General features: G+C 42.4%; 1 protein-coding gene across 1 annotated transcript; it reads left to right on the top strand.

Annotated features, from left to right (window-relative positions):
• Positions 1 to 27,069: 27,069 nt before the first annotated feature.
• On the top strand, positions 27,070 to 69,104 carry LOC112263880 (leucine-rich repeat-containing protein 4C-like). The gene is made up of 2 exons (XM_042317953.1): positions 27,070 to 28,314; positions 66,375 to 69,104. The coding sequence occupies exon 2, from the start codon at positions 66,402 to 66,404 to the stop codon at positions 68,265 to 68,267; it is 1,866 nt and encodes a 621-aa protein (XP_042173887.1). The 5' UTR covers positions 27,070 to 28,314; positions 66,375 to 66,401; the 3' UTR covers positions 68,268 to 69,104.
• Positions 69,105 to 144,179: the final 75,075 nt, after the last annotated feature.

Below are 144,179 nucleotides of genomic sequence, written 5' to 3'. Positions count from 1 at the left end.
TAGGAGCACAAGGACAGATGCAGAGCCTTGATCTGACGCTATTAAAGGTCATTTACCACCTTGACGAGTGCAGTCTCAGTGCTATGATGGGGGTCTAAAACCAGACTGAAGCATTTCATATACATTATTTGTCTTCAGGAAGAAAGTGAGTTGCTATGCAGCAGATTTTTCAAAAAAGGGTTAGAGGAACTGGAGATCGTTTTTGACATTTTCCTGGTCAAGGTTTGGGGTTTTCAAGAGAGGCTTTATTGCTGCCACTTTAAGTGAGTTTGGTTGAGTCTACAGTACACAAGACAGATGGATGGATGAGTCTACAGTACACAAGACAGATCTCTTACAGACCTCCGCTGAGTCTTCAGTAGTGAAAACTTGATAAGCTAAGGGAGCAGGTCTCCCCAGACCAGATGGTAGGTGAGGGGGAAGGGACTGTAACAAAGGCAAAGACATTGAGCGCATTGAACCGATTGGGAATTTAAACCGGTTTGTCAGCACAGTTCAATACCTTGTTAGCCCTCTGAGCTAAAGCCTATAGGCATTCAACATGATTCTTACACTACTCATGAGAATACGTTATCTCAGCCTCTCTCTGAGATGGCTAAGTGATTTTACACTGCATTCATCATTTGCTGTTGTATTTCAAGCCGGCCCAACCTGCTGAAAGGCACCATACATACATGCACATATCTAACAATAATGATATCCACCACCTGCAGGATTCAGTGTAAGCTAAGCCTACAGGTACAATGTTAGTTGGCCTGGTCGGGGAGGGACTTGGTCAGGCCAGCTCATCATTTAGACACACTGCCTGTAGACAGATCACACTGTGCTCTGAGGAAGCTGAACACTTCCTCATTCATCATGCTATCATCGCCACATCCTCCCCCCTATCCTCTCTCCATCCTCCCCCGCCCGGTCTGACTCTCTCCCCTCCCAACGTTGCTTAAATGATGGATGAGGTGTTCATCCACAAGCCTTACACTCTCGTCAAAGGCCAAAAGACACAGACAGAGAGTTCATGCCCAGGCAATGGGTCACTTTTTATGGCTGGCAAGGGAAGGTCTACGTAACGTAGCTACAGAGCCTTTGTAAGGGGCATTTCTGAAGGAAATTATATGCTGCTAGGTCCCACTTGACAGTGAGTGCCCTTAATACCTATCTTTTCATGGTAGTTACCATGGCACACTCATTCTTACATACTGTAGTACTTTAAGGGTGAGATGTTCAGCCATCATTTTCAGTTAATCTATAAATCTAATGCACGTGAAAAATGTCATGTGAAATGTCAAAAGGAAATTGCACAGACTTAAAATAGATACAGGGTCGTTCCATTTGATTTCAATCTCTTTTTGACCTTACCCTTTTTGATGAGAACCAAACTTTCCATACGTACTATATACATAGTATATACATATTATATACATAGTACATACGTATTATATAATTATATACATAGTATATACATATTATATAATTATATACATATGATATACATATTATATACGTATTATATACATATTATATACGTATTATATACATATTATATACATAGTACATACGTATTATATAATTATATACATAGTATATACATATTATATACGTATTATATACATATTATATACATATTATATACACATATTATATATTATATACATATTATATAATTATATATATATATATATACATATTATATATATATATATACATATTATATAATATATATATATTATATATATATTATATATTATATATATACATATTATATATATATTATATACATATTATATAATTATATTATATATAATTATATACATATTATATAATTATATATATATATAATTATATACATATTATATACATATTATATACATATATATACATATTATATACATATTATATATTATATACATATTATATACATATTATATACATATATATACATATTATATACATATTATATACATATTGTATACATATTATATACATATACATACGTATATATACATATTATATACATATTCATATATTATATACATATTATATACATATTATATACATATTATATACATATATATACATATTATATACATATTATATACATATTATATACATATTATATAATTATATACATATTATATACATATTATATACATATTATATATGTATTATATACATATTATATACATATTATATAATTATATACATATTATATACGTATTATATACATATTATATACATATTATATACATATTATATAGTATATATATTATATAATTATATACATATTATATACATATTATATACGTAGTATATACGTATTATATACGTATTATATACATATTATATACGTAGTATATACGTATTATATACATATTATATACGTATTATATACATATTATGTACGTTGTATATACATATTATATACGTTGTATATACATATTTTTACCGATTGTAGAAGTGGTCAAAAGTTACTTTAGGAGATAGAGGTGCTAAAAGTTGACCCATTTTGCATACTCCACCCCAACATGAGACATCCATGTATCATCCCTGGAAAATATAAACGGTTGAGGTTGATATCATTTAAAACCTTTCAAACAGGGTCGTCTAATTATTGTATAATTTCTAGATTATTAGTAATCTTTTTTTTATGATGTAATTCTTTAACTTTTACCATAGTTTATCTAAAAACGCATAAACTCTTTTATTTTTAAGTTTATTTGTTGCATATGTTGTAGCTTTGACTCTATTTTACATCATCTGATGTGTTTGTGTTGTGTCCTCCATCAATTGAGATAATCTGAGGTGTTGGTGTTGTGTCCTCCATCAGATGAGATAATCTGAGGTGTTTGTGTTGTGTCCTTCATCAATTGAGATAATCTGAGGTGTTTGTGTTGTGTCCTCCATCAGTTGAGATAATCTGAGGTGTTTGTGTTGTGTCCTCCATCAGATGAGATAATCTGAGGTGTTTGTGTTGTGTCCTCCATCAGATGAGATAATCTGAGGTGTATGTGTTGTGTCCTCCATCAGATGAGATAATCTGATGTGTTTGTGTTGTGTCCTCCATCAGTTGAGATAATCTGATGTGTTTGTGTTGTGTCCGCCATCAGTTGAGATAATCTGAGGTGTTTGTGTTGTGTCCGCCATCAGTTGAGATAATCTGAGGTGTTGGTGTTGTGTCCTCCATCAAATGAGATAATCTGAGGTGTTTGTGTTGTGTCCTTCATCAATTGAGATAATCTCAAATCAAATCAAATCAAATCAAATTTTATTTGTCACATACACATGGTTAGCAGATGTTAATGCGAGTGTAGCGAAATGCTTGTGCTTCTAGTTCCGACAATGCAGTAATAACGAACAAGTAATCTAACTAACAATTCCAAAAAAAACTACTGTCTTATACACAGTGTAAGGGGATAAAGAATATGTACATAAGGATATATGAATGAGTGATGGTACAGAGCAGCATAGGCAAGATACAGTAGATGATATCGAGTACAGTATATACATATGAGATGAGTATGTAAACCAAGTGGCATAGTTAAAGTGGCTAGTGACATGTATTACATAAGGATGCAGTCGATGATATAGAGTACAGTATCTACGTATGCATATGAGATGAATAATGTAGGGTAAGTAACATTATATAAGGTAGCATTGTTTAAAGTGGCTAGTGATATATTTACATCATTTCCCATCAATTCCCATGATTAAAGTGGCTGGAGTAGAGTCAGTGTCATTGACAGTGTGTTGGCAGTAGCCACTCAATGTTAGTGGTGGCTGTTTAACAGTCTGATGGCCTTGAGATAGAAGCTGTTTTTCAGTCTCTCGGTCCCAGCTTTGATGCACCTGTACTGACCTCGCCTTCTGGATGACAGCGGGGTGAACAGGCAGTGGCTCGGGTGGTTGATGTCCTTGATGATCTTTATGGCCTTCCTGTAGCATCGGGTGGTGTAGGTGTCCTGGAGGGCAGGTAGTTTGCCCCCGGTGATGCGTTGTGCAGACCTCACTACCCTCTGGAGAGCCTTACGGTTGAGGGCGGTGCAGTTGCCATACCAGGCGGTGATACAGCCCGCCAGGATGCTCTCGATTGTGCATCTGTAGAAGTTTGTGAGTGCTTTTGGTGACAAGCCGAATTTCTTCAGCCTCCTGAGGTTGAAGAGGCGCTGCTGCGCCTTCCTCACGATGCTGTCTGTGTGAGTGGACCAATTCAGTTTGTCTGTGATGTGTATGCCGAGGAACTTAAAACTTGCTACCCTCTCCACTACTGTTCCATCGATGTGGATGGGGGTGTTCCCTCTGCTGTTTCCTGAAGTCCACAATCATCTCCTTAGTTTTGTTGACGTTGAGTGTGAGGTTATTTTCCTGACACCACACTCCGAGGGCCCTCACCTCCTCCCTGTAGGCCGTCTCGTCGTTGTTGGTAATCAAGCCTACCACTGTTGTGTCGTCCGCAAACTTGATGATTGAGTTGGAGGCGTGCATGGCCACGCAGTCGTGGGTGAACAGGGAGTACAGGAGAGGGCTCAGAACGCACCCTTGTGGGGCCCCAGTGTTGAGGATCAGCGGGGAGGAGATGTTGTTGCCTACCCTCACCACCTGGGGGCGGCCCGTCAGGAAGTCCAGTACCCAGTTGCACAGGGCGGGGTCGAGACCCAGGGTCTCGAGCTTGATGACGAGCTTGGAGGGTACTATGGTGTTGAATGCCGAGCTGTAGTCGATGAACAGCATTCTCACATAGGTATTCCTCTTGTCCAGATGGGTTAGGGCAGTGTGCAGTGTGGTTGAGATTGCATCGTCTGTGGACCTATTTGGGCGGTAAGCAAATTGGAGTGGGTCAAGGGTGTCAGGTAGGGTGGAGGTGATATGGTCCTTGACTAGTCTCTCAAAGCACTTCATGATGACGGATGTGAGTGCTACGGGCGGTAGTCGTTTAGCTCAGTTACCTTAGCTTTCTTGGGAACAGGAACAATGGTGGCCCTCTTGAAGCATGTGGGAACAGCAGACTGGTATAGGGATTGGTTGAATATGTCCGTAAACACACCGGCCAGCTGGTCTGCGCATGCTCTGAGGGCGCGGCTGGGGATGCCGTCTGGGCCTGCAGCCTTGCGAGGGTTAACACGTTTAAATGTCTTACTCACTTCGGCTGCAGTGAAAGGAGACACCGCATGTTTTCGTTGCAGGCCGTGTCAGTGGCACTGTATTGTCCTCAAAGCGGGCAAAAAAGTTATTTAGTCTGCCTGGGAGCAAGACATCCTGGTCCGTGACTGGGCTGGGTTTCTTCCTGTAGTCCGTGATTGACTGTAGACCCTGCCACATGCCTCTTGTGTCTGAGCCGTTGAATTGAGATTCTACTTTGTCTCTGTACTGGCGCTTAGCTTGTTTGATAGCCTTGCGGAGGGAATAGCTGCACTGTTTGTATTCAGTCATGTTACCAGACACCTTGCCCTGATTAAAAGCAGTGGTTCGCGCCTTCAGTTCCACACGAATGCTGCCATCAATCCACGGTTTCTGGTTAGGGAATGTTTTAATCGTTGCTGTGGGAATGACATCTTCAACGCACGTTCTAATGAACTCGCACACCGAATCAGCGTATTCGTCAATGTTGTTGTCTGACGCAATACGAAATATCTCCCAGTCCACGTGATGGAAGCAGTCTTGGAGTGTGGAGTCAGCTTGGTCGGACCAGCATTGGACAGACCTCAGCGTGGGAGCTTCTTGTTTTAGTTTCTGTCTGTAGGCAGGGATCAACAAAATGGAGTCGTGGTCAGCTTTTCCGAAAGGGGGGCGGGGCAGGGCCTTATATGCGTCGCGGAAGTTAGAGTAACAATGATCCAGGGTCTTTCCACCCCTGGTTGCGCAATCGATATGCTGATCAAATTTAGGGAGTCTTGTTTTCAGATTAGCCTTGTTAAAATCCCCAGCTACAATGAATGCAGCCTCCGGATAAATCGTTTCCAGTTTGCAGAGAGTTAAATAAAGTTCGTTCAGAGCCATCGATGTGTCTGCTTGGGGGGGATATATACGGCTGTGATTATAATCGAAGAGAATTCTCTTGGTAGATAATGCGGTCTACATTTGATTGTGAGGAATTCTAAATCAGGTGAACAGAAGGATTTGAGTTCCTGTATGTTTCTTTCATCACACCATGTCACGTTGGCCATAAGGCATACGCCCCCGCCCCTCTTCTTACCAGAAAGATGTTCGTTTCTGTCGGCGCGATGCGTGGAGAAACCCGCTGGCTGCACCGCTTCGGATTGCGTCTCTCCAGTTAGCCATGTTTCCGTGAAGCAGAGAACGTTACAGTCTCTGATGTCCCTCTGGAATGCTACCCTTGCTCGGATTTCATCAACCTTGTTGTCAAGAGACTGGACATTGGCAAGAAGAATGCTAGGGAGTGGTGCACGATGTGCCCGTCTCCGGAGTCTGACCAGAAGACCGCTTCGTTTCCCTCTTTTTCTGAGTCGTTTTTTTGGGTCGCTGCATGGGAACCATTCCGTGGCACTGGTTGTAAGGCAGAACACAGGATCCGCATCGCGAAAAACATATTCGTGGTCGTACTGATGGTGAGTTGACGCTGATCTTATATTCAGTAGTTCTTCTCGGCTGTATGTAATGAAACCTAAAATGACCTGGGGTACTAGTGTAAGAAATAACACGTAAAAAAACAAAAAACTGCGTAGTTTCCTAGGAACGCGAAGCGAGGCGGCCATCTCTGTCGGCGCCGGAAGTGATACCCCATGAGGTGAGGTGTTTGTGTTGTGTCCTCCATCAGATGAGATAATCTGCGATAATCTGCGATAATCTGAGGTGTTTGTGGTGTGTCCTCCATCAGATGAGATAATCTGAGGTGTATGTGTTGTGTCCTCCATCAGATGAGATAATCTGAGGTGTATGTGTTGTGTCCTCCATCAGATGAGATAATCTGATGTGTTTGTGTTGTGTCCTCCATCAGATGAGATAATGTGAGGTGTTGGTGTTGTGTCCTCCATCAAATGAGATAATCTGAGGTGTTTGTGTTGTGTCCTCCATCAGATGAGATAATCTGAGGTGTATGTGTTGTGTCCTCCATCAGATGAGATAATCTGAGGTGTATGTGTTGTGTCCTCCATCAGATGAGATAATCTGAGGTGTTGGTGTTGTGTCCTCCATCAAATGAGATAATCTGAGGTGTTTGTGTTGTGTCCTCCATCAGATGAGATAATCTGAGGTGTTGGTGTTGTGTCCTCCATCAATTGAGATAATCTGAGGTGTTGGTGTTGTGTCCTCCATCAAATGAGATAATCTGAGGTGTTTGTGTTGTGTCCTCCATCAGATGAGATAATCGGAGGTGTTGGTGTTGTGTCCTCCATCAATTGAGATAATCTGAGGTGTTGGTGTTGTGTCCTCCATCAGATGAGATAATCTGAGGTGTATGTGTTGTGTCCTCCATCAGATGAGATAATCTGATGTGTTTGTGTTGTGTCCTCCATCAGATGAGATAATCTGAGGTGTTGGTGTTGTGTCCTCCATCAGATGAGATAATCTGATGTGTTTGTGTTGTGTCCGCCATCAGATGAGACCCAGAATGCTCTAGAATACAGGCCAGGTCATGTCAGTCATAGAAATATAATTCATAATTCATTTTTTATTCTTCCTTAAGAGCCCTTCCCAACGATGCAGAGTTAAAGAAATTACAACAAAAATAGTAACAAAAGAGGAAAAGAATACTCAAGAATGGAGCTACAGTATATACAGGGAGTACCAGTACCAGATCAATGTGGAGCTATATACAGGGAGTACCAGTACCAGATCAATGTGGAGCTATATACAGGGAGTACCAGTACCAGATCAATGTGGAGCTATATACAGGGAGTACCAGTACCAGATCAATGTGGAGCTATATACAGGGAGTACTAGTACCAGATCAGTGTGAGCTATATACAGGTAGTACCAGACTAGTACCAGATCAGTATACAGGAAGTACTAGTACCAGATCAATGTGGAGCTATATACAGGAGTACCAGTACCAGATCAGTGTGAGCTATATACAGGGAGTACCAGTACCAGATCAATGTGGAGCTGTATACAGGGGGTACCAGTACCAGATCAATGTGAAGCTATATACAGGAAGTACCAGTACCAGATCAATGTGGAGCTATATACAGGAGTACCAGTACCAGATCAATGTGAGGCTATATACAGGAAGTACCAGTACCAGATCAATGTGTGAGCTGTATACAGAAAGTCAGGTACCAGATCAATGTGAGCTATATACAGGAAGTACCAGTACCAGATCAATGTGAGCTATATACAGGAAGTACCAGTACCAGATCAATGTGGAGCTATATACAGGAGTACCAGTACCAGATCAATGTGGAGCTATATACAGGAAGTACCAGTACCAGATCAATGTGGAGCTATATACAGGGAGTACCAGTACCAGATCAATGTGGAGCTATATACAGGGAGTACCAGTACCAGATCAATGTGAAGCTATATACAGGGAGTACCAGTACCAGATCAATGTGGAGCTGTATACAGAAAGTACCAATACCAGATCAATGTGGAGCTATATACAGGGGGTACCAGTACCAGATCAATGTGAAGCTATATACAGGAAGTACCAGTACCAGATCAATGTGGAGCTATATACAGGGAGTACCATAACCAGATCAATGTGAGGCTATATACAGGAAGTACCAGTACCAGATCAATGTGGAGCTGTATACAGGGGGTACCAGTACCAGGTCAATGTGAGGCTATATACAGGAAGTACCAGTACCAGATCCATGTGGAGCTATATACAGGAGTACCAGTACCAGATCAATGTGGAGCTGTATACAGGAAGTACCAGTACCAGATCAATGTGGAGCTATATACAGGAAGTACCAGTACCAGATCAATGTGGAGCTATATACAGGAAGTACCAGTACCAGATCAATGTGGAGCTATATACAGGAAGTACCAGTACCAGATCAATTTGGAGCTATATACAGGATGTAGTACCAGATACAGGATCAGTGTGAGGCTATATACAGGAAGTACCAGTACCAGATCAATGTGGAGCTATATACAGGGGTACCAGTAACAGATCAGTGTGAAGCTATATACAGGAGTACCAGTACCAGATCAATGTGGAGCTATATACAGGGGTACCAGTACCAGATCAGTGTGAAGCTATATACAGGGAGTACCAGTTCCAGATCAATTTGGAGCTATATACAGGGAGTACCATAACCAGATCAATGTGAGGCTATATACAGGAAGTACCAGTACCAGATCAATGTGGAGCTGTATACAGAAAGTACCAATACCAGATCAATGTGGAGCTATATACAGGGGGTACCAGTACCAGGTCAATGTGAGGCTATATACAGGAAGTACCAGTACCAGATCCATGTGGAGCTATATACAGGGAGTACCAGTACCAGATCAATGTGGAGCTGTATACAGGAAGTACCAGTACCAGATCAATGTGGAGCTATATACAGGGAGTACCAGTACCAGATCAATGTGAGGCTATATACAGGAAGTACCAGTACCAGATCAATGTGAAGCTATATACAGGAAGTACCAGTACCAGATCAATGTGGAGCTATATACAGGGAGTACCATAACCAGATCAATGTGAGGCTATATACAGGAAGTACCAGTACCAGATCAATGTGGAGCTGTATACAGGAAGTACCAGTACCAGATCAATGTGAAGCTATATACAGGAAGTACCAGTACCAGATCAATTTGGAGCTATATACAGGGAGTACCAATACCAGATCAATTTGGAGCTATATACAGCGGGTACCAGTACCAGATCAGTGTGAAGCTATATACAGGGAGTACCAGTACCAGATCAATGTGGAGCTATATACAGGGAGTACTAGTACCAGATCAATGTGGAGCTATATACAGGAAGTACCAGTACCAGATCAATGAGGAGCTATATACAGGGAGTACCATAACCAGATCAATGTGGAGCTATATACAGGGTGTACCAGTATCAGATCACTGTGAAGCTATATACAGGATGTACCAGTACCAGATCAATGTGGAGCTATATACAGGAAGTACCAGTACCAGATCAATGTGGAGCTATATACAGGGAGTACCAGTACCAGATCAATGTGGAGCTGTATACAGGAAGTACCACTACCAGATCAATGTGGAGCTGTATACAGGAAGTATCAGTACCAGATCAATGTGAGGCTATATACAGGAAGTACCAGTACCAGATCAATGTGGAGCTGTATACAGGAATTACCAATACCAGATCAATGTGAAGCTATATACAGGAAGTACCAGTACCAGATCAATTTGGAGCTATATACAGGGAGTACCATAACCAGATCAATGTGAGGCTATATACAGGAAGTACCAGTACCAGATCAATGTGGAGCTGTATACAGAAAGTACCAATACCAGATCAATGTGGAGCTATATACAGGGGGTACCAGTACCAGGTCAATGTGAGGCTATATACAGGAAGTACCAGTACCAGATCCATGTGGAGCTATATACAGGGAGTACCAGTACCAGATCAATGTGGAGCTGTATACAGGAAGTACCAGTACCAGATCAATGTGGAGCTATATACAGGGAGTACCAGTACCAGATCAATGTGAAGCTATATACAGGAAGTACCAGTACCAGATCAATGTGAAGCTATATACAGGAAGTACCAGTACCAGATCAATGTGGAGCTATATACAGGGAGTACCAGTACCAGATCAATGTGAGGCTATATACAGGAAGTACCAGTACCAGATCAATGTGGAGCTGTATACAGGAAGTACCAGTACCAGATCAATGTGAGGCTATATACAGGAAGTACCAGTACCAGATCAATGTGGAGCTATATACAGGAAGTACCAGTACCAGATCAATGTGAAGCTATATACAGGAAGTACCAGTACCAGATCAATGTGGAGCTATATACAGGAAGTACCAGTACCAGATCAATGTGGAGCTATATACAGGGAGTACCAGTGCCAGATCAATGTGGAGCTATATACAGGAAGTACCAGTAACAGATCAATGTGGAGCTATATACAGGAAGTACCAGTACGAGATCAATGTGGAGCTATATACAGGAGTACCAATACCAGATCAATGTGGAGCTATATACAGGGTTTACCAGTACCAGTATCAGATCACTGTGAAGCTATATACAGGATGTACCAGTACCAGATCAATGTGGAGCTATATACAGGAAGTACCAGTACCAGATCAATGTGGAGCTATATACAGGAGTACCAGTACCAGATCAATGTGGAGCTGTATACAGGAAGTACCAGTACCAGAACAATGTGGAGCTGTATACAGGAAGTACCAGTACCAGAACAATGTGAAGCCATATACAGGGAGTACCAGTACCAGATCAATGTGGAGCTATATACAGGAGTACCAGTACCAGATCAATGTGGAGCTGTATACAGGAAGTACCAGTACCAGAACAATGTGGAGCTATATACAGGAGTACCAGTACCAGATCAATGTGGAGCTATATACAGGGAGTACCAGTACCAGATCAATGTGGAGCTATATACAGGAGTACCAGTACCAGAACAATGTGAAGCCATATACAGGAGTACCAGTACCAGATCAATGTGGAGCTATATACAGGGAGTACCAGTACCAGATCAATGTGGAGCTGTATACAGGAAGTACCAGTACCAGATCAATGTGGAGCTGTATACAGGAAGTACCAGTACCAGATCAATGTGGAGCTATATACAGGAAGTACCAGTACCAGATCAATGTGGAGCTGTATACAGGAAGTACCAGTACCAGAACAATGTGAAGCCATATACAGGGAGTACCAGTACCAGATCAATGTGAAGCCATATACAGGGAGTACCAGTACCAGATCAATGTGGAGCTGTATACAGGAAGTACCAGTACCAGATCAATGTGGAGCTGTATACAGGAAGTACCAGTACCAGATCAATGTGGAGCTATATACAGGAAGTACCAGTACCAGATCAATGTGGAGCTGTATACAGGAAGTACCAGTACCAGAACAATGTGAAGCCATATACAGAAAGTACAGTGCATTTGGAAAGTATTCAGACCTCTTGACTTTTTCCACATTTTGTTACATTACAGCCTTATTCTAAAATGTATTAAATGACAAAGCAAAAGCAGGTTTTTAGAAATGGAAATATCCCATTTACATAAGTATTCAGACCCTTCACTCAGTACTTTGTTGAAGCACCTTTGGCAGCGATTACAGCCTTGTGTCTTCTTCAGTATGATGCTACAAGCTTAGCACACCTGTAAATGGGGAGTTTCTCCCATTCTTCTCTGCAGATCCTCTCAAGCTCTGTCAGGTTGGATGGGGGAGCATTCCTGCACAGCTATTTTCAGGTCTCTCCAGAGATGTTAGATCGGGTTCAAGTCCGGGCTCTGGCTGGGTCACTCAAGGACGTTCAGAGACTTGTCCCAAAGCCACTCCTGCGTTGCAGTGGTTGTGTGCTTAAGGCCATTGTCCTGTTGGAAGGTAAGCTCTTCTTGCCATAAAATGGACTTGGTCTTTTACCAAATTGGGCTTTCTTCTGTATACCACCCCTACCATGTCACAACACAATTGATTGGCTCAAGGAAAGAAGGAAAAGAAGGAAGGAAACTTTTAAGAAGACACACCTGTTAATTGAAATGCATTCCAGTTGACTACCTCATGAAGCTGGTTGAGAGAATGCCAAGAGTGTGTAAAGCTGTCATCAAGGCAAAGGGTGGCTACTTTGAAGAATCTCAAATATAAAATGTAATCACTTTTTTGGTTACTACATGATTCCATATGTGTTATTTCATAGTTTTGATGTCTTCAATATTATTCTACAATGTAGAAAGAATACAAATAAAGAAAAACCCTAGAATGAGTAGATATGTCCAAACTTTTGACTGTTGGAAGGTGAGCTGTTCTTGCCATAATATGGACTTGGTCTTTTACCAAATTGGGCTATCTTCTGTATACCGCCCCTACCTTGTCACAACATAACTGATTGGCTCAAACACATTAAGAAGCAAAGAAATTCCACAAATGAACTTTTAGATGTGAAGATGTGTCCAATCTTTTGACTGGTACTGTACATGAAGGCAGGGTAAAGTGACTAAGCATCAGGATAGATAATAATAAGGTATTTGAGGTAGATATGTACATGAAGGCAGGTTAAAGTGACTAAGCATCAGGATAGATAATAATAAGGTATTTGAGGTAGATATGTACATGAAGGCAGGGTAAAGTGACTAAGCATCAGGATAGATAATAATAAGGTATTTGAGGTAGATATTGTTGGTTCTGTTTTTCTGGGCTCCGTTTTATTTACTTAACAAATAAGGAACACTCAAAATGTGCACTTATAATTCATAACAATTTGAATCAAAATACAGCTGTAGACAGAAGTCAAAGATCAAACATCACACATACAACTGATGTCTCACCTGAGTTCTGCCAAATAGGAAAAGTCCCAAGTTATTTTACTAAGCCCGAAGCCCTAGTGATGTCACTGCATACGTCATTACCTTCTACTTATCAGACTAAGCCCCTGCATACACAGCTATACAAACTTGCAAGAGAGATACAATAGTTCCAGCATTTTCTAAGGGCTCAGCAGTAAATGTCCCCAAGTTGATTTATAGAGGTACGTCTGACTAGTCTCTTATCTCCCCTGCAGGGTTCTGTATTTATATTTGAGATGCTTTTCTCACAGACCGTTTCTTTATAGGAGACAGACTAGAAAATAACTGTGAAACACTTTTAAACCTTATAATGTATATATATTGTTAATCAGTAGTCTAGGACCCTATAAATGTAATGTGGGAGGGTATTATAGCCCTTCCCCTTCTATTAATACAACATAAGCATAATCAATTATTATAATACATCAATCATTTGGTGCAGCCCCTATCATGACCCCAATTTGACCCCATCAATATGTACATGAAGGCAGGGTAAAGTGACTAGGCATCAGGATAGATAATAATAAGGTATTTGAGGTAGATATGTACATGAATGCAGGATAAAGTGACCAGGCATCAGGATAGATAATAATAAGGTATTTGAGGTAGATATGTACATGAAGGCAGGGTAAAGTGACTAGACATCAGGATAGATAATAATAAGGTATTTGAGGTAGATATGTACATGAAGGCAGGGTAAAGTGACTAGACATCAGGATAGATAATAATAAGGTATTTGAGGTAGATATGTACATGAAGGCAGGGTAAAGTGACTAGACATCAGGATAGATAATAATAAGGTATTTGAGGTAGATATGTACATGAAGGCAGGGTAAAGTGACTAGACATCAGGATAGATAATAATAAGGTATTTGAGGTAGATATGTACATGAAGGCAGGGTAAAGTGACCAGGCATCAGGATAGATAATAATAAGAGAAAACTGAGTGTAAAGGTGTGTGTGTGTTTGTTGCAGACCCTGTGAGAACAAAATAGTTAGGAAGCTAACCGGCAACTGTTGCTGTGTCGTGTGAGTGTGTGTGTGTAAGTGTAGTCTGTGTGAGTGAGTGGGTGATTGTGTATGTATAGTGTGTACACTAATTTTACAAAACATGCTCTTTCCATGACATAGACTGACCAGGTGAATCCAGGTGAAAGATATGATCCTTTATTGATGTAACTTAAATGTAACTTAAATCCACTTCAATCAGTGTAGATGAAGGGGAGGAGACAGGTTAAAGAATGATTTTTAGGCCTTGAGACAATTGGGACATGGATTGTGTATGTGTGCCATTCAGAGGGTGACTGGGCAAGACAAAATATTTAAGTGCCTTTGAACGGTGTAGGGCAGTTGGTGCCAGGCGCACCGTTTTGTTCTGTTCCACTACCCAAAGGACATCCAGCCAACTTGACACAACTGTGGGAAGCATTGGAGTCAACATGGGCCAGCATCCCTGTGGAATCCCTTTTGACCCCTAATAGAGACCAAGTCTCGACAAATTGAGGCTGTTCTGAGGGAAAAGGGGGGTACAACTCAATATTAGGAAGGTGTTCCTAATGTTTTGTACACTCAGTGTATAGTCTTATGTGTGTTCATAGAGTCAGTGCAAGATGGGGTAGCTGCAGATAGTCCGTAATCGTTTAAGGAACAATTTAGTAGTCTTATGGCTATTTCGCAGTCTTATGGCTTGGGTCTTGAAGCTGTCTGGGAGCCTGTTGGTCTGGGAGCCGATGCTCCAGGATCTGTTAGTCGGATGGTAGCAGAGTGAACAGTCTACGGCTTGGGGCTTGAAGCTGTCTGGGAGCCTGTTGGTCTGGGAGCCGATGCTCCAGGATCTGTTAGTCGGATGGTAGCAGAATGAACAGTCTATGGCTTGGGTGGCTGGAGTCGTTAGCAATTTTTCAGGCCTTCCTCCCGATATAGAGGTCCTGGATGGCAGGGAGCTCGGCCCCAGTGATGTACTCGGCTGTCCGCACCACCATCTGTAGAGCTTTGCGGTCGAGGGCAGTGCATTTGCCATACCAAGCGGTGATGCAGCCAGACAAAATGCTCTCGAAGGTGCAGCTGTAGAACTTTTTGAAAATCTGATGACCCATGACAAATCTTTTCAGCCTCCTGAAGGGGAAAGAGGCGCTTTCGTGTCTTTCTTCACAACTGTGTGTGTGTGTGTGTGTGTGGGTGTGTGTGGACGTGGGTGTGGACCATGTCCTTAGTGATGTGGACGCCAAGGAGCTTAATGCTCCTTGAAGACCACTTCAATTTAACTTGTACATCATTGACATTTAAATTGAATTGACATTTTTACTTTCAATTACTACTACAAAGATGGCCGCCGGTCCACCCACCATCAAATGTCAACTTAAATAGGAATGTCTATTCTATTCTCTACAGTTCTGATTTCAATAGGTTTCCAATGGAAGATTGACAGTCTAATGTAAAACCAATATTAGGAAGGTATTGATATTCTTAGTCAAGTCAACATTCTCTGATGTGTGGACCACCAACCATCTTCGTCCCACCTTTTGAAAGTTGACATTTCAATTATACAGCTGTTTTAGTACATTTATCAGCCACAACATGACACCCAGCCTGTATTCAAGAGTATGCTGTGTTTCAACCGATGGTGGGCACAACACAAACACCTCAAATTATGTCAAATATGGTCAAAGCTACAACATATGTGGAGGAAAAAATGTAGTTTGCGTTTAAAAAAAAAAGAATTTCTGTTAAAGGTAAAAAAAATAAAAAAAATACAATTTCCATTGAACTTTTAAATAAATATTGTTTGACAAACCTGTTTGTAAGGTTTTAAATGATATCAACCTCAACCGTTTATATTTTCTAGTGATGAAGACATGGATGTTTCATGGTGGGGTGCAGTATGCAAAATGGTCAACATTGAGCACCTCTATCTCCTAAATGTTTTGTCATTTATGTCCAAAAATATACTTCTGATCACTTCTAGCCCGGGCAAATACATATTGAACATTTGGTGTGATTACCGTGCAACACTGTCTGTCTCTACACTGTAATTACACTGCCGTTGTACCTGCCAGGTAAATAGTAAAGTATTACGGACATTGTTAGTTAAAGTGGGACTCCTCTATGTTTTAATAGTGAACAGCTAAGAGTTTCATCAGATCATGTTTCCCATCACTCCAAGCTGAGTAATGACTGTGAAGAGTACTGTCCATCAACCAGTACTCTGAACTCTATCTTTATTCATTGACTTCTGACTTCTAATGAAGGTAGCTTGAAATGTTGTCATTTAGTGGTGTTAAAAGGCCACTTCAATGAGAAATTAGTCATCATTGTTTACAGTTATTCACCCACAAGCTTTCAATAAAAAAAAGCCTGGAAGCGTGCAACAGCCAAACTGTGAAGTGTTCAACAGCCAAACTGTGAAGTGTTCAACAGCCAAACTGTGAAGTGTTCAACAGCCAAACTGTGAAGTGTGCAACAGCCAAACTGTGAAGCGTGCAACAGCCAAACTGTGAAGTGTGCAACAGCCAAACTGTGAAGTGTGCAACAGCCAAACTGTGAAGTGTGCAACAGCCAAACTGTGAAGTGTGCAACAGCCAAACTGTGAAGTGTGCAACAGCCAAACTGTGAAGTGTGCAACAGCCAAACTGTGAAGTGTGCAACAGCCAAACTGTGAAGTGTGCAACAGCCAAACTGTGAAGTGTGCAACAGCCAAACTGTGAAGTGTGCAACAGCCAAACTGTGAAGTGTGCCAAACTGTGAAGTGTGCAACAGCCAAACTGTGAATGTGCAACAGCCAAACTGTGAAGCAACAGCCAAACTGTGCAACAGCCAAACTGTGAAGCGTGCAACAGCCAAACTGTGAAGCGTGCAACAGCCAAACTGTGAAGTGTTCAACAGCCAAACTGTGAAGTGTTCAACAGCCAAACTGTGAAGTGTGCAACAGCCAAACTGTGAAGTGTGCAACAGCCAAACTGTGAAGTGTTCAACAGCCAAACTGTGAAGTGTTCAACAGCCAAACTGTGAAGTGTGCAACAGCCAAACTGTGAAGTGTGTGTCTGGACTGCTGCATTTTTTTGGAGTGAGACAGTTTTTTTTGTCAGGTTCATAATTTGAACTTAAAGATGGAACTCGAGGAAACAGCAGCATGTTCGACCCGACGCCTTTGTTCGGGTTTTGGTTTTGATGATGTAACGGAGGAGAAACGGAGGAGAGGAACGTGATAAGCATGGTTACATATTCTGCTGTTCTATCGAGGGTGCAGTGATGTCCGAGGGGGAAACCGTTTGTTGTCTCGGTAACTTATTTGTTGTTGTAATATCCCAAACGGACGTGTGGTTCCACCAAATAAGGATTGTAGCTGTAAGCAGCCAAAATAGCTATTATATGTAGTCAAATATGAACATATTTTTGAAGTGGCCAGATCTATCTGCAGTAAGCTATTCATTTTACAGTAAGCAAACCCAGCAACAGCAGTTATCATTTCATCTTCATGTGTCAAACAGAGGATGTCTAACAAAGTCTTTGACACAGTCGACACAGCCCCTGACACTAGCCCTGACATTAGCCCACTAGCCCTGACACTAGCCCTGACACTAGCCCTGACACTAGCCCTGACACTAGCCCTGACATTAGCCCTGACATTATCCCACTAGCCCTGACACTAGCCCTGACATTATCCCACTAGCCCTGACACTAGCCCTGACATTAGCCCACTAGCCCACTAGCCATACTAACCACATTAGCCCACTAGCCCTGACATTAGCCCACTAGCCCTGACATTAGCCCACTAGCCCTGACTTAGCCCACTAGCCCTGACATTAGCCCACTAGCCCTGACATTAGTCCACTAGCCCTGACATTAGCCACTAGCCCTGACATTAGTCCACTAGCCCTGACATTAGTCCACTACTGAGCCCTGACATTAGCCCACTAGCCCTGACATTAGCCCACTTAGCCCTGACATTAGCCCACTAGCCCTGACATTAGTCCACTAGCCCTGACATTAGCCCACTAGCCCTGACATTAGTCCACTAGCCCTGACATTAGCCCACTAGCCCTGACATTAGTCCACTAGCCCTGACATTAGTCCACTAGCCTTGACTCTCCAAACTGTTTGCATGAATTTAGTTTAATTCATTTTCTACTTCTATTTAGCCAGGGAGTCTTACCCATCAGCTAACTGAATAATATGAGCTCCACCTTTCCAGCTTGCAAATTTACTTCATTAACATAAGAGCCAAGCGAGTGGCATCCGTCCATTTTGGGCATTAGTGGCATCAGTCCATATAACAAGATAATGGTATGGGTGGAGATGTGAGGTATGAAGCCAAATATATGATCTCTCTGCAAATAGGCAGCAATGAATGGATGATAGTCTAGGTATTGAAACTACAGCTTTATAACACAAGTTGCATTGTTCCCTGGAGTATATGTGAACAGTTGTGTTCCTCTGCAAGAATCTATTGGAATCAATAAGACCAGATTCAAGGTCAAATGCTAAAACTGTATCTAAAAATACAGTCACAAAGAGAAAGCCAACTGTATGAACGGTGTTGGTTATTAACACCAACTGTTTCAGTCTGCTTTTTGTGCTACACCAACTATAAGACTTCACATCCCTCTAGTGCTTCAGTGCCGGCCTTCTTGTTGATTTCATGATTTTGTGCTGATCCGCGTATTGATTGGCTGGTCCCGGGAGCAGCAGAGGCAGGCAGGTTGGTGGGCGCGTGGGCGTTTTATGATCTGTCCTCATCCTCTTTCCATCCTGTAAAGTGCTTAACAACAATCAATCTTTACTCCGCTCTTCAGAGATAGTGTTGGCTGTGAGGGCTGGTATTGATCAGCAAAGTCTCCAGGTAATCTTTACTCAAAATACAAACTTCACCTTTTCCCTGACTGAGGAGAAAGCAATGTAAAAAGAGCTGTATAACAGTGCGGTGCAATGATATATACAAGACCTCCATATTCTACCACCATCTCTGGTTAGGTCCTCTTAGTGGAGTATCAGACCTCAACCACCTGTAAGAGTCAAGGCCTGAATCATCACTCTACCAGCAATAAGAAACGCTATCAACTGAGGTAGGCCTTCTAGGTGAAACGCTGATTTCAGTTCAGTAGTGAGATGACCTTTCTTTGTTCCCTACTTTTGTTTTCCTCTCCTCTGTGTTGAATAAAGGTCAAAGTTCAGTTCAGTAGTGAGATGACCTTTCTATGTTCCCTCCCTTTGTTTTCCACTCCTCTGTGTTGAATAAAGGTTAAAGTTCAGTTCAGTAGTGAGATGACCTTTCTTTGTTCCCTACCTTTGTTTTCCACTCCTCTGTGTTGAAGGGAGGTCAAAGTTCAGTTCAGTAGTGAGATGACCTTTCTTTGTTTACTGCCTTTGTTTTCCTCTCCTCTGTGTTGAATAAAGGTCAAAGTTCAGTTCAGTATTGAGATGACCTTTCTTTGTTCCGTACCTTTGTTTTCCACTCCTCTGTGTTGAAGGGAGGTCAAAGAACAGAGATCGTTGCTAGATGAAACCTGAGAGACAGAACGAGTCCATTCCGTGTTCAGGAAGGCCTTGGGGTGACCGTCACTGACAGACGTCGGGATAAGTGTCAGGTCTAACGGAGACCTGCTTTTCTTCTGTTTGACATCCTCCACCAAACTGACAGGAACGCTGAGGTCATCCGATAACCTGGTATCCTCCACCAAACTGACAGGAACGCTGAGGTCATCCGATAACCTGGTATCCTCCACCAAACTGACAGGAACGCTGAGGTCATCCTATAACCTGGTATCCTCCACCAAACTGACAGGAACGCTGAGGTCATCCTATAACCTGGTATCCTCCACCAAACTGACAGGAACGCTGAGGTCATCCGATAACCTGGTATCCTCCACCAAACTGACAGGAACGCTGAGGTCATCCGATAACCTGGTATCCTCCACCAAACTGACAGGAACGCTGAGGTCATCCGATAACCTGGTATCCTCCACCAAACTGACAGGAACGCTGAGGTCATCCTATAACCTGGTATCCTCCACCAAACTGACAGGAACGCTGAGGTCATCCGATAACCTGGTATCCTCCACCAAACTGACAGGAACGCTGAGGTCATCCGATAACCTGGTATCCTCCACCAAACTGACAGGAACGCTGAGGTCATCCTATAACTTGTCATCCTCCACCAAACTGACGGGAACGCTGAGGTCATCCTATAACCTGTCATCCTCCACCAAACTGACAGGAACGCTGAGGTCATCCTATAACCTGTCATCCTCCACCAAACTGACAGGAACGATGAGGTCATCCTATAACTTCCCTCCTCTGTCATCACGGCCCTGAAGCATGATCACTCATCTTCACCGCTCTCTCGTTTGATTTTGCGTGCAGCAAGTTCAAGTAGGATGGCAATGGAATGAAACTGGAGAAACTTAGCCAGAGGTGGGCGAAACATGCCAACCCAAATCACAGAAGTAGTACAACTCATAGTGTACAACAGGGAGAGCCTCTCTTCTTCTTCTCTCTCTTCATGTTTATGCTAATGAGCCTCATTACCATGCTTTGTAGAAATCTGGGGCTGTACTGGAAGTCATGTGATCAGCACTCAGTACAGTTTTTGGAGGTCATTCAAATCCAATGGGGATCCAGTGCAATTAATCAAAATAATGTATTCGGGAAAAACAACGCAGTAGGACAGCAAAGTTCACCGTCGATGGGAGGTGGAGTGTATTTGACGGCGCGCCAGGTATCCATATTGGCATGGAGACCGAGGGAGTTTTGGATAATTCTTCATGTACATTGTTTGACTTCTCCTTGCCTATCCCAGAGAGGCCAAGAGAAGAGTAAAATAATTCAGATGCTGGAATACTTCATCTTAAAGAGTATTTTCATGTTGTCTGGATATTGCCTGTGTGTTGAAGAGTGAAGTGATTGAGTGGAAAATATGTAGAAAGCACAGGATGTTGGGTCATTGAATGAGGGCCTGGTGTGTCTTTGTGAGTTACAGCGGCTGTCATGTAGTCTGGCTGACACAAGCTCTCAAAGTCTTCTTGCTGTGTGGTCGCGTGGGGAGGGCGTCAGTCAGGCTAGATGTCATGAAGCTTAGTGCAAATAATGATAAGGATTCTGTTTAAGAATGACAAGTAAATGATGATAAGGATTCTGTGTAGGAATAACAAGAAAATGAGGATAAGGATTCTGTGTAGGAATAACAAGCAAATTATAAGGATTCTGTTTAAGAATGACAAGTAAATGATGATAAGGATTCTGTTGAGGAATAACAAGCAAATGAGGATAAGTATTCTGTTGAGGAATAACAAGTAAATTATGATAAGTATTCTGTTGAGGAATAACAAGTAAATGATGATAAGGATTCTGTTGAGGAATAACAAGTAAATGATGATAAGGATTCTGTTGAATAACAAGTAAATGATGATAAGGATTCTGTTGAGGAATAACAAGTAAATGATGATAAGGATTCTGTTGAGGAATAACAAGTAAATGATGATAAGGATTCTGTTTAGGAATAACAAGTAAATGATGATAAGGATTCTGTTGAATAACAAGCAAATGATGATAAGGATTCTGTTGAGGAATAACAAGTAAATGATGATAAGGATTCTGTTGAGGAATAACAAGTAAATGATGATAAGGATTCTGTTGAGGAATAACAAGTAAATGATGATAAGGATTCTGTTGAATAACAAGTAAATGATGATAAGGATTCTGTTGAGGAATAACAAGCAAATGATGATAAGTATTCTGTTTAGGAATAACAAGCAAATGATGATAAGGATTCTGTTTAGGAATAACAAGCAAATGATGATAAGGATTCTGTTGAATAACAAGCAAATGATGATAAGGATTCTGTTTAGGAATAACAAGCAAATGAGAAAATTGATTTACTCACATGCTCAAGAAAGACGCAAGCTCAAGGATGACACGTGCTCAATGATGACACGGTGCTTTACATACAATATGTGAGTTTTGTATAGGACAAGGGCCCCACACCCTGAAGTATCGGTGTGTTCAGTGGAATAGGGAAAAAGAGAGTGAATAAGGGTCTACCCATCAAGTCAGTTCAATTCCTACTTAATTACCAATAAGTAATGTTTGATTTAAAAATATATATATATCCTATATTAAGGCCACAGCTGAAATGGTAAAGTAAATGAAAGGGTAAATATGCTGTTATGTTTCTACCTTTATACTAAGGCTGTAAAACGACTAAAACATATTGAATTAATTGCATGATTTGCTCTGATTATCGGGACTAATCTCAAATTCAGAATTTGCTCGAATTGAGCTGTAATTTTAAGATTTCTTTTATACAGAAAAAGCATTATAAGAATATTGACGACTTGATTTTGTCCAAAACTCAAGAAACGGTTCGCAAAATCTGGTAAATTAATAAAGCAGCCCTTTCTTTTTACCTGTACTGAGTATGTACTGTATTTTGGATGTTTTGATAATGTTGTTTTTACCTGTACTGAGTATGTACTGTATTTTGGATGTTTTGATAATGTTGTTTTTACCTGTACTGAGTATGTACTGTATTTTGGATGTTTTCAGTGTATTCTGAATGCTTTCAGACAATGTGACGAATCACGATAAAGAAAAAAATGGTGCTCTAAAATAACAAAAAGTGCATTTGAATTGACCGATGATGTCACGGCTGTTGAAGGAGGAGGACCAAGGTGCAGCGTGGTGAGGGTACATATTCTTTATTTAAGATGACGCTGACAAAAACAATAAACACTACAAACAAACCGTGAAGCTAAAGGCTATGTGCCCTAAACAAAGCCAACTTCCCACAAAGAAAGGAGGGAAAAAGGGCTACCTAAGTATGGTTCCCAATCAGAGACAATGATAGACAGCTGTCCCTGATTGAGAACCATACCAGGCCAAAACATAGAAATAAAATCTTAGATAACAAAACATAGAATGCCCACCCCAAATCACACCTTGACCAAACCAAATAGAGACATTAAAAGGCTCTCTAAGGTCAGAGCGTGACAGATGAACTCTTGACAGCCCTACGTTATACACTACTGGTCAGTGGATTCAACTGCTTTGTCCTGTAGACTCATAGACTACACTTAAGAGTTTTTTCTGTTATCTTTCTGGGTTTTGCATCCTTTCAAACCACTAAATAGTTTAAAACCACCACAAACTCAGACAGAAATAGGCATCGCCCTACTTCGGGGACATGGAGGCGCAGACACTCTCCACATTACCTGGGACATGGTAATAGCGCCGCATCGCTCCTCCCTCCTAAGAGAATTTAGCCCAGATGTGACAGGCATACTCTGCAGTTGCGTTGAAAGGCTCGGGTTCGTCTTCTGCTGGGACTCAGGGAGAGGAGTTGATGCCGACTCAGCCTTTAGTCTCTGCATGGGCCTCATCTTATGGATCTCTTATGTTGGGGGTGGCCACTTAATATTCAATCAAGGCTGGGAGAACAAGTGCATTGGGGGTATCCATCTTAATAATTGAAGGACATCCTTGGTACAGTAGCTATGGAAAATCCTTGGAAGTTTTTTTTTCTGGCTCTTGAAGTTTGTCCCAGAAAGCTGTGAGACTTGTTTTTTTCAAGACAGCTGATCCCAAACTCCCTATAGGCAGATATAGAAAGAGATGAATGAGGAAGAAACAGACAATGCATTGGCCAACAGCAAATGCAGTGTGACAGTGCAGGGGCTGTGGGCCAAACTGAAGGAGATTAACCAACGGAAGGCATTTTTCCTCAGGGATTTGTTAACACTATAACTTGTCGCTTTCCTCCGTGTCCTTCAATTTATTTGGCAGTTTACTGCTTCAGGTATTTAAAGGTTCTGAAAATTACATTTGGCTACCTTCCAGGAAGCTTGAAAAGACAGGCTGAGTGGGTGGGGAGTTTATATTCATGAGGTCGCCTTGACTGACAGCTCTTTGAAACGCCTATTTCAAGCAACTTGGATGCAGTGAGCAGTGTTACAGTTAAATCATCTCAAGCTAATTTGGTGAAACACAAAGCAACTCAAACAACATTGAAATTGCATCAATGATATCCATTTTTTATTATTAATCTCCCATTTGGCATGTCTCTTGTGATGCGGTTCACAGCACCACTGACTGATGTGTTGACTTGACAACTGCGTCTGTGTTTTGAATGACCCATCGCCTCCTTTTGTTTCATGCTGGCTGAAGACCTAGCTAGCCAGCAACATGCTAACACCAGACGCAGAGGAAAGGGGTGACATATAAATATATTTGCCATAGATGAATAGGGTAAACTTTGAATTATATTTGCTGACACTCTACAGTAAAAATTGGGAACCAGTAGAGTTGCTATCTATCCATATATACCACGCGCCTCTGCAGGCATGCCTTCTCCGATATTGGTTACAAGGCCGTACTTATTTAAATTAGGTAAGAGAATCACGTTACCATTGGTGTATTAAAATGAGCGTTAAGGTGATGTCACCTTGTCCCCTTAATAATGAATCCAAGTGTTTGACATGGGGGAGGGGACCAGTAACTTTATGATCAAACTTTATCATTGTAGAAGCAACAGTCATTTTTCATACTTTGGTCATCATACTTCGATCTGTTTTCATCAAAATATCATCAATTTCCTGAAAAACATGATTTTGACTGTTCATTACCTTTTAACATGGTCATGATGCAACAGGCTTGTCATTAGCGTCGCATGAACCACAGTTAAGGATGAACTGACGAAGCAATTCCCCAAAATAAAAAGGTTAGGTGCTTGATGCCACGATGTGACCTAGAACACATTCCCATTCGGGTCCCAAACTAACGAAAACGTATTACATCTTTATTAGAGCGTTCATAAAGTCTTCATAAGCACTACACAGATTATTTATAAATACTTTAGAAGCAGTCACTGCCACTTGATAAAGTACATATAAGATCCATTAAAGTGGGTTCTTTGGCACCCTAGCATGGATTTTGCCAAGACCCGTAAAGCCTCATTTAAAACCTTATTTAAAAAAAAATAGTTTAAAGTAGGAGCCAAATAGTTAATGTTGGCTGTCATGTCAGGTGGAATTTCTATGATGTTTAATTTGACCAAGTAACTAAATCAATGGAAGTATTCGGAGCAAAACAGTTGACATGGAAGTAGCTTGTAGTTTTTATTACAGTGTTCTACTACAGTACTTAGATGTATTCAGAAGAATACTTGCTGCAACTAATCACTTTTACAACGTCACATTTCATCCATCCCTCCCTTCAACCATCCCACTGATATAGTTTTAGATTTATTTTCGCCTCTCAAAGACATCTCTCCGAATTTAAATTCATGTTTCATCAAAGCCAGCATAAAATGCTGATTACAGAAAATATATCAAAATGAATCCGCCGTGTCTGAAGATGAAAGTGTTCTAATCTTTCATGGTTATGGGACCATTACGTCATTAATGTGACTTCCTTTATATATAAAAAAATAAAGTTTTACATTAAAGGAAAGTATATACAATTATTACCACCTTAACATTGTTCTTAAAACACTTCTCTCCCGGCACGTGTTGATGAATCCAACTTACAGTATATTTATGACGTGTAGTGTAATCTAATGTAATACAATATTTGGTGAAATGAAATAGTGTTGGTTTGTGTGCTAGTTTTCAGCTTTTCCTTGTACGCCACAACTGAATCTAACCATTTAAACCGGTTGTGTGGACTCTTTGAAAAATGACATTGATCAGTAAGACTAAGAAGAAAACATAACAATACACTGGGTGCTATAAGACATTCCCTCTGTGTTGCTGTTACTCCCATAACTAGGCCTTCTATAAGATTGCCAGCCCTTTCATGTATTTTTTAATCTAACCATGCTGAGATCACGATCTCTTTCGCAGATGAGCCCTGCATCAACACATCAATAAACAATTAGTACACTATACATACCTATATAGACATAAATTACACAAAACACTAAAAGCAAAGCACAAGCATATATAACATCAGGCTTCTAGGCTCAGTCCCTGTCCACAGTCTTGCGGTGCTGAATTTCAAAATTCAGATTCCGTCGCTGTCCTTTTCAGTCGGTGCTGAATCGCCTGAACGCGTGTGCGTGTGCCCGCGCCTGCGCCTGTTTCTCTATGTGTTTGTGTCAGCTTACGATGATACATTTTCACTGCAACGATGAGCACCAAATGGTTTCTAGTAACAATGTAGAGCTGTTTTATATGTTGAATTGCATGTGGCCTAGACCAGAGCAATACATGTGTTGTAAGTATGGCTCTGGCCTCTGCTCGATCCATTCAACTCTACACAATGCATCCAGCCAAACAGCCTACAGTCATTGCCGTCTCATTTCTATGAAGCTTCTCACAAAGTGCCACATGTCTGAGGTCACACCGGAATCGGACGTCCTGTTACATGCTCAGACATCCTTGTAAGTCACTGAAAATGCAACTACCTATAATGTAAAAGGTGCAGATGCAGGTAATTTAAAGACTACTGAAGTGTATCATTTTGATTAGGCAGGACACCCTGTGAAATGACTGATTATTGTCAATATTTGAATTGAGAGGGGCAAACGCCTGTAGGTGGCAACCCTGCCTCATCAAGTAAACACACACACACACACACACACACACACACACACACACACACACATTCCCTCTGGCCTTTATGTGTTAATGCTATTGATCAGTCAATAATGAATGAGTTCAGAGAGATGTAACCCAAATGGAAGGTCGGTAGAATGAGACGATGGATTGTAGGCGAATACTAGAGAGGTTGCAGTCTATAGCATACCACAACACACGGCAGTGGTATTTTTTACATCGCTGAGCTCGGACCATGCAGTCTAATGAATTCCATGTGCTCCCTCCCTATTCGAGCCATGGACTGCAGCAAGCGCAAGAGCGATTAGAACACAGTGGCTCCCCGGTGGATATGGAACACACGGAATATTGATGGTGCTGATATTACACGGATCCCACAAATCCCCCTGACAACGCAAAAATTGTTATCAATAGTTACGCTTATGTTAAATAGGTGGCCTACTGGACTGCATCGAAAACCAGCTTCTGGTGGATATTTAGTAAATACAGAGCGCATATAGGCTACAATCCGCGCGCTCATATGCCATTGGTTTGCGTATTAGGCTCTGCGTTATTTCCCAGGGAATCAAGTTGATGGATTGGCTATGGATGCATTGGGTGGTTGTTGGACGAATCTGGATCAGAACATTCGAATAAGAATGGCTGCGTCCTTTTGAGACATGTATGTACACACCTCGACTGCATCCGTGCATATACTTCTATATATTTTTTATTCTACGCTTGCTACATCGATCATGTTCGGGAATATTGCCTGGACATGTGACCCTTTATGGTAACTGACATTATACCTCTGCAAATCCTCCAGTAGGCTATCAGAGAACTGCACCAATAAGGGATGAACATCAATCGAAATGTGGCTAGTCCATTTCAATCTCGGTTTATGTCATTAACTGTGTGCGCTCAAGAATAATTTCACTGAGAAATCCTATATAGGGCACCACGTTCAGTTCCACAGGAAAGGGCTATATGAAGAAATAGCCACAGACTTATCGCTCTCTCACAAACTCGGCAGCATTTCCCCCCATCGGAATACAAAGTCAAAAGCTACCGGCACCCCGCGGGTTTTCTCCACTGTGGCCACAGGAATGGTGGATTCATCCCAATTTCATGCACCTCTTTTTGATCATTTGTATTTTTTTTTATTGCGTTCGAGCTTCGTTTTCTTACGTTTTTGATTCTGCTGCTGTCGATGTAGACTACGTGTGGTTGCCTCGAATCCTTTCACATGGGTGAGAATTGTGCATCGGTCTTACAGCCAATCCAATCGGATACTTGGCCCTGGTGTGTTTGGTTTTTTCTTCATTTTGAGCACAATCCCATATCTTCGAGAACATGCGTAAGTATCTTTTATTTGATTTATTCACCTCTTATATCTACATTAAGTTAGGCACTTTAATCTTTCTTATCCATCTCGGCTACTCTTCACGACAGAGTGGTCATTCGGGTGTTCAACACGACACCGTTTTCCGCTATAGACTAATGTCGCTATAATGTCGCTTTAATGTGCAATAGTTGATGTTAATTCACATTTTTTAAAGACATAATTAAACCATGTGAAGCTCTCTCTCTCGCGCGCGCTTGCGTGTGTGTATATGTGCATGTGTGTTTAAGAGAGAGAGAGAGAGAGAGAGAGTCCGAAAGAGACATAGTAAGTGGTTAGATAAATATATACGTAATAACAGGCTTTTATTTATTTAATGATGGGGTATGGCCTAAACCGTTTGGTGAGACAGTGTGTTTAGGTAGATTCGGGATTCTGTAAATCCCTGTATAGCCATTATACCAATGTTGCTAGAATACGTCATATGGTCATTCATATTCAGCTCAGGTGTGGTTCGTCATGCCGCTTAGTAATGACACATTTGCAGCACGGGGGCCACCAGATTGACCCACCAAATTCTTCAGGTGAGTTCTACAATAGGGTTTCTTAGATTTAGGATGTAATATCTCTCAGCTGACTCGGCCCCCCAATTAGCTTAAAACCACTAACTCTGTATTCGTGCATGTTAAATCCACCGTGATATTTATGACGTTCAAAGCAATTGACTCGAGCGGAGTGTCAGGCCACATGAGACTGCTTGTGTCTCAACCCCAGTGGTCTTCCGGTGGCACAGCTGCTAATGGAATGTGATGGAGGTGCATTAGTGTTGATTTCCCCCAATCGGATTCCCGAGCACTGTTGACCAGAAGGAGCATGATGTCTAACCAGGAGTTATGTAATTTGGTGCTGATTCAGATTCTAAATAGTGGGTGTTATATTATAGCTGCGGTGCCTCAACGGGGCGTCACGCTTGGGTGAGTTACGTGTTGATGTGAGCTGTCCATTGGAAGGTGGTGCTGAAAATACTACCCGCGTTAGGATACTGGAGGGCAATACCTTGTTAGGCCTCCTATATAGATTTACCCGAGCATGAAAGCATATTCCCCAGAACATGAAAGCACATTTCTTTAGATAGTAATACTGTGTTCATGTAAGTTTCTCCATTATAAATAACAATTAACCTGTATGTCATGTTCATTAGCAGGTTTTAAGGCAACTGTGCATTGAGAAAACATGAATGTTTCAATTGGCATGGACTTTAATTTCAATGGTTTCTCACTGTAAACATTGTTTCTTCAGAACATTTATTCAAATATGCATGAAGTATATTATCTCTTCACATGTTGTTGCATATTCACCATTTGCCAAAAGACCAGCAGCTCAAGAAGAATGATATTTACTTTTTGTCTCATGCTGGTAATAGGAAACCCCTGTCATATTTTGCCAAAGGCACACATTACCTTAAATCCCATTTATATTTATTTCAATAATGGCATGTCTGCTATATGCGTAATATACCACTTTAAATTAGTCATGTTTAACTAATCACTATGATGGAAGCTGTTTGGTCTTCTTCTTGAATCACTTCAACCTGAAACTGACTGTTACTATTCCATAGCACTGAATATGTTTAGCAGTGCAAATCATGGAAGCAGATTGCACTCATGGTGTGAAGTGACACGTCTGTTGGGTCCTGTGAGCATGGAATCAATACAATGTTACATTTCACAGTCTAATGCCTTGATTTATCGACTTAAATCACAGTCTGAGTTTCTCACTGACTTCTGGCCTAAAGCATCTTCGAATATATGAAGTATCCAGGTCTGGCTTGAATGAGTTGCCAAGAGTTTGGTTTGGATGACATAGAAGTTCATTTAAATGTTTTGTGATGTTCTCATTTCTCAAAAGCGTTCTCGGGTCGAGCTGAGTTGGTATTCCACACCCTCTGTGGTCTAGATCACATGATATTCATTTAGAGAAATGTCCACGCCTCAATCCTAAATGAGTCAGAAAGATTGATACCATCTAATAATGTGGTGCCAATCTTCCCCAGTCATTTGTTATTGAGAGGATGAACTTTCTTTTAAAGGTCATTCATTAACATTGGGCTATCAGTGTCCTCCAGTGGAGGCTTGTGAAGATCTTGGTCAGCATTGTTCAGTGATAATACTGTAGATTACATGGGGGGCTACATTCACACTGGGGGGCTAAATACACCCCAGGCAGCCTAAATTCACACTGGGGGGCTGTGTCAGAATGTAACTATTACCTACAGTTTACTGAAGGTATTTTTACAGTATTGTACTAACAATACTGCATGCTGTTTAGAAGAATATATGCACTAATTACAATATGACCATGCTATGTCTCATTCATACTGAGGAGTTGAACTAAGAGGAAGTAGACACATGGGCCTCCACTGCCTCATACTTCTACTGTAGTCCATACACTGCTTCATACTTCGAATGTAGTCGATATACTGCCTCATACTTCTACTGTAGTCAATATACTGTCTCATACTTATACTGTGGTCCATGCCTTTAAGATGATTTATTTACTTTTGTTTTCACCACATTTTAACATTCTGCTGGAATAAAACATTATGGCCTTTTTCTCTTGAATTTCAAAGATGATGGTACAACAACAAAAATACAAAAGAACGGTTGTTTATTTCTTTGTATTTTCTTTTACCAGATCTAATGTGTTATATTCTCCTACATCTCTTTCACATTTCCACACACTTCAAAGTGTTTCCTTTCAAATGGTACCAAGAATATGCATATCCTTGCTTCAGGGCCTGAGCTACAGGCAGTTAGAGTTGGGTATGTCATTTTAGGTGAAAATTGAAAAAAGGGGGCGTATCCATTTTTTATGTTAAAAACTAGTTTCCCTATCTCAAGAGGTTAAATAAAAATTACTATATTAAGTGCCTATTAAGTGCCAAATAAAGTAACAGGGTTGACCGTAACAGAGTTGATGATTTCATCTTTAATCAGCCATAAATCCCCTTGTGACAGGATGAATGGAAGCCTGTAACAAAAAAAGAAAGAAATTGTTGATTTTTTTTGCCTGTCTGTCTACGAGTAATAGGGTTGCTGTGTTATGCTCGACCCATTCTGTTTTACACCAGAAAATGGTGCTCACCAGGTTTTACACTATTAGATGTTCAATATTTATCTTGACAAAAAAATATTTAAAAAGGAATAGTTTCACCATATTAAAACGAGAGTTCAGTTTACAGAACAGGGTTGACCTTAAAACGAGGGCCGGATTGTTGTTTTTTTACCCTAAAATGAATCACTAATCACATGAAATACAGTGAGCTCCAAAACTATTGGGACAGTGACACATTTGTTGTTGTTTTGGCTTTGTACTCCACCACTTTGGATAATACAATATGATACAATATATGCTAACTTCCCCGGTTATTGTAATGCTGAGAGATTAGCATGTCTTGGGGGTATGATTTAAAATGCTAACCTCCCCTGTAATTGTAATGGTGAGAGGATAGCATGTCTTGGGGGTATGATTTAAAATGCTAACCTCCCCTGTAATTGTAATGGTGAGAGGATAGCATGTCTTGGGGGTATGATTTAAAATGCTAACCTCCCCTGTAATTGTAATGCTGAGAGATTAGCATGTCTTGGGGGTATGATTTAAAATGCTAACCTCCCCTGTAATTGTAATGCTGAGAGATTAGCATGTCTTGGGGGTATGATTTAAAATGCTAACCTCCCCTGTAATTGTAATGCTGAGAGGTTAGCATGTCTTGGGGGTAAGATTTAAAATGCTAACTTCCCCGGTTATTGTAATGCTGAGAGGTTAGCATGGCTTGGGGGTATGATTTAAAATGCTAACCTCCCCTGTAATTGTAATGCTGAGAGATTAGCATGTCTTGGGGGTATGATTTAAAATGCTAACCTCCCCTGTAATTGTAATGCTGAGAGGTTAGCATGTCTTGGGGGTATGATTTAAAATGCTAACCTCCCCTGTAATTGTAATGGTGAGAGGTTAGCATGTCTTGGGGGTATGATTTAAAATGCTAACCTCCCCTGTAATTGTAATGCTGAGAGGTTAGCATGTCTTGGGGGTATGATTTAAAATGCTAACCTCCCCTGTAATTGTAATGCTGAGAGGTTAGCATGTCTTGGGGGTATGATTTAAAATGCTAACCTCCCCTGTAATTGTAATGCTGAGAGGTTAGCATGTCTTGGGGGTATGATTTAAAATGCTAACCTCCCCTGTAATTGTAATGCTGAGAGGTTAGCATGTCTTGGGGGTATGATTTAAAATGCTAACCTCCCCTGTAATTGTAATGCTGAGAGGTTAGCATGTCTTGGGGGTATGATTTAAAATGCTAACCTCCCCTGTAATTGTAATGGTGAGAGGTTAGCATGTCTTGGAGGCATGATATTTGTGCCTCTAACTTTCTCACTCATCATTATTCAGGATTCATTCAGGACTATCCGTAACCATAGTAACATCCACATTCATGTAGAAGTGTTTAGAAACATGTTATATACTTATTTACAATAAATGTGACTCCAAAATGACACAATACATTATTAAACATTCATTTATATTGGGCAAAACATTTTCTGAAACACAACCAAAACTAACAGTAAATGCATCCAACAAGTTTGTGGAGTCACAAGCTTGATGTAGTCAATGCATGCTAGGAATATGGGAACATATCCAACAAGTTTGTGGAGTCACAAGCTTGATGTAGTCAATGCATGCTAGGAATATGGGAACACATTCAACATTTTTGACTACTTAAATACACATATGTGAATTTGTCCCCATACTTTTAGTCCCCTAAAATGGGGGAACTATGTACATAAAGTGCTGTAATTTCACAACGGTTCCCCTGATATTGATGAAAATACCCTCAAATTAAAGCTGACAGTCTGCACAGTCATTGTATCATTTCAAATCCAAAGTGCTGGAGTACAGAGCCAAAACAAAACAAAAAAATGTCACGGTCCCAATACTTTTGGAGGTCACTGTAAATAATCATCTTCAGGAAATGACTTTATCAAAGCAACAAAATAACTAGACCTTACAACGATGGTGAAAACCTGGAGAGATGTTATGGTTCAGTAGGTTACAGTCTTACTGGAGGTTACAGAGGGTGCATGGAGGGACATTTCAAAATGCTGAATTTTGCCACATTACCAAGTCTTTATTCATATAAAAAAAAGTCACATTTATTAAATTCTCCATGTGGTGTTTATTAAAGGGCATTTAATTGAATATAACAGGCTTTTCAAATCCAATATTGGTGCACAATTTCTACTTAAAATATCAAAGGGATGCAAAGGGCACTCATTTATTGGAACGACCCAGTAGAGAAAGTGCCTTTGGTTCCATCTTGCTCGATTAAAAGATTCTACATTTTTTGAGCGTGTCAATCCTGCAACAATCAGCCCACTTACCGTGTCCATCCAGTGCATGTCCGGAATACAAGGTATCTTATCTGCCCCTTACAATTTGACGAGGCATAATATTGACAATCTTTCTAAATTAATAATGTATATTCATCTTAGAAAAATGGTGCCTATGTTGATATAGCCATGGATGGTTACAGTATATGAGCCTTGCTGTCAGACTGCCACTGTTAGGGGCCTTTAATGTGAAAACAATCACTGCTGATTTTCATTGTTCCCCTCTAATCAGGAACAGATTTAGACCTGGGATACCAGGACACTAGGTGAGTGCAATTAATTATCAGGTAGATAAGACAACCAGCAGTACATCGGACTTCCAGGCTCGGATTTAAACACCTTTGACTTAGATAAACCTTTGGTGACTCTATAGACTAGCCTGTTTAAACCACACTGGAATGCGGCAGTGTTCAGTGGTGTAACCAGGCTAGCAATTGACATGCATCACTTAAATGTCTCCCAGCTCTGCTTCCAGTAGGCAGCTGCTGCCTGCTTCCAATGAGTGTTATACGACTGCAAGCCAAGGAAATAAAATGTTCACGAATGTTCATTTCTGACTGTCTTGGACTGTTGTCAATGGCAAAAATGCTGATCCATTTGTTCAGATCATTATCTTTCCTGTTGTACTCGTACTGTACAGGATTGATGTTCAATAGTGTTTCAGTTGAGGGATCTACTGAAGAGAAAGTCCACAGGGAGACATATTCCACAGTATGTGTGTGCGTGAGTGTCTGTCTGTGCATGTTTATGAGTGTCTGTGTATCTGTGTGTGTCTGTTTGTCTGTGTCCCTCCTTTCTTGTAGACAACGATCTCCCTCACCTTGTGTCTCCTAGTAAAAACCCTAATCAGCTGTTCTGTCCTTCTGAAGTGGGGCTTCCCCAACATCACAGAGCACTGACCCTGATTTAGCCCCTATCTTCCTGCCCATCCCGTCTTGGTGGATGGTTACTGAACACACCCTCCCCCTGATGAAACATATGTTTGTGTCCGGTCTGGAGACAGCTAGCCATATCTCGATGAAGTTGACTGCTTGTGAATGAGTTCGACCAACGTATCAGCCTGGCCAGACCGATGGAACTCTTCTCAGTATTCCAGCCACTGTGGCAGTCAGGATCGTCATGGTTCCGTGCTCCTGAAAGGATTATTCAGCCTGTTCCGCAGCCTGTCACTCTGCAATCCTGACATTTAAATCAAAGTTAGCATGCGAAATGTGAAGAAGCCAGGCCTGTCCCGTTGTCTGTGATGTTGGCTTTCTGTCTGATGTGTTTTAAACTTTACAGATGGCTTCTTATCCCAGAGAGGGACACAGTTCAGAGGGTTGTTGACAAGGACCGGAAAATACTATGGTAACGCTTTACGTAGAACCAGCAGGTAGATTGTTTGTCATAATGCGTTAAGACTTTTCACAGGAATGTAGTATATGAACCAGGATATAGAAGGAGACTTTTCATTGGAACGTAGTATGTGAACCAGGATATAGAATGAGACTTTTCACAGGAATGTAGTATATGAACCAGGATATAGAATGAGACTTTTCACAGGAATGTAGTATATGAACCAGGATATAGAATGAGACTTTTCATTGGAATGTAGTATATGAACCAGGATATAGAATGAGACTTTTCATTGGAATGTAGTATATGAACCAGGATATAGAATGAGACTTTTCATTGGAACGTAGTATATGAACCAGGATATAGAATGAGACTTTTCACAGGAATGTAGTATATGAACCAGGATATAGAATGAGACTTTTCATTGGAACGTAGTATATGAACCAGGATATAGAATGAGACTTTTCATTGGAATGTAGTATATGAACCAGGATATAGAATGAGACTTTTCACAGGAATGTAGTATATGAACCAGGATATAGAATGAGACTTTTCACAGGAATGTAGTATATGAACCAGGATATAGAATGAGACTTTTCACAGGAATGTAGTATATGAACCAGGATATAGAAGGAGACTTTTCATTGGAATGTAGTATATGAACCAGGATATAGAAGGAGACTTTTCACAGGAATGTAGTATATGAACCAGGATATAGAATGAGACTTTTCACAGGAATGAATGAGACTTTTCATGTAGTATATGAACCAGGATATAGAATGAGACTTTTCACAGGAATGTAGTATATGAACCAGGATATAGAATGAGACTTTTCACAGGAATGTAGTATATGAACCAGGATATAGAATGAGACTTTTCATTGGAGACTTTTTTCACAGGAATGTAGTATATGAACCAGGATATAGAAGGAGACTTTTCATTGGAATGTAGTATATGAACCAGGATATAAAATGAGACTTTTCACAGGAATGTAGTATATGAACCAGGATATAGAATGAGACTTTTCATTGGAATGTAGTATATGAACCAGGATATAGAATGAGACTTTTCATTGGAATGTAGTATATGAACCAGGATATAGAAGGAGACTTTTCATTGGAATGTAGTATATGAACCAGGATATAGAAGGAGACTTTTCATTGGAATGTAGTATATGAACCAGGATATAGAAGGAGACTTTTCAGAACCAGGATATAGAATGAGACTTTTCACAGGAATGTAGTATATGAACCAGGATATAGAATGAGACTTTTCACAGTAGTATATGAACCAGTATATAGAACTTTTCAGGATATAGGGATATAGAATGAGACTTTTCATTGGAATGTAGTATATGAACCAGGATATAGAATGAGACTTTTCATTGGAATGTAGTATATGAACCAGGATATAGGATGAGACTTTTCATTGGAATGTAGTATATGAACCAGGATATAGAATGAGACTTTTCATTGGAATGTAGTATATGAACCAGGATATAGAATGAGACTTTTCATAGAATATAGAATGAGACTTTTCATTGGAATGTAGTATATGAACCAGGATATAGAAGGAGACTTTTCATTGGAATGTAGTATATGAACCAGGATATAGAATGAGACTTTTCACAGGAATGTAGTATATGAACCAGGATATAGAATGAGACTTTTCATTGGAATGTAGTATATGAACCAGGATATAGAATGAGACTTTTCACAGGAATGTAGTATATGAACCAGGATATAGAATGAGACTTTTCACAGGAATGTAGTATATGAACCAGGATATAGAATGAGACTTTTCACAGGAATGTAGTATATGAACCAGGATATAGAATGAGACTTTTCATTGGAACGTAGTATATGAACCAGGATATAGAATGAGACTTTTCATTGGAATGTAGTATATGAACCAGGATATAGAATGAGACTTTTCATTGGAACGTAGTATATGAACCAGGATATAGAATGAGACTTTTCATTGGAATGTAGTATATGAACCAGGATATAGATTGAGACTTTTCACAGGAATGTAGTATATGAACCAGGATATAGAATGCAAGCGCGTTTTGCGTCAGAACTGCCCCACGCCTCCAACCATTGATGTTTATTTTTGAGACTCTGGGAAAGTCTAGGTCAGAGAAACACTAAACTTCCTCCTCTCTCTCACTGATTCCGTGGATGGAACCTCAAGGGCTCATCTAATGAGTGCGTTCCAAAAACACAGAGTCTACAGTATGCAGGCCTGAGGAGTTTAGAAGATCATCATATCATATTGATGTGCTTCCTGATACTTCAAACATTTCTCTAATTACTGCAAACATCTGATGACCTGCGCAGACCTGCGCAGAATGTGTGCATCTGAAACGCACCCATTCACTGAGTCACTGCAGGTATAGAATCTTCCTCTGTATGGCAGAGCTTTGACCAATAGAGCGTAGCTACAGTGTAAACCAACCACCCACCAACAAGCCCTGGTTGGCACCTTTCTGCCTACCTAATCACACTCCTACACATGACAGAATCCAACAGTGCTCCAGATAAAATACAGCTATTTCAGTAGAAGGTGCCTCTGATAAAATACAGGTATTTTAGTAGAAGATGCCTCTGATAAAATACAGGTATTTCAGTAGAAGATGCCTCTAATAAAATACAGGTATTTCAGTAGAAGATGCCTCTAATAAAATACAGGTATTTCAGTAGAAGATGCCTCTGATAAAATACAGATATTTCAGTAGAAGATGCCTCTGATAAAATACAGCTATTTCAGTAGAAGTTGCCTCTGATAAAATACAGCTATTTTAGTAGAAGATGCCTCTGATAAAATACAGGTGTTTCAGTAGAAGATGCCTCTGATAAAATACAGCTATTTCAGTAGAAGTTGCCTCTAATAAAATACAGGTATTTCAGTAGTAGATGCCTCTGATAAAATACAGCTATTTCAGTAGAAGTTGCCTCTAATAAAATACAGGTATTTCAGTAGTAGATGCCTCTAATAAAATACAGGTATTTCAGTAGTAGATGCCTCTGATAAAATACAGATATTTTAGTAGTAGATGCCTCTGATAAAATACAGCTATTTCAGTAGAAGTTGCCTCTGATAAAATACAGCTATTTCAGTAGTAGATGCCTCTGATAAAATACAGCTATTTCAGTAGAAGTTGCCTCTGATAAAATACAGATATTTTAGTAGTAGATGCCTCTGATAAAATACAGGCCTCTGCTTAAAAACTGATAATGCTAAAGAGCTCCAAAGGGCTTTGCCACGAAGCGTCTGCATATCTCATCTGGTAATATCCGTAGGAAGCCTTTGAACACACTCCTTCTTACCAGGAAAATCCTTTAGAAATTCTTAGTAATAACTAAAGCGATGATAGATTGTCATGTTGATGGAGGAAGCTGATCTTCGTTCACTCACTCCTTTTATTTCACAAATCCCACCCTGCATTCTTTACCTCTACTCTACTCTCTCCATCTCCTTTTCCCTCTCTCGTTTCATTGTCTGTTTACCTAACTCTTAGAGAGATGGTCGTGATAACTCCACTCCAGTGAACATGCAGATATTCCCTCACAGTCATTCATCATGAGGAAATGGAGTCAGTCATTTGTGGTCTATAGTGACCAATCAAATGTGGAGTGAATTACTAACTTTATTCATGTTTGTCCTCTGAACAGACCAATCCGACAGGTCTCACTGACATGCTTTGCATCTTCTGACTAAAGAAATGGGGCTACTGTATGCTGCTTGAGCTAGTCTTGTCCTTGGAAGGTTACCTCATCAGTCATATGGTTCTGTTCAGCGTAGGTTGGTTAGAAACTGCAGCAGTCTTGTCCTTGGAAGGTTACCTCATCAGTCATATGGTTCTGTTCAGCGTAGGTTGGTTAGAAACTGCAGCAGTCTTGTCCTTGGAAGGTTACCTCATCAGTCATATGGTACTGTTCAGCGTAGGTTGGTTAGAAACTGCAGCAGTCTTGTCCTTGGAAGGTTACCTCATCAGTCATATGGTTCTGTTCAGCATAGGTTGGTTAGAAACTGCAGCAGTCTTGTCCTTGGAAGGTTACCTCATCAGTCATATGGTTCTGTTCAGCGTAGGTTGGTTAGAAACTGCAGCAGTCTTGTCCTTGGAAGGTTACCTCATCAGTCATATGGTTCTGTTCAGCGTAGGTTGGTTAGAAACTGCAGCAGTCTTGTCCTTGGAAGGTTACCTCATCAGTCGTATGGTTCTGTTCAGTGTAGGTTGGTTAGAAACTGCAGCAGTCTTGTCCTTGGAAGGTTACCTCATCAGTCATATGGTTCTGTTCAGCGTAGGTTGGTTAGAAACTGCAGCAGTCTTGTCCTTGGAAGGTTACCTCATCAGTCATATGGTTCTGTTCAGCGTAGGTTGGTTAGAAACTGCAGCAGTCTTGGCTTATATTTCCTATTGCTGTTATATCTTGTGTGCTAATCTTACATTGTAGAATAATTCACGGTTGGATAAATGTAATCTTTCAATACAATATTTACCATGTTATTTGAAACCAAGCTTTAGTGCAGTGGGCAAAATGTTAGTCTTACCAGAAAACTTCCCAATGTCACTTTTGATTGAATAGTCCTGCAATCATATACATGCTGGTGTGTTTGCGTAGTATTTTGTTTGGCCAGGTATTCCTTTAGGACACACTTAGCCCTCCACTCTGTTGCTCTAGAGTAGCCATGCTACGGTACATATGGCAGGTTGGAGTTCTGCCATCGTTCGGCTTCAGGGCAGGGGTTGGGTGGAGAGCATCCTCCAATCAAACAGAGTTTTATTTGACACATGCTCCGAATACAGCAGAGACCTTACTGTGAAATGCTGATGGACAAGCCCTTAACCAACAATTTCCTCCCAAAAAAGTCAGACAAATCTGCTAAATAAACGAAAGGAAAAATAGTAACACAATAAAATGACAGTAATGAGACTATATACAGGGGGTAACGGGACTGAGTCAATGTACAGGGTAGTCGAGGTAATTGAGGTAATATGTACTATACTGTACATGTAGGTAGGGGTAAAGTGACTACGGATAGATAATAAACAGAGAGTAACAGCTGTGTGTGTGTGTCAGTGTAGTATGTGTGTGTGTGTGTCAATGTGTGTCAGTGTGGTGTGTGTGAGTGTGTGGTTAGAGTCCAGTGAGTGCACATCAAGCCTGTGTACGAGGCCTGGATGAGGAGTGCATAGTATTTTGGTACACATTTCTGAATTAGATCTTCAGCTAGTTAGGATTTTAAATTCCGACCTTGCGAAGGGTTTAGAAATCCGTTTTTATGGTGGGGGTTGTCACTAAACCATAGAATCCTATTCCCATGATTGTGACAGATGGAATTCATGTAGTGTTTGAAAGTCCATTTACCAGGTAGGCTACATTGAGCTGTCACATGTGTGTTCTATCAGCGCTAACACACCTGATTCAACTGGTCAACTCATTCTTCAAGCCCTTGATTAGCTTGATCATGTGTGTTCTATCAGTGCTAACACACCTGATTCAACTGGTCAACTCATTCTTCAAGCCCTTGATTAGCTTGATCATGTGTGTTCTATCAGCGCTAACACACCTGATTCAACTGGTTAACTCATTCTTCAAGCCCTTGATTAGCTTGATCATGTGTGTTCTATCAGCACTAACACACCTGATTCAACTGGTCAACTCATTCTTCAAGCCCTTGATTAGCTTGATCATGTGTGTTCTATCAGCGCTAACACACCTGATTCAACTGGTCAACTCATTCTTCAAGCCCTTGATTAGCTTGATCATGTGTGTTCTATCAGCGCTAACACACCTGATTCAACTGGTCAACTCATTCTTCAAGCCCTTGATTAGCTTGATCATGTGTGTTCTATCAGCGCTAACACACCTGATTCAACTGGTCAACTCATTCTTCAAGCCCTTGATTAGCTTGATCATGTGTGTTCTATCAGCGCTAACACACCTGATTCAACTGGTCAACTCATTCTTCAAGCCCTTGATTAGCTAGATCATGTGTGTTCTATCAGCGCTAACACACCTGATTCAACTGGTCAACTCATTCTTCAAGCCCTTGATTAGCTAGATCATGTGTGTTCTATCAGCGCTAACACACCTGATTCAACTGGTCAACTCATTCTTCAAGCCCTTGATTAGCTAGATCATGTGTTCTATCAGTCTAACACACCTGGCAACTGGTCAACTCATTCTTCAAGCCCTTGATTAGCATGGATTGGTCAACAGTCTTCAAGCTGGGGGTCCCTGACTGGTCAATACTAATCTAGCACGGTAGGTTTGGGAGACATGGATTGGTCAACACTGATCTAGCACGGTAGGTATGGGAGACATGGATTGGTCAACATTGATCTAGTACAGTAGGTATGGGACACAACTGATCATGACATGGATTGGTCAACACTGATCTAGCACGGTAGGTATGGGAGACATGGATTGGTGGTTAACTCATTCTTCAAGCCCTTGATTAGCTAGATCAGGTGTGCTAGTGCTGGGAGACACTGATCTAGCACAGTAGATATGGGAGACATGGATTGGTCAAGACTGATCTGGCACAGTAGGTATGGGAGACATGGATTGGTCAGTACTGATCTAGCACAGTAGATATGGGAGACATGGATTGGTCAAGACTGATCTGGCACAGTAGATATGGGAGACATGGATTGGTCAAGACTGATCTAGCACAGTAGGTATGGGAGACATGGATTGGTCAGTACTGATCTAGCACAGTAGATATGGGAGACATGGATTGGTCAAGACTGATCTAGCACAGTAGGTTTGAGAGACATGGATTGGTCAACACTGATCTAGTACAGTAGGTTTGGGAGACATGGATTGGTCAATACTGATCTAGCACAGTAGATATGGGAGACATGGATTGGTCAAGACTGATCTAGCACAGTAGGTATGGGAGACATGGATTGGTCAAGACTGATCTAGCACAGTAGGTATGGGAGACATGGATTGGTCAAGACTGATCTAGCACGGTAGGTATGGGAGACATGGACTGGTCAATACTGATCTAGCACAGTAGATATGGGAGACATGGATTGGTCAAGACTGATCTAGCACAGTAGGTATGGGAGACATGGTTTGGTCAATACTGATCTAGCACAGTAGATATGGGAGACATGGATTGGTCAAGACTGATCTAGCACAGTAGGTATGGGAGACATGGATTGGTCAAGACTGATCTAGCACAGTAGGTATGGGAGACATGGATTGGTCAACACTGATCTAGCACAGTAGATATGGGAGACTCATTCCCTTGTCTGGTCATGAAAGGTCATTATTATCATTAGATGACAGAGGAACATGAATGCAATGAAAAGTAGACATGAAAAGGCACGGATTACAATGCATGTATACATACATATTGGCTCTACCATAGCAATAGCAAGTCCACAACAATGGTTGTGTTCAGACTAATACACAGGAGAGAGAGAACCGGGCCTCATATCTAGAAATCCACTAGCAGACGTTGACTTAATTGTTGATTACGGGGACTCCCAGTCCCGGCGATATCATATTCATGAGCCAAATGGTGCATGTTGTAATATGCATGAGCAAATTAGATGTGTGAAGAACAAGAGGAGGCTGCTCCAAATGCACCGGGATTCAAAAACACTACTTTGCATTCTTTTTTTCTGCCATAATAAATTGATGAAAATGTTGTTTTCTTGTATCATTGATCCAGTTACTATGTTTCCTGCAGCAATGCAGTCACTTTCTCATTTATGGGGATTTATCAGAGAAAAGGAAATGGAGGGTGTCTTTGTGGGGCCATATTATCTGAGTCTTATTCATTAGGGAACACGTAGCAAAACTTTTTACAACAGAGAACAAAAACTAGCATCTCTCATTGGACTGCCTCTGGTATTCGCTTCCTGTTTCATTCCGTTTTCTTCCATTCGGTGCCAAATGAATACAACCCTGTTAGCCTGGGCTGGAGAACATAAGGGTGTCTAATTAAACAGAGCTGTGTTTAAAGGTCCCTCTTCAGATGAGGCTGTGTTCATGACCCAGGATCAAGGAGACAGGCCTTTTCTGCAACATGGAGGCAGTCAGTGCCGGACAAGGGGACGAGCAGCTCCGAGGGCCACGAGGGACGTGCGCAGGAGAAAAGATGACTGTATCTTATAAAGATAACACTTGTGGACGATGTCAGAGGAGAGAATACTTTTACACACATTTTATTGTAGGGTTTGTTGCTGTGATACGTAGGAATCAGTTTATGAAATTCTAATAAGTTGCAAATCAGGCATTGTTGAGCGCTTGTCAAATATTACTGTAGCTAATACTTAATTCTTGCAATGCAACAAGCTTAAGCTGCAATGCCGAATAAGGCACCTATAACCTCTGCAAATAGCATATAAGACGCATAGAAGTACATAAGTCATGTGGACGCTGAAAACTAAGGTGTTACATAAACAAAGGCTCATTTCACACTTCATAGGCTGGGGGGCTTGTCTGCTGGGGCGCTCCAGCTTACAGTGCCTTCAGAAACCATTACACACCCATTGACGTATTCCACATTTCGTTGTTACAGCCTGAAATTCAAAATGTATGAAATAAAAAAACATCTCACCTATCTTCAAACAATACCCCATAATGACAAAGTGAAAACACGTTTTTAGAAATCTTAGTAAATGCATTGAAAAATATATACAGAAATCTAATTGACATAAGTATTCACACCCCTGAGTCAATACTTAGTAAAATCACCTTTGGTGGCTATTACAGCTTTGAGTCGTCTTGGTTTTGTCTGTATCAGCTTTGAGTTGTCTTGGGTTTGTCTGGACCAGCTTTGTGTTGTCTAGGGTATGTCTGGATCAGCTTTGAGTCATCTAGGGGATGTCTGTATCAGCTTTGAGTCGTCTTGGGGATGTCTGGATCAGCTTTGAGTCGCCTAGGGGATGTCTGGATCAGCTTTGAGTCGTCTAGGGGATGTCTGGATCAGCTTTGAGTCATCTAGGGGATGTCTGGATCAGCTTTGAGTCATCTAGGGGATGTCTGGATCAGCTTTGAGTCGTCTAGGGGATGTCTGGATCAGCTTTGAGTCGTCTAGGGGATGTCTGGATCAGCTTTGAGTCGTCTAGGGGATGTCTGGATCAGCTTTGAGTCGTCTTGGGGATGTCTGGATCAGCTTTGAGTCGTCTAGGGGATGTCTGGATCAGCTTTGAGTCGCCTAGGGGATGTCTGTATCAGCTTTGAGTTATCTAGGGGATGTCTGGATCAGCTTTGAGTCGTCTAGGGGATGTCTGGATCAGCTTTGAGTCATCTAGGGGATGTCTGAATCAGCTTTGAGTCGTCTTGGGGATGTCTGGATCAGCTTTGAGTCGTCTAGGGGATGTCTGGATCAGCTTTGAGTCATCTTGGGGATGTCTGGATCAGCTTTGAGTCGTCTAGGGGATGTCTGGATCAGCTTTGAGTCATCTTGGGGATGTCTGGATCAGCTTTGAGTCGTCTAGGGGATGTCTGGATCAGCTTTGAGTCATCTTGGGGATGTCTGTATCAGCTTTGAGTCGTCTAGGGGATGTCTGGATCAGCTTTGAGTCGTCTAGGGGATGTCTGGATCAGCTTTGAGTCGTCTAGGGGATGTCTGGATCAGCTTTGAGTCGTCTAGGGGATGTCTGGATCAGCTTTGAGTCATCTTGGGGATGTCTGGATCAGCTTTGCACATCTGGATTTGGGTATTTTCTCAAGCTCTGTTCAGTTAGATGGGGAGCGGCAGTGAACAGCAATCTTCAAGTCTTTCCACAGATTTTCAATGGGATTGAAGTCTGGGATTTGGCTGGGCCACTCAAGGACTTTCACATTCTTGATCTGAAGCCACTCCAGCATTGCTTTGGCTGTATGCATTGTCCTGTTGGAATGTAAATCTTCTCCCCAGTCTAAGGCTATTTGCACTCTGAAGCAGGTTCTCATCAAGGGTTTGCCTATGTGTGGCACCATTCATTGTTCCCTCTATCCTTACCAGTCCCCCAGTCCCTGCCACTGAAAAGCATCAACATGACATGATGCTGCCACCACCATGCTTCACAGTAGGGATGGTGTTAGATGGGTGATGTGCTGTGCCTGTCTTTTCCAGACATAGCGCTTTGCATTCTGGCCAAATAGTTCAATTTTTGTCTCATCACACAACAATATTTTGTCTTATGCTCTGAGTCCTTCACGGGCCTTTTTGCAAACTCCAGGAATCCTGTAATGTGCCTTTTTCTCAGAAGTGGCTTCCGTCTGGCCACTCTCCCATAAAACCCCGATTGGTGAAGGGCTATAGAGACTGTTGTCCTTCTGGCAGGATCTCCCATCTCAGCCAAGGAGCTCCGTAGTTCTGTCAGAGTGGTCATTGGGTTCTTGGTCACTTTCCTGACCAACGTCTTTCTTGCCAGGTTGCTCAGTTTGGTAGGACTGCCAGCTCCCCTCCTCAATCCCCAATGATTGAGACCACTGTGCTCTTGGAAACGTTCAACACTCGAGAAATTACACCCTTCCCCAGATATCTGCCTATCATCACAATTGTATTTCGGAGATGGTATAGCTTCTGCTCTGACATGCACTGTCAGCTGTGAGATCTTATAGTGGGACCATATATAGACAGGTGTGTTTCTTTCTAAATCATGTCCAAACAATTGGATTTATCACAGGTGGACTTCAATCAAGTTGTGGTGACATCTCAAGGATAATCAAAAGAAATTGGATGCACCTGAGCTCAATTTGGAGTGGCATAGCAAAGGGGTGTGAATAATTATGTAAATTAAATTTCTGTATTTCATTTTCAATAAATGTGCAAACCTTTGTAAAAACATGTTTTTATGGGGTATTGTGTGTAGATGGGTGAGAGAGAAAAATCAATGTAACCCACGTTGAATTCAGGCTGTAACAACAACAACATGTAGAATAAGTCAAGTGGTATGAATACTTTCTGAAGGCACTGTAGGGGCTTGGCATGGCAAGGCATTGGAGCTGGACTCTGGCTCTCTGGCCGTTCCAGCCACCAGCACGTCAGTGCATCTCAGCTCTTTACAAGATTGCTTGTGTAATGCCATCTGTATTCAGGGGATGAGTGCCTACATTTTGCACCCAGGCAAAGAGAGAGAGAGAGAGGGAGAGAGAGGGAGAGTGGGAGGGAGAGAGACAGACGCAGAGAGAGAGAGAGAGAGAGAGCTCCTGTCCAGCAGCCATAACTCCACATTGCTTTTTCTCTGCTCTCACTCTACCTCTTGTCCTTCTCGTAAAGGAAAACAAATGCACCAATGTGATGTTACAGTACAGATATGTGAATTGGGTGAAGATTCAAAAAAGAGAATCAATTCAACACCACGGAGATCTCTTACTATGGTTGATTTTTCTTTTTACATTTTCGCACAAAATTGTCAATCCTTCCATTTACAAGTGTTCACATTTATGAGTATTCATCTGGAAGTACTGCTATATGCTAAATTAATCACAAAGTCTGAGGCTTGATTGCACTGATTGAAACAGCAATCTCTTTGAAATGATGTGGGAAAAATCCATTGTTACCTATAATAGCACTTTCCATTTTGGACCGAGCTGTGTTTTTAATTACTATACATGGTGAATTAGCTAATGAATAATGAATGGTATTCCACACGCTAAGTGCTCCGACTGCTAATGCACTGAACCTTTCTTTTTCTCTCCATCTCTCCTCCTCTCTCTCTGTCTCTCTCGCTCACTCTCCCTCGCTCTCAGTTGATTAGGTTTCCCTCTGTAAGGCATTATCTAGTGTGTTGAAGAGATAGTTCCAGTCCTCCTTCTCTATCTATGTACCTTGTTTGTATTGAACAGTAATCTATGACTGCTGGCTGGGCGGGCAGCAGCATAGACACAGCATGAGGTCCATCAGTATTGTGTAGATAGATGGCATGTCAAAAGACAACATATGTAATCCTCCACCACTACAGAGATGACAACGTTTCTATGAGAAGGGTTTTGTGCACACACACACACACACACACACACACACACACACACACACACACACACACACACACACACACACACACACACACATACACACACACACACACACACACACACACACACACACACACACACACACACACACACACACACACACACACACACACACACATGCTTTGAAGCGCAGACACACACAACACACACATGGTGTCACCCTCAAAGAGGCTTAATCTCTCTCCCGCTCTCTCCGCGTCCCCCTGGACTTCCAGACCTCAATCTTCTTGCTTTAAGACCCCCCCCACTGAGCTTCATGTGTTTCCGGCAGAAATATCAAAGCAGATTACTATGGAGAAAGGAGAATAGAAAACCACAAATTCACACCGCTGAGACGTTTCCTAATTCTTTATTCATTCAGCCCAAATATATTTGATGGTTTAGTTTTTTTTAAACTGATTCTTTAATCCTCTGTTCACCCTTCATAATAGTGAAGATAATTATAGTTGTCTGCTTGAGGTGAATTGAATTTCTTTGCTGAAAGTGACTGTAGGTCGTAGGTTGAGGTGTGCTGGATGACGATGAGGCTCGTGTCTGGGGTGGAGTGGAGATGTGCTGAGCTATAGTTTATAGCTAACAACGTCGTAGCCGCGGTGCTGACTGGTAATTTATGCATTGGAACATGGTGCACTAAGATCAGCAAGGATTTTTTAATCACCTCATAATTACTTTTCGGTTTCTCAGGGAATCATTGTAACAAGTACTATGTGCCATTTGGTAACAAGCTGTTGTGATGAGTTATTCCTCTCTGGTTGACTACAGTACCAAGAGGTGGTTTTGATATCTCTACTCCAATCTGATATTCAGTGTCCACATGGGGCAAACAGGGGCTATACATTTGATGTGATAATGCCATGTAGGTGGATATGTTTTCTCTCAGATATTGTATGAATGGAATCAACCTCTCTGGTATGCTTGGTAAGGATCCGATGTGTAATGGCAGACACACTGTATCAGGCATTAACAAAAAATCCTACAGCAAATAGCATCTGTTTTCATTATCCTGCAGTCTAATGTTGGTTCGTCACAGCACAGAGACAGAATGCTCCTGTCCTTTTCATCTCCCTGCACACCGATGGTCTGAATGCATAGCCAAACAGCTGTGACAGGGCAGAAGACAGGATACACCCTAGTGAACTAATCCCTCTCTCAAAATGTGCATTTTACATGCTGTAGTCAGTGGTATCCTGCCAAGATGGCCGCCGAGGCGCTAGCATTGTGCTGTTTGACTTTCATTTGGAATCTCCCTCAACACCCTCTGACTGACTGACTGACCGACTGATTGACGAACCGATTGGCCGACCCTCTGACTGATTGACTGACCGACCGACCCTCTGACTGATTGACTGACCGACTGACTGACGAACAGACTGGCCGACCCTCTGACCGACTGGCCGACCCTCTGACTGATTGACTGACCGACCGACCCTCTGACTGATTGACTGACCAACTGACTGACGAACAGACTGGCCGACCCTCTGACCGACTGACTGACTGACCGACCCTCTGACTGATTGACTGACCGACTGACTGATGAACTGACTGGCCGATCCTCTGACTGATTGACTGACTGACTGACTGACCAACCGACTGACTGACTGACGAACCGACTGGCCGACTGACTGACTGACTGACCAACCGACTGACTGACTGACCAACCGACTGGCCGACCCTCTGACTGACTGGCCGACCCTCTGACTGACTAGCCGACCTTCTGACTGATTGACTGACCGACTGGCTGACGAACCGACTGGCCGACCCTCTGACTGACTGACTGACTGACCGACCCTCTGACTGATTGACTGACCGACTGACTGATGAACTGACTGGCCGATCCTCTGACTGATTGACTGACTGACTGACTGACCAACCGACTGACTGACTGACGAACCGACTGGCCGACTGACTGACTGACTGACTGACCAACCGACTGACTGACTGACCAACCGACCGACTGGCGACCCTCTGACTGACTGGCCGACCCTCTGACTGACTAGCCGACCTTCTGACTGATTGACTGACCGACTGGCTGACGAACCGACTGGCCGACCCTCTGACTGACTGACTGACTGACCGACCCTCTGACTGATTGACTGACCGACTGACTGATGAACTGACTGGCCGATCCTCTGACTGATTGACTGACTGACCAACCGACTGACTGACTGACGAACCGACTGGCCGACTGACTGACTGACTGACTGACCAACCGACTGACTGACTGACCAACCGACTGGCCGACCCTCTGACTGACTGACTGACTGACTGGCCGACCCTCTGACTGACTGACGAACCGACTGGCCGACCCTCTGACTGACTGACTGACTGACTGGCCGACCCTCTGACTAACTGACTGACTGGCCGACATGGTGCTTGGGAAACGTGGGTTTATTGTGGTGAAGTCAGATTCTCAATTGTTTAATCAATGAATTAAAGGTGCTTTTCATTACCAGTCTTTTAAATGTTAACAAGTCCCTCCTCTCTGACGTCCTCACACTTGCTGTCTTGGCAGATGTGTTGGTCTTCAAACCAATTTCTGTCAAGGCAGATGTGTTGGTCTTCAAACCAATTGCAGGTCAGTTTGCATAAAGCATTTGTAAATCCTTCACAGTGATGATGTGTCAGATATGTAAAAGTCCTTCATATTGTCTTCCTGAAGATAAACTTAGCAAGAGGTCATCATAAACAATATGCCGTCATCATCATTGGCTCATCCCAGAGTGGGTGTGGGAATAGCCAATCATGTCAGTCCTAGAAGATTTGCATATTGCTGATGTGGCTGTCTGGAAGTGGAAGGTTGACCTGTTGTTTATGAGGATGTCACCTTGCTGAATGTATATATATGTTTTATAGCCAGATGAGACTGCATTATGTAAGACACTATTCTAACCATTGTGTTGCACCACAAGGTATTTATCTGGTAATTCGATGTCATTTACACACACTTTACTATTCTATAGTAAAATACCAGGAGCTAATGAATCGTTTAGCCTAGAATGCTAATAGGTTGCATCCATAGATACACAGATGATTCATGCAGTGCTTTATCATGCCCTACTCTTGCTTTCAAGTGTGATCTGTTCAGTAGCAGTCATGTGGTGGGAGTAGATCTGTGTTGCTCTGACCTGTGACTAGAATACTAACGCGTCTCCAACATTCAGACACAGAAACAGCCAACCCAACCCAGCCCCCTCCCCGCCACCCAGGGCGTACTGTCTGATCCCACTACACTCTCACACACACACACACACACACACACACACACACACACACACACACACACACACACACACACACACACACACACACACACACACACACACACACACACACACACACACACACACACTCTCTCTCTCTCTCTCTCTCTCTCTCTGATGCCCCCACAGGGACAGAGACAGCCCCCCAAACACAGAGAGATCTCAGCAGATTATTTATCCCTGCAATTATCCTAATGGAGCAGCGGCATTAGGTCATATGTGGCCAGATTGAATTATCACTGTGAGCTGTGAGTCTCCCTTTATCTCAGTCTTATTCAACACTAGAACACAGAACAATGTACCAAACCAAACACTGCAGTACCTGTATCTCTGTCCTTGTTCTGGTCTATTCATGTTCTGTGTTGTGTCATGTTTCATGTTTTGATTGGACCCCAGGAAGAGTAGCTGCTGCGTGAGAAGAAGCGAATGGGGATCCTAATACATGAAATAATAAAGAAATATCAGCCTGTATCACAATACAACACCAGCATACAGTGGGAGTCTCCTTTATGCAGCAACACGCGCACAACATGAGCTAATGCAGTGCGGCTGTGAACGTGCCACTTCCCAGACATTATCTTGCCATTGATGAGGTCTGGCTGGGATGAACTTAAAGGGAAACTCCTAGTGAAGGCTACAGTGGGAAGTTGAGCTCGCTTCGTTGTGACCTTTACAGGGTTTTACCCGTTGTCTGAGTTTCTGCTGTGACCTATATCAAATGACGGCTGTTGGATTTTGCCCTCGTTGCCGTCCTCTATTTCAACGTGATTACAGATTCTGGTTTGATTGCCCTTCGTTTTAATTTCCAAAGCTAATACGCTTACGCCATCTGGGATTGGTTTAGTCTGCTTTAGGATGGGTACATGCCAGGTCTGGTCAGAGAATCAATCCGTACATTACCATCCAGTAATAAACTGATGATGTTTACCATGTGACCACCGATGGATCTCACTGCTGAGGGTGAGCCTAGTTCATGATAAGGAGCCTTATTAACCCAGTTCACAAAAGAACAAACAGATCAAAATGACTCTCATCTTACTGAGGGAATGACAATGCTTCACTTACTGTCTGGAAAAGAATGAGAGTCTTACAGTACATTTTTCATAGGTTTTTCAGCATTTGCCTTTCCTCAGAATGATCACTTGAATACAGAAAAAATAGCTCATGTTCAAATGTGCAAACGCTTCAGTCTGCTGAGCTTCAGCACGACATATGTGGCAAAGAATTCACATTCATCTTGTTCAGTTATAAATGCTTTGCAGATCCATCCTCCTGAACAGGTCACTGGACTAAAACGGTAGCATGCAAGCAAGTTGTGTGTTTTTTTGTGTTTCTGCCTGAGGTTAATAACTGTCTAACAGTGATGCAAGCCTTTATTTGATGTATTTCTTATTCATATTTATTTTTTTAGACTATATTTTCCATCTTTATAATCTACCACTACTACCCCTCCCCTAATGGGAGTAAACTCATTAAATATATTTTCCATCTTTATAATCTACCACTAACCCTACTACCCCTCCTCTAATTGGAATAAACTCATTAAATATATTTTCCATCTTTATAATCTACCACTAACCCTACTACCCCTCCCTAATGGGAATAAACTCATTAAATATATTTTCCATCTTTATAATCTACCACTAACCCTACCCCTCCCTAATGGGATAAACTCCATCTTTATAATCTACCACTACTACTACCCCTCCCCTAATGGGAGTAAACTCATTAAATATATTTTCCATCTACCCCTCCCCTAATGGGAGTAAACTCATTAAATATATTTTCCATCTTTATAATCTACCACTAACCCTACTACCCCTCCTCTAATTGGAATAAACTCATTAAATATATTTTCCATCTTTATAATCTACCACTAACCCTACTACCCCTCCTCTAATTGGAATAAACTCATTAAATATATTTTCCATCTTTATAATCTACCACTAACCCTACTACCCCTCCCCTAATTGGAATAAACTCATTAAATATATTTTCCATCTTTATAATCTACCACTAACCCTACTACCCCTCCCCTAATGGGAATAAACTCATTAAATATATTTTCCATCTTTATAATCTACCACTAACCCTACTACCCCTCCCCTAATGGGAATAAACTCATTAAATATATTTTCCATCTTTATAATCTACCACTAACCCTACTACCCCTCCCTAACCCTAATGGGAATAAACTCATTAAATATATTTTCCATCTTTATAATCTACCACTAACCCTACTACCCCTCCCTAATGGGAATAAACTCATTAAATATATTTTCCATCTTTATAATCTACCACTAACCCTACTACCCCTCCCCTAATGGGAATAAACTCATTAAATATATTTTCCATCTTTATAATCTACCACTAACCCTACTACCCCTCCCCTAATGGGAATAAACTCATTAAATATATTTTCCATCTTTATAATCTACCACTAACCCTACTACCCCTCCCCTAATGGGAATAAACTCATTAAATATATTTTCCATCTTTATAATCTACCACTAACCCTACTACCCCTCCCCTAATGGGAGTAAACTCATTAAATATATTTTCCATCTTTATAATCTACCACTAACCCTACTACCCCTCCCCTAATGGGAGTAAACTCATGGACAACAATACGTAGGCTTCCACTTCCAGCTTCTACATACTATATACATTTACAGGACACGGTGACCCAAGCCTTAGCATAGTGTTCACATTGATTTAACTAGCACACTGGTCTACACTCCGGTCCTGGAGAGTTGCTGGGTGATTTAACTAGCACACTGGTCTACACTCCGGTCCTGGAGAGTTGTTGGGTGATTTAACTAGCACACTGGTCTACACTCCGGTCCTGGAGAGTTGTTGGGTGATTTAACTAGCACACTGGTCTACACTCCGGTCCTGGAGAGTTGTTGGGTGATTTAACTAGCACACTGGGAGAGTCTACACTCCGGTCCTGGAGAGTTGTTGGGTGATTTAACTAGCACACTGGTCTACACTCCGTCCCTGGAGAGTTGTTGGGTGATTTAACTAGCACACTGGTCTACACTCCGTCCTGGAGAGTTGTTGGGTGATTTAACTTGCACACTGGTCTACACTCCGGTCCTGGAGAGTTGTTGGGTGATTTAACTAGCACACTGGTCTACACTCCATCCTGGAGAGTTGCTGGTTGATTTAACTAGCACACTGGTCTACACTCCGGTCCTGGGGAGTTGCTGGGTGATTTAACTAGCACACTGGTCTACACTCCGTCCTGGAGAGTTGCTGGGTGATTTAACTAGCACACTGGTCTACACTCCGTCCTGGAGAGTTGCTGGGTGATTTAACTAGCGCACTGGTCTACACTCCGTCCTGGAGAGTTGCTTGGTGTGAACCCTGTGTTTTTGTTGGTGAACATCAAGTTAAAGATTGGATATACTGTAGTTTGTTCTATGATTAATCATGAAATGTGTTATAAAGTGAATGATCCCTTATGAAAGATCCTCCAATATCCTAGTTTGCTGTTGTCGTTGTGCCGTAAACATCCAGATTGATTGAGACACTCTCTTGTTCAGCGTTATAGTATGGCTCCTACATGTGTTGAACCATATTTTTGGGGGTCACTTCACAGACGTCCTTGGCATCCATGCCATATCTTCAGCAGAGGAGGCTGGTGGGAGGAGCAATATGGAGGACAGGCTCATTGTAAAGACTGGAATGGAATCAATGGAACGGTATCAGACACATCAAACATATGGAAACCACGTTTGACTCCATTCCATTCCAGCTATTACAATGAGCCCATCCTCCTATAGCTCCTCCCACCAGCCTCCCCCGAACCCCAGAGAACTGTTTTCTATTATCCACTTGTCCCCATACCCATGTCTGTCTCTGACTGAGAGAGTGCTACTCCGACATAGCCCAGATAATGTGTTTCCCACTTCTTATAGAACAGGTTTCACACACTAAACCCTCCACAAAGATTACGTTACTCACTGTGATATTGATTAAAAAAAAATGGTTTGTCGGGTGTTTTAAGGAATATTGTATAAAATGTCAATCTTGAAACAGATTACACGGTAATCCAATCCAGTTTATCCTCTTACGCGTTTAGAGAACCCACACTCTTAGTTAACCCATTCAGTTGCAATCGGCTGCAACGTTCGCTAGAGGGTCCCTTTGACAGAGATCCAGGATGTCAACCCTAGCCTCAGGCCCCAACCTTATCTGTTCTTCTACAATTGGAAAAATAGGTGCTTTTATGATGTGGACACAACACCACTGGAAGCAACAGCAAACAGCACTCTTAACCTAGTTCTATCATTTACAGAATGTGAAAATGATGTCCTTTATGATGTGAATCGACAAGCAACCACAAACAGCACTCTTAACCTAGTTCTATCATTTACAAAATGTGAAAATGATGTCCTTTATGATGTGAATCGACAAGCAACCACAAACAGCACTCTTAACCTAGTTCTATCATTTACAAAATGTGAAAATGATGTCCTTTATGATGTGAATCGACAAAGCATCCACAAACAGCACTCTTAATCTAGTTCTATGAAGCAGTGAGAAGCACATAAAGGTACATTATTTGTCATTTTCATCTGTAATGTTTTAGACTGCAAGGGCAGCGCATACGGTATTTTAATCTAAAAAATGTCCCTAACAGATGCTCACGTACTTCTCTTTAGTGAATATTCAAGACGTTCAAATGCATTTTGACATTGCAAGTTTAAAGCACCGATCCTCTTACTGATGTCTATATTTAGGAGACTGGTGGGTCAGAAAGAATAAAACAGGACCAAAATGGGTATTGTAGTGCGGAGAACACAGTAACCCTGAGGCCCCTATCACAACACTGCGTGACATAAGAGCACTGCATCACTCTGAATACTACTCACTCACCGGTCCAGTTACCATGACACATCCCACACTTCCCTCCATGTCTGAGCGCATTTGAGCTTCTCCTTCATTCCTTGTGAAATGAAATGCAAAACATGATTGATTTGGCACATTAGCTTTTGTATTAGCAGACTGGGTCTTGCAACATGGTAGAAACAGGGATTGTCTGATAAAGCATGTATGTCTATCATTAGCATCGAGACAAGAGGACTGTGTGTGTAGTGTACTTATACCTGAATGAAAATGAGACCATATTATACACTGAGTGGACAAAACATTAGGAACACCTGCTTTTTCCATGACAGACTGGTGAAAGCTCTTATTGACGTCACCTGTTAAATCCACTTCAATCAGTGTAGATGAAGGGGAGGAGACCAGTTAAAGAAGGATTTTCAAGCCTTGAGACAATTGAGCCATGGATTGTTTACGTGTGCCATTCAGAGGGTGAACGGGCAAGACAACATATATAAGTGCCTTTGAACGGGGTACGGTAGTAGGTGCCAGGTGCACCGGTTTGTGTCAAGAACTGCAACGCAGTTGGGGTTTTCACGCTCAACAGTTTCCTGTGTGTATCAAGAATAGTCCACCAACCAAAGGAAATCCAGCCAACTTGACACAACCGTAGAAAGAGTCAACATGGGCCACGATCCCTGTGGAACGCTTGGTAGAGTCCATGCCCTGACGAATTGAGACTGTTCTGAGGGCAAAAGGGGGCCAACTAATGTTCCGTACACTCAGTGTATATACACTATGATACATGAAACGTATCTGCCTTCATGTTGGTATAAATGAGGCTAATTTGGATGTAGATTCTACTGAAGTTAGTTGGTGGTACTGAAAAGTCAGGCGATAACTGAAAGCTTTTCTGAGTGACAGACACAGTGATATTTTCACAGACTCCCACCACACATACATAATCAGATTTCCCTCATCTAGGGTGTTGTGTTCTACCCAATCCATCTAGTGTCCTGTGTTCTACCCAATCCATCTAGAGTCCTGTGTTCTACCCAATCCATCTAGAGTCCTGTGTTCTACCCAATCCATCTAGAGTCCTGTGTTCTACCCAATCCATCTAGAGTCCTGTGTTCTACCCAATCCATCTAGAGTCCTGTGTTCTACCCAATCCATCTAGAGTCCTGTGTTCTACCCAATCCATCTAGAGTCCTGTGTTCTACCCAATCCATCTAGAGTCCCGTGTTCTACCCAATCCATCTAGAGTCCTGTGTTCTACCCAATCCATCTAGTGTCCTGTGTTCTACCCAATCCATCTAGAGTCCTGTGTTCTACCCAATCCATCTAGAGTCCTGTGTTCTACCCAATCCATCTAGAGTCCTGTGTTCTACCCAATCCATCTAGATACCTGTGTGTTACCCAATCCGTCTAGTGTCCTGTGTTCTACCCAATCCATCTAGAGTCCTGTGTTCTACCCAATCCATCTAGATACCTGTGTGTTACCCAATCCGTCTAGTGTCCTGTGTTCTACCCAATCCATATAGAGTCCTGTGTTCTACCCAATCCATCTAGAGACCTGTGTTTATTTTAACAAGATGTTATCCTGTATTTTAAGCCTAATCCAGAATGAGAATTACACCAAAAATGAAATCCATTGTCTGAGGATTGTGTTGCACTATCTGACATAAACCAAAAAGGGGACCGTTTGATGAAAAAGCTTCAAATAAAAGGTTGAAAACACATGATTACGCAAAACACGTCATTATTTCAATCATTGTTGGCATTGTGTACGGTCTCTAATGTGGCACATTGCTTATCTTGTTTCATGCGTCATATTAGTCTCAATCAGACAATCACATTATATTATTCACGCATATGAGAGCTGATTGCTCCTTTTTTATGCTCTTGTGATCACAGCATCTTAAAATAGATCTCTTGTATACATGTCAGTATCATGAGTACATTCTGCTACTTGTCTACAGCAGGGTTCGCTAATTGAATCTAGTTGATCCCTGGTCTACGGTCTGAGATCATGTACTGACGGCCCTCGGGCTGAATCTAGTTGATCCCTGGTCTACAGTCTGAGATCATGTACTGACGGCCCTCGGGCTGAATCTAGTTGATCCCTGGTCTCTGAGATCATGTACGGTCTGAGATCATGTACTGTCTGAGATCATGTACTGGGCTGAATCTAGTTGATACCTGGTCTACAGTCTGAGATCATGTACTGACGGCCCTCGGGCTGAATCTAGTTGATCCCTGGTCTACAGTCTGAGATCATGTACTGACGGCCCTCGGGCTGAATCTAGTTGATCCCTGGTCTACAGTCTGAGATCATGTACTGACGGCCCTCGGGCTGAATCTAGTTGATCCCTGGTCTACGGTCTGAGATCATGTACTGACGGCTCTCGGGCTGAATCTAGTTGATACCTGGTCTACAGTCTGAGATCATGTACTGACGGCCCTCGGGCTGAATCTAGTTGATCCCTGGTCTACGGTCTGAGATCATGTACTGACGGCCCTCGGGCTGAATCTAGTTGATCCCTGGTCTACAGTCTGAGATCATGTACTGACGGCCCTCGGGCTGAATCTAGTTGATCCCTGGTCTACAGTCTGAGATTATGTACTGACGGCCCTCGGGCTGAATCTAGTTGATCCCTGGTCTACAGTCTGAGATCATGTACTGTATGGTCCCTCAGTAATGTTTTGGTTTTCACATTGATTACATTGCTGAACTTTTGACCTTGCTTGCTGTGCCAAACAAATACTGTATGTTGGTCTGTAATTGAAATGAAGCACACAAGTGCTTGTAGACGTACACAGATGTACTGTCTCAATTTATCCAGTTTCTCACAGCAGGAAAATGATCCTGCATTAACAGGAAATAGAAGTTGTTATGTGGATTATAATTCAGGGGTATTTTTGAAAAAGGTTGATACATTTTTAGTTAGGATAGATGAAGTCTAATTACAAACTTTAGAAGCCCTTTTCAAATCTGGAATTTGCATTTCCTGTTGCCCAGGAAAATGATCTGTGATGACACAGTGATCAAATGAAGAGAGCACCTCTCTATTAGACCATGTAACTTTCAGCATCTTAAAATAGATCACCTTACCTCCCGGCCCGACAAGCATTAAAAAAACACCTGTTCCTAGCTAAATGTTCAGTGTTTTTCAATTCATTATTAGAAACATCATAGTGAGTGTGAGAGATTTGTTTTCATGCACGAAAATATACATTGGATTCCAAAATAATTGGATCCCTTGGATAAAGATGATAAAAATAGACTGTATGAAATAAATTATACAAATACTGAGCTACACTACATGGCCAAAAGTATGTGGATTCAACTACACCTGTTGCTGACAGTGTATAAAATCGAGCACACAGCCATGCAATCTCCATAGACAAAAAAAAATGGAAGTTGAATGGCCTGTGCTGAAGAGCTCAGTGACTTTCAAACGTGACACAGTCATAGGATGCCACCTTTCCAATAAGTCAGTTCAAATTTCTGCCCTGCTAGAACTACCCTGGTCAACTGTAAGTGCTGTTATTATGAAGTGGAAATGTCTAGGAGCAACAACGGCTCAGCTGTGAAGTGGTAGGCCACACAAGCTCACAGAACGGGACCGCCGAGTGCTGACGCGCGTAGTGCGTAGGAATCGTCTGTCCTGGGTTGCAACACTCACTACCGATTTCCAAACTATCTCTGGAAGCAACTTCAGCACAATAACTGTTTGTCGGGAGCAATGTTCCCTCTGATTCTTTCCAGCACTGAGCAAATTTCAGGTCTGCTGAGTGCAAACTTCTAGCTAACATTTACTGTGAACACTGAGGCTGTCCCCGCTTTATGTTACAGTAGCCATGTAGCCATGTGGGCTACTGTGGCTATTTGATCATAATGTAGGCCTACCAGAATGGCCTACCATCAAAAACAATGGAGAAAATGAATCCCATAACGTTTTAACATGGAAATAGCTGTTCTATCATTCAGCCTTACAGTAGCACCCAATGTGTTGTGTTCAATGTAGGCCTACGTTCCATGAGACTTTTTTTTTTAAACCGCAGGGCCTGACATGAACCTGTTTATCAACTTGTCCTTCAGTAGCAGCAGCTTTTATGTGAGTGGGTGTGTGTAGAGTCAGTGTAAATGTATGTGCATATTATGTGTGAGTGAGAAAATGATGGAGTGAGTATTTGTGTGTGTGTTGGAGTGACAGTATGTGTGTGAGTGTGTAGGGCCCTGTGAGTGTGCATAGAGTCAGTGCAAATACTGAAATAAAATGTCAATAAAGATATAAGGTAAACTTCTGCTGTTCGATGCAAAAAAAACCTTCACAAAATAAAATACATGATTATTCTCATACCATTATTACAGAGAATCAGACTAATGATGCTACCCTCTGCCTATTGGCCACTTAGCTTATTCGAGCCTGTCTCAAAATGCAACAATGCTCCTTTAAGACAAAAAAAAAAGCTCTTTACCTGACTCACTTTTCAAATATGTCTAGAAATGTATACATTTTGTGCTCTTGTAGGAAGCAATCACTCCCCTATTGCTGACTACAAATGATCTATAACTGGGCTAATAACTCACTCACTAGCAAAGGATATCAACAAAATGTGCAGTTGTGGCTACATTCAGCTCTCGTGTTGATCGGGGGAAAAAAGAGCATCTACTCTCATGACTGCTCATGCTGTAAACACAGTCCAGTTCAAAGTAAATGGCACAGATTCATATATGGCAATGGTCTATTTGCATATAGGCCTACTGCAGGTCTGATTGTTTATGCCGCGCTGGTCTGTGAAGAGTACAGGCTGAGTAGTGCGTGTCAATGTAATAGAATCCTACTCCGATACGCTCTGCCTACAACAAAATATATTGCATAGTTTGTTTTGTTTCGGTATGTTGCATTGAAAGTGGCTATTATTGCGTTGATTCGATCACAATTGCCACAGTAAAGGGAAATGTTGATAGTGTTAACAGGGAAAGCTCTAGAACAGTGGTCACCACCCTTTTCTGAGTCAAGGTCACTTTCTGAGTCAAAATGCAAGCCGAGAACTACCGCTCAGATTTTTTTTAACATGACTTAAAAAACATAAGCCTCCCAAGTGGTGCAGTGGTCTAAGGCACTGCATCGCAGTGCTTGAGGGGTCACTACAGACCCAGGTTCGATCCCAGGCTGTGTCAACCAGGAGATCCATGAGGTGGTGCACAATTGGCCCAGTGTTGTCAGGGTTAGGGGAGGGTTTGGTTGGCTGGGATTTCCTTGTCCCATTGTGCTCTAGCGACTCCTTGTGGTGGTCCGGGCGCTTGCAAGCTGACTTCCGCTCACTGTACAGTGTTTCCTCCGACTCATTGGTGCGGCTGGTTTCCGGGTTAAGCGACCAGTGTGCCAAGAAGCAGTGCGGCTTGGCAGGGTCATGTTTCATGGGATGCATGTCTCTTGACCTTCGCCTATCCCGAGTCCGTAGGGGAGTTGCAGCAATGGGACAAGACTGTAACTACCAATTTGGATATCATGAAAAAGTACACAGAAAATATATATTAAAAAAACAAGTTGTAAGCCTATGCACATTAACCAATTAAAAACAGAATTGTAGCAATGAGGTTTGTGCAGTAAACTATAGGCCCAAAACATTATCACCGCATACTAGCTTTGCTTGAATTGCCCTGCCAATGCATTGTTGTTCAAGCCATTTAAAAATATATATATTTGGATTATATTATATATGATCACACCGGTAATAGATCTGTTTGTTGTATTACTTGGGAGGCACAGCTGAGTGATCAGACATTTAAATAATTCACTTTTTATTATTTATTTCACTGGGCTGATGGTGCCTGCATCTGATGGTCAGTCTCAGTGGAGAGAAAGAGCAGCAGACTGAGGGTCAGTCTCAGTGGAGAGAAAGAGCAGCAGACTGAGGGTCAGTCTCAGTGGAGAGAAAGAGCAGCAGACTGAGGGTCAGTCTCAGTGGAGAGAAAGAACAGCAGACTGAGGGTCGTCTCTCAACATCCCTCTGCTCTCCCTTTCCTCCACTGACACTGACCACAAAGAGACACTGTGTTTCAGCTGATGGCCAAACTGGAGTCGCACCGCATTATTTCTGCCTCATGTACAAATTCATGTTGTTCCTCTTATGAACAGAGAAAGTGAAACATTCCTTGGTGTAAAAAAATACCCAAACTGCTAAAAAATAACAAGAAGGAAAGCCTATAGACTTTCCTACTCATTCATTACTGCTGCAGTGCTTGTTGTAGCGCTGAGTGGAAATAGGAAGAACTCACGTGTTATGGCTTATAAAAGTGTTGAATACAAAATGTTGACATTGCTGAGTAAGAACTGAAACATGAACTCAGTCATAAAAACAGCATCTCTTTGCTGTTCTCATTGAGTCTCTCTCATGGTTTTAAACATTTTGGAATCTCACAGTATCAACTTTGCTGTAGCTTTCTTTTATGCCTGCTATGTTACTGCAAACATGGTAATCTGAGCCGTCCGATTGGCCAGCGGTAAGACTATAGTGCACTTGATTTGCTCTCTGATTCCCCCCGGAAGACAGAGTTTGTACCTTCAGCCCGAGACAAATAAAAAATATTGGAACACAAGGCTTTATCGTTTAGTTTTCTACAGAAATGTTTGTCGATCAACTAGGAATGCCTTGGTGACCACTGCTCTAGAAAGTCTAGGGTGTAGTTCAATCTTGTGCTTCTCTCTGTGGGCTGATATTTCTGTGTCTTTTAGAGGGAACTTTGGTCAGGAGCTTCATGAAATTGGTATCCATGGCTGGAGTGGTATAAAGCTCGCTGGAGCAGTGGAAACGCCTTCTCCGGAGTGATGAATCACGCCTCACCATCTGGCAGTCCCATGGACAAATCTGTGTTTGGCGGATGCCAGAAGAACACTACCTGCCCCAATGCAAAATGCCAACTGTAAAGTTTGGTGGATGATGAATAATGTTCTGGAGCTGTTTTTCATGGTTCGGGCTCCTTAGTTCCAGTGAAGGGAAGTCTTAACGCTACAGCATACAATGACTTTCTAGACAATTCTGTGCTTCCAACTTTGTGGCTACAGTTTGGGGAAGGCCCTTTCCTGTTTCAGCATGACAATACCCTCATGCACAACATGAGGTCCATACAGAAATGTATCAAGTACCAGGACATTTTAGCCAACAACCTGGATTCCTCTGCCAGGAGGCTGAAACTTGGCCGCAAGTGGATCTTCCAGCAAGACAATAACCCCAAGAACACATCAACATTTTATTTTGGCACTTACCTGTATATTATTACCCAACAGAAACTATTCTGAGTCAATGCTTTTGTCACCATTCATGTTTTTCCATAGGCTTTCCTCCCTGCAATCAGCCATTTAAAGAGATGAGGCTGCTATGCAGAGTGGTTGTAGCGTAATGCCCGGCTTGACAAAACGAACCCCTGCCTGATTCTGTCTGTCATGCAGTTAACCAAACACCACAGCATCAACATAACAACCTACATTGTTACCCAACAGAAACGATTCTGCGTCAATGCTTTTGTCACTATTTGTGTTTTTCCATAGGCCTCCTTCCCTGCAATCAGCCATTAAAACGACGAGGCTGCTATGCAGAGTGGTTGTAGCGTAATGCCGGCTTGACAAAACGAACCCCTGCTAGGCCGTGGCCTGATTCCGTCTGACGCCCCCAGTGGAAGTGTCTCTTGGCGGGCTTCTCACACCGCTCTGGAGTGGCATCTCTGCTGGTGCTAACCACTTTCACAGGGGCATATTTAGAGATTCATTTCCCACTGATTAAATCACCCACTCGGCCACGCTGGAAAACGCATTTCCACATCGCTTCACAATTTTCACCGTTTAGAAAACACCTGTCAAAACAGAGTCGTTTTCTATGCCTCCGGGTCCCTCTGAAAGAGACGATTGCTGATATGACTTGAGTTAGAGAAGCTGAGGAGAGATGAGAATGTTAAAGGGCCTTGAAAAACCTTGTTCACTTTTATATTTGACATAACGAGCATTGCTCGTGTATTGTGAGTAGAAACATGTTTGGTATGTGCTAATATATTTTACTCTACATCTCTATCTATTATATTGTACATTTTACTCTCTCATGGTAAATGATGCTGTTATATCAGGAGAATATTAGACATAGTTTCTTATGGTGAAAAACAGTGCATTCGGAAACTATTCAGACCCCTTGACTTTTTCCACATTTTGTTACCTTACAGACTTATTCTAAAATGGATTAAATATTTTTTTCCCTCATCAATCTAAACACAATACCTATAATGACATAGCGAAAACAGTTTAGACATTTTTGCAAATTTAATTTAAAAAGAAAACCGAAATATTAAATTGACATAAGTAATTCAGACCCTGTACGCAGTACGTTGTTGAAGCGGCAGGGTAGCCTAGTGGTTAGAGCGTTGGACTAGTAACTGTCGTTCTGCCCCTGAACAGGCAGTTAACCCACTTTTCCCAGGCCATCATTGTAAATAAGAATGTGTTCTTAACTGACTTGCCTGGTTAAATAAAGGTTAAAAAAAAAGTTTTAAAAAAGCACCTTTGGCAGCGATTAAAGCCTTGAGTCTTCTTGGGTATGACGCTAAAAGCTTGGCACACCTGTACTTGGGGAGTTTCTCCCATTCTCTGCAGATCCTCTCATGCTCTGTCAGGTTGGATGGGGAGTGTTGCTGCACAGCTTTTTTCAGGTCTCTCCAGAGATGTTCGATCGGGTTCAAGTTCGGGCTCTGGCTGGACCACTCAAGGACATTCAGAGACTCGTCCCTAAGCCACTCCTGCGTTGTCTTGACTGTGTGCTTAGGGTCGTTATCCCGTTGGAAGGTGAACCTTCGCCCATGTCTGAGGTCCTGAGTGCTCTGGATCAGGTTTTCATCAAGGGTCTCTATGTACTTTGCTCCGTTCATCTTTCCCTCGATCCTGAATACTCTCCCAGTCCCTGCCTCTGAAAAATATTCCCACAGCATGATGCTGCCACCAACGTGCTTCACCGTAGGGATGGTGCCAGGTTTCTTCCAGATGTGAGGCTTGGGATTCAGGGCAAAGAGTACAATCTTGGTTTCATCAGACCAGATCATCTTGTTTCTCAGTACTAAGCCATTAGGTCGAAGGAATTGTCCATAGAGCTTTGAGACAGGATTGTGTCGAGGCACAGATCTGTAGAAGGGTACCAAAATATTTTTGCAGCATTGAAGTTCCCAAATAATACAGTGGCCTCCATCATTCATAAATTATCAGAGTGAGAGTTGGGTTTTTGGTCACCTCCCTGACTAAGAACCTTCTTCCACGATTGCTCAGTTTGGCCAGGCGGCCAGACTCTTCTAGGAAGAGTCTTGGTGGTTCCAAACTTCTTCCATTTATGAATGATGGAGGCCACGGTGTTATTTGGGACCTTCAATGCTGCAAAAATATTTTGGTACCCTTCTACAGATCTGTGTCTCGACACAGTCCTGTCTCGAAGCTCTATGGACAATTCCTTCGACCTAATGGCTTAGTTCTTGCTCTGACGTGCACTGCCAACTATGGGACCTTATATAGACAGACGTGAGTGCCTTTGCAAATCATGTCCAATCAATTCAATTTCGCACAGATGGACTCCAATCAAGTTGTAAAAACATCTTAGGGATGATCAATGGAAACAGGATGCACCTGAGCTCGATTTTGAGTCTCATAGTTAAGAGTTTGAATACTTATATTATATATGAATACTTATATTATATATGAATACTTATATTATATATGAATACTTATATTATATGAATACTTATATTATATATGAATACTTATATTATGTATGAATACTTATATTATATATGAATACTTATATTATGTATGAATACTTATATTATATATGAATACTTATATTATATATGAATACTTATATGAATACTTATATTATATATGAATACTTATATTATATATGAATACTTATATGAATACTTATATTATATATGAATACTTATATGAATACTTATATTATATATGAATACTTATATTATATATGAATACTTATATGAATACTTATATTATATATGAATACTTATATGAATACTTATATTATATATGAATACTTATATGAATACTTATATTGTATATGAATACTTATATGAATACTTATATGAATACTTATATTATATATGAATACTTATATGAATACTTATATTATATATGAATACTTATATGAATACTTACAAGGAATTTCTGTTATTTTATTTTTATACATTTGCAAAAATGTCTTAAGGAAAAAATGTAATTTATTACATTTTAGAATAAGGCTGTAACGTAACAAAATGTGCAAAAAGGGAAGGGGTCTGAATACTCTCTGAATGCACCGTTTGTTGTTCTATCAGAATAGCATTAGACATTGTTTCAACACCAGTACCATCTCTGTTGTTGACTTATTTATTTCTAAGACACGTCCTCCTCTAAAAACACTTATTGTGAGAAGTGAAATTTATCTACGTTTTGAGACTGAAAAAACAGTCCGTTTTGTGACAAATCAATTTATGAAATGAAGTATACAACAAGAGAAATCGACTGTCTGGTTTTATTGACATTTTTTTTTTTTTTACCTTTATTTAACCAGGCAAGTCAGTTAAGAACAAATTCTTATTTTCAATGAGGGCCTAGGACCAGTGGGTTAACTGCCTGTTCAGGGGGGGAATGACAGATTTGTACCTTGTCAACTCGGGGTTTGAACTTACAACCTTGCGGTTACTAGTCCAACGCTCTAACCACTAGGCTACCCTGCCGCCCCAAAAGTACAGATGAATAATTAACTTCCCGGGTTAGGACATAAATGACAACGATTTGTATTTATTTATTGATGAGAGAGTAAAGTTCATATGGGGAGTCCTGTCCTGGGGAGTCCTGACATCCCTGACTGCTCTAATGCTCCACAGATGGACAGTGTTTATGATGACTATCTAGGATGAGTGAACATCCATCCATCCCCAATGATAAGGCAACTACATTTCACCATCTCTCTTCCTCATGTAGGTCATTATCCCAGGCATGTGCATTGAGCACAGACAGTATGGTGTCCCTTCAATAGATTTTATACACATAAAAAGAAGTGGCATTACCCATAATTACCTTCTGTTCTGCATCTAGTTTTCTTTGCTTGTCTTATATTGTTCCACTGCCTAATCTGTTGTACTTTTCTCTCTTCTCTTTACAATATTTCAGAGAGGACCACCAGCCACTGAACTATGAATGCTGATCACAATGATCTCCTCCCTCCAGCGCCAGACAATGAGAGATCCTAGGCTGAGGGGGGCTCGGTCCTATCCCCTCTTCGTGCTACTGTTGGCCCTCCAGATCCTGGCGGTGGCCGGCCTGGTGCGTGCCCAGACCTGCCCCTCTGTCTGCTCCTGCAGCAACCAGTTCAGCAAGGTGATCTGCACCCGCCGGAGCCTGCGCGATGTCCCCGACGGCATCTCAACCAACACACGTTACCTGAATCTGCAGGACAACCTCATCCAGGTGATCAAGGTGGACAGCTTCAAGCATCTACGGCACCTGGAAATCCTGCAACTTAGTAAGAACCACATCCGCAACATCGAGATTGGCGCCTTCAACGGCCTGGCCAGTCTCAACACCCTGGAGCTGTTCGACAACCGTCTCACCACCATCCCCAATGGGGCCTTCGAGTACCTCTCCAAGCTCAAGGAGCTGTGGCTGAGGAACAACCCCATTGAGAGCATCCCGTCGTACGCCTTCAACCGGGTCCCCTCGCTGCGAAGACTGGACCTTGGAGAGCTCAAGCGGCTCTCCTACATCTCAGATGGAGCCTTCCAGGACCTCAGCAACCTGCGCTACCTGAACCTGGGCATGTGCAACCTCAAGGAGATCCCCAACATCCTACCCTTGGTCAGGCTGGAGGAGCTAGAGATGTCAGGGAACCAGATCTCTGTCATAGGGCCTGGCTCTTTCGCAGGGCTGGCGAACTTGCAGAAGTTGTGGATGATGCACGCTCAGATCCAGACCATCGAGAGGAACTCCTTTGACGACCTCCAGTCCCTGGTGGAGCTCAACCTGGCCCACAACAACCTCACCCTGCTGCCCCATGACCTCTTCACCCCCCTGCACCGCCTGGAGAGAGTCCATCTGCACCATAACCCCTGGAACTGTAACTGTGACATCCTGTGGCTTAGCTGGTGGCTGAAGGAGACAGTGCCTGCCAACACCAGCTGCTGTGCCCGCTGCCACACCCCAGCCAGCTACAGGGGTCGCTACATCGGCGAGCTAGAGCACAGCTACTTCCAGTGCGACGTGCCTGTCATCGTGGAGCCGCCGGCGGACCGCAACGTCACAGAGGGCATGGCGGCTGAGCTCAAGTGCAGAACGAGCTCGTTGACCTCGGTCAGCTGGCTCACCCCCAACGGGTCTCTGGTGACCCACGGGGCGTACAAGGTGCGCCTGGCCGTCCTCAACGACGGGACGTTGAACTTCACCACCGTCACCATGCAGGACACGGGGACTTACACCTGCATGGTGAGCAACACGGCGGGCAACATCTCTGCCTCTGCCGTGCTGAACGTCACCTCGGTGGAGAACAGCGGCGTCACCTACTTCACCACAGTCACCGTGGAGACCACAGAGACAGTCGACGACAGCCAGACTCCTGCTCTTCCACCGATTGGCTGGGTATCATCTTCGACCACCAGGGGGCCTCCAGTCCAGACCAGGACCACAGAGCGGACCTACACCGTCTCTGTTCTGGACCTGGACGGGGAGGGGGACCGCGGCTTGGAGGAGGTGATGAAGACCACCAAGATCATCATAGGCTGCTTCGTGGCCATCACGCTCATGGCGGCCGTCTTGCTGGTCATTTTCTACAAGATGAGGAAGCAGAACCACCAGCAGGACCCCGATGGCCCCGCCTCCTCCATGGAGGTCATCACAGTGGAGGAGGAGCTTGCCGGTGTCGCTGCCATGGAGACCCACTTACACCTGCCCCCATTGGAGCATTACAACCATTACAACACTTACAGGAGCACCTACCACCACTCCCACACACAGGAACCTTTACTGATTCAAGCCAGCTCAAAAGACAATGTGCAAGAGACCCAAATTTGATTGAGATTCGTTAGAGGAATCCGATATCAGCTGTCTCATACAGGAAGTATCATGAACAGAATGGCAAGGGTTAGTGAGGGAATGACTTGACACTGACTTGACTGATGATGTTAACGATCAAATGGATCAACGTCTTTAAAAATGGATGTTCTATTTGAAAAAGTGTCTTTACAAAACAGAAATTATTTATTTAAAAAATATATGTCTAGTGGCTAAATCAAGAAAAACAAATCTGAATGAGCTTTTTAGCTCCAATTTTTATTTCACCTCTGTGTGATGTTGGGGGAAGAATGGTTCACTGCAAACTCATCTACTCAAATGAATTCTCTACATTCAAACCATGTTTGTTTCCAAATATGAGTGCAGCAACAGAATAGATTAACAAAGCTTCCATTTGACGATAGGGCCATTTCAGATGAAAATATAATACTGCCTTGTTTGAGAATTTTTATCAAAATGTTTGAAGGTCATTATAATATCCCAGATGCCCTGGTGTTTCCTTATTCCTTTGGATATATTCACAGCCCTCGAATATTATCACAGCTACATTACATAAAACTGATGAAGAGGGAGGATCGTCGTATTACACTGTACCCTTCCTGTCACTCAAATTAGATGAGATACAGATGTCCCCATGACTTGGCTGTTAATGAAATGAGCAGTGAGGCCAACATGCCTCGGGAACCAGACGGCCAAATGACTGAACATGCATTTTCCCGGCTCCTAATCAACAACTATACATCCTTCACTTAAATTAAGATGAAGGCCTCCCTCCCTCCCTCGTCCTATCACACTCTCTCTCTCTTCTCTCTCTCTCTCTTCTCTCTCTCCCTCCTCTCACGCTATATCTCTTTCACTCTATCACTCTCCCCCTCCTACCCCACCTCTCTCTTTTCTCACCTCTCGCTCTCTTCTCTCTCTCCCTCCTCTCATGCTATATCTCTTTCACTCTATCACTCTCCCCCTCCTCCCCCTCTCTCTCTCTCCTCTCCTCTCTCTCTCTCTCTCTCTCTCTCTCTCTCTCTCTCTCTCCCCCTCCTCTCACGCTATATCTCTTTCACTCTATCACTCTCCCCCTCCTCCCCCCTCTCTCTCTCTCTCTCTCTCTCTCTCTCTCTCTCTCTCTCTCTCTCTTCTCTCTCTCCCTCCTCTCACGCTATATCTCTTTCACTCTATCACTCTCCCCTCCTCCCCCCCTCTCTATTTTCTCACCTCTCTCTCTCTCTCTCTCGCTCTCATTCTTCCAACCCCTCTCCTTCACCTCTCATCCTACTCTCCATCCCCCTTTCTCCTTTGCTCATCCTCCTCTCTTACACTCTCCTCTCTCTTCTCCTCTCTCTCTCTTTCTCTGGCACATTCGTCTCTCCTCTCGACATATCTCATTTGTCTCTCTTTAGACATGGGGGGAATGGCAGTGCAGCAGAAGATGTGGGAGAATGAAGGGGAGGCTCCACGGCCCTACAGTAATGTGTTAATGATCTAGATCAGCAGCACTGTCGCGTTACCTTGGTATCACCCTAGGGTCACAGACGCTCGGGGGCTGATAGCCCATCAGTTAGCGCAGATAAAGCTTGCATGTAATTCAGCGTGACCCTGGTCAACACAGGAGGCTAACCGTCTGTACTGTCAGTCTGTAGTAAACAGGGAGGTGTAATTGCCCATTAAACTGCATCAGCAGTCCATTGGTAGGCTTCTAGATGAGCTAGAGGAAAAGTTGATACAGCAAGCAGCTTGAAAACTCCAACCCGTATCCTTTTACACAGCAGCTAATGGAGGAGCTAGTCTTCTGATTTCTGAGAGGCTCCTACTCTGATCTTCTCGGCCATGTTTGTCAGGGAAAATACACAACCCAAGGCCTTTTGGTGGCACCTCTCTCATCATCCATCTATCACAACACCGCCTTGTCCTTTCTCTACTCTGTTTACACGGCGCATTTCATTTGCTAGTTGAGTGAAGGAGGGAGGAAGGGAGGGAATGAGGAAAGGAGGGAGGGGTTTTGGCCCATGATGGCCATGGGGGCAGATATTGAAGATGTGACGCAATAGCAGTGAAAAACAGATAAGGAATGAGGAGCGCAGAAATAGCCGACGGACAGTCGCCATGGAAACACGGACCTTGTGCGGAGCGTGAGGAGGAGCAGATATGCCAGGGCTGTTGTCCCGGAGCTAACAACTGCCGCTTAACTTTACAATACAATTCCCCCCAAATCCACTGTTAGATTGCAGGCTAAAGTGTCTCTGTGAATTACAGGGGCAGGGAGTTATGCTTCAGTTGTATCCACTAAGTTAACATAACTGTGTTGACGGAGAGAATGTTTGGTACGACAGGCAGCACTTTACCAAAGTGGCTACTTAGGGACACACTTGGTTTGCATCAAAGCAGGGCACAGCCAGCTGTCATTAGCTAACATACAGTAAGCGGCCACGACTGCTCGTGTCATGCTTATGACAATACGAAGATAAAGAAAGTCTCACACTCCATATTATGCTCCCGACAACTGAATGGGTAAACGTGACCTTTTCATTATCAGGTGGTGCTGTGGCTCAGGCACTAGAGCATGGCGCTCGCAACACACCACGGTTCTAAGTTTGATTCTCGCTGGTGCCACCCAAATGTAAAATGTATGCAAGTCCCTTTGGGTAAAAGTGTCTGCTAAACGGCATAGATCACTATTGTGTTAGTATCTCCAACTGGCATCCAAATAGACTGAATTGACTCAATGCGGACATTGGTGCTCAGTGTGAAAGTCATAGGCATTTGAGTTATGGGTATGTGAGCCTGTTGTTTAGTATGGACTGAGCATTACGCCAGTTGTTCATAATAAAGAAATTGCATATACAGAAGCATTCATTCAGCACTTAAGCATCCATATCCATAAAACATGTATCTGTGACAAGTCCATTCTGATCTATTCACTAGTTATGTCTGTATATAACTTGTTGCCTGGGCTCGTCAAACAGCACATGGACACAGCAGCAGTAGCTTCTGTTCTGGTACGGTCCGGTCCAGTCTCACATGCAGGGGATGTTCATATCATTTATAGCCGAGGTTGACCATTCTTTCCCCTTCTAGTGATTCCTTTTCAATGCTTTCAATTCCTTTTCAATGCTTTCAATTCCTTTTCAATGCTTTCAATTCCTTTTCAATGCTTTAGGTGGCTGAATGCTTGACCTTTGACAGTATAGTCTACAGCCAATAAGGCTGTGAGAGATTCATTTCTATGTGGAGCTGGTGATTGGTTTATTGTGTGTTGTTCTGCCAACTGTCCATCTATGGGAGGTTACTGTATTGGGGGTTTTGTCCCTTCTCTCACTTTCTGAGACAATGCTCCTCAAGTGGGACATTTATACGAGATGTATTTTCAAAATAACATGCAAAAAAAAAAAAGATTTTCACATCAAAATTTGACATGTGCTTATGGATTCAAATGTAAAAGAGAGAGAATGTGAGAGACTGAGGAGTCAAACGGATATCTCCGTCAGCCTCCTTCCCATACCTCTCAAGGAATACAGCGTACATTTATTGATACCAGAGATTGTAGTTCATACCCAAACACCAATAAAACATGGCTGTTTTTCCAGTATCTTGTGCGGTGCTTTTCATCACATGCTGCACTGTAAAGGAAAGTGTATACTGTTGCTACCTCACATTCTAACCAAGGTGCATGAATTTAGGATCAGACTGGAAACTGTACTGTGGGAGGTATTCAGCCGCTTCGATGGGAAATGATTCTGTATTGTCAGAAATCAACACAGCTTTCATCAGGGTACGTGTTGTGTATTGTTAAACCACCCAGCTAAAGGCTGTGATGCAGAAAGACAAACCTTTTCTATTGAACTTCCATTGTCCTTCAAGAGGGGCTGAATATGTGTCACACACACCCATGATATGCCTTGACACAGGCAAATCAGCTTCTCTCTCTCTTTCTATCTTTCTCTCTTTACTCTCCCTCCCTCTCTCTCTCTCTCACACACACACACACACACACACACACACACACACACACACACACACACACACACACACACACACACACACACACACACACACACACGCACACACACACACACACACACATTCACACACAAACATACACACACACACACACACACACACACACACACACACACACACACACACACACACACACACACACACACACACACACACACACACACACACACACACACAAACATACACACACACACACAAACACTCATTTTTAATTTGCAGCTCCTTGAATTTGGTCGATTTATAGTGGGAGCGTGCTGATGCAGAATTTAATTAGAGAAAAATGAATTGGAAAGAATAATTCCTCGCACCGGAGGAGCTTGTTTTATGAGGTCACAGGAAGGATGCAGATCGTATTAATAGAAAGAGGAAGTGCTCTTTTGACAGTGTTGCCAAATATAGACGCTTTCACTCCCTCCATTGGCTAATTCTTCTCCATCTGAGAGGCACATTCTCCTGTAATTGGCTGACTATGTCTTCACTCTGCCACACTATAGAATCCTTCTCCGCTGTGTTCTATGTCTGTATCACACAGTATTACTACAGGTCTGATGTGCTGTCGCTTTGATTAGGGTGAGTATTGGTAAAGTGGGATACTTTATGAAAATGTGCTTTCCGGGAAAACACTGGGAAACACATTTGGTAATAAGACACTGAATATCCTTTCTTAGTCTTTTTCAAAACCTTAAAAAGGTCCTGCACAGTCATCTTATTTCCCAAGTTAAAATAGCCTTTGAATGACCAAAACATCCACCATAATAATTTTAGGCTATTAAAATGCTTAGAACTGAAGAAATTGTACCTTTTATCTCATCGCCAGCTATTAGAAAGCCTGAAAGAACAGGCTGAGTGGGCGGGGAGCTTACATTCATGAGCTTGCCTTGACTGACAGCTATTTTAAACACCCGTGTGGTCGTTGCCAGGTAACAAGGTAAACAATGGACCACATGTCATTGATGACAAGGTAGACAATGGGCCATGTCATTCCAAGCTGAAAAATGTACGCCTCAACCCATTTCCTCTGCTAAATGCTCTCATGGTCAACAGAGCTGATCATGGACTGTTGGATGTCAGAGAAAACAACAACAACACAACTGTATTTCTGTCGTTGTGTAACTAATTACACAATACAGTTGGTTGATACACTTCTGCTCAAGACTGAGTAAAACTTGAGTCACCTTAGAAGCTTAGACAATGACAGAATGTACTGGACCTGGTGCCTCTGCATTAGCAATGACAATATGTTCACAACTGTATGTATTGATCATACATTTATTTGATCATTTACAATATACCAGCATAGCCAGAATATTGATCGACATGAACAGTCATGAGAAATGAAGGTGAGAAATAATGGTGAGACATCAATTTACCCCCCAAATATATTAGAGCCATAAGCCTAATATAGGCACCCGGCCACCATCCGGTGTGCAGGACACACTGATATGTACAATTTGTAACACTCACCTCCCGTCCGAATGCTGAAAAAAACAATACAAAGTAACAACGTGATGTCATATCATGTAAAAGTGAATTACTTAGTCTAGAAAACGCAACCAACTACAGAGAATGTAATTATACAGTCGTGGCCAAAAGTTTTGAGAATGACACGAATATTACATTTTCACCAAGTCTGCTGCCTCAGTTTGTATGATGGCAATTTACATATACTCCAGAATGTTATGAAGAGTGATCAGATCAGCGCCAGGACCGTCTCCTAAAGTTGATTCAGCTGTGGGATCGGTGCACCACCAGTACAGAGTTTTCTCAGGAATGGCAGCAGGCAGGTGTGAGTGCATCTGCATGCACAGTGAGGCAAAGACCTTTGGAGGATTGCCTGGTGTCAAGAAGGGCAACAAAGAAGCCACTTCTCTCCAGGAAAAACATCAGGGACAGACTGATATTCTGCAAAAGGTACAGGGATTGGACTGCTGAGGACTGGGGTAAAGTCATTTTCTCTGATGAATCCCAATTCCGATTGTTTGGGGCATCTGGAAAAAAGCTTGTCCGGAGAAGACAAGGTGAGCGCTACCATCAGTTCTGTGTCATGCCAACAGTAAAGCATCCTGAGACCATTCATGTGTGGGGTTGCTTCTCAGCCAAGGGAGTGGGCTCACTCACAATTTTGCCTAAGAACACAGCCATGAATAAAGAATGGGACCAACACATCCTCCGAGAGCAACTTCTCCCAACCATCCAGGAACAGTTTGGTGATGAACAATGCCTTTTCCAGCATGATGGACAACCTTGCCATAAGGCAAAAGTGATAACTAAGTGGCTCGGGGAACAAAACATTGATATTTTGGGTCCATGGCCAGGAAACTCCCCAGACCTTAATCCCATTGAGAACTTGTGGTCAATCCTCAAGAGGCGGGTGGACAAACAGAAACCCACAAATTCTGACAAACTCCAAGCATTGATTATGCAAGAATGGGCTGCCATCAGTCAGGATGTGGCCCAGAAGTTAATTGACAGCATACCAGGGCGGATTGCAGAGATCTTGAAAAAGAAGGGTCAACACTGCAAATATTGACTCTTTGCATCAACTTCATGTAATTGACACTTATGAAATGCTTGTAATTATACTTCAGTATTCCATAGTAACATCTGACAAAAATATCTAAAGACACTGAAGCAGCAAACTTTGTGAAAATGTATATTTGTGTCAATTCTCCAAACTATTGGCCATGACTGTATCTGTAAAAACAATTGCAAAGCATGCTGAGGATTGTTCTAATACGCTCTGTCCCAAAACAAGGCCAATAAACCCAGTGTGCTTTGTAGTTCACTTAAGTACATTCATTTTTACATACACTACGGTTCACAAGTTTGGGGTCACTTAGAAATGTCCATGTTTTTTTTTTTTAAATAAAAGCAAATTCTTTGTCCATTAAAATGACATCAAATTGACCATTAATACAGTGTAGACATTGTTAATGTTGTAAATTACCATTGAAGCTGGAAACGGCTGATTTTTATGGAATATCTACATAGGCGTACAAAGGCCCATTATCAGCAACCATCAGTCCTGTGTTCCAATGGCACATTGTGTTTATCATTTTAGGACCTGTGAGGCGTCTGTTTCTCAAACTAGACACTCTAATGTACTTGTCCTCTTGCTCAGTTGTGCACCGGTACCTCCCACTCCTCTTTCTATTCTGGTTAGAGCCAGTTTGCGCTGTTCTGTGAAGGGAGTAGTACACAGCGTTGTACGAGATCTTCAGTTTCTTGGCAATTTCTCACATGGAATAGCCTTCATTTCTCAGAACAAGAATAGACTGATGAGTTTCAGAAGAAAGGTCTTTGTTTCTGGCCATTTTGAGCCTGTAATCAAACCCACAAATGCTGATGCTCCAGATACTCAACTAGACTAAAGAAGGCCAGTTTTATTGCTTCTTTAATCAGAACAACAGTTTTCAGTTGTACTAACATAATTGCAAAAAGGTTTTCTAATGATCAATTAGCCTTTTAAAATGATACACTTGGATTAGCTCACACAACGTGCCATTGGAACACAGTGAGTGATGGTTGCTGATAATGGGCCTCTGTACACCTATGTAGATATTCCATTAAAAAATCAGCCGTTTCCAGCTACAAGTCATTTACAACATTAACAACGTCTACACTGTATTTAATGGACAAAAAAATGTGCTTTTCTTTCGACAACAAGGACAATTTGTGAACCCAAACTTTTGAACGCTTTCATGTGCATTTCCATTTTAGCAGACACTCTTCTCCAAAGTGACCTGTAGTCAGTGCATTCAACTAAGGTAGATAAACAACAACATGTCACAGTCACAGCAGGTCTGACGTTTCTGCAACCATTACTGAGAATGTGGTGGCTGTATGGACCACTTACTAGCAAATGTATTTCTGTCATTTAATATGACAGAAATACTTCCTTTTTTTAATCATTTTGTATTTGAATTAAATACATTTAAAAAATATATAATCATTTTGTAGTTTGTTTTTGATACACTGATCTTTATGATATTTTGACATTGTATTTTGTCATTTTTGCCCATCCCACAGCAAGAGAGGAGGTGGACCTATGTACCCCGACTTCAATCAAGCAGGTTTCAGTCACCCACTTGGCTTCAGTCACCCATTTGGCTTTGGTCACACACTTGGTTTCAGTCACCCACTTGGCTTCAGTCACCCATTTGGCTTTGGTCACACACTTGGTTTCAGTCACCCACTTGGCTTTGGTCACACACTTGGTTTCAGTCACCCACTTGGTTTCAGTCACCCACTTGGCTTTGGTCACACACTTGGTTTCAGTCACACACTTGGTTTCAGTCACCCACTTGGCTTTGGTCACACACTTGGTTTCAGTCACCCACTTGGTTTCAGTCACCCACTTGGTTTCAGTCACACACTTGGTTTCAGTCACCCACTTGGCTTCGGTCACACACTTGGTTTCAGTCACCCACTTGGTTTCAGTCACCCACTTGGTTTCAGTCACCCACTTGGCTTCAGTCACCCAGTTGGCTTCAGTCACCCACTTGGCTTTGGTCACACACTTGGTTTCAGTAACCCACTTGGCTTCAGTCACCCCCAAGATTGAAGTGGGAGACAAATCCAGCTATGGCCTCATTGCCAGGCCTCTCACACTGGGCAGACAGGAGTCCTAGGATGGACAGATCAGGCCTCTCACACTGGGCAGACAGGGGTCCTGGGATGGACAGATCAGGCCTCTCACACTGGGCAGACAGGAGTCCTAGGATGAACAGCTCAGGCCTCTCACACTGGGCAGACAGGAGTCCTAGGATGAACAGATCAGGCCTCTCACACTGGGCAGACAGGGGTCCTGGGATGGACAGATCAGGCCTCTCACACTGGGCAGACAGGGGTCCTGGGATGGACAGATCAGGCCTCTCACACTGGGCAGACAGGGGTCCTGGGATGGACAGATCAGGCCTCTCACACTGGGCAGACAGGAGTCCTAGGATGAACAGATCAGGCCTCTCACACTGGGCAGACAGGGGTCCTGGGGATGGACAGATCAGGCCTCTCACACTGGGCAGACAGGGGTCCTGGGATGGACAGATCAGGCCTCTCTCACTGGGCAGACAGGGGTCCTGGGATGGACAGATCAGGCCTCTCTCACTGGGCAGACAGGGGTCCTGGGATGGACAGACCAGGCCTCTCTCACTGGGCAGACAGGGGTCCTGGGATGGACAGATCAGGCCTCTCTCACTGGGCAGACAGGGGTCCTGGGATGGACAGATCAGGCCTCTCTCACTGGGCAGACAGGGGTCCTGGGATGGACAGACAGACCAGGCCTCTCTCACTGGGCAGACAGGGGTCCTGGGATGGACAGACCAGGCCTCTCTCACTGGGCAGACAGGGACCAGGCCTCACTGGGATGGGATGGACAGACCAGGCCTCTCACACTGGGCAGACAGGGGCCCTGGGATGGACAGACCAGGCCTCTCACACTGGGCAGACAGGGGTCCTGGGATGGACAGATCAGGCCTCTCTCACTGGGCAGACAGGGGTCCTGGGATGGACAGGTCAGGCCTCTCTGACTGGGCAGACAGGAGTCCTAGGATGGACAGATCAGGCCTCTCACACTGGGCAGACAGGGGTCCTGGGATGGACAGATCAGGCCTCTCACACTGGGCAGACAGGAGTCCTAGGATGAACAGCTCAGGTCTCTCACACTGGGCAGACAGGGGTCCTGGGATGGACAGATCAGGCCTCTCTCACTGGGCAGACAGGGGTCCTGGGATGGACAGACCAGGCCTCTCTCACTGGGCAGACAGGGGTCCTGGGATGGACAGCTCAGGCCTCTCTCACTGGGCAGACAGGGGTCCTGGGATGGACAGACCAGGCCTCTCTCACTGGGCAGACAGGGGTCCTGGGATGGACAGAGCAGGCCTCTCACACTGGGCAGACAGGGGTCCTAGGATGAACAGATCAGGCCTCTCACACTGGGCAGACAGGGGTCCTGGGATGGACAGACCAGGCCTCTCTCACTGGGCAGACAGGGGTCCTGGGATGGACAGACAGGGGTCCTGGGATGGACAGACTGGGGTCCTGGGATGGACAGATCACATTGCTTCCCCTGATATGGTGCTGGATCAATGGTCGTTGAAGAGGAGATCCTGTCTGAGTCGCCTATAATGTTTTTTTGAAAAGGGAAATGTGTATTTAATTTCCTGTAATTTCCTGTTCTGAGTTGTGACAGTGATCTACACATTCTACAGTGTGTTTTCTGGTGTTTTTGAAGTACTCCATTTTAAATATGCACTATTTGGTCCTGTGCTTTTTTCTATTTCAATAGTTTGTGAGCCTGAAATGCTCAATTGACGTGAATAACAATGACACACAGTATGTTGAATCTGTCTTCACAGGCTTCACAGCATATCCCCTCTTCTTTGTCTTGGGAAAGTTGTTTTGTATCACAGCATTCCTGCTGTGGTAGTTGCCTGGGAAGCTGTGCAGACAGTAGATGTTGAATTTTCTAAAATGTCTATCATTACTGCTTGATGATAGTGGAAAGATGAAAGGGGATGGAATGTGAAATGATAATAATAATCATGATGAGCCCCAATGACACAAGCTGCATCTACTGTAAGACAAAAGCCCAAACACAACGGAATGGTGGAATAGACTTTTCAGTGGTAAATTACAAATCCAATACACACAGCAACTCCTTTTGTGGATAACATTCCTCCGTGCTAGCTGTGCTCTGGCAGGTCTCAGACTCAACGTAGGGGGCTTAGTGATGGAAGAACAGCCATATGGTGACTATCAGGTGTGTTACAGAAAATGTACCATTCACAAGTCAAAGCAGCCACATTATGTAACGTTAGGCCCCCCCCCCACCCCGATCCCCCCCAAAATGTTGGCTACCGTGTCAGACTCATCAAATTCTGATATTATGGTCAGCGCTTGCAAGAGCCACTGTCAATGAAGGTACAGCATCTGTACCTTATATCACTTTTCATGCTTGAGTCACCCTACTTTGAACGGATTTCATTCAAATATTATCCAATTTGATGAAAACCATGATTTTCACTGTTCGGGAACTTTAACATTGTTTTCCTCGGGAAGGCTATGTCATTTTGACTTACCGTTATGCTTCGCCCACAATTATGTTATTTTGACTGTCATTACCTGCCATGCCCACAAGGATGACGTCATACCCATTAGAAAGCTTAAATGTCCAACAAAGTTGGGACACACCTACTTATTCAAGGGTTTTTCTTTATTTTTACTATTTTCTACATTGTTGAATAACAGTGAAGACATCAAAACTCTGAAATAACACACATGGAATCATGTACTAAGCAAAAAAAAAAGATAAACAAATCAAAATATATTTTATATTTGAGATTCTTCAAAGTAGCCACACTATGCCTTGATGACAGCTTTGCACACTCTTGGCATTATCTCAACCAGCTTCATGAGGTAGTCACCTGGAATGCATTTCAATTAACAGGTGTGCCTTGTTAAAAGTTATTTTACATTTTGGGGAAATTCTTTCCTTCTGAATGCGTTTCAGCCAATCTGTTGCATTGTGACAAGGTAGGGTTGGTATCCAGAAGATAGCCCTATTTGGTAAAAGACCAAGTCCATATTATGACAAGAACAGCTCAAATAAGCAAAGAGAAACAACAGACAGTAAATCATTACTTTAAGACATGAAGGTCAGTCAATCGGGAACATTTCAGCAAGTCCAGTCGCAAAAAGACCCAGAGTTACCTCTGCTGCAGAGGATATGTTCATTAGAGTTAACAGCACCTCAGATTGTAGCCTAAATAAAGTCTTTACAGAGTTCAAGTAACAGACACATCTCAACATCAACTGTTCAGAGGAGACTGGGTGAATCAGGACTTTGTGGTCGAATTGTATTAAAAAAAACACTATTAAAGGACACCAATTAGAAGTAGACACTTGCTTGGGTCAGAAAACACAAACAATGGAAATGTTTTTTCTTTATTTAACCAGACAAGTCAGTTAAGAACAAATTCTTATTTTCAATGACAGCCTAGGAACAGGGGCAGAACGACAGATTTGTACCTTGTCAGCTCAGGGGTTTGAACTTGCAACCTTCCGGTTACTAGTCCAACGCTCTAACCACTAGGCTACCCTGCCACCCCAGTGGACTAGTGGAAATCTGTCCCTGGGTCTGGTGAGTCCAAATTTGAGATTTTTGGTTCCAACTGCGAACCGCTATGTCTTTGTGAGACACAGAGTAGCTGATCGGATGATATCCGTATGTGTGGTTCCCCCGTGAAGCATGGAGGAAGAGGTGTGATGGTGTGAGGGTGATTTGCTGGTGACACTGTCAGTGATTTATTTAGAAATCAAGGCACACTTAACCAGAGTGGTTACCACAGCATTCTGCAGCCATACGCCATCCCATTTGGTTTGCGCTTAGTGGGACTATCATTTGTTTTTCAACAGCACATTGACCCAAAACACACCTCCAGGCTGTGTAAGGGCTATTTGACCAAGAAGGAAAGTGATGGAGTGCTGCATCTGATGACCTGGCCTCCACAATCCCCCAACCTCAACCCAAATGGGATGGTTGGGATGAGTTGGACCACAGAGTGAAGGAAAAGCAGCCAACAAGTCCTCAGCATATGTGGGAACTCCTTTAAGACTGTTGGAAAAGCATTCCAGGGGACTACCTCGGGAAGCTGGTTGAGAGAATGCCAAGAGTGTGCAAAACTGTCATCAAGGCAAAGGGTGGCTGCTTTAAAGAATCAAATATAAAATGTATTTTGATTTGTTTAACACTTTTTTGGATACTACATGATTCCAAATGTGCTATTTCATAGTTTTGATGTCTTCACTATTTTTCGGGCGGCACAATTTTCTTGTTTTTTAGCCAGGGGAACACTCCAACACTGAGACATCATTTTCAGATAGCCAGTGGAACACTCCAACACTGAGACATCATTTTCAGATAGCCAGTGGAACACTCCAACACCCAGAAATCATTTACAGATAGCCAGGGAACACTCCAACACTGAGACATCATTTTCAGATAGCCAGGGAACACTCCAACACTGAGACATCATTTACAGATAGCCAGGGAACACTCCAACACTGAGACATCATTTACAGATAGCCAGTGGAACACTCCAACACCCAGAAATCATTTACAGATAGCCAGGGAACACTCCAACACTGAGAAATCATTTACAGATAGCCAGTGGAACACTCCAACACCCAGAAATCATTTACAGATAGCCAGGGAACACTCCAACACTGAGACATCATTTACAGATAGCCAGTGGAACACTCCAACACCCAGAAATCATTTACAGATAGCCAGGGAACACTCCAACACCCAGAAATCATTTACAGATAGCCAGGGAACACTCCAACACTGAGACATCATTTACAGATAGCCAGTGGAACACTCCAACACCCAGAAATCATTTACAGATAGCCAGTGGAACACTCCAACACCCAGAAATCATTTACAGACAGCCAGGGGAACACTCCAACACTCTGACGTCATTTACAGATAGCCAGTGGAACACTCCAACACTGAGACATCATTTACAGACAGCCAGGGGAACACTCCAACACTGAGACATCATTTACAGACAGCCAGGGGAACACTCCAAAACGCCGACGTCATTTACAGATAGCCAGTGGAACACTCCAACACTGAGACATCATTTACAGACAGCCAGGGGAACACTCCAAAATGCCGACGTCATTTACAGACAGCCAGGGGAACATTCCAACACTCTGACGTCATTTACAGACAGCCAGGGGAACACTCCAAAATGCCGACGTCATTTACAGACAGCCAGGGAACACTCCAACACTCTGATGTCATTTACAGATAGCCAGGGGAACACTCCAACACTGAGACATCATTTACAGATAGCCAGGGGAACACTCCAACACTCTGACGTCATTTACAGATAGCCAGGGGAACACTCCAAAACTGCCGACGTCATTTACAGATAGCCAGGGGAACACTCCAACACTGAGATGTCATTTACAGATAGCCAGTGGAACACTCCAACACTGAGACATCATTTACAGACAGCCAGGGGAACACTCCAAAACTGCCGACGTCATTTACAGACAGCCAGGGGAACACTCCAACACTCAGACATCATTTACAGACAGCCAGGGGAACACTCCAACACTCTGACGTCATTTACAGATAGCCAGGGGAACACTCCAACACTCTGACGTCATTTACAGACAGCCAGGGGAACACTCCAAAACTGCTGACGTCATTTACAGACAGCCAGGGGAACACTCCAACACTCTGATGTCATTTACAGATAGCCAGGGAACACTCCAACACTGAGACATCATTTACAGATAGCCAGGGAACACTCCAACACTCTGACGTCATTTACAGATAGCCAGGGAACACTCCAAAATGCCGACGTCATTTACAGATAGCCAGGGGAACACTCCAACACTCTGATGTCATTTACAGATAGCCAGGGGAACACTCCAACACTCTGATGTCATTTACAGATAGCCAGGGGAACACTCCAAAATGCCGACGTCATTTACAGACAGCCAGTGGAACACTCCAACACTGAGACATCATTTACAGACAGCCAGGGGAACACTCCAAAATGCCGACGTCATTTACAGACAGCCAGGGGAACATTCCAACACTCTGACGTCATTTACAGACAGCCAGGGGAACATTCCAACACTCTGACGTCATTTACAGATAGCCAGTGGAACACTCCAACACTGAGACATCATTTACAGACAGCCAGGGGAACACTCCAAAACGCCGACGTCATTTACAGATAGCCAGTGGAACACTCCAACACTGAGACATCATTTACAGACAGCCAGGGGAACACTCCAAAATGCCGACGTCATTTACAGACAGCCAGGGGAACACTCCAACACTCTGATGTCATTTACAGACAGCCAGGGGAACACTCCAAAACTTTCATTTACAGACAGCCAGGGTAACACTCCAAAATGCCGACGTCATTTACAGACAGCCAGGGAACACTCCAACACTCTGACGTCATTTACAGACAGCCAGGGAACACTCCAACACTCTGACGTCATTTACAGACAGCCAGGGAACACTCCAACACTCTGACGTCATTTACAGACAGCCAGGGGAACACTCCAACACTCTGACGTCATTTACAGATAGCCAGGGAACACTCCAACACTCTGACGTCATTTACAGACAGCCAGGGAACACTCCAAAACTGCCGACGTCATTTACAGATAGCCAGGGGAACACTCCAACACTCTGATGTCATTTACAGACAGCCAGGGGAACACTCCAAAACTCCGACGTCATTTACAGACAGCCAGGGTAACACTCCAAAATCTGACGTCATTTACAGACAGCCAGGGGAACACTCCAACACTCTGACGTCATTTACAGACAGCCAGGGAACACTCCAACACTCTGACGTCATTTACAGACAGCCAGGGGAACACTCCAACACTCTGATGTCATTTACAGACAGCCAGGGGAACACTCCAACACTCTGACATCATTTACAGATAGCCAGGGAACACTCCAACACTCTGATGTCATTTACAGACAGCCAGGGGAACACTCCAAAATGCCGACGTCATTTACAGATAGCCAGGGAACACTCCAACACTCTGACGTCATTTACAGACAGCCAGGGAACACTCCAACACTCTGATGTCATTTACAGACAGCCAGGGAACACTCCAACACTCTGATGTCATTTACAGATAGCCAGGGAACACTCCAACACTCTGATGTCATTTACAGACAGCCAGGGGAACACTCCAAAACTCCGACGTCATTTACAGACAGCCAGGGGAACACTCCAACACTGAGACGTCATTTACAGACAGCCAGTGGAACACTCCAACACTCTGATGTCATTTACAGATAGCCAGGGAACACTCCAACACTCTGACGTCATTTACAGATAGCCAGGGAACACTCCAAAATGCCGACGTCATTTACAGACAGCCAGGGGAACACTCCAACACTGAGACATCATTTACAGACAGCCAGGGAACACTCCAAAACTCCGACATCATTTACAGACAGCCAGGGAACACTCCAACACTCTGACGTCATTTACAGATAGCCAGGGGAACACTCCAACACTCTGATGTCATTTACAGACAGCCAGGGAACACTCCAACACTCTGACGTCATTTACAGACAGCCAGGGGAACATTCCAACACTCTGACGTCATTTACAGACAGCCAGGGGAACATTCCAACACTCTGACGTCATTTACAGACAGCCAGGGGAACATTCCAACACTCTGACGTCATTTACAGACAGCCAGGGGAACATTCCAACACTCTGACGTCATTTACAGACAGCCAGGGGAACACTCCAACACTCTGATGTCATTTACAGACAGCCAGGGGAACACTCCAAAACGCCGACGTCATTTACAGACAGCCAGGGGAACACTCCAAAACGCCGACGTCATTTACAGACAGCCAGGGGAACACTCCAACACTCTGATGTCATTTACAGACAGCCAGGGGAACACTCCAACACTCTGACGTCATTTACAGACAGCCAGGGGAACACTCCCAACACTCAGACATAATTTCCAAACGCAACGTGTGTGTTTAGTCCGCCTAATCAGAGGCAGTAGGGATGACCAGGGATGTTCTCTTGATAAGTCTGTGTTTTGGACCATTTTTCTGTCCTGCTAAGCGTTTAAAATGGAACGAGTACTTTTGGTTGTCAGGAAGTATGTATGGGGTAAAAAGTATTTACTTTTCTTTAGGAATGTAGTAAAGTAAAAGTAAAAGTTGTCAAAAATTTAAATAGTAAAGTAAAAGTACACAAAAAAACGACTTAAGTAGTACTTTAAAGTATTTTTACTTAAGTACTTTACACCAGTGTCTGGGTCAGGGTCAATTTAACCCGTCATTTCAGGATATTGACCCCATTGATGTTGGACGGGGTGTAACGTCTGTCTGTGGTGGAAGAATGTGAGGACCAATGCGCAACGTGGTAAGTGTTCATATTCTTTAATAGAACTCAGAACACTAAAATACAAAACCAACAAGAGAACGAAATGAAACCGAAACAGTTCTGTCTGGTACAGATACGAAACAGAAAATAATCACTCACAACTCAAGAGTGAAAACAGGCTGCCTAAGTATGGTTCTCAATCAGGGGCAACGATTGACAGCTGCCTCTGAAACATAGACTGCCAACCTAACTCACGCCCTGACCATACTAAAACAAAGACATCACAAAGGAATTAAGGTCAGAACGTGACACGGGGTATGAAAAACCATAAGAGATTGATTACCATGTTCTTCATTGTTCACATGAAGTTCACAACTGCAAATCTAGCTGAAAACGATCATTTCTAAAGGCCTATATGTACCCTGATATCTCAAAAAGCATCTGTTACTCGTGCTAAATGACACAACATGATATAAAGCAAACCAAAGCTTGGAGGAAAAGACAGCCTACCTTCACCTCTGGTACCACTTCTCATGGTTGTACAGAATATGCTACCAGGCAGTCCTAACACGCTTTATATTATCTGATGACAAGATTACAATATTAATACAGTATCCATGAAAGCATGTTGAATTATGATGGATATCAAATGGAATTGGTTTCTCAGTATGAATCTGTCCCATGAAGCTGTGTGTCATTGGAAGACATACAGCAGGCAGGTATTCGAAGCCAGATTCTAAACCAATTCCTCAGACCATTCTTCTACCCTCTGGAGGATCTGAAAAGGGTGGACAAGACAGTGGTAAGGAATATGGTAGACATGAGACTATAGGTGATGTTATTTCCATATGGCTGTCACCATCCAGAGAGCCTCAACACAAGGACCTACCTAATGTATAGCGGAGATTAATTGTTTTGGAATCGTGCCCAAGTTAGAGGGAGGGCTTGCAACATGAGCTTTCTTTCCTAGAACTTGTAATAAGCACTTTGCTTGTTGGTGTTAGATTATGGAAACAAGCCAAGCTTTAACCAATAACCTCAATCACCTTTTGAAAGGATTACATGCATCGACATTTTGGCATTTCTATCCACAAATTACATCTGTCTTTCTGACGTATGGGCTAGCTATCTGGCGCCTGGATATGCCAGTAAAGGGGTTTTCCAAATACAATTGCCACCAATAGGAAAGACAGTATTGGTTTGCAGGATTTGCAGTCTAATCAATGCAATTAGCTGCACAGGTCTGATACAATAACTAGGTTTATTTTATTACGGTGAAAATCGTATTCTATTATTCCATTAGATATGATTTTCCAGATATCAAAGTAAAACCTGTAAACCACTGTATATAGTATCAAAACGGTCTATTCTCGTTTGAGATGAATCCATACTGAACATTGGAAGACTAGGCTAGTCCTGAGATGGTCAAACTGAACTTTGTAAGGCTACTCCTGAGAAGGTCAAACTGAACTTTGTAAGGCTACTCCTGAGATGGTCAAACTGAACTTTGTAAGGCTACTCCTGAGAAGGTCAAACTGAACTTTGTAAGGCTACTCCTGAGAAGGTCAAACTGAACTTTGTAAGGCTACTCCTGAAAAGGTCAAACTGAACTTTGGAAGACCGGTCTACTCCTGAGAAGGTCAAACTGAACTTTGGAAGACCGGTCTACTCCTGAGACCATCAATCCATTTCTTAATTTTATTATGTCAATCAATAATTTTTATTTGTTCCATTTTTTTTGAACAACTTTATTGATCCCTCATGGTATGTTATTATTGATCCTCTGAGGCCTCACGGGAAATATACAGTCTCTACTATACACACGGCTGCCTGCACACTTCTAGACTTTGCTTCTCATCATTTTCAAGAGCTCATAATAGTTTATTTCATGTAATATCCTTAGTCTACTTAGTTTCAATTAAAGGGAAATTACTTTCATAAGAAATAAATGTGGTGTTATTGTACTTGTTAACCACGGAGTTAGTCACAGCTGTTACATTTTCACATCCAGGTACGATATTCACCAAGCAATGCTGGAATTCAATCTTCCCTTCTTTCAAAGGTAATAGAGCATCTAAATGAATAGCTAAATTGATGCGTTTGCATGGAGGCCCACACACTGCCAAATGAGGGAAAAACCCAAATTCACATGCATTCATCTGACCACATAACACCCCAGTCACACTTTGTGTAAACAAGGTGTTTATCTGAGCCAACATACCAGCTAAAATAAGGCTAGAATAAATAGAATGAAACATCACAGTAACAAAAGGTAGTACTGAGCATAGACAAGTGGTTAACAATTTACTTGATGAAGGCTGCAGGAAGTGTCCGAAATTAATGTTTTGGCTCCCTGCCAAGGGGACGGGTAGATGAAAGAAATCCACCAACCAAGCATAGTTTTTACCGGACAAAATAATTAATTGCCTTTTTGTGTCACATATACATTCATTTCAGTACATTTCATTGAGATAAGAAGGTATTAATTCTCAAAGTATAAAAAGAAGATCATGAACCTGAACCCAACCTGACTGCCCTGTAATACAAAACATAATGTAACCTGACTGTCCTGTAATACAACACATCATGTAACCTGACTGTCCTGTAATACAACACATCATGTAACCTGACTGTCCTGTAATACAACACATCATGTAACCTGACTGTCCTGTAATACAACACATCATGTAACCTGACTGTCCTGTAATACAACACATCATGTAACCTGACTGTCCTGTAATACAACACATCATGTAACCTGACTGTCCTGTAATACAACACATCATGTAACCTGACTGTCCTGTAATACAACACATAATGTAACCTGCTGCTGCATGTCTCCTGACTCTGGACCCCTACACTGGTGAAGCTGACCAGCTTGGTGGCACACAGGACCTCTAAACTGGTGTCCTGGAACCTGTCAGTCATACTCTCCACTAGCCTGTCAAGCATTTTGTCCTGTGAGGTGACGGGGGTCTTGCTGTCACCTCTGGTCAGTGAAATTCCCTCATATCTGTTGGCCATTATGGCCTTCATCATGGGTCCTTCTCTGATGATAACAGGCTCCTTTTACCATCCTTTCAGAATGTTCCTTTACAACCCAATCTCACTCACACTTTCTCTCCCTCTCTTATTGACGTAATCCTTTCTCTTAATTCTCTTAAGTTAAGTATTTCTTATTGCAGCGTAAATAAACATACCTGGCTTTGTACTTCTTAAGTACTGCCTGTGTTGAGCACAAGGAGCTGTGGGCTTCTGCTATGGTGACGGTGGACCTCTGCAGACAGGCGGACAGGTTGCTATGGTGATGGTGGGCCTCTGCAGACAGGTGGACAGGTTGCTATGGTGATGGTGGGCCTCTGCAGACAGGTGGACAGGTTGCTATGGTGATGGTGGGCCTCTGCAGACAGGTGGACAGGTTGCTATGGTGATGGTGGGCCTCTGCAGACAGGTGGACAGGTTGCTATGGTGATGGTGGGCCTCTGCAGACAGGTGGACAGGTTGCTATGGTGATGGTGGACCTCTGCAGACCAGTAGTGTGTGCCCAAGCGCCTGGAAGCTGTTTACCAGGTTTGCCCTGTTCAGAGGACTGATGTGGTAGAAGGTGTAGAGCCCACTGAGGAGGTCTTCTACTTTCTGAAACATCACGTTGAACCAGATGGCATCAGAAAAGGTCAGTTCAGGGCGGTGTGCCATACAGGGGATACTGATGATGTAGGCCCTGCCCCCCTTCAGTCGGCTGACCACACCATTCTTGGCTCCAGTCATCACACACTCCCTCCATGATGGCTCTGATGGCCCCACTCATCACACACTCCCTCCATGATGGCTCTGATGGACCCACTCATCACACACTCCCTCCATGATGGCCCCACTCATCACACACTCCCTCCATGATGGCTCTGATGGCCTCACTCATCACACACTCCCTCCATGATGGCCCCACTCATCACACACTCCCTCCATGATGGCTCTGATGGCCCCACTCATCACACACTCCCTCCATGATGGCACTGATGGCCCCACTCATCACACACTCCCTCCATGATGGCTCTGATGGCCCCACTCATCACACACTCCCTCCATGATGGCTCTGATGGCCCCACTCATCACACACTCCCTCCATGATGGCTCTGATGGCCCCACTCATCACACACTCCCTCCATGATGGCTCTGATGGCCCCACTCATCACACACTCCCTCCATGATGGCTCTGATGGCCCCACTCATCACACACTCCCTCCATGATGGCTCTGATGGACCCACTCATCACACACTCCCTCCATGATGGCCCCACTCATCACACACTCCCTCCATGATGGCTCTGATGGCGTTGCTTATGTGTGCTGCGTCTGCCTTCTCCACCGACTTGATGCCAACAAATTTTGACTCGATCTTGCCCTTGTGACAGAATCTGACTACCTCCTCCTCTTTCACAGAACTGTCTATGGAGCCATCTGACATGATGGAGAGAAATGTGATGTTTTTCAGATTCTCTCTGATGTTGTTTCTCTCCACATCTGCAATAGGGTGCATAAACTCTTTGTCCTGCTTCTCATTTCTATATGTTGAACCCACAGCGATTCCTTTTTTCTTTCATCCAAATTGCAAAAATAAAACATCAAATTAATTAAATAATAATTAAATATACAATCATGTTATCCAATATAGCTGGCAGTTGATTGTGCTAAATTAGCCTTCTACCCTTTGTTTATTGAAGGATCAACACTATAAGGCAGGTGTAGTCAATTGTGTCACAATGCTTTAAAATGTAAACAGCATCTGGAGACAAACATTAAAATAGAATGTTACAGAGCCACAGGAAAGCATGGAGATCCATGTCAGCATCAGTAGGCCCATAATGTTATCGTATTTATACACTATTTTAAGGTGAACCAAAGCTTATCAAGAGGTGAGAAATAACCTACAATACTGGAACACATCTGCTATTTAGACTTGAAAAAAATAGCTACAAATGTACTAGTCTATCTACAAGAGTAACAACATTTTCACTTACTCACACATCCACTCCAAGTCAGAAAGTGGTCTCACCTTCTTACCAATGGCATGTACAGTCCTAAACAGCATGTTCCTCTTTGTGCTGGTCTGCTCTGACATTGCCATTAGTGCCATCACAGAGGGTGTCAAGAGGAGAGGCTCTGATTGAACCCGGGACACAGACTCGCAGACAATGTGACACTTGCTGTGTTCATGGTCACGAATGTTCTCCAGCTTCATCATTTTATTTCCAATGACAAATGAGTTGTTTCTGACTAGGTGAACCCCAGCCAATTAGGTGAAAACTCTGTCAACGTGCTCTTGAGAAAGGCAGTTAGCTCTAGTTGCTCTAGATAAGAGCACTGGCTAAATGATGTAGATGTATGATCACTTTATGTCGTTGTCTTATGATCATCTCTTAATGATCTGGACAGAATAACAGCCATTTTGACTCTCATGATAATTGTTCCCCGGTAGGCCGTCATTGTAAATAACAATTTGTTCTTAATAAACTGACTTGCCTCGTTAAATAAAGGTTATATTTAAAATTGAAAGTGTTACCTACAAGTGCTTTTGGCAGCGATAGGAAACGTCCATGTGAAAGTGTGAGAACTGAAGTCCTTCTTCTCCACATTGATTATATGAAGGCGGTGAGGGCAAATGGCCGCCTAACTGACCTACAACATTTTGATCTCACGTCGCAAAGACAGAGTTTATTTTCAGCACTTCCCCTTGAGTTATGGGCTGTGGCAGCAGCTAATCCATGGGCCTGACGTTGTCACCTCTAGTGGAGGCCCAGACACTGGAGTCTGCTGTAATTTATGGCATCATTGCATTATGTGTGTGTTCCCTGGTGATGGATGAAGCATGGACCGTAACGGATGGAAGTCCATCAGTTAATGAATTTAGCCTGGGAGACGCCCTCCACCCATCAGAAGAGGACTGCCAAGGTCCTGGTGATTCTTCTGCACCATGGAAACCATCTGTTTGAATATATATATATACATATAGTAAAGGTAATCATCAGTTTTATTATATATAGTGAAGCTAATCATCTGTTCTAATATACAGTGCATTCGGAAAGGATTCTGACCCCTTGACTTCTTCCACATTTTGTTATGTTGCAGCCTTGTCCTAAAATTGATTAAATAGTTTTTTTCCCCTCATCAATCTACAAACAATACCTCATAATGACAAAGCAAAAACAGGTTTTTAGAAATTTTTGCAAATGTATTCAAAATAATTAACTGAAATATCATATTTACAATAGTACTTTAGGTGCCTTTTGGCAAGCTCCAAGCAGGCTGTCATGTGCCTTTTACTGAGGAGTAACTTCCATCTGGCAACTCTACCATAAAGGCCTGATTGGTGGAGTGCTGCAGAGATGGTTGTCCTTCTGGAAGATTTTCCCATCTTCACACCAGAACTCTGGAGCTCATTCAGGGACCATCGGGTTCTTGGTCCCCTCCCTGACCAAGGCCCTTCTCCCCTGATTACTCAGTTTGGCCAGGCGGCCAGCTCTAGGAAGAGTCCTGGTGGTTCCAAACTTCTTCCATTTATGAATGATGGAGGCTACTGTGTTCTTGGGGACCTTTCATGCTGCAGAACATTTTTGCTACCCTTCCCCAGACGTGTGCCTCGACACAATCCTATCTCAGAGCTCTATGGGTATTTCCTTCGAACTCATGGCTTGGTTTTTGCTCTGACATGCACTGTCAACTGTAGTGCCTTATATAGACAAATGTGTTATTACATACAGCCAGGAAGAACTATTGGATATAAAAGCGGTCAACTTACCATCATTATGACCAGAAATACGTCTTTCCGGAAGCGGATCCTTTGTTCGGAGTTGCCTTTCAGAGAGACATCAGAGATTGTAACATTCTCTGTTCCATGGAAACATGGCTCACTCGGATATGTTGTCAGAGTCGGTACAGCCACCCAGTTTCTTCACGCATTGCTCCGACAGAAACAAACATCTCTCACCTAAGAAGAAGGGCGGGGGTGTATGCCTTGTGATTAATGACTCATGGTGTAATCACAACAACATACAGGAACTCATGTCCTTTTTTTCACCTGACCTAGATTTCCTTACAGTCAAATGCGGACCACATTATCTTCCAAGATATCTTTGATTATATTTACAGCCGTGTAAACCCCCCCCCCAAGCAGATCCCTCGTCGACCCGACTCAGGAAAATAACCTCACACTCAACGTCAACAAAACTAAGGAGATGATTGTGGACTTCAGGAAACAGCAGAGGGAACACCCCCCTATCCACATCGATGGAACAGTAGTGGAGAGGGTAGCAAGTTTTAAGTTCCTCGGCATTCACATCACAGACAAACTGAATTGGTCCACTCACACAGACAGCATCGTGAAGAAGGCGCAGCAGCGCCTCTTCAACCTCAGGAGGCTGAAGAAATTCGGCTTGTCACCAAAAGCACTCACAAACTTCTACAGATGCACATTCGAGAGCATCCTGGCGGGCTGTATCACCGCCTGGTACGGCAACTGCTCCGCCCTCAACCGTAAGGCTCTCCAGAGGGTAGTGAGGTCTGCACAGCGCATCACCGGGGGCCCTCCAGGACACCTACACCACCCGATGTTACAGGAAGGCCATAAAGATCATCAAGGACATCAACCACCCGAGCCACTGCCTGTTCACCCCGCTATCATCCAGAAGGCGAGGTCAGTACAGGTGCATCAAAGCTGGGCCCGAGAGACTGAAAAACAGCTTCTATCTCAAGGCCATCAGACTGTTAAACAGCCACCACTAACATTGAGTGGCTGCTGTCAACACACTGACACTGACACTGACTCAACTCCAGCCACTTTAATAATGGGAATTGATGGGAAATGATGTAAATATATCACTAGCCACTATAAACAATGCTACCTTATATAATGTTACTTACCCTACATTATTCATCTCATATGCATACGTATATACTGTACTCTATATCATCGACTGCATCCTTATGTAATACATGTATCACTAGCCACTTTAACTATGCCACTTTGTTTACATACTCATCTCATATGTATATACTGTACTCGATACCATCTACTGTATCTTGCCTATGCTGCTCTGTACCATCACTCATTCATATATCCTTATGTACATATTCTTGTATAAGACAGTAGTTTTGGAATTGTTAGTTAGATTACTTGTTGGTTATTACTGCATTGTCGGAACTAGAAGCACAAGCATTTCGCTACACTCGCATTAACATCTGCTAACCATGTGTATGTGACAAATAAAAATTGATTTGATTTGATTTGACCCTGAACGAACTTCACTGGACTCTATGTAAACTGGAAACGATACATCCTGAGGCTGCATTTATTGTAGCTGGGGATTTTAACAAAGCAAATTTGAGAACAAGACTTCCTCAATTCTAATAGCATATCGAATGCGGGACACCAGCTGGTAGTATTCTGGATCATTGCTACTCGAACTTCCCTGATGCATACAAAACCCTCCCCTACCCTGCCTTTGGCAAGTCTGACCATGACTCCATGTTGTTGCTCCCAGCCTACAGACAGAAACTAAAACAAGAAACGCCTGTGCTCAGGTCAATACAACGCTGGTCTGTCCAATCGTATTCCACACTTCAAAATTGCTTGATCACGTGGACTGGGATATGTTCCGGATAGCCTCAGACAACAACATTGATATATACTGTTCGCTGACTCGGTAAGTGATTTTATTAGCAAGTGCATTGGAGATGTCGTACCCTCTGTGACTATTAAAACCTTCCCTAACCAGAAACCGTGGATTGATGGCAGCATTCGCGCAAAGCTGAAAGCGCAAACCACTGCTTTTAACCAGGGCAAGGTGACTGGAAACATGACCGAATACAAACAGTGCAGCTATTCCCTCCGCAAGGCATTCAAACAAGCAAAGCATCAGTATAGAGACAAAGTAGAGTCGCAATTCAACGGCTCAAACACGAGACAAATGTGGCAGGGTCTATAGTCAATCACAGATTACAAAAAGAAAACAAGCCCCGTCGCGGACATCGACGACTTGCTCCCAGACAAATTAAGCAACTTCTTTGCTAGCTTTGAGGACAATACAGTGCCACTGACACGGCCAGCTACCAAAGCCTGTGGGCTCTCCTTCACCGTGGCCAACGTGAGTAAAACATTTAAACGTGTTTAACCCTCGCAGGGCTGCCGGCCCAGACGGCATCCCTAGCTACGTCCTCAGAGCATGTGCAGATCAGCTGGCTGGTGTGTTTACGGACATATTCAACCAATCCCTATCCCAGTCTGTTGTCTCCACATGCTTCAAGAAGGCCACCATTGTTCCTGTTCCCAGGAAAGCTAAGGTAACTGAACTATATGACTATCGCCCCATTGCACTCACTTCTGTCATCATGAAGTGCTTTGAGAGACTAGTCAAGGATCATATCACCTCCACCCTACCTGATATCCTAGACCCACTCCAACCTCAGGAGGCTGAAGAAATGTGTCTTGTCATCTAAAACAGTCACAAACTTTTACAGATGCACAATCGAGAGTATCCTGTTGGGCTGTATCCCCGCCTGGTATGGTAATTGCACCACCCTCAACCGCAAGGCTCTCCAAAGGGTAGTGCAGTCTGCACAACGCATCTCCGAGGGCAAACTACCTGCCCTCCAGGACGTGATGTCACAAGAAAGCCAAAAAGATCATCAAGGACAACATCCAGCCGAGCCGCTGCCTGTTCACCCCGTTATCATCCAGAAGGCGAGGTCAGTACAGATGCATCAAAGCTGGGACCCGAGAGACTGGAAAAACAGCTTCTTTCAGCTTCAAGGCCATCAGACTGTTAAACAGCCATCACTAACATAGAGAGGCTGCTACCAAACATATAGACTCAAATCTCTGGCCATTTAAATTAATTTAATAAAGGTATCATTAGTCACTTTAAAAAACGCCACTTTAATAATGTTTACATATCCTACATTACTCCTCTCATATGTATATACTGTATTCTACACCATCTACTGCTGCAGGCCATCGCTCACCCATATATTTATATGTACATAGTCTTATTCATACCTTTACAATTGTGTGTATTTGTGTGTGTATAAGGTAGTAGTTGTGAATTTGTTAGATTACTTGTTAGATATTACTGCATCGTCAGAACTAGAAGCACAAGCATTACACTACACTCACATTAACATCTGCTAACCATGTGTATGTGACCAATAACATTTGATTTGATTTGATTTGTGTGCCTTTCCAAATCGTGTCCAATAAAATTGAATTTACCACAGGTGGACTCCAATCCAGTTGTAGAAGCATCTCAAGGAGGATCAAAGCAAACATGATGCACGTGAGCTCAGTTTTGAGTCTCATTCTGTAGCAAAGGGTCAGAATATTTATGTAAAAATGTTTTTTTTTTAAAAACGGTTTTCGCTTTGTCATTACAGGGTATAGTGTTTAGATTTATGAGATTTTATATTTTATTTAATCCATTTTACACAAAGGTTATTGTTGCTCCTAGACATTTCCACTTCACTATAACAGCACTTACAGTTGACCAGGGCAGATCTAGCAGGGCAGAAATTTGACAAACTGACTTGCTGGAAAGGTCAAGGTGGCATCCTATGCCAGTGCCACGTTGAAAGTCACTGAGCTCTTCAGTACTAGCCATTCTACTGTCAATATTTGTCTGTGGAGATTGAATGGCTGTGTGCTCGATTTTATACACCTGTCGTCAACGGGTGTGGCTGAAATAGCCGGATCCATCTCATTTGAAGGAGTGTCCACATACAGTGTGTATATATAGTAAAGGTCTGTTCTAATATACACAACTGTTCAAAAGTTTGGGGTCACTTAGAAATGCCCTTGTTTTTGAAAGAAAAGCTTTTTTTTTGTCCATTAAAATAACATTAAATTGATCAGAAATACAGTGTAAACATTGTTAATGTTGTAAATGACTATTGTAGCTGGAAACGGACAATTTTTTATGGAATATCTACATAGGCGTACAGAGGCCCATTATCAGCAACCATCACTCCTGTGTTCCAATGGCACGTTGTGTTAGCTAATCCAAGTGTATCATTTTAAAAGGCTAATTGATCATCAAAAAACCCTTTTGCAATTATGTTAGCACAGCTGAAAACTGTCGTGCTGATTTAAGAAGCAACACAACTGGCCTTTAGACTAGTTGAGTATCTGGAGCATCAGCATTTGTGGGTTCGATTACAGGCTCAAAATGGCAAGAAACAAAGAACTTTCATCTGAAACTCATCAGTCTATTCTTGTTCTGAGAAATGAAGGCTATTCCATGCGAGAAATTGCCAAGAAACTGAAGATCTCGTACAACGCTGTGTACTACTCCCTTCACAGAACAGTGGGAGGGAGGGGGAGGCCCAGGTGCAAACTGAGCAAGAGGACAAGTACATTAGAGTGTCTAGTTTGAGAAACAGATGCCTCAATGATCCAAAAATGATAAACACAATGTGCCATTGGAACATAGGACTGATGGTTGCTGATAATGGGCCTTTGTACGCCTATGTAGATATTCCATAAAAATCAGACGTTTCTTAACAATGTCTACACTGTATTTCTGATCAATTTGATGTTTTTTCTTTCAAACACATTATTTTCTTTCAAAAACAAGGACATTTTTAAGTGACTCCAAACTTTTGAATGGTAGTGTATATACAGTCGTGGCCAAAAGTTTGGAGAATGACACAAATATTAATTTCCACAAAGTTTTCTGCTTCAGTGTCTTTAGATATTTTTGTCAGATGTTACTATGGAATACTGAAGTTTAATTACAAGCATTTCATAAGTGCCAAAGGTTTTATTGACAATTACATGAAGGTGATGCAAAGAGTGTCGTGGAAATTTCCTCTATTTACCAAATCATGAGAGCAAACCACACACCAGTCAGAGTTATGCTTAGTCTTCACCTTTAATAATAATTAAGCTTTTGCAATAGCATTTTGACTTTCAACAGTTCAGTATCTCTAATGAAAAGTTGAGAGTCCCAACATAATGGCAAATGGGATCCTTTATAGCAAAGATCCACCCCCCCTAGACGACATGACAAACCACAGGTCTTAGGAACTTACACAAAGAAAGACTTTACCTCAGAGAGGAGTATCCCCTAGTCAGACAGAGTTGGCTATAAATTATCCTTCAGTTTGGTCTCCTAAACAAAGCTCTTATTTCATCCTTGGTACAAAATGGTACCAAGACATGACCCCCACCCTATGATATATATCAAATTGTCATTTAGATACAACCAATTCTAAATACAACCAATCCTGGACATTCTCACGGAGAGGAGAGTGAGGCTATAGGTTAAGATAGGGGCAACAAAAGAGGGAGCATAGAATGATTCCAGACACTGCCATCCTCCTCTCCCCGATGGGAAAAGTAGGGAGTGACTGGCACACATGATGACACCTTGACCTCTTCCCTCTCTCCGGCCCAAACAACTTAGTCTTGACATAGAACAGATACTGCAACACCGCCACAGTATTATACAAAAATAACATTCTGATGAGAAGTAACTTACAAACATATGATGAATATAAAACATCTTACCTATGTTACCACCTAATTCTGATTATTCCCCAACAAGAGTCAATATTTGCAGTGTTGACCCTTCTTTTTCAAGACCTCTGCAATCCGTCCTGGCATGCTGTCAATTAACTTTTGGGCCACATCCTGACTGATGGCAGCCCATTCTTGCATAATCAATGCTTGGAGTTTGTCAGAATTTGTGGGTTTTTGTTTGTCCACCCGCCTCTTGAGGATTGACCAAAAGTTCTCAATGGGATTAAGGTCTGGGGAGTTTCTTGGCCATGAACCCAAAATATCGATGTTTTGTTCCCTGATCCACTTAGTTATCACTTTTTCCTTATGGCAAGGTGCTCCATCATGCTGGAAAAGGCATTGTTTGTCACCAAACTGTTCCTGGACGATTGGGAGAAGTTGCTCTCGGAGGATGTGTTGATAACATTCTTTATTCATGGCTGTGTTCTTAGGCAAAATTGTGAGTGAGTCCACTCCCTTGGCTGAGAAGCAACCCCACACATGAATGGTCTCAGGGTGCTTTACTGTTAGCATGACACAGGACTGATGGTAGCGCTCACCTTGTCTTCTCCGGACAAGATTTTTTCCGGGTGTCCCAAACAATTGGAAGGGGATTCATCAGAGAAAATGACTTTACCTCAGTCCTCAGCAGTCCAATCCCTGTACCTTTTGCAGAATATCAGTCTGTCCCTGATGGTTTTCCTGGAGAGAAGTGGCTTCTTTGTTGCCCTTCTTGACACCAGGCCATCCTCCAAAGGTCCTTGCCTCACTGTGCATGCAGATGCACTCACACCTATTTGCTGCCATTCCTGAGAAAACTCTGTACTGGTGGTGCACCGATCCCACAGCTGAATCAACTTTAGGAGACGGTCCCGGCGCTTGCTGGACTTTCTTGGGCGCCCTGAAGCCTTCTTCACAACAATTGAACTGCTCTCCTTGAAGTTCTTGATGATCCGATACATGGTTGATTTAGGTGCAATCTTACTGGCAGCAATATCCTTGCCTGTGAAGCCCTTTTTGTGCAAAGCAATGAGGACGGCACGTGTTTCCTTGCAGGTAACCATGGTTGACAGAGGAAGTACAATGATTCCAAGCACCACCATCCTTTTGAAGCTTCCAGTCTGTTATTCGAACTCAAACAGCATGACAGAGTGATCTCCAGCCTTGTCCTCATCAACACTCACACCTGTGTTAACGAGAGAATCACTGACATGATGTCGGCTGGTCCTTTTGTGTCAGGGCTGAAATGCAGTGGAAATGTTTTTTGGGGGATTCAGTTCATTTGCATGGCAAAGAGGGACATTGCATTTAATTGCAATTCATCTGATCGCTTTTCATAACATTCTGGAGAACATGCAAATTGTCATCATACAAACTGAGGCAGCAGACTTTGTAAAAATGTATATTTGTGTCATTCTCAAAATTTTTGGCCACGACTGTAGTAAATGCAGTATTGTATATTTAGTAGCAGCGTTATTACCTCTTATAGTGCTCAATCGATAAGATTACTATAAGCTGGCTAAAAGGCCTTAGATGTACCAGTTCACTTTCAGATCTGTTTGCTGGCGCTGGCAATTATTATTTCCTCAAAATTATTTGGCAATCATTTCTTATATAGTCAACTGTTAAATGTACAGTTCACATCCCTTTACAAGGGCTTAATAACAATACCAACACATAAGCCAATTGTACAACTGTATGTATGTATATGGTATGGGGCAACAGTGGGCTTTATTTGGTAGCATTTTCATGTGCAGAAGCAGAGATAAGGAAGGGTTTTCTGACAATGATTAATTGATGAATCAGAATCCATATACTCTATTTGTGACATATTTTTTTGTTTGCAATGGCGCAATACCGTAGCTAAAGATTTTCATACATTATCTGTGTTCTATGGAGGTAAGATGCCCCCTCTACTGGTCAAGGAGCAAAAGTAACATCACCCCGATATACAGATGAATTAGACTAATCACGTTAATGAGGGGGGGAGTTTGTGATGAAAGGTGAAAGCTTGATTTGGGCTCAGTATTTAGCCTGTGGCTTTTAGTAGTAACTCACGTCTCTATGTCTATAGTCTCCCATCACTCCAAAAGCCTGGTTATGCTTTGTGGATTCACCCTGTCTCTTATCTGGAGTCCCCTCGTCTTTATGTGAGTTTAATTAAGCGCTAACATGAGACGTCTGTCTGCAGCTAAACTGTAATTATCATCCGTATTACGCCAAAAGGGCGTTCGGCGTAATTAGCATTCCCCCACACTGCAGTCTTTCAGAAAAGAAAGGAGCGTACTCCGATTCGTCTTCATATGCACAGAGGAAGGAAAACTGAGCAGGCATCGGTACATTCAAAACCAACGTTAAGTTATGGCGAATGGAAAAGGTTTGGTTGCCATCTGAACTGGAGCACCAATATGTATAACAGCATTGATCTACAGACAGAACATGTCACAGGCTCAGGTATGATGGCACTTCCTTGTAGAGTCCCTAGTCCCCTCGAAGAGTCCCCTAGTTGACTCTACACATCCCATAATAAGCAGAACGGTGTTATTCCAGGGAATAAAGCCTCTGCCTGACACTGCAAAATGCCCTGATCAGTGCTTTGACAGTGTGTTATTTCACAGCTCTCATAATCTGCTATAGCTTCACTAAGATATGAAGGGAGACCATAAGGCATAGTAAGAGCTAGTGCTTATTAGTCTTTCTACCAGATTAGATGTTCATGTTCACAAACTCATCAAATGTTGTACCTGACCATACAGTTGTTCCTGCTTATTATTAGCATCAGCTAATTAATAGGAGAGAAATGTTTTCATGTCAAACAATAGAGATGCCTAGTTAGTGAACATGCATTCATAACAACAACAACTCTTGACATTTTTATTCATTTAGTTTCCAATCTGTATTTGCCACAAAACATGAGATATTATACATTTGTTTACAACCATTTAAAAAGCATACAAGGAACAACAACATCACAGTGTGTGCTCACGCCCATCCCTAATGGAACGAAGGGACCATCCTAAATCCTGCACGACCCAACAATGATTACATTTTCAATCGCATTTGTGGTTTACATAAGCACCTCTGTTGTTCTCCCATAATACTGTTGGTTTTTCGTGACCCCGATCAACTTAACCATGTACAATGTTTCCTTAATAGCGGTCCTGGGGACCCAACGTGGGCACACAGTTTAGTTTTCACCCCTAGCACTACACGCCTGATTCAAATCATCAAAGCTTGAGGATTAGTTGATCACTTGAATCAGCTGTTTAGTGACGGGGCAAAAAACTGAAATGTGACCCCCTTTGTGTCCCCAGGACCAGGATTAAGAAACATTGTGAATCCAACTGGGTTGAAATGACAGTGGAAATACATAGTGTGCTCTGTTGTAATGGAGTGTGTGTGAAAACCAAGGGGACCCATTGACTCAGGAGGGACAGAACCTCTGTCATTAGTATGAACACTAACAGTCATGGCAGTAGGCTCCAGGGTGCAATATTTATCCAGTACACCACTGAGGGGTCCAACGTAATGTAGCTGCTCTCTGAGTTGAGTAGAACATAAAACATAATTGATATATGATTGATATATGATTGATGTATCTTCACACCTGAAACCTTCAGTGAAAATGAAACACTATGAGTCAACATGTCATTTAATCCCAACGTGAGACTGCTACGAGAAAATGTAGAGAGAAAATAAGGAAGGTCTAGTTACTGCTACTGTTTGTTATCTCACTCTGTTTGTTATCTCACTCTCCTCTCACTCTTTTAGTTCTCACTCTGTGTTAGTTATCTAACTCTACAGTTATCTAACTCTACAGTTATCTCACTCTACAGTTATCTCACTCTACAGTTCTCTAACTCTACAGTTATCTAACTACAGTTATCTCACTCTACAGTTATCTAACTCTACAGTTATCTAACTCTACAGTTATCTAACTCTACAGTTATCTCACTCTACAGTTATCTCACTCTACAGTTATCTAACTCTACAGTTATCTAACTCTACAGTTATCTCACTCTACAGTTATCTCACTCTACAGTTCTCTAACTCTACAGTTATCTAACTCTACAGTTATCTCAACTCTACAGTTATCTAACTCTACAGTTATCTCACTCTACAGTTATCTAACTCTACAGTTATCTCACTCTACAGTTATCTCACTCTACAGTTATCTCACTCTCCTCTCATTCTTTTAGTTCTCACTCTGTGTTAGTTATCTAACTCTACAGTTATCTCACTCTACAGTTATCTCACTCTACAGTTATCTCACTCTACAGTTATCTCACTCTACAGTTATCTCACTCTACAGTTATCTCACTCTACAGTTCTCATTCTACAGTTCTCACTCTGTTTGTTATCTCACTCTACAGTTCTCACTCTGTTTGTTATCTCATTCTACAGTTCTCACTCTGTTTGTTATCTCACTCTACAGTTCTCATTCTACAGTTCTCACTCTGTTTGTTATCTCATTCTACAGTTCTCACTCTGTTTGTTATCTCATTCTACAGTTCTCACTCTGTTTGTTATCTCATTCTACAGTTCTCACTCTGTTTGTTATCTCATTCTACAGTTCTCACTCTGTTTGTTATCTCATCTACAGTTCTCACTCTGTTTGTTATCTCACTCTACAGTTCTCACTCTGTTTGTTATCTCATTCTACAGTTCTCACTCTACAGTTCTCATTCTACAGTTCTCACTCTGTTTGTTATCTCACTCTACAGTTCTCACTCTGTTTGTTATCTCACTCTACAGTTCTCACTCTGTTTGTTATCTCATTCTACAGTTCTCACTCTGTTTGTTATCTCACTCTACAGTTCTCACTCTGTTTGTTATCTCATTCTACAGTTCTCACTCTGTTTGTTATCTCACTCTACAGTTATCTCACAGTCTACAGTTATCTCACTCTACAGTTCTCTCATCTCACTCTACAGTTCTCACTCTACAGTTCTCACTGTTTGTTATCTCATTCTACAGTTCTCACTCTGTTTGTTATCTCATTCTACAGTTCTCACTCTGTTTGTTATCTCATTCTACAGTTCTCACTCTGTTTGTTATCTCATTCTACAGTTCTCACTCTGTTTGTTATCTCACTCTACAGTTCTCACTCTGTTTGTTATCTCATTCTACAGTTCTCACTCTGTTTGTTATCTCACTCTACAGTTCTCACTCAGTTCTCACTCTGTTTGTTATCTCACATGTGCCATTGTATAAGTTAATATCTTTACCAACAGGTGTTAATGTATCTATTCATTTAGAACTGGACATAAAATAAGCTACAGTGATAGTTTAAAACAGGACATGAAGAAAGATATGACAACACTGTAGTATGGCTCAAATATGGGTTTGTAAATATACACTGAGAATACAAAACATTAAGAACACCTGTTGTTTCCATGACATAGATTGGCCAGGTCAATCCAGGTGAAAGTGATGTTTCCTTATTGATGTCACTTGTTAAATCAACTTCAATCAGTGTAGATGAAGGAGAGTAGACAGGTTAAAGAATGATTTTTAAACCTTGATACAATTGAGACATGGATTGTGTATTTGTGCCACTCAAAGGGTGAATGGGCAAGTCAAAATATTGAAATGCCTTTGAACAGGATATAGTAGTAGGTGCGAGGTGGACCAGTTTGACTGAGTCAAGAACTGTAACGCTGCTGAGTTTTTCACGCTCAACAGTTTCCTGTGTGTATCAAGAATGGTTCACTACCCAAAGGACATCCAGCCAACTTGAAACAACATGGACCAGCATCCCTGTGGAATGCCTTCGACACCTTGTAGAGGCCTTGCCCTGACAAAATGAGGCTGTTCTGAGATCAAAAGGGGGTGGGAGGGGGGGCAAATCAATATTAAGAAGGTGTTCCTAATGTCTGGTATACTCAGTGTTAGTACATGATTATTTAGTTTAGCTCCAGTGTCTTCTAAGCCCATGTTTTTGCAGCCAAACTTTTGGCCACGACTGTACATATCTACCTCAATTACCTCGTACCCAGTACTTCAGTACTGGTACCATGTGTATGTAGCCATGTTATCATTACTCATTGTGTATTTATTCCTCCTGTTGTTATTTTTCTATTATTCCAGATCTTCTTCTCTCTCTGCATTGTTGGGAAGGCCCGGAATGTAAGCATTCCATTGTTAGTCTACACCTGCTGTTTTAGAAGCATTGATTTGATTAAACAATATGGATACAACTTTACCGTGGTGTAAAATGTACTGTAGTTTTCTTCCTGACAAAGGAAGATGAGGCGATTGGAGGTTCCAAATTAGAATTTAAACGACACGATATTCACACCTGACATTCACAAACGGCTGTAACGCTGGCGCTCTGTAGTAATTGTTGGTGGAACAGCAGGTGTCCCGGCCTCCACAGATTGCAGTTGCAGTGTCTCTTACACAACCCATATATACCTCACCAACACCCGGTGGTTAGGAAATAATAACACCTAAATGTGGACATTTGCTCGGAAGAGGAAAGTGGGGTGTAAGAATCAGATTTGTGAAATAACAACAAGAAAAGACGATGTTCAAGGCCAAGAATACAGAAGTATGATTGAATTGATGTATTTTATTATCTTTAAGGATGCCCAAACATGAAGTGGAACGACATTTATTGGATCATTCAGAGATCCTCACTGAACTTCTGGAGAGAGTTTACTACACTGAAAGTAAAGGGGCTGAATAATTTTGCACGCCCAATTTTTCAGTTTTTGATTTGTTAAAAAAGTTAGAAATATCCAATAAATGTCGTTCCACTTCATGATTGTGTCCCACTTGTTGTTGATTCTTCACAAAAAAATACAGTTTTATATCTTTATGTTTGAAGCCTGAAATGTGGCAAAAGGTCACAAAGTTCAAGGGGGCCGAATACTTTCGCAAGGCACTGTATTTCATACAACCTAAATGACGACAAAGGCATTCATTTCCAGAGCCACGAGAACAGTCTAGGATATGAATCTATTTGACAGGTTTTCCCTTTTCCTAGATGTTAGCAGCGTGCTTTGGCTTTCAAACCAGGTTCTAATTTTCAAGGCAAGATGATAATGTTTCACTGTACAACAATGTAACAAAGGGCACTACAGAGGGTAGTGCGTACGGCCCAGTACATCACTTGGGCCAAGCTTCCTGCCATCCAGAACCTATATACTAGGCGGTGTCAGAGGAAAGCCCCCCGAAAATTGTCAGAGACACCAGTCACCCAAGTCATAGACTGTTTTCTCTGCTACCGGAGCGCCAAGTCTAGGACCAAAAGGCTCCTTATCAGCTTCTACCCCCCAAGCCATAAGCCTGTTGACCAATTAATCAAATGGCCACCAGACTATTTACATTGTCCCCCCTTTTGTTTTTACACTGCTGTTACTCACTGTGTATTATCTCTGCAGAGTCACTTCACCCCTACCTACATGTACACTGCTGCTACTCGCTGTGTATTATCTCTGCAGAGTCACTTCACCCCTACCTACATGTACACTGCTGTTACTCGCTGTGTATTATCTCTGCAGAGTCACTTCACCCCTACCTACATGTACACTGCTGTTACTCACTGTGTATTATCTATGCAGAGTCACTTCACCCCTACCTACATGTACACTGCTGCTACTCGCTGTGTATTATCTCTGCAGAGTCACTTCACCCCTACCTACATGTACACTGCTGCTACTTGCTGTTTATTATCTATGCAGAGTCACTTCACCCCTACCTACATGTACAAATTACCTTGACTAACCTGTACCCTCACACATTTACTCGACACCGGTACACCCCTGTATATAGCCTCGTTATTGTTATTCTATTGTGTTTTTATTATTTTTTACTTTAGTTTATTTGATAAATATTTTCTTAACTTTTTCTTGAACTGCACTGTTGATTAAGGGCTTGTAAGTAAGTGTTTCACGGTAAGGTCTACACATGTTGCATTCGGTGCATGCGACAAATAATGTTTGATTTGATTTGAAGGGGATCTGATCGGGCAGACGGGCACCAGTCCAGGGAGCGCATGCATTTGTGTACCCAGGAACAGAGCATGGACGTGACTATAGACATGTAGTGAGACAGAGGGGAGTAATCCTAGGCATCCAGATATGCTCTCTCACTACAGAATCACACCCTATTCAAGGAGGCTCTCCATATCAGTTCATTTAGAGGGATACCCCCAAATAATTATTTTTCTCCATTTTCTCAATAACAGATGATGAAATACTGTTTAGGTTTATGGTCTTATCATGACTGGATGTTGAATACATCCTTCGATAAGAACACAAACGTTGAAGCACTGTGATGTGGCAATGAACTGCGCTGTACCATATTGCACATGACATAAAGGGAATTGGTCACACTGACAGGCACAATGACAGCTATGTTCTATTAGTGACCGCGGCCTTCCGTTTCCTGACAGGTTGGAGCCCAAAATGGCAACAAAGTGCAGTGACATCCAATTTTGAAACAGGGAACATGCAAATACATCTTCCTCCAGACATTTCCCACAGGATAAAAACGGAGGTCTCCGACTGAGACACAGTGAGGTCTCTGTCACCGGGCCGTTCCTCGTCATTCATAGCTCAGAGGATTGACAGGGGGGTTGACAAACGACAGGGTTCTGATTAATAGGCAGCCCAGGCTGTAGACATGCATCACTCCATATTTAGACGGAGTTGGAGCTATCATTTATCAGCTGGGGAAACAATGTGAGCGTCAGGTGAGGAAGAGAGTCAACGAAACACCACTGTCACCTTCCCCTTTGGGCCGTACCAGTTGAGGCTTGTGTGCAAAAGGCATCTGCAACATTTGGCCGTTTATGTTTGGAGAGTGCTTGATGATCTCTGAGGAGTGATTTGTTTTGTTTACGTCAAGAAACTAGATGTCTACTCTCCTGATAAACAACACTATCTACAAGACTTCTGCTTCAGCCAAACTCATGTCGAACCTGAAGAAGAGTAACTTTTTTAAAACTTTGCAATAAGTGTGACAGTCAATCGTTGTTAATTTGCTGTAAGGAATGCAGGATGCTGTAGGGAATGCAGGATGCTGTAGGGAATGCAGGATGCTGTAGGGAATGCAGGATGCTGTAGGGAATGCAGGATGCTGTAGGGAATGCAGGATGCTGTAAAGAATGCAGGATGCTGTAAGGAATGCAGGATGCTGTAGGGAATGCAGGATGCTGTAGGGAATGCAGGATGCTGTAGGGAATGCAGGATGCTGTAGGGAATGCAGGATGCTGTAGGGAATGCAGGATGCTGTAGGGAATGCAGGATGCTGTAAGGAATGCAGGATGCTGTAAGGAATGCAGGATGCTGTAAAGAATGCAGGATGCTGTAAGGAATGCAGGATGCTGTAGGGAATGCAGGATGCTGTAAAGAATGCAGGATGCTGTAAAGAATGCAGGATGCTGTAAGGAATGCAGGATGCTGTAAGGAATGCAGGATGCTGTAGGGAATGCAGGATGCTGTAAAGAATGCAGGATGCTGTAAAGAATGCAGGATGCTGTAAAGGAATGCAGGATGCTGTAAAGGAATGCAGGATGCTGTAGGGAATGCAGGATGCTGTAAAGAATGCAGGATGCTGTAAAGAATGCAGGATGCTGTAAGGAATGCTGTAGGATGCTGTAAGGAATGCAGGATGCTGTAAAGAATGCAGGATGCTGTAGGGAATGCAGGATGCTGTAGGGAATGCAGGATGCTGTAAGGAATGCAGGATGCTGTAGGGAATGCAGGATGCTGTAAGGAATGCAGGATGCTGTAAAGAATGCAGGATGCTGTAGGGCAGGATGCTGTAGGATGCTGTAGGGAATGCAGGATGCTGTATGGGAATGCAGGATGCTGTAGGGAATGCAGGATGCTGTAAGGAATGCAGGATGCTGTAAGGAATGCAGGATGCTGTAAGGAATGCAGGATGCTGTAAGGAATGCAGGATGCTGTAAAATGAATGCAGGATGCTGTAAAGGATGCTGTAGGGAATGCAGGATGCAGGATGCTGCTGTGCAGGATGGAATGCAGGATGCTGTAAGGAATGCAGGATGCTGTAAGGAATGCAGGATGCTGTAGGGAATGTAGGATGCTGTAAGGAATGCAGGATGCTGTAAAGAATGCAGGATGCTGTAAGGAATGCAGGATGCTGTAGGGAATGCAGGATGCTTCATGGGTTATGGGTAACTTGGCAGGTTCTTTTGTTTGAGCTTCTGTCCTACAAACTAGGCAGTTTAAACAAGAAGAGGCCGTTTTTCAAAAACCCTATGAACTGATGTGAAACACTGCAGCTCACCATTACAGAATGTAGTGCTTTGTCATGCTGTTTACTTCATGTCTGCGTATAGGAACGTTTTGGGGCCATCCCACTAGATCATTATGTTGTTCTAGCACAATGTGTAGCTGTTTTAAGAAGAACAATATATAGCCCTGTGTGGTTGAAGCTGTGACAGTGCTAATGATCTGTGGAATCCTAATGGTGCTCTTGTCAGTATTCAGGCCTCTTTCTCAACGTAACCTGTTTGAGCTGCTCTGGGTTGCTATGCCCCCTTTGATAGGGGAGGAATGTTGGGAATGGCCGACTTCCAGGAAGTCAATGGCATAAACTCCCAGCTAGAAAATGTGATTTCATGGTGAGTGTGAAATGAGGGGAATGCGATTCAGCTTCAGTGACTTACTGAGGTACCTGTCTGTCAGAAGACCACAGTGACTTACTGAGGTACCTGTCTGTCAGAAGACCGCAGTGACTTACTGAGGTACCTGTCTGTCAGAAGACCGCAGTGACTTACTGAGGTACCTGTCTCTCAGAAGACCGCAGTGACTTACTGAGGTACCTGTCTCTCAGAAGACCACAGTGACTTACTGAGGTACCTGTCTCTCAGAAGACCACAGTGACTTACTGAGGTACCTGTCTGTCAGAAGACCACAGTGACTTACTGAGGTACCTGTCTCTCAGAAGACCACAGTGACTTACTGAGGTACCTGTCTCTCAGAAGACCACAGTGACTTACTGAGGTACCTGTCTGTCAGAAGACCACAGTGACTTACTGAGATACACTATATACAGTGCCTTGCGAAAGTATTCGGCCCCCTTGAACTTTGCGACCTTTTGCCACATTTCAGGCTTCAAACATAAAGATATAAAACTGTATTTTTTTGTGAAGAATCAACAACAAGTGGGACACAATCATGAAGTGGAACGACATTTATTGGATATTTCAAACTTTTTTAACAAATCAAAAACTGAAAAATTGGGCGTGCAAAATTAATCAGCCCCCTTAAGTTAATACTTTGTAGCGCCACCTTTTGCTGCGATTACAGCTGTAAGTCGCTTGGGGTATGTCTCTATCAGTTTTGCACATCGAGAGACTGAATTTTTTTCCCATTCCTCCTTGCAAAACAGCTCGAGCTCAGTGAGGTTGGATGGAGAGCATTTGTGAACAGCAGTTTTCAGTTCATTCCACAGATTCTCGATTGGATTCAGGTCTGGACTTTGACTTGGCCATTCTAACACCTGGATATGTTTATTTTTGAACCATTCCATTGTAGATTTTGCTTTATGTTTTGGATCATTGTCTTGTTGGAAGACAAATCTCCGTCCCAGTCTCAGGTCTTTTGCAGACTCCATCAGGTTTTCTTCCAGAATGGTCCTGTATTTGGCTCCATCCATCTTCCCATCAATTTTAAACATCTTCCCTGTCCCTGCTGAAGAAAAGCAGGCCCAAACCATGATGCTGCCACCACCATGTTTGACAGTGGGGATGGTGTGTTCAGGGTGATGAGCTGTGTTGCTTTTACGCCAAACATAACGTTTTGCATTGTTGCCAAAAAGTTCAATTTTGGTTTCATCTGACCAGAGCACCTTCTTCCACATGTTTGGTGTGTCTCCCAGGTGGCTTGTGGCAAACTTTAAACAACACTTTTTATGGATATCTTTAAGAAATGTCTTTCTTCTTGCCACTCTTCCATAAAGGCCAGATTTGTGCAATATACGACTGATTGTTGTCCTATGGACAGAGTCTCCCACCTCAGCTGTAGATCTCTGCAGTTCATCCAGAGTGATCATGGGCCTCTTGGCTGCATCTCTGATCAGTCTTCTCCTTGTATGAGCTGAAAGTTTAGAGGGACGGCCAGGTCTTGGTAGATTTGCAGTGGTCTGATACTCCTTCCATTTCAGGTAGACCACAGTGATATTATCGCTTGCACAGTGCTCCTTGGGATGTTTAAAGCTTGGGAAATCTTTTTGTATCCAAATCCGGCTTTAAACTTCTTCACAACAGTATCTCGGACCTGCCTGGTGTGTTCCTTGTTCTTCATGATGCTCTCTGCGCTTTTAACGGACCTCTGAGACTATCACAGTGCAGGTGCATTTATACGGAGACTTGATTACACACAGGTGGATTGTATTTATCATCATTAGTCATTTAGGTCAACATTGGATCATTCAGAGATCCTCACTGAACTTCTGGAGAGAGTTTGCTGCACTGAAAGTAAAGGGGCTGAATAATTTTGCACGCCCAATTTTTCAGTTTTTGATTTGTTAAAAAAGTTAGAAATATCCAATAAATGTCGTTCCACTTCATGATTGTGTCCCACTTGTTGTTGATTCTTCACAAAAAAATACAGTTTTATATCTTTATGTTTGAAGCCTGAAATGTGGCAAAAGGTCACAAAGTTCAAGGGGGCCGAATATTTTCGCAAGGCACTGTAAACAAAAATATGTGGACATCCCTTCAAATTAGTGTATTTGGCTATTTCAGCCACACCCGTTGTTGACAGGTTTATAAAATTGAGCACACAGCCATGCAATCTCCATACACAAACATTGGCAGTAGAATGGCCTTACTGAAGAGCTCAGTGACTTTCAACGTGGCACCATCATAGGAAGCCACCTTGCCAACAAGAGCTTCCCCGGTCAACTTTAAGTGCTGTTATTGTGAAGTGGAAACGTCTAGGAGCAACTACGGCTCAGCCGCGAAGTTGTAGGCCACACAAGCTCACAGAATGGGACCACCGAGTGCTGAAGACCATGACGCGTAAATATCTTGCTTATTTACGCATATTTGCATAACGCGTCTATTCTCGGTTGCAACAATCACTTTCGAGTTCCATATTGCCTTTGGAAGCAACTTCAACACAATAACTGTTTGTTGGGAGCTTCATGAAATGTGTTTTCATGGGCGAGCAGCCTCACACAAGCCTAAGTTCACCAATGCCAAGCGTTGGCTGGAGTGGAGTAAAGCACGCCGCCATTGGACTCTGGAGCAGTGGAAATGCATTCTCTGGAGTGATGAATCATGCTTCACCATCTGGCGAATCTGGGTTTGGCAGATGCCAGTAGAACGCTACATGCCCCAATGCATAGTGCCAACTGTAAAGTTTGGTGGAGGAAGAATAATCATCTGGGGCTGTTTTTCATGGTTCAGGCTCCTTCGTTCCAGTGAAGGGAAATCTTCACACTTCAGCATACAATGATATTCTAGATGATTCTGTGCTTCCAACTTTGAGGCAACAGTTTGAGGAATGCCCTTTCCTGTTTCAGCATGACAATGCCCCCATGTACAAAGTGAGGTCCATACAGAAAATGTTTGTTGAGAATAGTGTGGAATAACTTGACTGGCCTGCTCAGAGCCCTGACCTCAACCCCATCGAACACCTTTGGGATGAATTGGAACACTGACTGCGAGTTTAATCTCCCAACATCAGTACCCAACCTCACTAATGTTTTTATGACTGAATGGAATCAAGTCTCTTCAGCAATGATCCAATATCTAGTGGAAATCCTTCCCAGAAGAGTGTTGTTATAGCAGCAAAGGGGGAACAACTCCATATTAATGGCCATGATTTTGGAATGAGATGTTCGAAGAGCATCAACCAGGTGTCCTGGTACTTTTGGTCAATCAGTATGTATGTAACTTTCAAAATAGAGAAATCATCCCCGTATGATGACATATATTGACAACTTGATTGCTGACATGCAAAACATTTTGTGACTATGTCAACAATGGACCAATGAATCAAATAGCAAAAGATAGTTTTTGGGTGGAGTTTTCCTTTAATCCTGTTTGATGTGTCAACAACTATCTGCAAGTTAGTTATGAGTAGTCATCAGTTCACACACCAAGTAGGCTACTGGGAAGACAAGCAGCACTTAAAGTAGAAATAAATACGGTCACGTTCTGACCTTAGTTCCTTTGTTTTGTCTTTTGATTTAGTTATGGTCAGGACGTGAGTTGTGTGGGTTATCTATGTTAGTTTGTCTATGATTTTCTATTTCTGTGTTTGGCCTGGTATGGTTCTCAATCAGAGGCAGCTGTCAATCGTTGTCCCTGATTGAGAACCATATTTAGGTAGCCTGTTTTCCATTGTGTTTTGTGGGTGGTTGTTTCCTGTTTAGTGTTTTTGTTTCACCTTTCAGGACTGTTTGTTTGTCGTGTTTGATGTTTTGTCTAGTGTTGCATATTTCATAATATGAACACTTACCACGCTGCACCTTGGTCCTCATCTCCTTCCCCAGACGACAAGCATTACATCATGGAAGGAAAAGAACAAGGTTGTGTTCCTCTGCTCAGATGTGGCTGACTCATGCCAGATCTTACAATGCCTGGACATGTATTTGACCTATCAGCTAATCACATCATACTGTCTGTAATAGCAATCACAGTCAACCATTGGTCGATGCATGCCATGTCTGAGTAGTGGAACAGGACCAATGAAGAGTGGCTGGTGTGATCTATGTTGTCTCTGCTCAAGTGACAGTCACTGGTCTCATTGGTGGCATTCCTGCCTGACTACATTGCAGACGTTGCATTGCATCAATCAAGGTTGTGGGCCACGTCATGGGCTGCACAATGGGCCGTCAGATTGCTAAATCATAAGATGTGGTTAGTTGATATGTTGAACACGTATCCAAGTCAGATCTGGCAGCCGTCTAAAATGTAGTCAGGCAGGAACGCCATCTTTTTCAACCTGTCAACTGGGAGTCCTACTGACAGGAGTGGGTTGATAGGAGCACACAATTACATAGAACAGAAATAGGGATGATTAATTGGTAATTATTCATTAATAGTCAGATATAAGTATCTCTATGGATGGGAGCACCGTCCCTGGTTGTGTCTCTGGACTGCCTCTGTTACAGTAGTCCTGCTGCCATCATGGTTGGGGGTTGGGATACAAATTAAACATGGTTGATTGATTTGATTGATTGATGGGTTCTGACCTTTTGGTCATTTCCTTCAGGGTGCCGGATTGGACACAGCTGGTGTTGGTGACGTAGAGGGTTGGGGATTAACCGATTTACATGTCATCTGATTAAAAAATACTGCAACTCTAATTAGTTACATTTCCAGCAAAAAATATTGTCATCAGGTTGCAGACACTTTAAACAAATTTGATGATTAATTCTTGGGTTACTTTTAAATTCAGAAAGGATGTTTTTTCGACAAAATACGTTATGACACCTTTCTGTTTCCTCAATGAAAAATTAGACTACATTATTATGATGATTCAAAACGCATCATATGATTCAAAACGCATCGTCACGGTGATGTGGCAAGTTACAATTCACAATTTTGAAGATCCTATATCTTGAAAACTTGATTGCTGACATTTTGGGACTGTATCAGCAGTGGACTAATGAATAATATATAATATATATATCGTTTTTGAGTGGATTGTACCTTTTAAAGGGACTGTCCTGAAACCAAGTTACTAGAATTCAAATTCTAACTATAAACTATGTTCTATACTGAGTCATATAAACCATTTTCTCAAGTAGGCTACTGGGAAGACAGTACTTTTCAAACCATCAAATCCATTTCTAGGGTTCCAAACAAAATTAATAACAAATATATATGTGTGTGTGTGTGAAATATGTACGGTGTATGTGTGTGTGACATATCTATGGTGTATGCAGGCAGCTGAGGTGAGGCATAAGGTAAACTGAGCATCTACCACCCACTATCAGTTAGGGGGGGGATGTTTGCTCCCCCCACACGTTTGATCTGAAATCACCATCCAGTAATGAGTCATTTTAGCAGATTAAAAGTGTAAGAGCTAGTAACGTATCAATATGTATCTTTATAAACTAGCGATGACATAGCCAATGAATATATAGCACACCTTTGGATTTCACCCCCGTCTCAATAGAATGGTTTGAAGGCTCTACATGGTCAATCCTTATCTGCAGTGGCCGTACAGCATTTACTGTGATGTGGACTCCACAGAGGTCAGAGCAAACATACTTTTTACAGAGGCTTGCGAAAGTATTCACCCCCTTGGCATTTTTCCTATTTTGTTGCCTTACAACCGGGAATTAAAATAAATTTTTGGGGGGTTTGTATAATTACGTTTCCACAACCTGCCTACCACTTTGAAGATGCAAAATATTTTTTATTGTGAAACAAACAAGAAATAAGAGAAAAAAAACAGAAAACTATTATAACTATAACTATTCATCCCCACAAAGTCAATACTTTGTAGAGCCACCTTTTGCAGCAATTACAGCTGCAAGTCTCTTTGGGTATGTCTCTATAAGCTTGGCACATCTAGCCACTGGGATTTTTGTCCATTCTTCAAGGCAAAACAGTTCCAGCTCCTTCAAGTTGGATGGGTTCCACTGGTGTACAACGATCTTTAAGTCAAACCACAGATTCTCAATTGGATTGAGGTCTGGGCTTTGACTAGGCCATTCCAAGACATTTAAATGTTTCCCCTTAAACCACTCGAGTGTTGCTTTAGCAGTATGCTTAGGGTCATTGTCCTGCTGGAAGGTGAACCTCCATCTCAGTCTCAAATCTCTGGACTGAAACAGGTTTCCCTCAAGAGTTTCCCTGTATTTAGCGCCATCTATCATTCCTTCAATTCTGACCAGTTTCCCAGTCCCTGCCGATAAAAAACATCCCCACAGCATGTTGCTGCCAGCACCATGCTTCCCTGTGGGGAAGATGTTCTCAGGGTGATGAGGTGTTGGGTTTGCTCCAGACAGCGTTTTCCTTGATGGCAGAAAAGCTCAATTTTAGTCTCATCTGACCAGAGTACCTCCTTCCATATATTTGGGGACTCTCCCACATGCCTTTTGGCGAACACCAAACGTGCTTGCTTATTATTTTCTTAAACAATGGCTTTTTCTGGCCACTCTTCCATAAAGCCCATCTCTGTGGAGTGTACGGCTTAAAGTGGTCCTATGGACAGATACTCCAATCTCCGCTGTGAGGCTTTATCGTTGGTCTCTTTGTTGCCTCTCTGATTAATGCCCTCCTTGCCTGGTCTGTGAGTTTTGGTGGGCGGTCCTCTCTTGGCAGGTTTGTTCTGGTGCCATATTCCTTCCATTTTTTTTTACAATGCATTTAATGGTGCTCCGTGGGATGTTCAATGTTTTGGATATATTTTTAGAACCCAACCCTGATCTGTACTTCTCCACAACTTTGTTCCTGACCTGTTTGGAGAGCTCCTTGGTCTTCATGGTGTCGCTTGATTGGTGGTGCCCCTTGCTTAGTGGTGTTGCTGACTCTGGGGCCTTTCAGAACAGGTGTATATATACTAAGATCCTGTGACAGATCATTGCACACAGGGGGACTTTATTTAACTAATTAGGTGACTTTTGAAGGTAATTGGTTGCACCAGATATTATTTAGGGGCTTCATAGCAAAGGGAATGCACCCACCACTTGCGTTTTACTTTTTTAAATTGTATTTTCTTTACCAATTTTGACTATTTTGAGTATGTCCATTACATGAAATCCAAATTAAAATAATTTTAAATTACAGGTTGTAATGCAACAAAATAGGAAAAACGCCAAGGGGATGAATACTTTTGCAAGGCACTGTACGCTTCGCGGAGCAGAGCAGAGCTGTTGTGAAGGATGTTGTCAAGGAAGTGAGTTTCTGTTTATACAGGTCCTTCCTCCCCTACCTACCATCAACCAATCATGTCACAGCTATACGGAGCCCTCCGCATTGTTAAAACATTTGAGAGGCGCACCGTAATGCGGTATGGAACTTGATTGATTTGGCCTCTGCATGCCTCCGGGGGCTCCGTATGGAGAGTGTGAAGCAATTACGAAGCCTCCGGAGGCATGCGGAGGCCAAATCAATCAACCGCCATACCAACTCTCAAATTTTGTAACAATGCAGAGTGCTCCGTATTGGATTACTTTTCAATTCAGAAAGGATGTTTTCGGGAAAAATACATTACGACACCTTTCTGTTTCCTCAATGAAAATGTTTACTACCTGCACCTCTTGTATAACATTGGCTCTAAAACATGATGAGTACCGGCACCTAAATATAAAGAGCACCAGCACACCACATGAGTTACAGCATCTACTTCAAGCCCTGAAGGGTGAAAGGAGTGGGATGAGAGAGATAGGGGTGAAAGGTGAGGAGAGAGGAGAAACGGGTCAATATAATAACAAGGTTCATTTGCCATTAGTGAGAAGAGCGAGGATCAATGTTTTGTTAATCATTGCATTCTAAAATAGTTAGAAATAGGCACATATTTCCTATTTAGTTTCCATGACCATTGCAGAATAAATTCCTCACTTTTTTTGACTGTGATGGTTTCAAACTCGCAAAGTAGCCTATAGGCAGTGGTGTAAAGTACTTCAGTAAAAATACTTTAAAGTACTACTTAATAAGTCGTTTTGGGGGTATCTGTAATTTACTTTACTATTAATGTTTTGGACAACTTTTATCACTAATTTTACCACTATATTGGTTTTTTGTTTGTTTGGTTTTTTTTTTACAGGGACAGTGCACATTAATCAGCGTTTCAGTAAAAGTGTTGGTTTTAGCCAGGCCGGCTGATTTTGAACTGCAGTCCCTGGGCAGGTTATTAAAAACTATTACAATACAGACAATCATTGAGCAGTGAGCACACACAGAGCAACATAGGACTGGCAATACGTAGTATGCAGATAGAGCAACATAGCACAAAGCAACAAGACAAAATCCATAAAAGCAACAAAGTGTTTCCACACCTCACAAGCAACAGACAACAGACAACAGGGAAAGCGGCAACACACAGCTAGGGATTATGTTCACAAATCTGATTGACCTTTAGCCATGTCTTCATGTTTTTTGTGAAAGTGTGATATTCCTAAAGAAAATAATTCCCTGTCACCCAAAGTACTCGTTACATTTTGAACGCTCAGCAGGACAGAAAAATTGTCTAGTTCACACACTTATCAAGAGAACATCCCTAGTCATCCCACAGCTTCTGATCTGGCAGACTCACTAAACAGAGAACATCCCTGGTCATCCCATGATCTGGCAGACTCACTAAACAGAGAACATCCCTGGTCATCCTCTGATCTGGCAGACTCACTAAACAGAGAACATCCCTGGTCATCCTCTGATCTGGCAGACTCACTAAACAGAGAACATCCCTGGTCATCCCTGATCTGCCTCTGATCTGGCAGACTCACTAAACAGAGAACATCCCTGGTCATCCTCTGATCTGGCAGACTCACTAAACAGAGAACATCCCTGGTCATCCTCTGATCTGGCAGACTCACTAAACAGAGAACATCCCTGGTCATCCTCTGATCTGGCAGACTCACTAAACAGAGAACATCCCTGGTCATCCTCTGATCTGGCAGACTCACTAAACAGAGAACATCCCTGGTCATCCCTACTGCCTCTGATCTGGCAGACTCACTAAACAGAGAACATCCCTGGTCATCCTCTGATCTGGCAGACTCACTAAACAGAGAACATCCCTGGTCATCCCACAGCCTCTGATCTGGCAGACTCACTAAACAGAGAACATCCCTGGTCATCCTCTGATCTGGCAGACTCACTAAACAGAGAACATCCCTGGTCATCCTCTGATCTGGCAGACTCACTAAACAGAGAACATCCCTGGTCATCCCACATCCTCTGATCTGGCAGACTCACAAACAGAGAACATCCCTGGTCATCCCATCCCTCTGATCTGGCAGACTCACTAAACAGAGAACATCCCTGCATCCCTGATCTCTGATCTGGCAGACTCACTAAACAGAGAACATCCCTGGTCATCCCACTGCCTCTGATCTGGCATCCTGGCTGACTCACTCAAAACAGAGAACATCCCTGGTCATCCCACAGCCTCTGATCTGGCAGACTCACTAAACAGAGAACATCCCTGGTCATCCTCTGATCTGGCAGACTCACTAAACAGAGAACATCCCTGGTCATCCTCTGATCTGGCAGACTCACTAAACAGAGAACATCCCTGGTCATCCTCTGATCTGGCAGACTCACTAAACAGAGAACATCCCTGGTCATCCCACTGCCTCTGATCTGGCAGACTCACAAAACAGAGAACATCCCTGGTCATCCTCTGATCTGGCAGACTCACTAAACAGAGAACATCCTCTGATCTGGCAGACTCACAAAACAGATAACATCCCTGGTCATCCCACTGCCTCTGATCTGGCAGACTCACAAAACAGAGAACATCCCTGGTCATCCTCTGATCTGGCAGACTGGGGTCCTTTTTCCACCACTGACTATGAGTCTACAACGTCCCATCTCTCATTTCATTTGACCCACTTTACAGTAGTAAATAGATCAAATATTTCAAGCATTTTGCTCTATGCGATCTGATCCGTAGCCAATCTAAACGTAGAACAGACAGATCACATGTTCCATTAAGTTGTTTTAGGCTACTGTATGTCTGAATAGCCGACTGTAATTTCATATTTCTCAAGTAAACAATATTTAATTTACTTTTTATTTTTTATTTTTGACATAATGCCTATTTTCTTAACCATTGCAGAATAAATTCCTCATGACCTTTTCTGGCCGCAATGAGTTCTTATTCCCGAAGACGTTTAGCCTACAACAAATTACCATGCGAATCTCTCATTTCATTGGGCCTATTAGTATTTTGCTCTATTCATCTAAAAGGTGGTTTATAATATACAATATAATTTAATAGATTAAGAAACAGATTATATTTTGCTGTGAAATGTGTAGCCTACCACTGTAAGGCCTACCGTAGTTTTTCTTTGCAGTGCAGTATATTTAGGTTCTGAAAAAGTGACCTTAGAAGATTATTGAATCTGTTTAAAGGGCCAGAACAATTTGCAAAAAAAAAGTACAAATATTCAGAAATTGTCAGATATAGCGAATGTCACTGAAAAAGTTTTAATTATTCTGCCAACACCCCCAGAGACATTTGATCAAGATCGCCATTCCTATTTCCTTTGGAAACTGCCACACCATAAAAGTTTTCAGGCGGGAGTTTTAATGCTCTTTCACACGCGCACAGTTTCAGGATGTATCTGCTTTATAACAGAAACACGCGTGTATGTATGTCATGAGGAAATGGCACGCAGATATTTAGTGTTAAATGTAGGAAACGGTTATAAACGAGATCCCAGGTGCTGTGCCAGGCTTGTTGATAAGTGATGATTGTGCACAGGTGTGAGTTATGGGGAGTGAGTGACAGATTTCTGTGAGGCTGAACTGGAGCCTCTTGAGCCATGCAGGCCTTCCTGCGTTCCCACATCCATAACAATATTGAAAAAACACACATCATCATTTACCATTGGCCAACAACATGACTCACACACGTCATCTTCATCTTCATCATCATCATCAGTGACGTACAGTAGTAATAATTTTAAAAAAGGTGTGTAAACACTGGTCACTGGTCGCTGTGAAAATAGTAACGTTCCTTATACTTTCATTGCATTTCCCAGGTAAGCACCCGGGGGGGAGTGGATTAACATCATTTACATGTGTTTACCCCCCACTACACTACTCATCATCATCATCACTATAAATAAGGGCACATTCTGCATCCTGTTAGGTAAGGAGTAGTGTATACTCCTTAGCAGTGGCAACCCCTCATTCAGGGCAGGTGGGGTAGAGCCTGTTTTGAGCCCCAACTGTGTGCCTGTTCTGCATGTTATTTTGGCATTAATATGTGTCACATATCAGTTGGCAAACAATTTTTTTTAATCATTGAGTTTATAAAACCGCGTACAAACATGGTCTCTTTTTTGCTTTCTTGAGTAAGGGAGCTCCAAAATGCAGGTGTTTCAGCCTAGCTCAGTGCTTTCTGTGGTGGTGGGGCGAGCCAGCAGAAAATACGGAGTGTAGAGGTTGGTCATATTCTCTAGCTGAGCTGTGATTGGCTCAGTGTTCTGTCACTCATGGGGACACTACGTCATCGCAAAATCTTTGAGGAGAGGTCGAAAATTCAAGCCCCTTTGGGTGCTGCCATAGATTTACATTAGAAGTGCCCATCCAAGAAGGCTCAAGGTCATTGGCAGCATGTAATGATGTCAAATCACGTTATATCTAACGTAGCTTTGATTGGACATACTCTTAGCTTGCAAGCTAGACAAGCAGTCATCATGAATCAAGTTGACAATCTACTGGCCAATCCTTTTCAATCCGATGTCATATGAAGATAAATTATACATGAAGCATATCGGTGCTTGTCAGCCATTGGACATAAACATTACACAACAAGTTGGAAATTACAAATTCAACAATGAGTGGTTTGGGAGGAATCAGTGGCTAACTGCAAGCTTGCAAAGCAATCACTAGCCTGTTATTCAGTGGAGTGGCTGTGTGGTACAAGTCCGGGTTTAAGGGTCTCTTTTTTAGCGAAACAGGTGGGGCTCAAAACCTGCCCTGAATGACAGGTCGCCACTGACAGGGAGAACACTGTAAGAATGGGCCATGCTCTGAATTCTGTCACTGTACATTTCCAAAGTGCTGGACAAATAGTTCAATTGACTGCGTTTGTCCTAGCTCGCTCATTAATGTCTTCATCAAAATTACGGATTGACTCTGATCCGCTCATCATTCCCTTATGCCATAGTTTGTACAACTCAATTGTTGCTAGAAACCAAGTTTAAGCAAGTCAGCCATATCAGCTATGTTTTTAAAAAAGGCAGTAAATGAGGCTGAATTAACCAGGTGTAGTGATGGTAAGGATTCACTGCATGGTGCTGACAAGGCAGTAAATGAGGCTGAATTAACCAGGTGTATCAGTGGTAAGGATTCACTGCATGGTGCTGACAAGGCAGTAAATGAGGCTGAATTAACCAGGTGTATCAGTGGTAAGGATTCACTGCATGGTGCTGACAAGGCAGTAAATGAGGCTGAATTAACCAGGTGTATCAGTGGTAAGGATTCACTGCATGGTGCTGACAAGGCAGTAAATGAGGCTGAATTAACCAGGTGTATCAGTGGTAAGGATTCACTGCATGGTGCTGACAAGGCAGTAAATGAGGCTGAATTAACCAGGTGTATCAGTGGTAAGGATTCACTGCATGGTGCTGACAAGGCAGTAAATGAGGCTGAATTAACCAGGTGTATCAGTGGTAAGGATTCACTGCATGGTGCTGACAAGGCAGTAAATGAGGCTGAATTAACCAGGTGTAGTGGTGGTAAGGATTCACTGCATGGTGCTGACAAGGCAGTAAATGAGGCTGAATTAACCAGGCTGGTAAGGATTCACTGCATGGTGCTGAAAAGGCAGCTCTGCTGTTGGGACAGTTTTATGTGGGCCCTAACAGTTTGTGGACATAGTTTGTCACCGTTATAGTGCAATGAATGTATTGTTTAGTGTTGTGTAGTGGCTTTGCTGGCATGCATTTGTTTTTGTTTGTCCCACCAGGATTTACATGCTAAAACCACCACCGCTCCTTAGTACACTCCATGGCTGACGCCAGGACAAATCATTTGAATTAAATAGGCGGGCCTGGTTTTTTCACAAGTCCTCCAATTGTTGTTAACGGGTGTTATAGTAAAGGCCATAAGCAGCTCTTGAGTTTTAAGTTTGGGGAAGTTATCCTACCATTTCTACCAATCTGTATGCCAGTTAGGATTATTTTATTATGCACATTTACATGGAACATTTCTTTTTTTTTTTAAAGTACAAATTAAGTTTCTCAAAATTATTGTCACGTGGTTAATCATAAAAATCAGAATATAAATTTGTGCAAGAGAAGCAGCTCTTGTGGGAATTGTCTGTGGGTATTTTAAGGAACAATCCTGTCTAATCGGTTTTATTGTGTGACATCAGGAAAGACAGTAGAACAATATATAACTGTGTTTTTGGTTGTGTCCACTTCCCAAACTAATGCAAGAGCAGCAGCCTTTGATACTCCATGATGAGTAGTTAAAGAAATTAGAGACAGCCTATAGACCAATGCAGCAGTAGACCTATAACTTCCATTGTAAACTAAGTAAGATACAGAGGCCTAAAACCAACAAATAAATACAGTAGAAAATGTCCTGATGAAAATTCTGGCTCTTTCAATCGCATTAATCTCTCTACTCCACTGGTCTGCCTCCCTATCTATCTGTCTTGACTTGAGCTATCGCCTTCCTATCTATCTGTCTTGACTTGTGCTATCGCCTTCCTGTCTATCTGTCTTGACTTGAGCTATCGCCTCCCTGTCTATCTGTCTTGACTTGAGCTATTGCCTGTCTTGACTTGAGCTATCGCCTCCCTGTCTATCTGTCTTGACTTGAGCTATCGCCTCCCTGTCTATCTGTCTTGACTTGTGCTATCGCCTCCCTGTCTATCTGTCTTGACTTGTGCTATCGCCTTCCTATCTATCTGTCTTGACTTGTGCTATCGCCTTCCTGTCTATCTGTCTTGACTTGTGCTATCGCCTCCCTGTCTATCTGTCTTGACTTGTGCTATCGCCTCCCTGTCTATCTGTCTTGACTTGAGCTATCGCCTCCCTGTCTATCTGTCTTGACTTGAGCTATCGCCTCCCTGTCTATCTGTCTTGACTTGAGCTATCGCCTTCCTATCTATCTGTCTTGACTTGAGCTATCGCCTCCCTGTCTATCTGTCTTGACTTGAGCTATCGCCTCCCTGTCTATCTGTCTTGACTTGTGCTATCGCCTTCCTATCTATCTGTCTTGACTTGTGCTATCGCCTCCCTGTCTATCTGTCTTGACTTGTGCTATCGCCTCCCTGTCTATCTGTCTTGACTTGTGCTATCGCCTCCCTGTCTATCTGTCTATCGCTAGTGAAGTGCAACATGGTATCAACTCAGCAGGTTTGGCGTGCACAGGCGTGTGCACTGCCTTAAAGTTATCAGGACAGAGAAACCACACACATGCTCATTGCTCACATGGAGCACTCCAAACAAAAGACAAAGAAAACATTTACAACATTCTTAAATGAAGGGTATTATATAAACCCTTATATTTATTATATAAATATTATATTGTTTCTCACAAGTGTAGCAGGTTGTGAACTCAGCAAACAACGTTTCCACTCCGAGAATGAGAATGGTAAATGACTGTAACGCATTAACAGTAATTAATGTAACCAAATGATGGGGATTAACGGTACATTTACTAGGCCTACTGGTGACATATATAATGTGGGATTAACAATACATTTACTAGGCCTACTGGTGACATATATAATGTGGATTAACAATACATTTACTAGGCCTACTGGTGACATATATAATGGGGATTAACAATACATTTACTAGGCCTACTGGTGACATATATAATGGGGATTAACAATACATTTACTAGGCCTACTGGTGACATAGATAATGGGGATTAACAATACATTTACTAGGCCTACTGGTGACATATATAATGGGGATTAACAATACATTTACTAGGCCTACTGGTGACATATATAATGGACATATATAATGATTAACAATACATTTACTTTACTAGGCCTACTGGGATTAACAATACATTTACTAGGCCTACTGTGACATATGTAATGGGGATTAACAATACATTTACTAGGCCTACTGGTGACATATGTAATGGGGATTAACAATACATTTACTAGGCCTACTGGTGACATATTAATGGGGATTAACAATACATTTACTAGGCCTACTACATATGTAATGGGGATTAACAATACATTTACTAGGCCTACTGGTGACATATATAATGGGGATTAACAATACATTTACTAGGCCTACTGGTGACATATATAATGGGGATTAACAATACATTTACTAGGCCTACTGGTGACATATGTAATGGGGATTAACAATACATTTACTAGGCCTACTGGTGACATATATAATGGGGATTAACAATACATTTACTAGGCCTACTGGTGACATATGTAATGGGGATTAACAATACATTTACTAGGCCTACTGGTGACATATATAATGGGATTAACAATACATTTACTAGGCCTACTGGTGGCATATATAATGGGGATTAACAATACATTTACTAGGCCTACTGGTGACATACATTGCACTAGGCCTAATGGGGATTAACAATACATAGGCCTACTGGTGATGGGGATTAACAATACATTTACTAGGCCTACTGGTGACATATTTAATGGGGATTAACAATACATTTACTAGGCCTACTGGTGACATAGATAATGGGGATTAACAATACATTTACTAGGCCTACTGGTGACATAGATAATGGGGATTAACAATACATTTACTAGGCCTACTGGTGACATAGATAATAGGGGGATTAACAATTTACATTTACTAGGCCTACTGGTACTACATATATAATGGGGATTAACAATACATTTACTAGGCCTACTGGTGACATATATAATGGGGATTAACAATACATTTACTAGGCCTACTGGTGACATATATAATGGGGATTAACAATACATTTACTAGGCCTACTGGTGACATAGATAATGGGGATTAACAATACATTTACTAGGCCTACTGGTGACATAGATAATGGGGATTAACAATACATTTACTAGGCCTACTGGTGACATATATAATGGGGATTAACAATACATTTACTAGCCTAAATCAATAATACAGCTCGGCCTGTCACTCACACTGCCCAAATAGGCATAGGCCCGATACACTTGTGATTTGAAATAATCCACAGCTATTTATATAATTAAAAAGAAGCTAATGATCCTCTGTGGCTATAAATCAAGATCTCTGGTAAAGTGTTGTCACGACGTGGTCCCTTTTGAGTGTATATCGTGCCCCACCCCCCTTCTCTCCCTCTCTCCCCCACCACAGGTTTCATTACCTCAGTCGTAAATTCCTGGCTGAAAAACTCTCCTCACTGCCATGCAATTTTGAGGTAGAGAGAACAAAGAGCTTCTCTTGCCAATACTCCTGTTGTTGAGAATGTGGGAATTGTCCGTGGGTATTTTAAGGAACAATCCTGTCTAATCGGTTTTATTGTGTGACATCAGGAAAGACAGTAGAACAATATATAACTGTGTTTTTGGTTGTGTCCACTTCCCAAATATGGGATTTTAATCTGATGGTTATATAAAATACATGATTGAATATGAAACTATTTGTTAGAAGATGTAATGTGATGCTGGCCTTAATGAGATACTTGTTTAGCTGTAAAGTTTTAACTAGTCAGTGGCCACGCCCCCGTGAGGCCAGACATTACATCAAGCGTCATGGAATCACCCCTTTTTCCACAGAGTATAAAAGCTCTTCCTAAAAAATGTACATTAAGTCAGAACGCCGGGACGGAGTCCCCACGTTGAAATGGCTACAACTCGATAGGCCATGAGATCAGAAAACATGAAGCGGTAGCTAGATGGGAAATGGTTAAGAACTACAACTCGATAGGCCATGAGGTTAAGAACTACAACTCGATAGGCCATGATGTTAAGAACTACAACTCGATAGGCCATGAGATCAGAAAACATGAAGCGGTAGCTAGATGTGAAATGGTTAAGAACTACAACTCTATAGGCCATGAGGTTAAGAACTACAACTCGATAGGCCATGATGTTAAGAACTACAACTCGATAGGCCATGAGATCAGAAAACATGAAGCGGTAGCTAGATGTGAAATGGTTAAGAACTACAACTCTGTAGACCATGAGATGAAGAACTACAACTCTGTAGGCCATGAGATTAAGAACTACAACACTGTAGGCCATGAGATTAAGAACTACAACTCTATAGGCCATGAGATTAAGAACTACAACTCTATAGGCCATGAGATTAAGAACTACAACTCTATAGGCCATGAGATTAAGAACTACAACACTGTAGGCCATGAGATTAAGAACTACAACTCTATAGGCCATGAGATTAAGAACTACAACTCTATAGGCCATGAGATTAAGAACTACAACTCTGTAGACCGAGGACACCGTACAGCATGTAGCATTGGCTACACGGCTAGAAACGGTTTGACTCTAAAACATTGCCACAGAAGGAGCAAATCTTAGACGAGGCCTTTTCAGTCTGCAGCTGGAAATATACGTAGCCTAGGACGAAGAATCCCGACAACCGCCCAAACATCTATTCTATGCAACAACATGTGTACGCTTGACGTATCCATTAGGAACGCAACCAGGGACTTTTCTGTCGACTCTCTCCAGCAGATGGACCGGCGACCACAGAGAGAGACAACAACATGGGTACGCTTGATGTTTTCATTAGGAACGCAACCAGGGACTTTTCTGTCGACTCTCTCCAGCAGATGGACCGGGGACCACAGAGACTTTTCTGTTGACTCTCTCCAGCAGATGGACCGGGGACCACAGAGACTTTTCTGTTGACTCTCTCCAGCAGATGGACCGGGGACCACAGAGACTTTTCTGTTGACTCTCTCCAGCAGATGGACCGGGGACCACAGAGACTTTTCTGTTGACTCTCTCCAGCAGATGGACTGGCGACCACAGAGACTTTTCTGTTGACTCTCTCCAGCAGATGGACTGGGGACCACAGAGACTTTTCTGTTGACTCTCTCCAGCAGATGGACTGGGACCACAGAGACTTTTCTGTTGACTCTCTCCAGCAGATGGACTGGGGACCACAGAGACTTTTCTGTTGACTCTCTCCAGCAGATGGACCGGGGACCACAGAGACTTTTCTGTTGACTCTCTCCAGCAGATGGACTGGTGACCACAGAGACTTTTCTGTTGACTCTCTCCAGCAGATGGACTGGGGACCACAGAGACTTTTCTGTTGACTCTCTCCAGCAGATGGACCGGGGACCACAGAGACTTTTCTGTTGACTCTCTCCAGCAGATGGACCGGGGACCACAGAGAGAGACAACAAGACATACACTCGTAAATATGTCAATTGCAATTTCTTTCCGAATGAGCGGTTGTTCATATTCAAAGTATTAGCAATTTCTATGAGTGTAGTTATCAGCTATGAGTGTCCCACTCTCGGGCAGTCTCCACCCTCTTTCCTTTATCTTCCAAGCCGTCACATCGGTTTCGTCCGCTAGGGACTTTTTCTTTGTGTCATGTAATAAGCCATGTATGAACTAATTGTGTGTGTGTTTATGTAATTCTGTGATTTGATTAGTTAGTTTAGTAAATAAATAATTTAACCAATTTGTATAGCGCTGATTCATGATCTAGGCTAGGGTTCGTGCAGATATCCAAGGATTTGTGACGTTCAGTAATGAGACTGATGACGTAATAAAATTCATTAATGAGCGAAATGAAAACATCTGAAGAGTTATAGTCGGGAAATTGACACTCTATAAACAACATGTTTCCGTTGTGCCCCGACTTCCTAGTTAATTACAGTTAAAAGATTGGTTTAATCGCGTAATTAAATTACACATAGAGAATTGATTTGATGATTTACAGTCTTCACATGTAATGATAGTTTATGACACGACAGTGTTTTGAATGATTTAGGTGTAATTATATAATTTTGGCCAAACATACATTTACTTGAGGGGAATCCAGCATCCGAACTATGCACCCGCCAACTTTCCTTTCTAATTCGCAAGTGGCTGAAACCAGAGATCTGTATATAATGACGAGATGTTCATGTCTCCGTCCTGACAATGTGAGTTGTTGTCCCAAAGGCGGGAATGCAAGGGAAAAGCGTAGGTTTGCATATTATAACCATTGAACCACATTGGGTTTATTCAGGACAGATTTTGGCGAGAGAGAGCCCTATCGCTTCGCCTCTTTCTCTCGGCTAAAACTAGCGAGCGAAACTGCTCCCATCTGTCTTACTGTACTGTATGTAGCCCATGTATCTGACGCTGTCTGGACAGAAAAAGTATAACATGCCAGGCTCCTTTTGTCCAGACAGCATCAGATAGCCTACACGGTCTACACGTACGGAGACAGAGGGGCGCTGTTTCAGTGGCTCGGATGCTTTATCTGAGATTGATTCGTCTTTCTGTCGGCGCGCATCTCGGTCAAATAAATGATCAATATTACAATATTTTATTTGGATGGGCAAGGAGTACGGTAGAGCGGGCCAGGCCCCTTGGAGCCCGGTCATAACTCCGACCCAGGTACACTCCTTAGTTCTACTCCTGGGTCCCGTGAGCTCCAGTAAATGTTTGTTCTCTCCAGAATGATGTATTAATTGTCTGTGTCCTCTAACACTGTTATAGTTGATCAAATAGACTTGCTCCTCTCATCCCATCTCTCCATAGCACTGTCTTTACTATCATTAAATGAAGACTTTTAGTTTTTATCAAAGATTCTCTGTAATTAGTGTTACGCGGTTAAACTGATTAATCATGTAACTGTAATTAACTAGGAAGTCGGGGCACCAAGGAAAATATTCAGATTACAAAGTTATAATTTCCTAATATAACTTTTCAGATATTTTATATCTGATCAATTAGTCTTCGAATTAATTAATTATTGTCACGAATCTCGCCGAAGATGGTGCCTCTTCCTGTTCGGGCGGCGCTCGGCGGTCGTCGTCGCCGGCCTATTAGCTGCCATCGATTCCCTTTCCGTTTGTTTCTGTTTATTGGGTTTAATTGGGTACACCTGTTTTGAGTTAGTGTTTGTTTGTAGGCTATTTAAGGGCACTAGGCCCGCTGGGTATTTGTGCGGGCTTGTTTTCTGTATTCTAGTGTATGAGTGTTATCAGTATTTTTCCGGACAGTTTTAGTCCGTTGTATTTTGGGACGGGTTGTTTCGTGCGCCCTTGTGTTTTGCATGTCCGTGGCTCCACAGTCTTTGGAATAAAATATCCACGTACAGAATTACCTGCTCTCTGTGCTTGACTCCTCCACTCACCATTCATAGTTGTAACAGTTATTTACTTTACCTCATTTAATCTCATTCCAAACGTCGTAAATTGTTGGTTATCTGCACGAACCAAGTCTTCACTATGAGTCATCCATACATCAATTGTCTTAAATCATTTATTTACTAACTAAGTAATTCACAGAAATGCATAAACAAACAAACAAAGTAAATATGGTTACAAGAAATGATAGGGGAATGTGCCCTAGTGGGCTAAACCGGCATGGCAGCTTGTTGTACAAAAGGGAAGTGGGGGTCAACTGAGAAGACAACACACAGTTGATCATTCTAACAATTGATATGCTAATCCTTTGCACATGAACGCTCACTCATTCGGGAACAATTGCAATCAATCAATATATTTACGCTCAGTGTGTCGTCGGGATCTCTGCTGAAAAGTTAGTTTCTGTTGGAGAGTTTCCGTCCTCTCTCTCTCTGTCGTGGTTAGAGTGGAGAGTTCAGAGTGACATTCATTCATGTCGTTATGGATAGATGTGTCGGCGGTTGTCATTCTTCGCGTTCAATGATACCGAATTCCTAGCTGCAGACTAGTAATTAATATCAAAGACTTGTTCTTATTCTGTCGGTATCGATAGTCTCAGAGTTTAACCACGTGGTATGGTTAAAAGATTCAGCAATTGTCTCAAACCTTGGCCCTCTCTTTATCGAGGTAAGCTGGTCTGCAACCTTTGTCCTCTCGTGATTGAGAGAAAACATGGTCTGTTGAGACATTCTCAAAGTTGGGGTTTTATTCGGGAGTTGCAGACAAGGGCTTGTCCCAGGATGCCCGACCCTAACTGGGCTCATGGGCGGTCCTCTGATTTAGTTAAACTCAAAAGGGAATTGGAGTTTCCTTCATTAAACAGACCAAAATCACATTACACAATTTTACAAACAGTATCATCCTCACTCATTCATCTTATGCAACAATTAGATGTAAACCTCATATCTGAGGCTATTATATAAACAGCGTTATGGTAATGTGGCCGCACCGTCTCCCATGAGCTTCCCCAAGTTGTAACAAACGGACCAGTTCGTAGCTGGATTCTTCACTGATCTATACCTTCTCCGGAACATAAATGTTGTTCAGACCTCAAGTTCTGTGAGGTGGAAGAAATTCCTTTGTTCTCTATGAAAACTCACTCTGTCTCTGTACTGTGGCCATGAGGAGATGATCTCCTCAGGAATTTACGACCTCTCTGACCACAGCAGCCTAGTTGTAGGAGGCAGGGAGAGGGGGATGGGGCTTGCTGTACCCAAAGAGGGCAACATCTTGACAGCACCCATCTTCAAGACACTTAAAGCCAGTAGTCCTCTCATCCCAGCTCTCCACAGCCCCTTTCTTCAAGACACTCAAGCCAGTAGTCCTCCCATCCCAGTTCTCCATAGTTCCCGTCTTCAAAACATTCAAGCCAGTAGGCCTCTCATCCAAGCCCTCCACAAGCACCGAGAGAGTATTTAAATAGAAAAGTCCAGTCCTTTCTTCTCTATGACTATGAAACCTAACATAAAACTATTCATCAATAAACTGCAAGTCTTCATCAACAGAACCGTACGAAGATTTCCAGGGAGAACACTTGACCCGGTTGCTGCTGCCACCTGAGGATGTAGAGTGTAGAGTGTCTGTGGTAGTGAATGGCTAACAGGGAGAACACCCGACCCGGTTGCTGCTGCCACCTGAGGATTTAGAGTGTGTGTGGTAGTGAATGGCTAACAGGGAGAACACCCGACCCGGTTGCTGTGGTAGTGAATGGCTAACAGGGAGAACACCCGACCCGGTTGCTGCTCACCTGAGGATGTAGAGTGTAGAGTGTCTGTGGTAGTGAATGGCTAACGGGGAGAACACCTGACCCGGTTGCTGCTGCCACCTGAGGATGTAGAGTGTAGAGTGTCTGTGGTAGTGAATGGCTAACAGGGAGAACACCTGACCCGGTTGCTGCTGCCACCTGAGGATGTAGAGTGTAGAGTGTCTGTGGTAGTGAATGGCTAACGGGGAGAACACCTGACCCGGTTGCTGCTGCCACCTGAGGATGTAGAGTGTCCTAACAGGGAGAACACCTGACCCGGTTGCTGCTGCCACCTGAGGATGTAGAGTGTAGAGTGTCTGTGGTAGTGAATGGCTAACAGGGAGAACACCCGACCCGGTTGCTGGCTGCCACCTGAGGATGTATGAGTGTCTGTCTGTAGTGAATGGCTAACAGGGAGAACACCCGACCCGGTTGCTGCTGCCACCTGAGGATGTGTGAGTGTAGAGTGTGTGGTAGTGAATGGCTAACAGGGAGAACACCCGACCCGGTTGCTGCTGCCACCTGAGGATGAAGAGTGTAGAGTGTCTGTGGTAGTGAATGGCTAACAGGGAGAACACCCGACCCGGTTGCTGCTGCCACCTGAGGATGTAGAGTGTCTGTCTGTGGTAGTGAATGGCTAACAGGAGAACACCCGACCCGGTTGCTGCTGCCACCTGAGGATGTAGAGTGTCTGTGGTAGTGAATGGCTAACAGGGAGAACACCCGACCCGGTTGCTGCTGCCACCTGGGGATGAAGATGTAGAGTGTCTGTGGTAGTGAATGGCTAACAGGGAGAACACCCGACCCGGTTGCTGCTGCCACCTGAGGATGTAGAGTGTAGAGTGTCTGTGGTAGTGAATGGCTAACGGGGAGAACACCTGACCCGGTTGCTGCTGCCACCTGGGGGATGTAGAGTGTAGAGTGTCTGTGGTAGTGGATGACTAACTCGGCTCCTAAAACGGACCTATTTCATAGCAAAGGCTAAAAGTCAATGGGTGAAAACAATTCAGTGGGTTGTTTGATGCAATAATCAAAGCCATGTTGCCATCTTCATGCTATGCATATCGCTTCCTTGTGTGCTTAGATAAACAAATTGCTTGTTCGGTTGATCTCAGTTGTGTTATTGCTAAACCGTTGTCACCTTCTTTTTCCATGTTAGTGTTACATTTCTAGTATTAGTTGGCTACTATAACATGCATATTACGGTTCTTTACAGAACGTAGGTTTGTGAATAGATATTTAAGGACATAGGTGCAGACAGTTCTAGTTGTGTCTAACTGCGTCAACCCAAAAAGTTAGAAAACCCTGGTTCTAAAGGGTTAAACAGTCCAAAGGCAGAGGAAGGCGCCAAACAGCCAATTCTCCTCTCTCTTCTCTCTCTTCTCTCCTCTCTCTCATCTCTCTCCTCTCTCTCTTCTCTCCTCTCTCTCCTCTCTCTCTTCTCTCCTCTCTCTCCTCTCTCTTCTCTCCTCTCTCTCCTCTCGCTCCTCTCTCCTCTCTCTCTTCTCTCTCTCTCTCTTCTCTCCTCTCTCTTCTCTCCTCTCTCTCCTCTCTCTCTTCTCTCCTCTCTCTCCTCTCTCTCTTCTCTCCTCTCTCTCCTCTCTCTCTTCTCTCCTCTCTCTCTTCTCTCCTCTCTCTCCTCTCCTCTCTCTCTTCTCTCCTCTCTCTCTCCTCTCTCTTCTCTCCTCTCTTTCTTCTCTCCTCTCTCTCCTCTCTCTCTCCTCTCCTCTCTCTCTTCTCTCCTCTCTCTCTCCTCTCTCTTCTCTCCTCTCTCTCCTCTCTCTCTTCTCTCCTCTCTCTCCTCTCTCTCTTCTCTCCTCTCTCTCCTCTCTCTCTTCTCTCCTCTCTCTCTTCTCTCCTCTCTCTCTCTCTCTCTCTCTCTCTCTCTCTCTCTCTCTCTCTCTCTCTCTCTCTCTCTCTCTCTCTCTCTCTCTCTTCTCTCCTCTCTCTCTCTCTCTCTCTCTCTCTCTCTCTCTCTCTTCTCTCCTCTCTCTCTCTCTCTCTTCTTCTGAGAGGGTAAATCTCTCTCTCTTCTCTCTCTCTCCTCTCTCTCTTCTCTCCTCTCTCTCTTCTCTCCTCTCTCTCTCTCTCTCTCTTCTCTCCTCTCTCTCTCCTCTCTCTTCTCTCCTCTCTCTCTTCTCTCCTCTCTCTCTCCTCTCTCTTCTCTCCTCTCTCTCTTCTCTCTCTTCTCTTCTCTCCTCTCTCTCTCTCTCTCTCTCTCCTCTCTCTCCTCTCTCTCTTCTCTCCTCTCTCTCTTCTCTCTCTCTCTCTCCTCTCTCTCTTCTCTCTCTCTCTCTCTCTCTCTCCTCTCTCTCTTCTCTCCTCTCTCTCCTCTCTCTCTTCTCTCCTCTCTCTCCTCTCTCTCTTCTCTCCTCTCTCTCTCTCTCCTCTCTCTCCTCTCTCTCTCTCTCTCCTCTCTCTCTTCTCTCCTCTCTCTCTTCTCTCCTCTCTCTCTCTTCTTCTCTCCTCTCTCTCCTCTCTCTCTTCTCTCCTCTCTCCTCTCTCTCTTCTCTCCTCTCTCTCCTCTCTCTCTTCTCTCCTCTCTCTCTTCTCTCCTCTCTCCCACGTTGGATTAAAGGAAGCTAGAGTAGGGGATGGAAATGGAACTCTTTATTAAAGACCGCTCGCTTCCTCAGGAGTCACTGTCCCTCGGGAAACAATCTTATCGTGTTCATTTTTTATACGATGCTCACACACAGCCATGACTCTCTACCCTGATCTCTGCATATTTAGAAATAGATGCAATAAATTAACTACAATAGACAGGATGTACAATATACAGGGTACAGATGTAGGATCTTAATTTGATCACCCTGCTGCAGGGTAACAATGCAGGACATTTTAAACTTGTAGTGTATTTGACATTTTTAAATGCTTCTGAAGTTTGTAATTTCAACTTTGAAATTTCAGACTTGATTTTCCCTTACAAAAAATATACACTTCCATTCAAAAGTTTGGGTCACTTAGAAATGTCCTCTTTACTGAAAGAAAAGCACATTTTTTTGTCCATTAAAATAACATCAAATTGATCATTTCCAGAAACACAGTGTAGACATTGATAATGTTGTAAATGACTATTATTTTTATGGAATATCTACATAGGCATACAGAGGCCCATTATCAGCAACCATCACTGTTCCAATGGCACATTGTGTTAGCTAATCCAAGTTCATAATTTTAAAAGGCTAATTGATCATTAGATAACCCTTTTGTAATTATATTAGCACAGCTGAAAACTGTTGTGCTCATTAAAGAACCAATAGTGGCAGGTAGCCTAGTGGTTAGAGCATTGGGCCGGTAACTGAAAGAAACAACAAAAAAATCCAGAAAAACACGTCACTGTATGTATGTTATAAAAAAGAGGTTCTGCGTTTTTGACACAAAGATCACCTGTACTAGTTGTTCAGACTCTGTAATGTGGTCTGGTGGAGCAAAGAAAGACCTAGCAAAGCTGCAGCTGGCTCAAAACAGAGCAGCACGCCTTGTGCTTAACTGGCACACACAGTCTTTTACAGAAACATTTTGTGTGTTGAAAATGCCTAACCACTTGTATAATCTATTTGCATACACTTCAAACAGACATACATTTCCCAACAGACACACAACTATGGGTTTCTTCACGGTACCCAAACCAAAAACAGATTTAATGCATCGCTCAGTTATGTATAGAGCCATGTCATCGTGTAATGCTCTGCCACCAGAGGTTACTCAGGCAAAAAGCAAGTTTAGCTTTAAAAAAACATATTGTATCACAGCTCCTCTCCTCTTTCTAAAGATCATATGTAACTGTGCTGTATATAAGAATATGAATATGTATATAGGAATATTGAGTAAATAGTATTTTTGTTGTCTCTTGGTGTCTTTCCTATATTTCACTCATTCTTTTCATTATTATTTTTAATTTAATGTCCTTGTCTTCAGTATGACTGTTCTGTACTTTGTCATATACAGTATTTGAACATTTTATGTGGACCCCAGGTAGAGTAGCTGCTGCATGTGCAGTAGTTAATGGACCCCAGGAAGAGTAGCTGCTGCATGTGCAGTAGTTAATGGACCCCAGGTAGAGTAGCTGCTGCATGTGCAGTAGTTAATAGACCCCATGAAGAGTAGCTGCTGCATGTGCAGTAGTTAATGGCCCCAGTAGTTAATGGACCCCAGGAAGAGTAGCTGTTGCATGTGCAGTAGTTAATGGACCCCAGGAAGAAGAGTAGCTGTTGCATGCATGTTAATGCCCCAGCTGTTGCAGTTAATGGACCCCAGGAAGAGAAGAGTAGCTGCTGCATGTGCAGTAGTTAATGGACCCCAGGAAGAGTAGCTGTTCAGTGCATGTGTGCAGTAGTTAATTAATGGACCCCAGGAAGACCCCCAGGAAGAGTAGCTGCTGCATGCCCCATGTGTGCATGTGCAGTAGTTAATGGACCCCAGGAAGAGTAGCTGCTGCATGTGCAGTAGTTTGGACCCCAGGAAGAGTAGCTAATGGGGATCCTAATAAACTCAACTATGTCACAGCATCCCCATGTGGTAGTTACTGGTGACTGAAGTATAACTCCTTCCAACACCCCCCCAACCCATCTTCCCAGCCGCACAACAAAATATCCTCATTGTCTACAATCACCCTGAACACATATTCAGGAGGAACGAATTGCTTTCTGCTAAGCCGATTATCCATGTGGACATATTCCGATAAATGTTTGTGGAATAGTACAGAGCTGCTTCTACAATAGCAGCTGTACTGGGTAGCAGGGCGACAATACAAGCACTCAGTGCTGTAGCTCTCTAAAATAATTAGTGTTCACTCCTCGCTCGTATCTCCTCTCACTCTTCAGTCTCATCTTCAGTATACCACTCGCTGAGTTTCCCATATTAGCTCTCTGCTTCAACTCTTAGGGGAGATCTCCTTCGGGAAGGGGGAAGGAAGGGGGTGGGGGTAGGAGGGATATTCAGCCCTCAGAGACCTGACAGTTTACTGTAATAGAATCGTGTGTGGTGAAAGTGAAATGTAATAGAATCGTGTGTGGTGAAAGTAAGGGGAGACAGAGGGATGAGCTTAGCAAACCCCTTGGGTAGCATTTTATGGTTCACTCAGTTCTGTGAAGGCGATGAGACTGGGGTAGTAGGTATTGAGACAGGCAGCGTTTCTCACACACATACAGTAGATAAATGTGATTCCCTCCCACCCCCCCAGGGAACACTAATGAGGTGATTAAAATGAATGGGGAAATAATTTATGCTCCTGAGAAAGGATACATTTTCCAGGTTCAATGTCTTGAGCATCTGCTTAATGTATAAACACTTAATAATCATTACATTTACATTTTAGTCAGTTAGCAGACACTCTTATCTAGAGGAGTCAGTGTATACATTGTCATATTGTCTTGTCATTAGTCTTGTTTGAATATTCTACACTGTAGTTAACACTGAACCGGCATTAGTACATTGTACTGTATGTGCATAACAACCAACTGCATAGGTATTAGGGGCCCATATTGTAAAGCGAGACTGAAGAAACACTTTGTAGGTCTGTAACGTGATGGTATTGTCAATATCAGCAGTACGCTTTTATTTTGAAAGTCATACTTTTATTCTGACATGCTCTGCCGACTACGCCAGTTATAAGATGGGTAAAAACCCTATGCTTTCACGGCCAACAGTCATATTCCTTCATAATGGAAGATATCTGTGAGAAATAGATGAAAAACCAAACGAACCAACATGAAGCAGATGATGTATTGTTCGTGTTATACGTCACATAAAGGGCCCCGTTTAAACCACGGAGGGCCAATTAGTCTCAACAAAGGCAACAGTAAAGCCACACAAACACAGCCAATGAACACCAACAAAGTGTCACAGATCCAATGACCTTTCAGACTCAGGCCTCATTATGGGCAGCTGCAGCCCCTTTGATATTCATGGTTATGTTTTGTTTGCTTTTTTCCCACCGCCAAAAATGTTGTCGGAACAAACGTGATTATCTGTTTTCTTTCAGGGCAACTTATCACACTCACTATGTTCATTTATGCAGTGTACCGCTGATGATATCTCGTGAATTTACATGACGTGGATTTTAAAGGTCAAAACAAACGATCAAACAAGTCTTGTCTAATTGCCCCAAAAGGAAATGTAGACCACATGAGTAGATTGACTAGTATTGTCACGTTCTGACCTTAGTTCCTTTGTTATGTCTTTGTTTTAGTATGGTCAGGGCGTGAGTTGGGTGTCTATATTCGTTTTTCTATCATTTGGGATTTCTGTGTTCGGCCTAGTATGGTTCTCAATCAGAGGCAGCTGTCAATCGTTGTCCCTGATTGAGAATCATACTTAGGTAGCCTGGTTTCCCTTTTGAGTTGTGGGTGTTTGTCTTCCGTGTCAGTGCTTGTTGCCACAAGGGACTGTTTCGTTTATTCACGTTTATTGTTTTGTTCCAGTGTTCTGTTGTGTTTGATTAAACATTATGGACACTTACCACGCTGCGCATTGGTCCTCCGATCCTTCTCGCTACTCCTCCATAGAAAAGGAGGATGAGATCCATTACAAGTATAATGACTAGTATAATGACTAGTATAATGACTAGTATAATGACTAGTATAATGACCAGTATAATGACCAGTATAATGACTAGTATAATGACCAGTATAATGACTAGTATAATAACTAGTATACTGACTAGTATAATGACCAGTATAATGACTAGTATAATGACCAGTATAATGACCAGTATAATGACCAGTATAATGACTAGTATAATGACTAGTATAATGACTAGTATAACAACCAGTATAATGACTAGTATAATGACTAGTATAATGACCAGTATAATGACCGGTATAATGACCAGGACCAGTATAATGACTAGTATAATGACCAGTATAATGACTAGTATAATGACTAGTATAATGACTAGTATAATGACCATATAATGACTAGTAATGACCAGTATAATGACCAGACCAGTATAATGACTAGTATAATGACTAGTATAATGACCAGTATAATGACCAGTATAATGACTAGTAGAATGACTAGTATAATGACCAGTATAATGACTAGCAGAATGACCAGTATAATGACCAGTATAATGACCAGTATAATGACCAGTAGATTAACCAGTAGAATGACTAGCAGATTGACCAGTATAATGACCAGTATAATGACCAGTAGATTAACCAGTATAATGACTAGCAGAATGACCAGTATAATGACTAGTATAATGACCAGTATAATGACTAGTATAATGACCAGTATAATGACCAGTATAATGACTAGTATAATGACCAGTATAATGACTAGTATAATGACTAGTATAATGACCAGTATGACTAGTATAATGACCAGTATAATGACCAGTATAATGACCAGTATAATGACTAGTATAATGACTAGTATAATGACCAGTATAATGACCAGTATAATGACTAGTATAATGACTAGTATAATGACTAGTATAATGACCAGTATAATGACCAGTATAATGACTAGTAGAATGACTAGTATAATGACTAGTATAATGACCAGTATAATGACTAGTATAATGACCAGTAGAATGACTAGTATAATGACTAGTATAATGACTAGTATAATGACCAGTATAATGACCAGTATAATGACTAGTATAATGACTAGTATAATGACCAGTATAATGACTAGTAGAATGACTAGTATAATGACCAGTATAATGACCAGTAGATTGACTAGCAGAATGACTAATAGATGCACTAGTAATTCTGCTCATATGGTGTTTCCTACAATATGCAGTAGGTCCAGAAACATTGCTGAAAATAATTCCTATAACATTTTAATGTATTTACATTCTCCATCTGGTATTCATTAAAATGCAAAACAGTGACCACCCAATCATGAGTGATAACTGCATCAAATGTAACCATTCCTGCTTAAGTAATTCAATCTCTCTCAAATTCAGAGTAAATCTAAATTACTACGTTTAAAGCTGCACTATGCCGAAATCGCTCCGCCATTTCCTGATTGCAAAATTTCTAAAAGTTCGCCTAATTTCAGATTATATGACAAAACAAGCAAGTTTAGTGGAGAGAATCATCGTAGCATCTAAACGCACTGTGAAGTATATTTCCCATAACTAAACAGATTATATTTCCAGCTCTTTGAAACTGGTGTACTAAACCGAAAGTCAAAGATGCACATTTTTTACTTAAGAATGCAAAGCATAGAAATAGCACACATAGAACTGATCTACCTCTTCTTAGACTTGCTTTCAATGAGAATGACAGATCTATAACTCACGTTTCTCTGTGAATTTGGTTGCATCCCTCGAAAAAGTTAGGTATTGCAGCTGCAATTTTCCAGCTCAGATTGGTGTGAAAGAAGAAAAAATATATATTTAGGAAAGACAAATCATTCATGTGAGTGATGGTCTCCCTCCCGTACTAAATGTGTTGCAATCATTTCCCTTCATGCCCCTCTCTCAATATTTTCTCTCTTCACGTGTTGCCATAGAAACATGAAGACATACTGTGTTCTGCAAGTTTTTGTCTTCAAACTGAAGAGTTCATTTATAGTTTTCAACTCAAGCTCTCAATTCACAAGGGTAAGGTTATAGACCAGCAGACAATGCAGCCCCTCTTAGACCTTGGGTTGCATCCATAGGAGTGCAAGCTGCAGTAATGTGGAGGTTTTAGTCCAGGGAAAGCAGTAGGGGTAATGTAGATTAGAAATACAACTAGACAGAGCAGCAGAATGTGTGGGTAGAAACAGTAGAAAATCCATAAACCAGATCATGTGAATCCAACACACAGACATTTTAAATTACTGCAACCCATAATTATATTATACCAGCATTGTTGTCAGAACTCTGTAACTCAACCTGTAATAAAGTCTATGAACCTTTTTGTTTCACAGGGACTGACATTTCCAAGGCAGGCTAACTTTTACAGCTCCCATATCTCTTTCAATCCCTTTACTGTGTGAGACTCACTGGCAGACCTACCTCAGTGTCACAATGTTTACACAAAGAGACGGAAATGGACTTCAATGAGATCAGCTGACTTCTGATGTTTGTTGGTTTCTCTATAGTGGTGTGTGTTCTCTATAGTGGTGTGTCTTCTCTATAGTGGTGTGTGTTCTCTATAGTGGTGTGTGTTCTCTATAGTGGTGTGTGTGTTCTCTATAGTGGTGTGTGTTCTCTATAGTGGTGTATGTTCTCTATGGTGGTGTGTGTTCTCTATAGTGGTGTGTGTTATCTATAGTGGTGTGTGTTCTCTATAGTGGTGTGTGTTCTCTATAGTGGTGTGTGTTCTCTATAGTGGTGTGTGTTCTCTATAGTGGTGTGTGTCCTCTGTAGTGGTGTGTGTTCTCTATAGTGGTGTGTGACCTCTGTAGTGGTGTGTGTTCTCTATAGTGGTGTGTGTTCTCTATAGTGGTGTGTGTTCTCTATGGTGGTGTGTGTTCTCTATAGTGGTGTGTGTTCTCTATAGTGGTGTGTGTTCTCTATAGTGGTGTGTGTTCTCTATAGTGGTGTGTGTTCTCTATAGTGGTGTGTGTGTTCTCTATAGTGGTGTGTGTTCTCTATAGTGGTGTGTGTGTTCTCTATAGTGGTGTGTGTTCACTATAGTGGTGTGTGTTCTCTATAGTGGCGTGTGTTCTCTATAGTGGCGTGTGTTCTCTATAGTGGTGTGTGTTCTCTATAGTGGTGTGTGTTCTCTATAGTGGCGTGTGTTCTCTATAGTGGTGTGTGTTCTCTATAGTGGTATGTGTTCACTATGGTGGTTTGTGTCTAGCTGAATGGAAGTAGCTCCCCTGAGCTTTAAGCTGCCGGATTGCTACAATCATGGTGCCGGGGGCATTGGGGCTCTCCTTAGACTGGAGGGGGAACTGCTGCCCTCCTACTGGCCCTTCAACTCCACTTCCAGCTCTTTCTGGTCTCCCATCCAAGGCCTAACCAGGTTGAACCCGGCCGAGCATCAGAGGCAAGTCAAGCCAGCAGGGGGATGCAGGATGGCATATCAGCTACAGGTGAGGATAAGGAACACCGTCTTGAACTGTTTATTCTACCATGCTGGTAAAGTACCACTCTGCCTCAGCAGCGATTAGCACACTTCCTGTGATGATGATGATGACACTGAGTGATACAAGAACAAAAGGGTCTTCATTTATTTATCATGTGTTTATTTACAACGCCTGGCTGCCAAGTGGGTGGGCCTGGCTGCCAAGTGGGTGGGCCTATGCCCTCCAAGGCTCACCCATGGCTGCACCCCTGCCCAGTCATGTATAATAGGGCCTAATGAATTTATTTTAATTGACTTATTTCTTTATTTGAACTATAACTCAGTAAGAACATTGAAATTGTTGCATAGTGTGTTTCCTTTTTGTTCACGGATATTGCTTGTTACTGCTGTGAACAGGTGCATTCAACACCAGTATCATGTGTACAACTCTTCCAAGGTATGTACAGTCAGAACAGATGATATCATTAGAGACCTATAGTCAGAACACATGATATCATCAGAGACGTACAGTCAGAACACATGATATCATCAGAGACCTATAGTCAGAACACATGATACTATCAGAGACGTACAGTCAGAACACATGATATCATTAGAGACCTATAGTCAGAACACATGATATCATCAGAGACGTACAGTCAGAACACATGATCTCATCAGATATGTACAGTCAGAACACATGATATCATCAGAGACTTACAGTCAGAACACATGATACATCATCAGTCAGAGACATGATACAGAACACATGATATCATCAGTCAGAACACATGATATCATTAGAGACCTCATACAGTCAGAACACATGATACTCATCAGAGACTTACAGTCAGAACACATGATATCATCAGAGACTCAGAGATATCATCAGAGACATACAGTCAGAACACATGATATCAGAGACTCAGTCAGAACACATGATATCATCAGAGACTTACAGTCAGAACACATGATATCATCAGAGACTTACAGTCAGAACACATGATATCATCAGAGACACATGATATCATCAGAGACATACAGTCAGAACACATGATATCATCAGAGACATACAGTCAGAACACATGATATCATCAGAGACTTACAGTCAGAACACATGATATCATCAGAGACTTACAGTCAGAACACATGATATCATCAGAGACTTACAGTCAGAACACATGATATCATCAGAACCTGACAGTCAGAACACATGATATCATCAGAGACTTACAGTCAGAACACATGATATCATCTTAGTCAGAACACATTATCATCAGAGACTTACAGTCAACACATGATATCATCAGAAACTTACAGTCAGAACACATGATATCATCAGAGACTTACAGTCAGAACACATGATATCATCAGAGACTTACAGTCAGAACACATGATATCATCAGAGACTTACAGTCAGAACACATGATATCATTAGAGACCTATAGTCAGAACACATGATATCATCAGAGACTTACAGTCAGAACACATGATATCATCACAGACTTACAGTCAGAACACATGATATCATCAGAGACTTACAGTCAGAACACATGATATCATCAGAGACACAGTCAGAACACATGATATCATCAGAGACTTACAGTCAGAACACATGATATCATCAGAGACTTATCAGTCAGAACACATGATATCATCAGAGACTACAGTCAGAACACATGATATCATCAGAACAGAACATGATATCATCAGAGACTTACAGTCAGTCATCAGAACACATCAGAACACATATCATACAGACTTACAGTCAGAACACATTACATCATCAGAGACTTATAGTCAGAACACATGATATCATCAGAGACTTATAGTCAGAGACTTACACATGAGACTTATAGTCAGAACACATGATATCATCACAGACTTACAGTCAGAACACATGATATCATTAGAGACTTATAGTCAGAACACATGATATCATTAGAGACCTATAGTCAGAACACATGATATCATTAGAGACCTATAGTCAGAACACATGATATCATCAGAGACTTACAGTCAGAACACATGATATCATCACAGACTTACAGTCAGAACACATGATATCATCAGAGACTTACAGTCAGAACACATGATATCATCAGAGACTTATAGTCAGAACACATGATATCATCAGAGACTTACAGTCAGAACACATGATACCATCAGAGACGTACATTCAGAGGTCACATGTTTATGAAAGCAGATTTGCTCGTTGGGGTGTTTCTCTTTGATGAACATAATGAGACGCGTGGTAATTAAAAGACTCATTAATCTCATCGTACTCCAGGAGGAAATGGAGATCCAAGATACTCTATCACCAGCTAAGCTCCTCTCAAGTCACGTGACAGACTGAAGGTGAGTCAGAGGAACTTTGTCATTGACTCTCAGTTTAGGATACCAGTGTTGTAATACAGTAGACTCCTGTAGAGGACATGTTAAATAGGTAAGAACGGAAGTTTAAGTCTCAACACATTAATATAAATCCTTTTTAATTGCTTTGAATACCGGCATAATGTGACTTGAAATCCAACAATTAACAACAGACTTGAGCTAATTCCCATTTCTATTCTATTTTAAGACACATGAGTTTTCCCCCAAGTTTATTTGAGCACATCATATTCCAGTAAGTCTAGTCCTCTAAATGTATATATTCTGGATGTCAGGGACAGAGTTCCCCTGAGCAGCACGTAACTGAATTGCATTGATATCGTCACTGCCTGGATCAGGATGAAGTGAGTTTACGTTGAAATGACATTCACTCTCATTCGTTCCAGCCTTAGTCTGTACATTGCCATTAGAGTAATGGTGTTCTTCTTCTATTTAGGCAAACAACAACAAAAATGAATGGATTAGCTGATTAGGCGTGAAATGACATTATCTCCCTCAATGTGAAGTTAATAGCGGCGGCCATTTTAGGATAGATCACGCTTGAGTAACACCCCATGGATCTGTCAATCAATCCTCTTATTACTCTGTGACTGTGTGCCTCTCCTGGGGGTTTGATAATCACACTGTTATTATATGAGTCTGATGAATGCTCTTAGCACTCACCATAGAGATGAGCAGAGCAGCTCCCTTAATGGATAACGGAGAAGGGAGGGGAAGTACTGGCCACCATATAGAATGATGTTTTTGTCAAATAATTGATGGGAAGGAAATTGAAGTGAGTAAGAAAGAGAATGTTTCATCTGACTCGTTTGTTCAGTACACTACTTCCAACAACGCACTTACACACAGACAAGCACATGCGCTCACAAATGCGCACGCATACACACACACACACACACATACACACACACACACAGACACACACACACAGACACACACACACACACACACGCACACGCACACACACACACACACACACACACAGCCTGCCTTACCTAATTCCTTTCCCTTTGCATCAAGGCAGGCCACTAAGTACATCACAATTCCCCCTTTCAAATAATGTGCCTCTTCCCTTCAAATGACTTTCATGACTTCAGTCATTAAAGTTCAGTGCATTATCTCAACAAAAGACAGGCAATATGGAAGGCCTAGGCTTTCTTAGTGAATAGCAAAGTTCTTTCACGTTATAGTTTCCTTCAACTTGCTTTCTCTGGTGATTTTAGGTTGAATCCTGCTATTTCATTTACATTGAGATGAAAGTATCTCAAAATGATTTAATATTGGTCCATTTCCAACTACAGGTGTAGGATCTTAATTTGATCATTTTTCTACACTGCAGGCTATGCAGATGAGCTTCGTGATTTGCATAAATTCACTGAA

This window comes from Oncorhynchus tshawytscha, unplaced genomic scaffold, assembly GCF_018296145.1.
Source record: "Oncorhynchus tshawytscha isolate Ot180627B unplaced genomic scaffold, Otsh_v2.0 Un_scaffold_3036_pilon_pilon, whole genome shotgun sequence".
Taxonomy (NCBI): domain Eukaryota; kingdom Metazoa; phylum Chordata; class Actinopteri; order Salmoniformes; family Salmonidae; genus Oncorhynchus; species Oncorhynchus tshawytscha.
This window is presented reverse-complemented; position numbering and strand designations above follow the sequence as displayed.

Coding starts and splice junctions, on each gene's coding strand:
- LOC112263880 (XM_042317953.1), top strand. CDS start 66,402: ATGCTGATCACAATGATCTCCTCCCTCCAGCGCCAGACAATGAGAGAT.